This window comes from Sinohyriopsis cumingii, chromosome 7 (genome assembly GCF_028554795.1).
Source record: "Sinohyriopsis cumingii isolate HCF-2022 chromosome 7, ASM2855479v2, whole genome shotgun sequence".
Taxonomy (NCBI): domain Eukaryota; kingdom Metazoa; phylum Mollusca; class Bivalvia; order Unionida; family Unionidae; genus Sinohyriopsis; species Sinohyriopsis cumingii.
In genome coordinates this window covers 81,464,125-81,577,849 of record NC_142967.1, presented here as the reverse complement: position 1 = coordinate 81,577,849, position 113,725 = coordinate 81,464,125, and the positions used below count along the sequence as shown (strand labels likewise).

General features: G+C 38.0%; 1 protein-coding gene across 4 annotated transcripts; it reads right to left on the bottom strand.

The window, feature by feature from the left end:
* Positions 1 to 5,267: 5,267 nt before the first annotated feature.
* On the bottom strand, positions 5,268 to 104,658 carry LOC149795623 (transcription termination factor 2-like). Of its 4 annotated transcripts, none has more exons than XM_089965456.1 (22): positions 103,933 to 104,658; positions 98,216 to 98,298; positions 95,762 to 97,117; positions 95,121 to 95,259; positions 92,278 to 92,346; positions 89,712 to 89,840; positions 83,494 to 83,593; positions 76,853 to 76,992; positions 71,053 to 71,181; positions 59,821 to 59,974; positions 51,382 to 51,520; positions 48,858 to 49,060; positions 41,124 to 41,188; positions 38,233 to 38,321; positions 17,709 to 17,800; positions 13,190 to 13,448; positions 11,502 to 11,654; positions 10,002 to 10,066; positions 9,172 to 9,408; positions 8,377 to 8,451; positions 6,739 to 6,822; positions 5,268 to 6,000 (listed from the first exon to the last, which is right to left on the bottom strand). In XM_089965456.1, exons 2-22 carry the CDS (start codon positions 98,270 to 98,272, stop codon positions 5,940 to 5,942), a joined length of 3,795 nt encoding a protein of 1,264 aa, XP_089821582.1. In that variant the 5' UTR covers positions 98,273 to 98,298; positions 103,933 to 104,658; the 3' UTR covers positions 5,268 to 5,939. The 4 variants fall into 4 exon arrangements, with proteins under 4 accessions (XP_089821582.1, XP_089821580.1, XP_089821584.1 ...); XM_089965454.1 differs by lacking the exon at positions 103,933 to 104,658 and adding an exon at positions 103,492 to 103,598; XM_089965458.1 differs by lacking the exon at positions 103,933 to 104,658 and adding an exon at positions 103,492 to 103,598 and having other exon boundaries at positions 92,278 to 92,343.
* Between the last annotated feature and the right edge of the window lie 9,067 nt (positions 104,659 to 113,725).

Genomic DNA, 113,725 nt, shown 5'->3' with positions numbered 1-113,725 from the left:
GTTTTTACTTAATTCTAAAAACCCTCAAGATGCCTAAACGTTCTGCACATTCTAAGGTTCCTAGCAGTGTTCCTGAGCGTGATGACACTAGAGGAAAAAGTAAAAGTTTTAGATTTGTTGAAATCTGGCGAGACTGCTACAAGCGTAGGACGCCAATATGGCGTGAATGAAAGCACCGTATGCTCTATAAAGAGTAAAGAGGCTGAAATTAGAAAATTGGTCTCCAAGAGCTACCTGCATGAAGCAAAGCAGGTTTCGACCAAAAGAGACCTGTACATTGTTAAGATGGAATCTGCCCTTTCATTATGGATTGAAGACTGCCGTAAAAAGGACATCCCCTTGCACGGCAATGTGATTTGGGAGAAGGCTTCAAATCTTTATAAGAAGCTTGTTGAAGAGGATACACAAGACTCGCAGCCAGGAACATCGACACCACCACACTCTGGAAGTTTTCAGGCCAGCAGGGGGTGGTTTGAAAACTTTTCAAACCGTTATAACCTAAGGAGTGTGAGATTGCATGGAGAGGCTACATCTGCTGAAGTAGAAGCCGCAGAGAGGTATCCGGAGACCTTCAAACAAATCATCCAGGAGAACGGATATAGGCCTGAACAGGTCTTCAACATGGATGAGACTGGATTATTCTGGAAGAAAATGCCAGCGAGAACATACCTGATGAAGGAAGAGGCCAAAGCTCCTGGATTTAAGGCACAAAAGGACAGAATCACGCTCATTATGTGTGGGAATGCTGCTGGCCACTTGCTCAAACCAGGCCTGATTAATAAGTCTGCAAACCCCAGGGCAATCAAGAACAAGAATAAGAATGCCCTGCCTATCTACTAGATGCATAACCCCCAAGGCCTGGATAACCAAAGTTGTAGCATCCGACTGGTTCCACCAGTGTTTCATCCATGAAGTGCAGAAATACCTTCTCAACCTAGGCCTTGAATTTAAGGTGTTGCTACTCATGGACAATGCCAGAGGGCACCCCCTAGATCTGTCGTATGATGGTGTGCAGATCGAATTCCTCCCTTCCAACACCGACCGCTCCGGTGGCCTAGTGGTTAGAGCGTCCGCCTCGGATGCGGGAGGTCGTGGGTTCGATCCCCGGCCAAGTCATACCAGAGACTTAAAAAATGGTACTAACAGCTGCCTCGCTTGGCGTTCAGCATTAAGAGGTTAGTGTTAGGACTGGTCAGCCTGGTGTCAGGATAATGTGACTGGGTGGGACATCATGCTACATGTCTGCGGCATGATGCCCCAGTGCTAGACATCACTATAAACTGCCACACTGCAGACATCGTAGTGATAAAACTGAAAAATTGTTAAAGCTACGTTAAAAAATAAAAATCACATCACACATCACCCTTCCAATACCACCTCCCTCATACAACCTATGGACCAAGGCGTGATCCGTGCATTTAAGGCCCTCTACACGCGCAACTCTCTGCAACACCTGGTCAATGCAATGGATACAATGGAGGACTTCACCTTAAAAGAATACTGGAAGAAATTCACCATAGCATCATGCCTTTCAATAATTCAGTCTGCCCTCAAAGAAATGAAAAATGAAACTCTCAATGCATGCTGGAAAAAACTGTGGCCAGATGCAGTCCACGACTACAAGGGTTTCTCGCCAGAGGAGATTCACAATGAGGCTGTCAACAAGGCTGTGAGACTGGCAAAATTGCTTGGGGGTGAAGGATTTGTTGACTGCACCGAAGAAGATGTCAACACACTCATCAATGCCCACTCTGACCCCCTAATGGATGATGACTTGCTTGAGCTGACCAAGTCAGCAAGTGAAGAGGAAGAGGAATCAGCTCAAGAACAACAAGAGGAGGACGAGGGTCTTTCAATTGAACATCTTGGAATAATCCTGAGGACTCAACAGCAGTTGCAATCCTACATAAAAGAGTGGGAACCCTATTTTGAACGTGCTCTGAAAACGATAAATGGCTTAAATTCAGTCATGGAGACATACAGAACCCTCTACACCACTATGAAAAAACAGCAGCAGCAGAGCAAAATAACATGGTTCTTCGATCGGAAACCCAAACCCTCGCATGAACCCCCACCCAAAGAAGCCCCGGCAGAAGTAGTCCTGGCAGAAGAGTCTCCTCTACCTGAAGAGGGGGACTCTGAGGAGCTGTAACTCCTCAAGTACGCTGTGCAGTCATTTTCATTATTTTCACTGTACTGCACAGCTAATTCATCATCATCATTATCTTCAATCAATACTGTATTCATCATTGGTGAGTACCCATACTACTGTTTTTTTTATTAAATATTTTTAATGTGCATATGTATTTTTGTTCTCTCTCTCTCTCTCTCTTCCTTTCTTGTAGTTAGCGCGCACACATATTTTTACATCTTATTATTTCTCTGTACATCTTTACGTAATTTTAAATTGATTGAATACCGGTACCCTCTACGTACATGTTTTCTTTATTTTATTGAATTGTACCTTCATTATATGACTTCTGTGACATATGAAGTTTACCTAGTTTACCTTCCTGACAATGACAAAGAAAACGTCAGTCATTAAGTTTACAGTCCCATTCGTTAGTTGGTTTTACCTTACTGTGAGTGCAAAAGAAAACGGCAGCCAATGAATTAGTATAGGGGTAATATTAGTACACCGTACTGTAAATGCGCTAGTGTGGCAAATACCCATTAGGCAATACTGTACTCTATTTTTACGTCAACCATTTATTTCTCTTTTTAAGGGTAATGTATTAATCTAACTTTTAAATGAAATTAAAGTGCTTTGGGAGCATGATTTGGGTCATATTTAGGAATTAAACCCTAGAAATAAGCATTTATTAGTATTTTTAGTGACTTGTACCAAACATTTGCGATTCCTCCTGATCCGCGACTGGTTCTAGAACCTAACCTCGCGAATGTTCGAGGTATTACTGTAATGTCTGTGTCTAGTACCTTTGCTTTTTCATAGGTTGGGGATCATAGAACTTAAAAGTGATAAGGGAACTCAAATACCAATATATACAACTTAAGAGAAAGGTTTTGAACAAGGATAACCTGTAAATCATTGAGCAAACACTTTCTGTATTTGACCTATGTCTGTTTCTTGTAAAAGGTCTGCTCAAACTGCAGCATACATACAAATGAGCTGCCTCCTTCACCATATATAAATATGCAAAATCAGCATAAAACACTGGTAGAGGGAAAATTTAAAGGAAAGTATTTACTATGAAAAGTGAGGGGGTGTACACTTGTACACCAAAACATTATTATGTAAATGCTCGTTGATTGCATAATGTAACCCAGTTTACCTAACCCACTTTTCACTGGCAGTGAAGTTAGGCACATCAGAACACAATAAAAACATGAATTTTAAAGACAATATATTTCAGAAAAATTATTAATTTTTATTAGTGCACAAATTATTAGGACTGAGAGAAAAGTAATCCTCTTTTAATGTCCAAACATTTGGTAAATGGTGGGTCTACGCTATGCAACATGGCACTGCATTAAAACGTCTTTCCCAAAGAAACAAAATAAGAAACAAAATAAAACCCTCTTGTTAATATAGACCTTAAATTCAATCTGTATACATAAAATATATGTAATAAGTATGATATATTCTCATTAGATCTTTTTTTGTATCCATTTCTTTTCTGTGGTCGGAGATCACCAGACGCCTCTCAACCAAAGGGAGACAAATCCATTATGTAGTACATATAAAACCAATAAAATTTAACTATCATTTGCATGAGAGCATCAGTTTCCACTTTGAATGCCATAGACTTTGATGAAAAGTCTGATTAAATTAAAACATTAAGAATCTCTTTTAGTTTTCATAGATTTTAAACAGAAAATGTCATCTGAATTACTAGGAAGGAACTCACAATTACATTACCTTTCATCTTGTGTTGAATAAAGACCTGGTACAACAATATATCTTCTCAATATGCGAATGAGTAATTTTGCAATCTGGTGCTGGTCAAGACAGTGTTTGATCTTTGTACGAATGAATTTCAATAACCTTAATGATATCACCAGTTTATTTCATGAAGGTGACAGTCTAACAGTGGACTAGATCAGACTTCTGTAATGTCATATACTTCAAATATCTGTCATTGCTTGCTATTACAAAACTAGCAAAATTTGCATCATACATTTAATGCCACAATTCCAACACAAGGGAACATATATGACATTTACCCCATCTTTCTTTGAATGAAATTATGATAGATAATTTGTCACAAAAAGGTAAATATAAAAAAGTTGATATTACCCTGATTTATGAATAGCTGATTTTTTATTCAATATTTCTGTAGTTATCATTATGAAATGATTTTAACCCAACCAACAGGCAAAGTATTGGATAAAACTGATAGCATCAAGGGATCAAGTGATATTAATTTACACAAGGTCAAAAGGATGAACATAATATCAGCGATATTGCTATTCGTGGTCCTTTATGTTTAAATAATATTTTTATTTTTTTCAAATTAAAATTAAATATATGTAACATCTATATTAACATCTGAAACATTAATATAAGTATTATTGTTGTGATTACTTTTAAAAGAATTTTCAACTTTGTTTCAGATACTGATTACTGTTTGAAACAATATTCAAAGGAGACAAGTACAATCAGACCTAATCAGTTTGAAGGAGACAAGTACAATCAGGCCTAATCAGTTTGAAGGAGACAAGTACAATCAGGCCTAATCAGTCTGAAGGAGACAAGTACAATCAGGTACAATTAGGCCTAATCAGTTTGAAGGAGACAAGTACAACCAGGCCTAATCAGTTTGAAGGAGACAAGTACAATCAGGCCTAATCAGTTTGAAGGAGACAAGTACAATCAGGCCTAATCAGTTTGAAGGAGACAAGTACAATCAGGCCTAATCAGTTTGAAGGAGACAAATACAATCAGGCCTAATCAGTTTGAAGGAGACAAGTACAATCAGGCCTGATCAGTTTGAAGGAGACAAGTACAATCAGGCCTAATCAGTTTGAAGGAGACAAGTACAATCAGGCTTAATCAATCTGAAGGAGACAAGTACAACCAGGCCTAATCAGTTTGAAGGAGACAAGTACAATCAGGCCTAATTAGTTGCCAAAATCTTTTTTCCATTGACATATAAAACTGACAATATGGCCAGTGGAGTTGAACTTTGTTACTAACTTTAGTAAAACTATAAAGTTTGTAACTATTATTAGAAACAAAAACTATATCTGGTGAAAAAGAATGGATACTTTTCTTAAAGGTAAAAAGGGACTGAAATGCAACCAGGTCAATAATGAATATCATTTATTTTCCAAATTTAAATTAAAACAATCAGCTACACTGCATGCATTCTAAATATGGTGTCATAGTATTCATAAAGGTCTGTACAATGTTTTATCTGGTTCATCTATTTGCTGACTGTGTCTTAACTAAATTTGCCATGTACAGTATTTCTGGTATAGGAAAACACTGAGATTACTAAAACTGATGCCCAACTTGTATCAATGATATCTAGCAGATAATTTCCAAAAAACTGAAAATTTTCTATAAAAAATATAACTTTGAATGAATATGTTGACAATGTTTATTGTCCAAACAGGAAGGCCAAGATATAGTGAACTTTTATTGAAAGAGTTTTTTTGTTCTGCAAGACAAAACATCAAGTTGTCGCTCTTCATTATTTGTCACTAAAACATGAAAATTTTCCAGTATTTGTAACAATATAATACAAATTTTAGGGACCAAAGAAAATCAATATGATTTTAACATTGAATCACCAAGATCAAAGTATCCTGAAAGCAATTTTAAAATAAAAATAATCTCAGTATTTTTACTGTCATTAGGTTGTATGTTATATGATTACTGTTATATACAAAATAATGTTAACAGAGAGTCTCAGTGTCTTGTGCTCCATGACCTCTAATAAACTTGCACAATCAGCAGGTGGCTTGCTAATTAGCTACACTCCAAACAACAGTCTCAAATCCTCCAGTGTCAGCTTTGTGTTGGTTGCCTTGTGCCTGAAAACAGAGAACATTATATATTCTTTTACTGAAACAACAATAAATTTTAAAAAATGACTGCATTTTCTTATATTAAATAAGCAATCTGCTGTAAAGGTTGGCAAATGGTCCTAAAAAGGTATGTAAGCATAAAATAATCTTAAGTTAATGAAGCAATCAGGTTTTAATTTTAATTTTAAAAATTGGGGATTTAAGCACAACAAGAGGCCAAAGTGGGCCTGATATTGCTCATCTGGGTTGCATAACTTAGCAGTTCACCATTCTAGCAGAATACATCCTATGTAAAATATCTCCCAAACTTTATATCATGTTGGTCTTTCCATATTTCATGACATCCTGATAAAAAGTTCTTTCTAAGATATGCATTGTCTCTTATTCATAACTGAAGTCATCCAAGATCTTGGTTACATAAACCTATTTAAATTTTTTTTATAGAAAATGGATGAGAAATACAGTCATGGAAAATGTCTGAGATAAAACAACAAATTCATACTTAAGTTCAGAAAACTGAAAACCATAACTCTAACTAAAGTCTGTTTAAGATCTGCAGATTTGTACAATTTGTAATGTAAAATGTGAATTCAATTTCTTTTCAATCTACCTTTACTCTCAAAAAAAGGTTAACAAAAAACACTTAAAATTCTTAATTCTGTGTCGGAATGGAAGGTTTCTGCTTAAAATCTAAACAATTCTATGTGAAGTAAAATGAAAAGCCCATGTTTCTGTTTGACTGACCCAGCAAGAATGTTTTTAGCCAGATCCAGCTTTCTGTGCTGCAGTTCTTGAATCTTCTCCTCTATTGTGTCCTTGCATAAAAATCTGGAAAATGAGAAAGGTATGATGACACATTGATCTTACAGTTTCAACTAAAATAATGTCCGTGGTGTGTTTGCAGCCCCCACCATGTTTGCATGCAAGAAAGATACACTAATCCAGAGGTGGGCAAACTTTCCGTTGCAAGTGCCGCATACACAAATTTACACCTTGTCGCAGGCCGCATAGTTCATTAAATTAAATAATTAATATTTGAAATAGCAAAAACAAAAGGTTTTTCTAAATAACATCTAATTAATTTTCAGTTGTTAATATGTTGTTAATATTTGAAAACTTAAACTTAAACTTCAAAAGAAGCACATTTATTTGATAAACAGAGTAACATAAACAGAGTCAGTGCAAATGATGACTTGTTCCTAGGCCACATGAAAACCCTTGGCGGGCCACATGCACGGATCGTAGTTTGCCCACCCCTGCACTAATCAATCAAGGTGTTTTATGCACTGAAAATTATCACAACTTTAACTAAAACTTTAAAACCTTACAAAAATATTTTCTGTCTGCAAAAATTGGGATTACCTGGTCACAAACACTCCCATTTTACTCCTGACTTTCAGACTGTCAAGTAAACAACCACGTATTAATTTATACTAATACACTCTGGAGAAAAAAAACCTACCACATTCCTAAATTAGGAAGATATAAACAGAAACATCTCAACTTAAACTCAAGTCATCAATCCAGCAATCTGATTTAAGTCTGCCTTAAAAATGATCAATGAAATGTAATAAGTCCAGACTTACTTTAAGCCATACTGGTAAAATTTCACCTATCAAACTGGTAGAAAACTCATGAAATGTGGTTTCTTGACAAAACTTAACTGAATTAAGTATGTCCATGAGAGATATTGAAATGTGGTTTCTTGACAAAACTTAACTGAATTAAGTATGTCCATGTGAGATATTGAAATGTGGTTTCTTGACAAACTTAATTGAATTAAGCATGTCCATGAGAGATATTGAAATGTGGTTTCTTGACAAAACTTAACTGAATATTAAGTATGTCCATGAGAGATATTGAAATGTGGTTTCTTGACAAAACTTAACTGAATATTAGGTATGTCCATGAGAGATACTGAAATGTGGTTTCTTGACAAAACTTAACTGAATTAAGTATGTCCAAGAGAGATATTGAAATGTGGTTTCTTGACAAAACTTAACTGAATTAAGTATGTCCATGAGAGATACTGAAGACAATTTGGCTGATCAGGATGCAACAATTTATTGCCAGATATAACATACATCACATCTGCCTGTACATTGATGATTACAGTTGATAGCAGCCAACTTTCATTTTGGGGTTGGCCAGTTTAAAATAACTTTCCATTTAAAATAACTCTTCAAATAAAAGGTCAAATTGTCTCCATTGACTTCCAGGTTATTGACTTATTCTTTCAAAAATAGTTTCATATTATGATGTTGAAAAATGCAATACTACCTCCTAGAAACAATTATCATAAGCCTGATTTAATGGATCATTTAAATCTACATGATCTCTAACACCAATTAGAGTAAATACATAATTTTCAACACCACATACCTGTGAATAAAAACATCTTTCTCTTGTCCCATCCTGTAGATTCTATCACTGGCCTGTTCCTCCAGGGAAGGATTCCTGAGAGGTAAGAAATATGTATTGTACAAAGCCACAGAAAGAAATTATCAACATCTGACTAATGAAAATCAACACTTACGATTCTTGCAGTTTTACAACTATCATTATTCTCTCGAAACATTGAATTAAGTAAATTTTATCAAGTTGCAAATAAGTAATCTTTGCAAATATTTCACAGACCATAGCTGCACACATCATACCACAAATTCAAATGAATTTATTTGCATGTATATGTGTTACACGCATTTGTCTACAGAAAATGACTGACAATCATCAAAAAGACAATTCTTAAAAATTAAATACATGTTTCAGTAATGAAAGAGGAATTTCTTTACACCATCAGTCTCAATTAGACAGCCACTATGTAATGCACTGTCTATCACTGTCCCCCCCACAAACCAACATTATTTTGAACTCAAGCAATGATAAAACCCAAAATGCTTTCGGGTCAACTATATTTAGTCTTTCTCTTGTGGACTGAGAAGAATTTCAATGATACCCAAGGATTTTAAGTAGACAATGCAATATATGATGATCACTGTACTGTACACATTATCACACACACACATGCACACACACAGGACGAATTGGTTAAAATAATGACATAATCTGACGAGCATGTGAATTTTATGCCCTGCACATGGGTTTTGGCATTCCATTTATTTCAAGCATTATTAGACCGATAAAATAATTATTATCCTCAAAACAAACAGTTATTACCAGTGGCAATCCAGCAAGAATAAATGATTTCCTCCAATCAGGTTCAGACCACATCCTCCTGCCCGGAGGGAGACGAGCATGACTGAGGGACCATGGGGGTCATTATTGAACTGTTCCACAGCCTCCATCCTCTTTCTGGGGGGGATGTTCCCCTGGATCAGTGAGCAAAAGATCCCCATCTTCTTAAGGTGTAAGCTAACTATCTCCAGCATCTGTGTCCACTGGGACACTATCACACTGAAACAAGGAACAGATTATGCCAATGGATACTTGTAAAATACAAAGCTTAGAAATAGTCACCTTCATTTAGCATGTGAAGCAAAACTATGCCAAGAGTTAATATCACAAAACTATGCCAAGAGTCAATATCACAAAACTATGCCAAGAGTCAATATCACAAAACTATGCCAAGAGTCAATATCACAAAACTATGCCAAGTGTCAATGTCACAGCAATAAATTCTGCAGACTGTTCTGTCTTCTATGCTTACATGCTACATGAACCACAAAACTACTTTAAAAATTGGGCACTGTCACCTCCTTTTGGCTGACATGTATGATTAGTGTTCACATGATGAATGTACCATTACATGTAAATTTAATAAAACTCATGAAATAGTGCTAAATACTAAAATGAAAATAATCACAGGTAGGTAACTGTGATCTGAATTCATGAAATTTAAACAACAATGATGCAATCAAAGCCAATGCCAATACAAGTACTGTAAACGGTACATTATACATCTGATATACGGTAAAGGGTAATACAGTAGAACTCGGAAGTAATTAGGCATCATAACTTAATTTCCAACAATCCAAATCTTTTCTTACCATTTTGACCTGTTACTTTTTTCTGGTGTGTTGATATCCCTTACTTTCTCCAATAATGCCTTCATCTGAAAATTAATGTTGTTTAAAGAAGGTAAATACTGAGTAACTGGATCATCAATACATTTTCAATGATGAAAGATATAAAAAAAAAAAGTTCAAAATTAAATTAATTTTGTTCTGCAAGACATTCACTGAATCATTAGATAACCCTTTTGTGAAACAGAAGACAAGAAAAATTCACTTGTAGTGAAGCAGGAAGTATTCCTTGTGGCTACATATGCTATAAATTTACCAAAACCAAACAAAAAAGGCCCCCCCCCCCACAAACTCCAAAACAGAATTTCAAAAAATTGTAAAAATGTTATGCTGTCCTTGAAAGTATTGGGTTGTAATGCGAGTCTTAGTTATAGTGATGGTGGTGTGGATTATAATATGAGTCTTGGCTGTAGTGGTGGTTGTGTGGGTGGTAATGTGAGTCCTGGTTGTAGTGATGGTGGTGTGGGGTTGTAATGTGAGTCTTGGCTGTAGTGGTGGTTGTGTGAGTTGTAATGTGAGTCTTGGCTGTAGTGGTGGTCACATGGTTGTAATATGAGTCTTGGTTGTAGTGATGGTGGTGTGGGTTGTAATGTGAGTCCTGGCTGTAGTGGTGGTTGTGTGAGTTGTAATGTGAATCTTGGTTGTAGTGATGGTGGTGTGAGCTGTAATGTGAGTCTTGGCTGTAATGGTGGTTGTGTGAGTTGTAATGCAAGTCTTGGCTGTAGTGGTGGCTGTGTAAGTTATAATGTGAGTCTTGGCTATAGCAGTGGCTGTATGGGTTGTAATTTGAGTCTTGGCTGTACATGTAGTGTTGCTGATGTGGGTTGTAATGCAAGCCTTAGCTGTAGTGATGGTCATGTGGGCTGTAATGCTAGTCTTGGCTAAGTTGTGGCAGTATGGGTTGACACAATAACAAGAGGAATTACTTGGATTTAGCAGGGGGGAAATTATAGTAGTTGAAATGGCTTACCCTGGTACTGACAGCTGTCATCTCAAACAGTGGACATGATTTAAGCTGACCAGGATTGGCTAAAGCAACAGTGTTAGTTAAACCTACATATTTGCAGTGAGAACACAGATAGGATTTGTTAAATTTAAATTGCTCTGCAGAGAGAGCTTGCCAGTATTTTTCCTGAGGAAGGTGGTTCTTCCAGGTTTTTTCCAGGTTGTTCCTCCACCAGTTATACTGGCTGCCATGTATAGCCTGTATTGTGCTGAAAAATGGAACTGAACCCACAACAACACAAGTTGTTCACACTAGAAGCAACAGCAGCAGAACCTACTTGCAGCAAATGGAGACACAGAAGCAGTGATAGGAGGCAGAAAAGAAGGATGAATTTATTTCTGAATCTAGTGAATCAGAAATGTCACTGAATAGCAATAACAAAAGAGAAATAGTAAATTTCCACAAGCAGTATATTGTGATGAGGAAAAGAAAGAGGTGATTTGATGACAACACTCTACCTTGGTACTGAGCGCTGTCTTCTCAAACAGTGGGGAGGATTTGGTCAGTTTAGGTTCTTGTTTATCGGAGTTGTCATCCAGTAACAGGCCCCTCATCTGTTCCTCAAGGGTCAGTTCAATCCCTTCATTTTCCTGTGTCTCCTCATCAACAGCCTGGACAAAATGGGGATGAAATACAAATTCCCACTCAGTAATGATTGGCAATATATTTATACACATGATTCTGGTGACTTAAATTTGCCTAAGGTGGGGCTTGGCTTGGGTGGATTAGCAGATCTTTGTTCTTTGATGCTCAGCATCAATAGTGTTTAAATTGGAAATCACATCTGACCTCAAATTAATGTGATTATTTAATTGTGCAATTTTGTGCAAGGTAGATAACTCCAGAAAAAAAATGAAACATTGATATGTTTTGGTAAAATCCAAATAAGTTTAGTTTTTACCCATATGATAATAAAAAAACCAAGATTAGCTACATATTTTCTATTATTTTAATCAAAATTCTAAATTAAATATGAATCATTTTAATCATTTATATTTAAACCCTTTCTTGAAGGACACACTAATATATTGTTAAATTCTTTTACAAATAAGCCACTGATAATCTGCAACTTTAAAAACTGACTGGTATCAATAAATCTTGTGGTGGTTGTGACATTATTATAAGATAGGTTGTGAGTGAACTAAGAGACCAGTGTTAAAGTTCAAAAATGACATTATTTGCCAAAACAACCTTAAAGTGGGCTCAGCCCAATCAAACCTAAAGGCTGCTGTGCATTTTTGATGCATACCAATGAAGTAAATTAATAAACCCAAATATGGTTTTAGGCAATATATTTAAAAAAGAGCTCAGCCTAACACAAGAAGGGCATGTGTTTTAGCATTTCTGATGCACTGACTGCCCATCCATGTTGACACTAATGTCATGTGTGCAAATCACGTCATTTTCTATGTCACTTATTTATGTGCTCTGTGGAGATTTACAGTCTCGAGTCAAAAGTGGGTCAATAATAAACACAAACATTAAATCTGAAATGCTTCATACTCTCTTTTGGGATATTATAGTAATCGCATGTGCTGATTTTACAATATATAATAAAAGCTGTTCCAGAAATATCACATGTATACACATGCTTGTTACCATAGTTACAATAAGGATTAAAAGCACACGTTCACTGTAACAAAAAGATTAAAAGAATCAAGATAGTGCAAAAGAACTCTGCCAAGATATCTTAAGAGATTGATTATTACACAACCAAAATAAACTAATTTTTCTTAGAAAAAATAGAAATTTATTTATCATATAATATTAATGCCATATGTCCTATATTAAGGTGGTATTTGCATATAGCAAATAAATAAGACAATGGTCAATATTCTATATTTTAATTTGGTCTGGCTTAGATAAACATTATTGTAAGCTATATTTGATTTTGGTGGCACCTTGCCAGATTATTGTAAGCTATATTTGATTTTGGTGGCACCATGCCAGATTATTGTAAGCTATATGCTGTCTTGTGGTGATCTTGAAAAAGGTGGTTTCATCAAAAGAACCCTATAGTTCAAAAGTTTGAGAGCAGATTCAAAAATGTACAGACAAATAGAAAGCACCAAGACATAATATGTAATACAAAATATCATGGAAAAATCATTTTATAATAAGTTTTATTCAGCAAATTTGCACTTACACCTTTCATAAGGCTGAGGTGACAACAACACTGTCTTAGTCGTAAGAGAAGCACTAATAATTCTTGACCTCGTGGTCCTTTCTTCTCATTGGCTACACTGGATGACAGTGCCATCTGACTGGCTGATCCAGCTGCCACTGCACTGGAGGCTGCTCCAGATGTATGACTAAATCTATCTTGGAAAGGGTTAGTAGATGAGCTACCATCTCTGAGCATCTGTTTTTCCTCATGTCGACGGATATACTCTTTTAAGACAGACCTGAAATTCCAAGTTCATTTATCTCCTTATTAAAAGTACAATGCACTAACTTACCCCAAAGACAAGGCATAGCAATGGGGTATTAAAATCCAATTCAACTTACCTCAAAGACAAAGCATAGCAATGGGGTATTTAAATCCAATTTAACAAGAGACTCATTTTATTCAAGCCTGCCTCTGACTTAGCTAGAAAGTAAATACTTTAAATAGAATTAATTTAACACTAACCTAAATGTAGGGCGATGTAAAGATGGTCAAAGGGTGGGAATGATGGACATATACACAGATATCAATTTGACCATGTTGAAATTGACAACAACATTGCTTTGTGCAAAGCCTAGTAATTAATATATATATGTTGGATATGTCATACATGTAGATACACTTCCCTTTTGAGCATAAATTCATTAGTGAAAAATACATTTTGATCTGAGAGTCACAAGGTACATATACATTAAGTATCCGTGTTTGCAAAGAAAATGTCAACAGGCATTCAAAATTACCAGGTTAATCTTGTTAAAACAAGAATAGATGATGGACCAACACTACAGCTAATATCTTATGTAAGACACATAATGGAGCAACACTACAGCTAATATCTTATGTAAGACACATAATGGAGCAACACTACAGCTAATATCGTATGTAAGACACAATGGAGCAACACTACAGCTAATATCTTATGTAAGACACAATGGAGCAACACAACAGCTAATATCTTATTTAAGACACATAATGGAGCAACACTACAGCTAATATCTTATGTAAGACACACAATGGAGCAACACTACAGCTAATATCTTATGTAAGACACAATGGAGCAACACTACAGCTAATATCTTATGTAAGACACAATGGAGCAACACTACAGCTAATTTCTTGTGTAAGACACATAATGGAGCAACACTACAGCTAATATCTTATGTAAGACACATAATGGAGTAACACTACAGCTAATATCTTATGTAAGACACAATGGAGCAACACTACAGCTAATATCTTATGTAAGACACAATGGAGCAACACTACAGCTAATATCTTATGTAAGACACATAATGGAGCAACACTGCAGCTAATATCGTATGTAAGACACAATGGAGCAACACTACAGCTAATATCTTGTGTAAGACACATAATGGAGCAACACTACAGCTAATATCTTATGTAAGACACATAATGGAGCAACACTACAGCTAATAACTTATGTAAGACACAATGGAGCAACACTACAGCTAATATCTTATGTAAGACACAATGGAGCAACACTACAGCTAATATCTTATGTAAGACACAATGGAGCAACACTACAGCTAATATCTTATGTAAGACACATAATGGACCAACACTACAGCTAATATCTTATGTAAGACACATTGAAGGTTCAGAATTTCTTGAAAGGTTTTGAGTAGTTCATTGCTACACATATTAATTGCACATCAGCTGTATTTATACATGTAAAATAGCACGTGCCACCTGAATGCATTTTGAATAATAATACTTGTGTTTAATTATTATTTATGTGAGAATAGCAAACATACACAATGTTTAAGTATTTGCAGAAGCCCTTTGATTTCTTAGCTCCATCTTCTTGCTGAAAATCTTCAGACATCCTATTTAGCAGCAGACTTGAGTAAACCATGAATCATTTTCCAAAGAGACTTCAGGTGAAAAATAAAATCTACATAATCAGTTTCCACAAAAGGTGCAAGACTGGAAATAAAAAGATCCCATTGGTGAAATAACTGGGGGTCAAATTAAAAATGTGGGGGTCTCTCTGATGCACAAATGAGGGTAAAGAGAAATACTGATAATAACTATATGTATGAGATGCTAATTATTGCATTTCACATAATTGAACAACTGCTATCTATTTAGTCAAATAGTCAAATCAGGTGGCACAAAATGACATCTGAATTTGGAATCTGCACACTCTCATTTTACCCAATATATTTTTATTCAAGTTTACTAAGACCAGTAGTTTCAAAACATAAGATTTACTGTGCACAATTCTTCTTGTTATGTTACTTTCCATTTAGGCCATTTTCTTATATTTAACTAAACCGTTAAGAGAAGTAAAGTTTAATTTATCATGGTCTGAGTTACGCTGCGATTTTCTATGTTGGAAACTTTATCTGGACTGTTGTGATGGTAACTGTCCAACCGCTGTAACTAACATGAATTGGGAAATGCTACCCCTGTCGCTTAAAATACTGAATACATTGAATAACAGATTAAATTATATGTATTCTTTCATTTATCATATCCCAACATACATGCTAATGATAGGCAAGGTTTGATTTTTTATCCTTTCTTATTCATAATTACCCATGATTATTCTTAAGCACCTTAAGAATTCCACATTCCAAGTTTGAGATCTGATCAAAAATATGGAATCATCCAGTGTTGTAGCAAGCAAATGGTCATGAATGATGGACAACACACAGTGATATAACCTCAAGGCCAGGTGATCTAAAAATGCAATTTAGTTCAAAACCAGGAAGCAAATTACACAATTCAATAAATTCTTATCTAGAGCTTTGACTGAGGACTGAACTGTAAGGACATGCTAGAAAGAAAAACTTAGGATTCAAGTGTGCATGTGTGTGATTTGGATTTTTAATGGAGCATTAAACATTTTTCAGTCATATCGCCACAATGTTTTGCAGTGTGGCAGTTTAAAGTAATGTCTAGCACTGGGGCATCATGCTGCAGACATGTAGCATGATGTCCCACCCAGTCACATTATCCTGACACCAGGCCGACCAGTCCCAAAACTAACATCTTAATGCTGAGTGCCTAGCAAGGCAGTTGTTAGTACCATTCTTGTAAATCTTTGGTATGACTCAGCCAGGGTTCAAACCCACAACCTCCCATATCCAAGGCGGGTGCTCAATCTACTAGGCCACTGGATCGGTCTTAGGCCAAGAGGTTATCAGTGTCATGTAGGTAAACACATTTTGGATTATTATATTGGTTAGAAAAGTAAGAATCATACATAATCATCAAAATCAAAGCAGTCAGTGATGCCACGGTCATCTTCAAATTTGAAGGTCAAGCAACAACATTAATTAAATTTGATTTTTTTTATTAAATATTTGTCCACCCAATATCCATGTTTAGTTCCTATGGTAACTATGAACACAACAATTTCATTTACTTTTTTTGTTAGCAATGTGCATGCATATGTGTAGAACTTTACACATTTCACACCAATCTGAGGACTGTTCCATTAAAATATTGTTGGGACCAAGACAGTTATCTGTAGATGCAGTTTATAATTTTGTATCATTTTCATATGACCTGAGTAACTAAAATACCGGGACAAATATATTTTAAAAATTTGCCTTCCCTGGGTACCATGAATGTTTAAATGGAGCAGCCATGTTTAAAACCCTCATTATACAGAAGTTATATGGTTCAGCTATAAAATGCTGTTGTTCTCAAGCAACTCAGCATGCATGTTAACATAAAGTCATGAAAAAAATCAACACTACCTGGGCTGAATACACATTCATAGCGTCCGTATTTGTCAGAAGTGTGTGAGATCTGGATTTTTAATGTAGCATTGCTATGATGTCTGCAGTGTGGCAGTTGATAGTGATGTCTAGCAGTGGGACTAGACATGTAGCATGATGTCCCACCCAGTCACATTATCCTGACACCAGGCCAACCAGTCCTAACACTAACCTCTTAGCACCAAGTGAGGCAGCTGTGAGTACCATTTTTAAAAGTCTTTGGTATGACTTGGCCATATGACCCATGTAAAAGTCTTTGGTATGACTCGGCCATATGACCCATGTAAAAGTCTTTGGTATGACTCGGCCATATGACCCATGTAAAAGTTTTTGGTATGACTCGGCCATATGACCCATGTAAGTCTTTGGTATGACTCGGCCATATGACCCATGTAAAAGTCTTTGGTATGACTTGGCCATATGACCCATGTAAAAGTCTTTGGTATGACTTGGCCATATGACCCATGTAAAAGTCTTTGGTATGACTTGGCCATATGACCCATGTAAAAGTCTTTGGTATGACTTGGCCACATGACCCATGTAAAAGTCTTTGGTATGACTCGGCCATATGACCCATGTAAAAGTCTTTGGTATGACTTGGCCATATGACCCATGAACTCCTACATCTGAGGCGAATTCTTTAACAACTTAATGGAGCAGTCATTTATCAGAAGAACATGAAATTCTCAAAATCAATACGACTTGAAACAAAACCATAAAAAAGGCAGAATACATAAAAATCCAACCTTGACTGAGCATAAATCATATCATATATTCTTCTTTCTTCCTTGGAAAGTTCCAGGTCATGGACAAAACTTGACTTGGATGGAAGATTCACCTGCAATAAAACATCACAACATAGCATTTTTTTGAGTAATACTAATGTCATCTTCAGTCGATCCACTTCATACCATATCAACAATTCGCATATTTAGTCAGATGAAACATTATTTTGAACAAGTGCTCTCTTGTGGATAAGTTCCTGCCTATAGCATGTAAAATCAAATAACTAATGAGAGAACTTTGATGTGACTTGTTAGTCATCTAATAATGTGATTTCCATGATGTACACATTCGTAACAGTTGCTTAAAATGTTTCAATATGAGAAACTTGCATGTGCTGTGTCCTAACAATCTCCCAATTTAAATGTAATGAGAGTCCCTAGAAGGAACAAATGCTCTACTGTGTTAAAAGAATTTCATGAAATTTCCGATAGTTCCATTTCTTCATTTCAACTCTCAAATGTTGAAACTATTTCTGACATTCTTCTGTGACAAAACAATTTTCAAATTAGATGCTGTGGTGCACATACTGCATATCAGCTTGACACCTATTTCATGTAGCATAATGTAGACATAATTATAAGGCATTTTGGTGTAAACTCCATGTCATAATGATGATTCATTCATGATGTGACATTTGTGTAAACTCCATGTCATAATGATGATTCATTCATGATGTGACATTTTGGTGTAATCTCCATGTCATAATGATGATTCATTCATGATGTGACATTTTGGTGTAAACTCCATGTCATAATGATGATTCATTCATGATGTGACATTTTGGTGTAAACTCCATGTCATAATGATTCATTCATGATGTGACATTTTGGTGTAAACTCCATGTCATAATAATGATTCATTCATGATGTGACATTTTGGTGTAAACTCCATGTCATAATGATGATTCATTCATGATGTGACATTTTGGTGTAAACTCCATGTCATAATGATTCATTCATGATGTGACATTTTGGTGTAAACTCCATGTCATAATAATGATTCATTCATGATGTGACATTTTGGTGTAAACTCCATGTCATAATGATTCATTCATGATGTGACATTTTGGTGTAAACTCCATGTCATAATGATTCATTCATGATGATGACATTTTGGTGTAAACTCCATGTCATAATGATCATTCATTCATGATGTGGCATTTTGGTGTAAACTCCATGTCATAATGATTCATTCATGATGTGACATTTTGGTGTAAACTCCATGTCATAAAGATCATTCATTCATGAGATGACATTTTGGTGTAAACTCCATGTCATAATGATCATTCATTCATGATGATGACACAAGATTTTTAAGACAGTCACTATGACAGCCATACCGGATGTATGATTGGCACCATTTTCATTTAGGACCAACTTAAGTTTCATAAGAAGTCTACTGGTGAAAATCCCATGTTGATATAGCCATCCAGTGAAAATCCCATGTTGATATAGCCATCCATTCAGTGAAAATCCCATGTTGATATAGCCATCCATTTGGAGATACAGCCATCCCTTTGGAGATACGGCCATCCCTTTGGAGATATAGCCATCCATTTGGAGAAGAGTAACAATATTTTCAAGATGCGACTTATAATTCAGGAGCAGCAATAACAAGATTTTCATGATAGCTGTTGTGGTGGTCATCCTGGATGTCAGATTGGCACCAGTTTTACTTATATCCAACTGGACATCATAAGAAGTATTCTGATAAAACCCCATGTCAACATGACTTTCAGATTAAAGTAGTCATAATACAATTTTTAATATGGCTGCCATGGTGGCCATGCTGTATGTTAGGACAGCACCATATTTATTTAGGACCAGCTAGACATAAAAAATGTCTTCTGGTGAAAACTATCATGTAAATATGACCTTTTGAACAGGGGGAGTAGCAATGCCAAGATTTTCAAGATGGCTGCTATTGTGGCCATAATGGACATCAGATTGGCACAATTTTAATTTAGCACCAACTATGTATCATAAGGAGTCTCTTAGTGAAAACCCAATGTTGATATGACCATCAATTCAGGATAAGTATAGAAGATTTGATGTCTAAGCAGCACCAATTTAATTTGGGGCCAACTAGACCGTGGGATGAAGTGTGTTTAAAGTTTTAAGGAAATCCTTATGTAATTTAGTAGTAGTAGTGATAACAAACTTGTATTAACAGATGGATGGACGATGGACAATAGACCATCCAATAAGCTCTTCTGGTCTATGACCAGTAGGGCTAACAGGGGATCTAATTAAGTAGTAGTAGTGATAACAAACTTGTACTAACAGTTGGATGGATAATGGACAATAGACCATGACCAGCAGGGCTAACAGGGGATCTAATTAAGTAGTAGTAGTGATAACAAACTTGTACTAACAGATGGATGGACAATGGACAATAGACCATGACCAGCAGGGCTAACAGGGGATCTAATTAAGTAGTAGTAGTGATAACAAACTTGTACTAACAGATAGATGGACAATGGACAATAGACCATGACCAGTAGGGCTAACAGGGGATCTAATTAAGTAGTAGTAGTGATAACAAACTTGTACTAACAGATGGATGGACAATGGACAATAGACCATGACCAGCAGGGCTAACAGGGGATCTAATTAAGTAGTAGTAGTGATAACAAACTTGTACTAACAGATGGATGGACAATGGACAATAGACCATGACCAGCAGGGCTAACAGGGGATCTAATTAAGTAGTAGTAGTGATAACAAACTTGTACTAACAGATAGATGGACAATGGACAATAGACCATGACCAGTAGGGCTAACAGGGGATCTAATTAAGTAGTAGTAGTGATAACAAACTTGTACTAACAGATGGATGGACAATGGACAATAGACCATGACCAGCAGGGCTAACAGGGGATCTAATTAAGTAGTAGTAGTGATAACAAACTTGTACTAAAAGATGGATGGACAATGGACAATAGACCATCCAATAAGCTCATCTGGTCTATGACCAGTAGTGTTAACAGGGGATCTAATTAAGTCATATTAGTGATAACAAACTTGTACTAACAGATGAATGGACGATGGACAATGGACCATGACCAGTAGGGCTAACAGGGCTAATATCTAATTGGATCAGTTTCTTACAGTTGCATCCAATTATATTGTAAAACCATATATGCCACTGCAGAGACCAAAATAAGCCATGGTCTGATTCAAATGAAGTGGACTGACCCATGGCTAGCAAATATGTTCTACTTTATGTTCACAAGCAATTGAATTTACATTGTTAGTAGATTTTCAAGGTCTTCTTGACAAATTGTCTGGTTCATTATACATGTACATCAAGGTATTCTCGACAAATTGTCTGGTTCATTATACATGTACATCAAGGTATTCTTGACAAATTGTCTGGTTCATTATACATGTACATCAAGGTATTCTTGACAAATTGTCTGGTTCATTATACATGTACATCAAGGTATTCTTGACAAACTGTCTGGTTCATTATACATGTACATCAAGGTATTCTTGACAAACTGTCTGGTTCATTATACATGTACATTGGAATACAATAATCAAAAATGAGATAAGCACAAGATGCACAATATGTAAGTTTTCATAATATATGCAAAAAAGACAAACTCAACATCTAGCAATTCAGTACGCCAAAGAGAATATTCCGCACCTTTCTTTATAAATCCATTCTCTATAACCTCTGAGCTTTTAATTCCTGGATCATAAAGTGTCCTCTGTGCTCTCCTGAGAATCAAAGTGCCAAGTCTGATTACAGGGGTCATAGGATAGTTTATACCATAGCACAGAATCAAAGTGCCAAGTCTGATGACAAGGGTCAAAGGATTGTGTATATCATAGCACAGAATCAATGTGCCAAGTCTGATGACAGGGGTCTTAGGATAGTGTATAAAACAGCACAGAATCAAAGTGCCAAGTCTGATTACAGGGGTCATAGGAGAGTTTATAGCATAGAACAGAATCAAAGTGCCAAGTCTGATTACAGGGGTCTTAGGATAGGGTATAACATAGCACAGAATCAAAGTGCCAAGTCTGATGACAGGGGTCAAAGGATGTTGCACTTTGATAGGATAGTGTATAACATAGCACAGAATCAAAGTGCCAAGTCTGATTATAATCAGACTTGGCACTTTGATTTTGTGCTGTGTTATACCCTATCCTAAGACCCCTGTAATTACAGGGGTCTTAGGATAGGGTATAACACAGCACAAAATCAAAGTGCCAAGTCTGATTACAGGGGTCATAGGAGAGTTTATACCATAGAACAGAATCAAAGTGCCAAGACTGATTACAGGGGTCTTAGGATAGGGTATAACATAGCACAGAATCAAAGTGCCAAGTCTGATGACAGGGGTCAAAGGATGTTGCACTTTGATAGGATAGTGTATAACATAGCACAGAATCAAAGTGCCAAGTCTGATGGCAGGGGTCAAAGGTCTGTGCATAACTTAGCACAGAATCAAAGTACCTAGTCTGATGACAGGGGTCAAAGGATGTTGCACTTTGATAGGATAGTGTATAACACAGCACAGAATCAAAGTGCCAAGTCTGATGGCAGGGGTCAAAGGATGTTGCACTTTGATAGGATAGTGTATAACATAGAGCAGCAGGGGGGGCGAATCCGACATTTTGTCCAAACGTCATTTGGCTTAATTAATACCTTCTGCACTCAGCGGATCCGGTGTCGTCAGCGCCTGGTAAAAAAAAAACGAAGTCGTCGTCGAGGGGATCGTCCGGACGTCATTTGGTTTAATTAACACCTTCTGCGCGCCGATCCCTAGCGTCGTCAGCGTCCGGTAAGCACATCGACGACCGCGTCGATGTCATCGCCCCCCCTGCTGCTAAGTGGTTATTTACAATTTAACCGAATATTTGGTCAAGTCCGATACGATATCGTGTCCGAGGATCATGTAAATTTATCGTTATGAATCCATGTGGGGTCGACTGAGCATGACTAAAAAGGTTTCGAAAAACATTAAAGTCCATGTCTCCGCCGCACCATGTCTGCCAAATATTTCGTAGCGTGTGTGTATCAACGCCATTGAATACAGCAAGAATATTACAGTTGTCTCTAATTACTTTTGGAATCTGAGTGTATCGTTGAGTGACATATATCACGTCGGTGTTTTTATGCCTGCCTCTGGAAAATATCCTAGGTGGGTTTTTTTGATTGTCTAACATAACATCATCATACACGACTAGATTGTTAACGTTGCCATCAATATCATCAATACCCGGTGCATCATTGATATCCGTAATAAACTCAATAACATTTTTTTCAGCGATCGCTGATGCATTCTCGTTGAAATCTTTCAACACCTCGTAGCATCGTTGATCATCTACGCTAGGAGCAACCAAATACAACTTATCCCACTTCATCCATCTTATTATTAAATTAAGTAACAATTGCGTCTTGCCGGATCCAGATGGTCCGATGATAATCATCCGGATTGAGTTTGGTAACGCTGCAACATGCTTAACTGGTTCTCTTGTTTTAGTCGCTGAAAGGTCAATTATATTCATGTCTCTATACATAAATTATGGATCTATATTGTGTAAAGTGTAGAGTGCGTACTGGCACAAATGATATGACAACCGTTACAACAAGAAATAATAGATCGGCGCTTACTGGCAAGTGTGCACAATGCGGTACAAAGAAATTTAGATTTATTTCTATTAAACCCGGAGATGTTTTAAAAAAAAGCGAGGAGGTGATATTGCAGCCAAGTTATCAAAACTCCCCGGAACCCCGTGGGCAAAGTATCCAGGAGAAAAACACCTCCCAGGATATAGCTACTGTGGCCCCGGAACACGATTAGATATTAGACTCGATGATCAAAATCAGCCCAAACCCGGTGAGTACCCAATAAACGCTATCGATAAGGCGTGTCATGCTCATGATGTTGCTTACTACAAAAGTAGCGATCTGCAACAGCGTCATATCGCGGACGTAAAATTAATTCACGCGCTAAATGCTATTCCTGATAAATCCTTCAAAGAAAAATTGGCCTCATGGTTGGTAAAATCGGCTATGAAAGGTAAATTAATGATTGGAAGCGGAGCTTCTCGCGCTGGTAATTGAAAACGCTAGCGTTTATAATAACAACATGGATTCCATCTATTATTCTCCGAGAGGATACTGGAAGGGGAAGGCCGCAATTGGTAAACTCGCAAGCGCTGCAAAGGTAACAAAGGCCACTGCGGCTAATTGGTTATCCAAACAGGCTATATGGCAAATCTATCTACCACCGCCTAAACAAATCAACTTCTCGCGCTTTGATGTCAGCGTGCCTAATGAAGTTCATCAGGCCGATATACTATTTCTGCCGCATGACAAAGGTTACAAATACGCGCTAACCGTAGTTGATGTTGCGAGTCGATACAAACAAGCGGAGCCGTTAAAAACAAAGTCGGCAACTGAAGTAGCCGCTGCGTTTGAGCGGATTTATCGAAGAGGTCCTCTGCGCTGGCCAAATCTATTACAAGTTGATCCCGGTAGTGAATTTCGCGGCGCTGTTCTATCAACGCTAAAACATCATAGCGTCGCGGTACGACGAGGTCATACTGCGCTACATCGTGATCAGGCAATTGTTGAACGATTCAATCGGACTCTCGCTGAACGGTTATTTGGATATCAATACGCGAAGGAATTCATCCAAGAAAAACGATCTCGTGAATGGGTCAAAAGGTTGCCAGGCGTAATTTCAGCGTTAAATAACGAGATTACCCGAGCAATCAACATGAAGCCCAGCGACGCGATTAAATACGAGTATATACCCAAAGGATCAAAAATAGATAGCGTTTCCAGGCCGATTCTCGGTGATGTTACCGTGAGATATCTGTATGAACCAGGAGAACTTGAAGGCGGTAAAAAAAGGGCTACTGATCCTATTTGGAGTGTTACCACACATAACATATCAACGATAACACGATCAACTGGTAGACCACCGATCTATAGACTGGATTCAACTGCTCCTCAGCGCGGGTTTACACGCGAGCAACTACAAGTGATACCTGACGATACTCAATTACCCCCGCGTGGTCTTAACTAGCGCCGTTGCGTCTATTACACTCAAGACATGTCAACCTCACATTGTTTTTGACATGACCGAGACTGTTATCAATCCTGTCCACGGTAAATTGGCGAGCGTCTTTATCCGAATAACGCCAACGCATTATACAATTACAACTCGCGCAGTGATTATTTTGTTGTTGTCGTAACGCAATTATTAATTCGGCATCAATATCAAAACGCCGCTGTTTTTTTTTTATCCTGTTGGCGGTAACCCGAGAGTTTTCTATCAATGACGCTTGCATCGATGATGTCGTTGTCGTTGGTGACTCCGTCAGTGACTCCGTCAATAACGATTCTTCGAAGCTGATTTATCCTCCGTACTCGGGACACCGCAAGATAGACTAGATTTGACCATTCGATGCGATTATCAACTATCCAAACAATTGTGTCCGTGATGGTTAGTCCCTGCGAGGAATGTATTGTTGTTGCGTATCCTAGCGTCCACGGGGATTTATCAGCACGTAGCGCGTCCTCGACGACGCTGATATCAACGAGCACGATATCATTCAGCACGAGAATTTGTTTTTCTGTCCGGCCCAGGATTTCAACTTCAATGTTCTGCCGACGTGTATCCGCGGGTCTATAACATAACGGCACTGGGCGCGTTGGAAACCTTTCCTTATGCAACGCAAACAACTTCCGCTGAAGTGTGTCTCTGACTATCTTTCTACTCGCTACAATCAAATCGTTTGGTCTCCATGTTTCCCAGAATTCATTTAACGGCGTTTCCGGAATCACCTCGCGGATTATTTCACACTGAATTCTATCCGGCTGTAATCTGATTAATTTTTTAACCTCGCGCAGTTGTTCATCAAGTGCCCGGTAATCAGTATCGGTTTCTTCATAATAGTCCACAAAACCCTTTAACCAATCATGCGGACCCTCGCCGACAAATGGTGGTGGTTGACCATGGTCGCCACACATGATCACCGCTGTATTCGCGAGCAGCAACCAATCAAGAAACATTCGTAAAGTATCTAACGAAACAGTACATATTTCATCCCAGATGATAACCTCAGGAATAAATTTTTCCCCCATTCGATCAGGAGTCCACTCACCGCCGCTGTATCGAAAAAAGCTGTGATAAGTAACGGCGTCAACATTTCGTTGTTTTATTTCTCGCGCTAGTCTATGGGTCGGTGTAAGCACGATTATACTTGCCCGCGTTCGAAATAATTCAATTGCCCGGGTCGTTTTTCCCGACCCGCCACAGCCGCTTAAATAAACCGTCTTGTGTCTACAAATTGGATCAGAACACGGTGGTGCATTAGACCATTCTGATAATTTATCACCGCGTAGGTAATTGTTTTCAACGGTGACATCTGCTGACGGGGAATAATCGCGTCGTATTTCATTTTTAATTCTCCATGTACCCCAACTCTCGTCCGGACTAGTAAACTCGGCTACGTTTTCCTTATACGCTACGTCAACATAAAATGAATCAACGGCTACTCTAACCGCGGTGTCGGGAAATCTATTTATCATCGAGAATAAATTGATAGCGGCGTAACCCAGCATAGACGCCCTCAAATGCGGGTATGCTGGGCTGTCTCCATCGCTGTAGGTAACAACTGTACCCAACCTTGTTCCATTGGACAAGAAAGCTGTTTCGCAGTTCACGTATCTATTTTTCGCCACTGCGTCCTTGATTACGAAATCATATTCTGCGTCATCTATAATCAGCCGTGAGCAATATCGTTTGTAGTCGTAGTTTTTTCCACCTTGTGTGAACTTACCAATTATTCTTCTACCGAGATCTTTTGCCTCGTGGTTTCGTTGGTTGAATATCCTCCTGGACCATTCGATGATATATTCCTCGTCGGCATCAATGTGTTTTCTGGACTCGTCAATTATGCTATCTAGACGCTCCGGTTCTGGTAACCAGACTTCAGTTTGCGCTCGGTATGATATAATCGCGTCACTGACAATCAACGAAATTAGCATTTTACAATCAATCATATACCGTAGCAGCGCTATTGGCAGCCACTTCTTTTCAGCCATGTGTCTACCGATCCAAATATAGCAACAGCGATGAAGTCCTGCCGCGAACTCAAATGATACTATGCGAGCGAATCCGGTTAAATCAAAATCAGGCAGTGGTCCATTAATAGCAACACGAGTCATTTCATGTCTGGGGTGTCCAAATCGTTTGAAATACTCAGCGGCGGATCCATACCCGAGAAAACTCGCTGGATAACAGGCAACCATATCAACGGAAATCATAGCTTCGCGGCTGTATTCAGTGTTCCATAGTCCACCGTGATAGTATTCCAAACAACTGGATTGTACATCCGGTAAAAATTCCTTGCGCGTTGGGCTGCACGCATTTTTCCTCGCTGCAACATGAGTTACAACCGATGGAATCGTAAAACAATTTGTTAGCAGTTGTTCATCATGCTCTTCAAATTCCATGGCGGTTTTTTTCATCCTGTTGTGAAATGCTTCAGTGCGATATAATTCACCGTTTGGTCTCACAAACTGATCAAAGGTATCAGCGCTGCGAAGTAACCACATTGATACAGGGTCGTTTTTACACAAATAAGCAATAGCATCAAATAGTTTCCTCTCCGCGAGAAAACCGTCCTCTCCCAAAAATTCCCCCGGGATATACTTTACTGTTCTATCCCGTGGAAATATTGTGATCGCGGGCGTCCATGCGTGTTCGTTATGATCAATAATTTTAATTGGGGCCCCATTTGATTTATACTTCGATTCGTATAATACTTCACCGGTTATCGTTGTAACGGTTATTGGAAATCTCAGCGATGTTTCTAATCTCGCTATGTCGCTGATGGTTGCTCCTCGCTCGCGCACTGTCTCCTCCCACCGGTTGATTTTGCTGCGTCGTAAATCAGTCAATTTGTTTCCTCGACATGCATTTGTAAAATGCTCTATTATTCGTTCTGCTACACAATTTATCCCCGTTGACTGTCTCATTGGTTTCAGTTTTCCGATATCAGGTTTCTTATTTAACGGGTATATTCCATAAACAACTGCTGTTTCAGGATACGCTCGTTCATAGTATGGTCTGTCAACTCCGGTTAACAGCCCCGGCTTGGAGTCGCGGCTAACAATGACTGTTTTCTTGTCGCTGAGAACTGGTTCAAATTTATCACGTATGATCCAATTACCTGATTCCACCCGGACAATGAATTTTACTCTGAAGAAATACTTTTTACCGTCAAGTTGTGATATTATCGTTGCTGCGCGGTTGTCGTTCATGGTAGCATCAACAACGCCATCAATTCGAAATGTTGACCAACTACGAGATGCACCATCACGCTTGAAATCATTGATACAATCGCGTATTTTACTCAACAGGGTTCTATCGTTTATTAACGCTTTTGGTGTGTCCTTGAGGACTCTATCGAGATTGAACTTAATATTTTTCCAGGGCTTAATTGCTGCTAATCTCTCGAACTCATCCATATAATTAAAACAAGTATTTAAATGAAAGAATATAGTATAATGAATCACTGCAAATGGTTGATGATTGGGTTGACAACCCCGTGCAATAAATCATGTAGAGGTGAATTCTGCGGGTATCATTTACAAAGCGTTCGTAATGGTTCTCTTGGCCCCCTCCCGTGCTTGGTTTGTCACGTTGGTGTAAGAGGAAAATCGCAGTTGTGTATTAATTGTGGCGTAAAGCGATACAGAGAGTTAAAACGCTATTATGACAAGCGAATTAAAAACGCCGTCATTGACCCCGCCGCTGACTTCGTCATCAAAACCCCCCAAGACTACGTTGAAAGATTTATAATTAAACCAAATAATAAATTAGACAAGTAGTATTATTATATAAATGGACCAAGAATTTCAGCCGCATCCTGTGCTCGTTAATTACGAAGCATCTCGCGACGGCATTGTTAGAAACCGCAAACTGAAGAAGCCGGTTGGATGGAAAAACAATCACGGGTATTTAATGTTTGGTGTCGGAAAAAAAAAATATCTCTGTCACAGAATCATCTATGAATGTTTCCACGGATTAATCAAAGATAGTCTCGTTATTGATCACATTGATGGATACCCTCAAAATAACAGACTGTGTAATTTGCAAGCTATCTCTCAGAGTGAAAACACCAAAAAAGGTAAAACAGGGAAGCACGCAAAAAAAGCAAAGAGCGTCAAATCGTTTGATACAACAACGCACGAGGAAAAAACATTTCACTCCATGAATGCGGCAGGAAAATATTTTGATATTTGTATGCCCGCAGTACGATTTGTTGCAGAACGAGTATATCAAACAGCGATCTCAAAAAAGACCGGACACAGAATTCGATTTTCGCATATAGATACGAAGTCACCGTAACAAGGTCACGTCTGTTCCGGAAGAAAACGAATTATTAAACACCTCGGGATTGATACGCGGGGTTTCATTTTTTTTTATATTTAAAAACAAGATGTTTTATAAGAATAATGAATATCGAAGACATCAATAATATATTAGCCGAGATTTCAAAATTAAAAAATCAAGGAATTGAATTATCTGATGGTCTCGACAGTGAAAAAATATTATCCGATTATGAGATTATTAACGAGCAATCAAAACGGGGGCGTTTTACCCTGGCCCGCGAGTACTTTTTTATAAAACGATTACAACATACGATTAATGAAAACTTGTACCACAATGACGCAAATGCATTCATTGGACTATTTACTGCCGTTGAAATAATACGAAAAAAACTCGGACGTGTTTATGAACGACGCCGGGAGATTTCTAGTAAGATCAAAAACATTAGAAGGATTATAGACGAAAACTCCGGCGAGAAATTAGAAATTGCTTTGTAATTGCAATAATGGTAGGCGAATCACTTACTACTCGGCTAGCCAGAGAGCGGCTAGCGGCGCTTAGAAGGTTCATACCGTTACGAGACAGGGTCCGAGAACAACTTCAAACGTGACAACAAATGCAAACTGATTTTGCTGTTGGAAGCGAACAACTCTTTGCCCCGGTAACTAAAGCGACCAAAGATGTTACGGCGGCAACTGTACCCGTCCTCGATGCGCTTGAAAAGATAGCGGCTCAGACCGAACAAACAAAAAAGTCTTTAGAAACACTCCCTGCAAAAATAGCGGCTGCTACAACACGGAGGCCACCACCACTCGCTATAACCGAACCACAAGAACCTTATGTTACAATGGCCGACGAGGAAGAACTAGGCGCCACCGCAAGAGAACCAGAAGAAGAAATACCGGAAGAAACACCGGAAGAAACATCGGAAGAAAAAGAGAAAAGGGGGAATATACCCCGTAATATACTCAAGAAGAGCACAACAGATCAAATTAGAGGCCTCAGCGGCGGGAGGGAAGAATTAATTGATTTTACTGCCTCCAATTTTGCTAAGAGTATACGAGATAAGGAGCATATCAATAGCGGTTACGAGAAAAATATAAGGACGTTAAAGGATTGGACAAGAATAGTGTATTTAGCGAGTAAATACGAGAATGCATTATCACATCGTGGTGATCCCGATTACGACGCATTCCACAAGGAAGTTGAAAAAAGGGTAAAACAAAAAAAAGGAAAAGGATACTCTGTTGGTAAAGAATCCTACGGCGTTACCTGTCCTAACAGTGTTCTCAGTGATATATCACGGCTATAGGTACTAATCGGAGGAAAACGAGCCGGAAATAATTCCCCGGAAATAATCAATGAGGCAGCTGATATTTGCAAGCGGTTATTTACGGGCGGTATCATGGACATTGGTGCGTATCGAACGCTCATAGACGAACTCGTGGATGATTAAAAAAATTATCGTTTTTGTTAATTCTGGCCGTTTTTTGCCATTCTTTGACCGTTTTTTGCTATTTTTTGACCGTTTTTGGTAATTTTTTGAGGGCAAAAACCCCAGGAAATCATTTAGAGAAAATCGATGTTTTTGCTGAAAAATCGAAAAAAAAACGACTATAGGCAACAAAAAACGACCAAAAATGACTAAAAATCAAGAAAAAACCGGATTTTTATCGAGGGCAAAAACCCAAGGAAATTTTGATAAAATTTATTCCGGTTTTCCACACGGCGGTGGGGAAGGGGGTGGTGATCACAATCACTAATTGAAAAACCGGTGTTTTTATAATAAAGATGATCATACACTACAACCACGATAAACCAGTACTCGTCTACGTGGTAAACTCGCGATTGTCTGTTTACCGCGCGTACTATGGAGATGGTCTCGGTAGCACCATTGCGGGGTTATTTACAAGAATGGCTCCAAAAGTAGCGCCGTTAGCCAAACAATTAGGAATGAAGGCTATTGATGTTATTCGTGATAAGGGTATTGATGTTGCCGGAAAGGCGCTTTCAGCCGCACGAGATAAACTAATGTCGTTGGTGAGAAGAAAAAAACAGAAACCACCGGTGATGCCATCAACGACAGTAATGCCTGCAAATGTCAGTAAAGTAATAAATAACGCCGTGGAAGAAAAACTAGAGTCGTTGGCGGCTGAGTCATCCACTAACGCGCTCATGAACGCGATAGCGGGAAGTGGTCTACGACGAAAAAATCGCAATTGAAAATATCAACATGATAAATAACAGAAATGTTTGCGCGAACCGCTGATCCCGCGTTTGATATGGATGCCCCAGTGCGCAGGGATGATTCTGTCCGTGATTATCAATATTATTCTTATTATGCAACGCAACCGAATCTACGATCGCGAATTGAACTTCAAGTCCAAGATACCAGTAAATACTTTCTACCGTGTGAAGCGTTTATCGAAATTGAGGGGGAACTCGTGACAAATGCTGCCAATAATGCACCATACGACAACAACCCGACTATCCGAGTTGGTTTTGTCAACAACGGCGTAATGGCGTTATTTGAGAGCGCAAAATATCTCATTGACGGGCGAGAAATTGAATCAGTAGAACGCGATGTTGATGTTGCAACGACGATAATCGGGCTAGCGAGATACTCAGATGATTATACAAGGTCGGCTGGTCCGTCTATGATGTTTGCGAAGGATACTACCGATAACGCTGAACACAATCAGTTTTCCAGGGTAAAGGCAACACATGCCACCGCGGTTGATCCAGCACCGGCCGGGTATGTAAGACCAGCTGGGAGCTTCGATGTCATAAATGTTATTACTAATTACAATCTAGGGTTTGCAACACGAGCAGGGATGTTGCAAGGACAACGCCGACAGTTTTCATGCGCGATTCCACTGCATCATATATTCGGATTCTGCAGAAACGTCAGAAAAGTCATCTATGGGGCTAAGCATACAGTAGTACTCGTGCGAAAGGGCAATGATAATGATGCAATCTGGCATGATGCTGGTGTTGCCGACGGTAAGGTCAATATAAAGAATATAGTATTGTGGATGCCAGTAATGACCCCATCAATCACCGCAGAACAGCGATTACTCTCATTCATGGAGACAGGTGGTAAATCACTGTTGAGTTGGCTCACAGTAACCACTGATGCTAAAGAGGATAATATGGATGGTATATTTACATGGCACCTGGCATCCAAACAGGGTGTTTCAGCCCCGCGTCATATATTTGTAGCGCTACAGAATAAGGCGCGATTAGGCTCCCAAGAACGCAGCCATATGATATTTGATCAAATCGGTGTCAATGAGGTCTCGTTGAGAATAAACGGACAGCAGGAACCATCCGAGGATATACAACTCAATTACGGTGACAACCATATCGCACGTGTGTATCATCGATTGCTGTCATATATGGGTCGTGATCAAAACGTCGACACTGGTTTGCAAATATCACAACTTGATTTTAAAAACCTGTATCCGATTTATTATTTTTCGTTGGAACATCTCGATTTAACGAGACAATCCATCGTTGATATACACTTCCGAGCTCGTGTGCAACGTCCTGGTGGTATTGCCGAATATAGAGCGGTTGCTGTCATTCTCAGCGATAAATCAATGCTGCTAGAAGGTGTTGGTGGACGAATGAGAATCGTTGATGCGCCAGTGGAAAACATGTAATTGAAAACACAAACGCGTTTACAATAAAATGTCGTATAGTGTTGTCGGCGTTACACTGACTGATGGTCAAGTCAAGAAATTACGATCAAAGTCGGCTAAACAATGCGGGACCACAATAACGCTGAAGCCGTCGCAGATGGCGGGTGGTAATCACAAGATATCGTTGACGGCGCGTCAAATAAAACATTTCAATAATGCGATGGAGAATAAAAAGGGTGTTCAAATAGATTTTTCGGCCGCAGCGATCAAAAACATGGAAAAGACCGGTGGGATATTTCCGCTGTTAGCTGCGATTCCAGCGTTGATTGCCGCGGCCGCACCAGCAGTGGCGAAAGCGGCGGCGTTGGGGGCCGTTGGTACCGCGGCGGGGATGGCATTAAAAAAGGCAACCGGGAAAGGATATAAAAAAAAACGACCCGTAGCCGGAAAGGGTCTAAGACTACCGGGAACCCCGTATTCATGGTACTCGGGAAAGGGTCTAAGACTACCGGGAACCGTTTAATGACTCCCATGTCTAATTTTGATTTAATAGACGCCGCAAACGCGCTAGCGATAAAAAACTTCAGAGGTGTTTTTATGAGGGATCAATTACCGGCGGCGCCAAGAAATATTGAAACAGGCATAATTAACCTCGATGGGTCCTCCGGAGCGTGAACTCATTGGGTTGTGTACGCGATTGATTCGCGTGCGATCGTCTATTTTGATTCATACGGGTTAGCTCCGCCGAAGGAGTTCATGCGGTATATCCGGGCGTGTTCAGCCCGGGCGTTTTATTCCACGCTGCCAACACAGCAGTTAAGCGACCCGCCGATATGCGGCCGTGAGGTATTGAACGTACTCGCGGAGATTTCATCATCGCGGAAACCACCTCATGTGGTTGTAAACGAATACACTAGTGGGGTCGTAGAGGCCCGGCGGGTTAATTAGAAACGCCGTTTTTTTTTACAATAACGATGATTGATATCTGGGGACGACCGGTTTCGGCGCTGAAAAAGCCCACGGAAACGCCCGCCACCGATGACATAAAAAAACTAATCGAGGATGAAATCGCTGATACGTTGAATTTAACCAGTGTTGACCCGGGCGAAATAGTCGTATTTCAAGACCGCCAGGGTAAATTGAAATCCAGTAATGTGTCGCTGGATGATGTTTTAATACGACAGCGTGACGCCGCCGAGGACACTATCGCGTTGTATACCGGCGACGGACGACTCAAACCGGGTGAACATATATCGGCGGTAACATTAATCAAAAACGGTTTTATAAGGTTGGATAGATCGGTGACCGAACCTGACTCGCAGGTGAAAAAATCTACCACCGAGGTGAAAAAATCTATCACCGATATACAACTCACTACCGCTAGTTTTTTCGGGACCCCGACGGTAACCGAACCGAATCTTGCAACAATAAGGAATACTATTTTGGATTTTGCAACGCTGTCGGGCCAATTTTACACGTTACGAAAAAATTTTAACAGGGTTGATAGCGCTGTTGATAAATTCCTTGGTAAAAAAAATGTCAAACCGGATGAGATTACAACAACTATAAATGATATCACTGCGTATGGACAGGAAATAAAAACAATCAAAGCTGATGTTGAAGAGAACAGAAATGGTGTAATAGTACATGAGCGGGAAATAGAAATAATCGGCGCTAATGTTGCAACGATCATAAATAATGTAGACTCGCATGGACGGAAAATAGAAACAATCAAAACTGATGTTACAATGATCATAAATAATATGAGCGCGCATACACAGGAAATAAGAACAATCAAAACTGATATTGAAGCGAACAAAAAGGGTGCAGACGCGCATACACAGGAAATAGGAACAATCAAAACTGATATTGAAGCAAACAAAAAGAGTGTAGACGCGCATACACAGGAAATAGGAACAATCAAAACTGATATTGAAGCGAACAAAAAAAATATAGACGCGTATTGGCGGGGAATAGGAATAATCAAAACTGATGTTGCAGCGAACAAAAAAGGTATAGACGTGCATACATATGAAATAGGAACAATCAAACTTGATGTTGCAGTGAACAAAAAAAGTATGACCGAGAATACACGGGAAATAGAAACAATCAAAACTAATGTTGCAGCGAACAAGAATAATATAGACGCAAATTTGCGGAGAATAGAAATAATCGGAACTGATGTTGAAGCGATTAAAGACGGACTACCGAGAGTAGCAGAGCAATTCGAAAAAATAAAAATCCCTCATGAGAACATCATCAACACAGTATACACAATTCGGCATGGATCATTCGATTGGACTCCTACACAGAATACAGTAAATATTACCGCAACTGTTAAGGGCATTTATCGATTGACACTGGTTTCAATGATGCAGTTTAATATATTATCGTCGAGTTCATCCGGGTTTAACAATACAATATCAACAATTATAGACAGGAACGCAACTAAACGGTTTACAATTTATGCCGTTGATGGAAATCTAGCCCGGGCAAACATTACATGGTATGTGGAATTTGTGGCGAATCTAATTAATTAAAAACACTAGCTCTTTTAAAATAAAAATGACCACCAGGGTAATTGAATCAGAGGTATCACCGACGTCACATCAATATCGATTCGATACCGCAAAAGAATTCTCCGCGAATTTGAAAACGCTTTCCGAACAATACCGCGCAAAAATAAAAAAATACCGCAGAAAAATAACCACCATCGACGCGGTCGTGTACTCGGTGTCGGGTATAGTAGCCGGTACCGGTGTTATTTTATCCACGGTAACCACGATAGCCCCGATCGCTGTTCCAATCGCTATCTCCGCGATGACAACAATTGCTGGAGTCGCCAACGCAATCACTAAAAAGATATCATTGTGTTTTCAGAAAAAACTCGACGAGTATACAGTAAAACATCAAATAGTATCCGACGTGTACTCGAAATTATCCGGGTTGATCTCGTTATCGATTGATAATTTGTTCATATCCGATGTTGAATTCTCCACAATGGTCCAGTTGTATAGCTCCGCGATGTCAAAAATCGAGGATTTTCAACTGGAAGCCGGAACCACCTGGTTGTTGAAATTAGACACTAAAGACAACGAATAATAATAATGTCGCTGAACCCCAAAGGGTCTCAATTACTTCAGTGGATCGCGGAAAACACCACTCCGGTACAAACAAGTATGATATCGATAACGTCAACGAAACCCGAATTTAGTGTGAACTTCCCATCACCGGTTCCAGTGAAGGAAATAGCGCTGGCAAAATTGCGAGTATATCACAGTTGGCCTAATATCCGAGCGGACGCATTTAACGGACAACAACCTAATAACTCGCTGGTTTTTGCGTGGACAAATAAGCCCGATGGGACCCCAGACTGGAATGAGGTTACAATACCAACTGGGTCATACCAAATAGAACAAATCAATGGAGAATTTCAACGCAGGATAAAATCGATCACAGGAAAGGAATCAAAAATCGCTATTACGGTTCATGAACCGACGTTATCGTCGACGATTGAAATAAGCACACCGGGGTATATGGTTGATATCCATAACAGTTCAATAAGAACCATACTAGGATGGCCCGAGAATCCACCTCGTGAAACCCCCGAGGACTTGCACACGAATGCGCAATCGTATCATGAAATTACCCCCCGGTATCTAGATAAATTAACTATTATGAAAAACGAGTTATCACCCAGTTGGTTTTTATTTCAAGACAGGAATATCATGCAGTGGTATTTTCAGCATAAGGAAACTACTGAATCGGTCGCCATATTAACATTTATTTTAAGTGATATCACTGATACTTTTGTCGAGATTAATCATTATTACCAATTGCAACTAGAACAGCTACGGGAAACAAAAGAACGAAAACACGTTGAGGTGTTAAATCAACTTATATCAGACATGGAATATGTCAATGAACGAATCGTTAAAATGATATCCGATAACAGCGATGGTAGTAAACAAAAATTCCTAACCGAGTATAATATCACAGAAGCCGATTTACCCGATTTCAAGTTTCCAGGATACAACGCGACAGAACTAAGAAAGTCTCTTAATGATTTTCTCGGTCCATCAACTTATATCCTCAGACACGATAACGGAGATGGTGGTAGGCATATTGCCCCGTACAACGTAAATATCGCATCGGTGATAGCGATTAATCTAGTGTGCGATGTTATCGAAGGGAGTTACCAGGTAGATACCAAGAAATCAAATCAGGCTCAACAGGGGTATATCCTTTATTCATTTTCACCAACAGCCCCTCCGGGATTTTTGATCATTGAGAGTCCGATTAATCCGGTCTATATGCGATGCCATAATCGGCTTTTAACGAGAATTAATTTCAGACTTACCGATCAGTCAAATAACCTAATTGATCTGCAAGAGGAGGAGTTAGTGATCACTCTGTTTGTAAGATCATAGCAGCAGGGGGGGCGATGACATCGACGCGGTCGTCGATGTGCTTACCGGACGCTGACGACGCTAGGGATCGGCGCGCAGAAGGTGTTAATTAAACCAAATGACGTCCGGACGATCCCCTCGACGACGACGTCGTTTTTTTTTTACCAGGCGCTGACGACACCGGATCCGCTGAGTGCAGAAGGTATTAATTAAGCCAAATGACGTTTGGACAAAATGTCGGATTCGCCCCCCCTGCTGCTCATAGCACAGAATGAAAGTGCCAAGTCTGATGGCAGGGGTCAAAGGTCTGTGCATAACTTAGCACAGAATCAAAGTACCTAGTCTGATGACAGGGGTCAAAGGATGTTGCACTTTGATAGGATAGTGTATAACATAGCACAGAATCAAAGTGCCAAGTCTGATGGCAGGAGTCAAAGGACTGTGCATAACTTAGCACAGAATCAAAGTACCTAGTCTGATAACAGGGGTCAAAGGATGTTGCACTTTGATAGGATAGTGTATAACACAGCACAGAATCAAAGTGCCAAGTCTGATGACAGGGGTCATAGGATAGTGTATAACACATCAGAGAATCAATGTGCCAATTCTGATGACAGGAGTCTTAGGACAGTGTATAACACATCAGAGAATCAATGTGCCAAGTCTGATGACAGGAGTCTTAGGACAGTGTATAACACATCACAGAATCAATGTGCCAAGTCTGATGACATGGATCTTAGGACAGTGTATAGCATATGAAATAATTTGATCAATTGGGAACCAATCCAAGCTTCCTTGATAAAATCTCCTTGATAAGAATTTAGCATAACTGAAATGATTTATGTGTATGACCCATATAAATTTGGCTCGGGGTGGGCGTGACTTGCTTTTAACTACCACCCTCCAGCAGTTTAACTTGTTTTCCACTCCTCTTAAAAATATCTGCTTTAGGTACAAGAGAAGCCAAATATTGAAGAACAATCTGTTACCATATGAATGTATGTAAATAAAAAAACCATCTATATGACTATGCATCACTAATATATTGATCAACATCACTTACTAGTGGTTCTCCTGATTTTCCAGTGTCAGATTTGGTTCTTCTCAATAAAAGACTTTTCACTAGCACATTCAGCCGATCTTGTCCAGTAACTAAAAAAAAAGAGGGGGAAATTTTTTAAACCAAATTTTGGCCTTATGTTTTAGAGATTTTATATTTGTACCTATTTAAAATAATTGTATACATTTTAATTTTAACATCTTTGCCTTTAAGTTGTTATCCTATAAGACTAAGTATAATAGTTTTTTGGGAGGATTTATCTTTTTTTCTTCAATTCTTTACCTTTACAGTTTTAGAACTTAATTTTTAATTGACACTATAAAGACATAATTGCACTGACATGCAGTACATATATACCTCATGACATGATTGATATGACAGTAATGAATACTTTAGGTATATTCAATATTATGACATGATGTTGCATAGCATGTCATCATGTCATACAGGTCTTTCATAACTGGACACAGAATTTGTTCCCTACCAGTGATTTGATGCAGAAATGCCTACAATGCTAACTCAATGTGTGTGTGTGTGTGTGTGAGATTTGGATTTTTAACATAGCTTTAACAATTTTTCAGTCATATCACTACGATGTCTGTGGTGTGGCAATTGATAGTGATGCCTAGCAATGGGGCATCATGCCACAGACATGTAGCATGATGTCCTACCTAGTCACATTATCCTGACAGCAGGCTGACCAGTCCTAACACTAACCTCTTAATGCCAAGCAGCTAGCGAAGCAGCTGTTAGAATCATTTTCGCAAGTCTTTGGTATGACTCGGTCAGAGTTCGAACCAATGAACTTACACAACTAATTCTATGAATCTGTGCAATAGATTTACAACTGTGGTGATAAGTGGGGCTGCAGTTAACTCCAACCAATTGTAATCCCCAGCTGAGTCATGTGAGATTCATAGAAGTCAGTAAGAGAAAAAGAATTCATATGATTTATAGCTTCAATTCGAACACAGCAAAAAGAAAACATTTAAAAAATGTTAGGCACATGGTTAGATACCCAAATACCCTGTCTTTCTATGTTGCCACATAAAAAAGTGGCAAATATCTATTGCATGTTTTTTAAATTACAGTTTCTACTGGCTTTGTATCCCTGAAACATTTTAAAGCACAAACATGATACTCGAATCAAGAAGCAATGTATCATCCAACTGAACCAATCAATCCCTGTAATGCAAAAAGTAACCGATGAAATTTAGCAATAAAAACAAGTTCACAAATTTGTAAACATGAAAGACCAGTAATAATCTTGCAATTCAAGGTACTGTGTATATCTCCTTTCAGAATTTAAAAAAAAAATCAGATCAAAGTGGAGATTTGTGCTCTGAAAAGATGTTTGAAGAAAAGTGTATGTGTGTAGATGAGAGGGAAAGCTGCTCATCAGTGGAAATATTGTTAAAATTCCTTTCTATATTTAATCAAGACATCTGTTAAACATAGTAAAAACTGCTTAACCGACTAGAACAAAAACAATTAGCAAGCACCTTAGAATTTATGACTTTACTATTTGTTACAAATACCATATCTGTAAGTAAAATGTCCAGAAAACCATTTAAACAGTACATTAAAGTTTTGATGGTATTTTGATAAAATTAAATCGTATGAGAGAGTTAATGGTTAGGAAGAAGATAAATTGTAATCAAAATTTGTAAATGAACGCTCAATGCATCAGTTGTTCTATTATTAAAACCTGTGGTTAGTGTGCCTAATTTGAAACTGTCATCATGAAATTCATACATTTTAATGAAAAATTACAAATTTTTTTATTTTTAAGTTAACAAATATTTTCCCAGCAATTAACACAAATATATGATGAAATATCAATCACTGAAAATGTTGGTAAATGTCGACTGGTGGCAATACTGTAAGAAATAAATATCAACTAATGAAATATTGTCAAATGAATGACATGTTTCAGTTTTATCTTAATTTCGTATCAATGTAATCATCATAAATATGACATACCCTTAAATATGATATACCATTTTCTTTTAAAGAGTCAATTGATTACCATGGCTACGGCCACAAGCACTCTGATCACAGCATAATTAAGTGCCAGCTCTGCGGCAAAGCCGATTCTGCCTTAATTTTGGCAGCTGATTAGAATCCAATGGTCCTTTAACAAGATGGTACAAACTATTTAAGAAAATTAACTGTCTTTAGCTAATTACAATACATGAAAGGAACAGACTTTACATTTGGGTATAAGTCAGCCTAATTTCTTGTTAAAATCAAATGCCTTGGAAATCTCCAAAGCATTTGGCAAATCTGTGGATTATTCTTCAAAAAAATGCAGTGAAAAGCAATGTCATAAATAGTCTGATGTACCAACAAGTTTTATTGAAATATCTTGAACATGCTCTGGAAACAAAAGTGTAACGAGCAGATGGCACCATTTCTATATCCCTTTTCCTTTTTTGGAGCAGCAGATAAAAATACACAAACAATACACAACAATTTGCCTATTGCACTATTACAGTCTGAAAAAGAAATTCATGTTTCAGAGCTCTCTCTCTCTCTCTCTCTCTCTATATATATATATATATATATATATATCAGTAATGTGTTCATCCTTTATATTCTTTCAAGTGCTTTCACATTATCATCATGAATGTTATTCAGGTAAATATATTACACTTTCAAACCATTTGTGTCAATAAACAATTTGATGTGACTATTATGTCACAGTTAATTAACAAAAATAACTTGAAAGCATAATGTGTTTACCTGAAGTACACCTGACTGATGATTCTAAAGTGCCTGAAGGAATAAAGGACAGACATGTTACTGATATCCTGCTCAATTTCTCTATATGTGAACTGGGTCATGGACAGAATTAATTTTTACACCCTTGCATGCATCTATAAAGTATTTACCTTTCCCTGTATCAACTTGCTTTTTCCAAACCTTAAACTCATCAAAAGGGGAACATCTGAGGAATCTATGAATAAGAAATTTACATTCAATATGTTTTGTGTGCAGTAATATCATGGATAAATGGTTGAAATCTTTCAAAAGCATAAATTGCTGAAAACTGTAATATTTCCCAGTGTTAAATCATTTTAATGCTGAGAATAGTTACATGTAATATATTCCACCATGCACAATGAAATTTTATTTGTCTTAAATGACATTTTTGTATTACACAGGTTATTCAAAGTCTAGTTGCACATTTATAATCTCTGATCTACTCTAATTACATCGACAATAAGGTGTTGCCATGGATAATAATCATTGTAAATGATAAGATGTTTAATGTAATTAAGTCAGTGTATGACTAATTAAGTCAGTGTATGACTAAGTCAATGTACAACTAATTAAGTCAGTGTATGACTAATTAAGTCAGTGTATGACTAATTAAGTCACTTTATGACTAATTAAGTCAGTGTATGACTAATTAAGTCAGTGTATGACTAATTAAGTCAGTGTATGAAATAGGCTGATGTGAATGACCAACTTTCTCCTGGGGTGGATTAAAATGCTGTAAAGAACACCCTGATCAAGTTAATAAACACAGGGTAGATGTAGCTGGAGATTTGCCATTATGACGAAGCTTTAACACTGGGTTAACATGTAAAATACAGTAATTAGTTTAGGAAAAGTTGGTTATGGTGACCTACATTGGGTTGGGGTCAGAAACAGGCAAGGAACACCCTGATCTAGTTACATGAACATAATATGCCTACAGTTACACACTCATTTGTGTAGCTATAAGTAGGTTACTGTGACATACTTTCCCCACAAGCAGTTCATAATGATGCAATGAAAGCCCTGAGAAAGTGCCATCCCTACAACTGAAGATTTTCCAAGGGGACAAAACTTTGATATGTGTGCATTACTGTAAACAACAAAGTCATCAGAGGAAGAAAAATTAGTTTCTTTGACCTATTTCTCCTTGGGGTGATTCAGAACAATGTAAAGAACACTTCAGCAAAGAATGATACAAAAGAACTCTAACCTTGATCCATAAATATGTCTCAAGCAGTGGCAAGAAAACAAAAATGCTACTCTTAACCTAACCATGGATGAAGACTCTTACAATGCTGGGGTATACACTATTAAACTTGGTACATACAACTAACAAATTTATCTGCAATTCCAAGTATGTAATACTGGTAGACAGGGTTACAAGAAATATGTAAAAGTATCTAATGTAGTTCGACAGGGTTAAAAGAAATATGTAAAAGTATGCAGTATTTTTAGACAGGGTTACAAGAAATATCTAAAAGTATGCAATATTGTTAGACAGGGTTACAAGAAATATGTAAAAGTATGTAATATAGTTTGACAGGGTTAAAAGAAATATGTAAAAGTATGCAATATTGTTAGACAGGGTTACAAGAAATATGTAAAAGTATGCAATATTGTTAGACAGGGTTACAAGAAATATGTAAAAGTATGCAATATTGTTAGACTGGGTTACAAGAAAGCAAATTTTTAGTAAATTATGTTTCTCCGAGAATACTTACCCGATCACATTAATGTTAGGAATATAAGCCTGCTACCTCTCGAATCCAGCCCTACTAAAAGACGAAAATTCGTCTTTTCGGTCTATCTTATATAGACCAAAGGGCAATAACTCTTGCCACTTACCTCCCCTTGCCACCGCCAGGTGTCGCTAGTTTTTAAGCTGAGCGATATATATTATACGAGGATGCTCGCATAGCGGGGTGGTTGGGAGGGTTTTTAAGTAATGTGATCGGGTAAGTATTCTCTGAGAAACATAATTTACTAAAAATTTGCTTTCTCCTTCAAATACGTTCCCCAATCACATTAATGTTAGGAGAATAAGTAATAGGAGGAGGGAATGCTGAGCATCCTACCTCCACCCCAGGTACCTTCTAGGGAATGATGGCTGGATTCCCCATTTGAACGATAATCCGTTTTCCTAATTTCATCAGTAACACAGCCTAGGGTCACGTGATATGTGACCCTTATATACGGTTAAGAAGATAGTTATTGAAATCTTCTTACCTACAAAATTTCACTGGCGAATCCAGCGAAGCTGATAGGCTGTGCTGATTGTTTTAAATGGGTCTGGTGGTCATCTGGGCTGCCGACACCGGACCTACCAGATTCAAGGTTTGCCTCTGCGAAGCCAGATCTCTGAGATAAAAACTGGAGAAGGTTGACTCTGCGTGCCAGCCAACAGCTTCTATTATATCTCGGATCGAAACATTGCGTTCGAATGCCAGGCTTGCCGAGATTGCTCTAATCTCATGAGCTGTAATCTTCATGAGGTGACTCTGATCTTGTGAGACGTCAGAGTACGCTGAGCGTATAACCCACTTCAGCCATGAAGCAAGGGCTTGAGGGGTGATATCCCGTTTACCAGCTTTGACCGGAAGAAAGAGGCGCTTACGTGTGTACCGACATGCCTCTGTGCGTTTTAAATAATGCTTGAGTGCACGAACAGGATCTTGCATGATTGCTGCTCTTGACTTATCTATGGAAGAGAGCAAGCGAATGACGATTCTTTGATTGCCAATGGATGGTAACCTATTTTTGGCTACAAAGCCTGGTTGCGTCAGAAGGACCACTGAACCATCTGATCTGAACTGAAGAAAGTTCGGGTCACTGGAAAGGGCATGTAACTCGCTCACCCTGCAAGCTGAAGCTAAGGCTATCAAGAAACATGTTTTGTATGATAGTAGCTTTAACGAAGTGTGGGCTAAAGGTTCAAATTTGTCTGAATTGAGCCATGTTAAAACCCAGGACAGATTCCATTTTGGAAACAGGGTGAGGGATTTTGGTCGATTGAAATCAAAATTGGCTAAAAGATCTGATAGATCTTTGTCATGCCCAATATCACCTCTACCATGATGGCGGAATGTGTCTGATATCATGGAGCGGTAGCCTTTGATAGTAACTGGGGCCAACTGTTTCTCCTTGAAAAGCCAGAGAAAAAAGTCGGCCAGTTGAGAGATTGAGACACTCAAAGGGACGATGTTATTGATATGGCACCAGTCCCTGAAAACATGCCACTTTCCCTCGTAAGCCTTCAGAGTGGAGGGCCTTCTTGCTCTTGAGATTCTCTCCACAACTGAAGGTTTAAATTGTTTGACTCGCAAGGCTGCCCGGACAAGAGCCAAGCGTGAAGAAGAAGACGGTCTGGGCAGGGATGGAACACCTGTGACCGCGGTTGTTTGAGAAGATGTGGGCTGGTTGGAATCTTCCTGGGTAGATCTATTGCTAGATCGAGTAGATCGGTGACCCAGGACTTGTTCCATCTGAGAGGGGCAATCAGAATCATCCGACAGTTCTGACCCCTTAACCTCTGGATTATTTTCGGTACCAAAACCATGGGAGGGTAGGCGAATGCCCACAACCCCTCCCAGCTGATTGACAGAGCGTCCACGGCCCAAGCCTCTGGGTCTGGAACCAGAGAGACGAAGGTGGGCAACTTGCGATTCCACCTTGTCGCAAAAAGATCGATCCTCGGACACCCCCAAAGTGTGCAAATCCGAAGAAAGACTGACTGATGGAGTGACCATTTCGTGTGAATGACTTGACCTTTCCTTGATAGAGTGTCGGCCAAGACATTGAGTCTGCTGGGAATGTGTCTGATTTGTACGTTGATGTGGAGGTTGTCGCACCAACGTAGAAACTGCCAGATCAGAAAGCACACGTCTGGTGATTTGGTGCCCCCTTGTTTGAGGAGGTAAGTCACCACCACAGAGTTGTCTGACATAATGAGGACAGTTTTTCCTGAGAGTTGATCTTTCCAGAAATGAAAGGCATTGATGACAGCCTTCATTTCTAAAAGGTTGATGTGGAGAGGCCTCTCCCCTGACTCCCACGTGCCGCTGACTGTAGTGAAGTCCGGCAACAGGTGGGCACCCCAACCGTAGGTACTGGCGTCGGTATATACCGTTATCTCCGCTTGGGGCATCTCCAGAGGAATCCCCGTGGACAGCCAACCGGGGTTGTGCCACTGACGCAGGAATGATCGTATCTCGGGCATGACCATTATTGTTTGATTGAGGGGACTTGAAAAGGGGCACCATTGTGCCAGTAACGTCATTTGTAAGGGATGCATAAAAAGACGGCCAAGCGGGATCAAGTCCGCCGCCGCATTGAATAATCCGAGGAGTTGCAAGAATTCTCTCGCTGAAATCCACGTCCTGTTGGAAACGGACTCGACGAGTTCGACGATCCATATTATGCGAACGCGAGGAAGCCGTACCAGATTCAGATCAGTGAGAAACTCCATACCCAGATGGACAAAACACTGAGATGGACGGAGATCGGACTTTTTCCAGTTCACCAGAAAGCCTAGATGATCTAAAAGCGCTAAAAGATCGTTTCTGCCTTTGAGCAGAACAGAACTTACCATATGTTTCTGGAGGATGTCGTCCAAGTACACTGCCATCCCGGTAGATGAAGTCGAGCGGAACAGGGTGACGATGCAATCCATAACCTTGGTAAAAGCCCAAGGGCTGATGTTGAGGCCAAAGGGTAGGACCCGGAACTGATAAACCGCGTCGCGGTAAGCGAATCGGAGAAATTTCCGTGACACGGGGTGGATAGGAACGTGAAAATATGCGTTGGTCATATCTAGACTGACGGCATACTCGTCCCGCCGGATGGAAAGACGGGTTGATCTCGCTGTTTCCATCTTGAATTTCGGAGGTAAAATGTATTGGTTGAGGCGACTCAGGTCGATAATCGGCCTCAACTTGCCGTTTGCCTTCTGGATAAGAAACAGCCTGGAACAAAACCCCGGCGACTGCGGGTTTTTCACAATCTCCACCGCCCGTTTTTCTATGAGCGACCGTATCTCCTGCTGTAGAAAGGTATCCTTCTCCCGATTGGACGGTACGTCCGTGAAGAGGGGAAAGGAGGACAGGGGAGGGGGTTGGATAAATGAAATCCGAAGTCCCTCCGAAATGACCTGGATCACCCAATCGTTCTGAGGAAAAAAGGTGGTCCAGTGGTCCTGAAATTGCAAGAGGCGGCCGCCCACAGGTAGGCTGTTCGTGGCTGGTGGAAAGTGTATGTCAATTTTTAGAGTTAGGAAGCTTGAAGATGGAGAAACTTTGTTTCTTACCGCCTCTGTATGGTTGCCTCCTAGTTTGATTAGACTGTTGTCTCCTGGCATTGGGTTGGGATCTATACTGCACATTTGATTGTAAGGATCCCTTGTCCCTGGTCCGCCAATCATCCCTTCGCTGTGGCAGGGGCTGATTTTTCCTAAACGAATGCGAGGGTTGGACAGCGAGTTGGAGGGGCAGTTCCTGAGCTGCCTGCTTCCGAACTTCTTCAATATTTCCCCCAAAGAGTAAAGGCGACCCAAACGGAGTCATCCATAAAGCCAGAGTATGATGGGGCTTGAGCGACGTGGACTGTAGACAAGCGTCCCGTCGTATCAGATCTAAGTTGGCAGAAGCAGTCAACGCATTAGCCATGGAATGGTGAGCTGCCCTGTTAATAACTCTAGCAATCTGGGCCGTCGCTTCCCAAGAGTGGTCATTGTCGGATTTTTCTGCGAGTCAGAAAATGGCTAATGAAGACTAACATTGAAGACGTAGCGACTACATTCCTGACTAGCTTTGACGTGGCATGGAACACATTTTTTGTCTACTTTGTAAAACAGTGGAGTGGACATGTGAACTGCTGCCATATTTTTGTCCAGGGCCGGAAGATCCATACTGAAGGAGTCTGAATGAGTTTTGTACCAGCGACATGAGAACGTCGCTGGTACTTGGCTTTCTGAAAAGAACGCCTTAGCATTCCCCGGATCACCTATTCGTCCTGATAGACGATCATTGATCTCCTTAATTTTTGCTGACTGGGGAAGGAGCCGGGAGGACGGCGTCTCTTCCTCCCCGTCAAGATCTACAGACGCCTTAACTTTGTAGTCTTGAGTGGCGGTAGGAGGTGGAGGGCATTCTGAAGTTGCCAACACCCTATAAATTTCTTCCACTGCCGCCTTGAAGCCAAACTCAGTCCGTTCCATGGTTGGATCTGTGTACGTCTGATTTGCAGGAGTTTCGTCACCCTCACTATGTGCCGAGTCGTGTTCTGTAATAGCTTGCATTTCTGGATAGAGCATACCAGGTGGCATAGATGATGCGATTCCGTCATCCTTAACACTGTCGCTAACTCTCCCTTGTGGATAAGCCGTAAACATATGGATGGTCGGCTCTGCTGGCTGGTTTGTCTGGCTTGTTGGCGACGGTCCTGCTATCACCGGTACCGGCTGCTCCAATGGCCTGGCTGGACGGACAGATTTCTCACTAAAATCTCCGCCATAGTAATTATATGTTGCCGGCAGTACAGCTTGACAGACGGATTTATCACTAAAATCCCCGTAAGTCATGTTTGGTCGGACCGTTTTAGCAATAGGGTCCCCATGCTGGGACAGTTGGACGACCGGTGATGTAGAGGTTGTATAAAGATATGGATCCGATGGATCCGGTAAAAACCCCATGCGTCCTGACTTACAGGCCCGAAGGCCATGCTCGGACATGCGGGGGGACTTACGCCCACTGGGCAGCCTAAAATTGGGGGAACATTCCCCCAAAGAGTCAGAAAAAGCTGTGGAAGCGAGCGAGGGAAATAAGGGTACTATCTGGCCTGATGTCAATAGCTGCGTCGTCATTTCCTGGACCAAACGACGCATCTGTTCGAAGTTGGACTGTTGTACCCTGTCAACATTACTTTCTTTCATTGCCGCTGATGTTACTGTGGCTGACGGTTGCAAACGACGAACTTTAGGTGGAGGGGGGACCCCAACGTCCCCCACGAGGCTCGCAATGGAGGCTGTCTTCGGATGTATACTGAGGACATCAATGCTATCCTTCTTCGACTTATTCCGTCTATCCCTCCCTTTTGCTGCCTTCTGGACTACATCCGCCCATGTTTGCTCTGTCCAAGTATTACACACGCTGCATGGTATAGATGATGTACACTTGGTACATACAATACAAGAGTCATGGTTGTCTTCTTTTGCTTTGAACTTTTTGCATTTTATGCATTTGGTTGACATTTCTACTGAAACGACACAAGAAAAGAAAACAAAGCGCAAATTAGTAATTCAGCATGTTATTAATTCACTAATACCACAACCGTTACTAACGGAGTAAGCGAAATTAGTCAGTGTCACGTTAACTCTTAATTGACAACACGAGTTCCGCGATAGCGTGTGAAACATGGTCTTCAGTAAACGAAATCCGTAAGGGTGACAAAGTCACTCAATTTTGAAAAAATTGTTAAAATAATGTATACAACCTGTCGAAGAATGATTGACCAACACAATAAATCCAAATTTAACTTCGGATGGTCCAATTTAACGCTAAGATGGCTTGGATTGTTTGGAGGTGTAATGTACGTGTTATCCGTACAAGCGATGCTTAAAAACTAGCGACACCTGGCGGTGGCAAGGGGAGGTAAGGGGCAAGAGTTATTGCCCTTTGGTCTATATAAGATAGACCGAAAAGACGAATTTTTGTCTTTTAGTAGGGCTGGATTCGAGAGGTAGCAGGCTTATATTCCTAACGTTAATGTGATCGGGGAACGTATTTGAAGGAGAAATATGTAAAAGTATGTAATATTGTTAGAGTTACAAGACATATGTAAAAGTATGCAATATTGTTAGACAGGGTTACCTGAGAAGTGAGTACATGTCCAGAAGATTATTCTGGATTGGAGTACCAGTAAGAGCCCAGCGGTATCCAGCCCTCAGTCTACATGTTGCCTGGGCACCAAGACTCTTGTGATTCTTGATTGAGTGGGCCTCATCCAGAATTATACGCTTCCAAGCTATCCTCAAAAGGTTGGACTGGTTTGAAGATTTTGTCGATTCAGCTGCCTGGTAATTATTAAAATGAAATCATGATATTTCAAAATGATTAATATTTGCATCTGCAATTGGCACACTGACATTTATGCACTGAGATAAATCTGCCCCGAAATGTTCATTTAATATTATCTTAAAGTCATCTCTTCCATTAGCCATGTGTTAACATTGATCTTCACTAAAAGATCCCTAGATGTAATGTTCTGTGTATTATATATATATCTATATATATTTGTTCTCCCATATTGGCGACTGATAACTGTTCCCTTGCATCAAAATATTAGCTTGAATCACACAATTATGCATATGAGAATAGACCCAGATAATGCAAGAATTACAATGAATGTGGTAAAACATTATGCATATGAGAGTAGACCCTGATGATGCAGGTATTACAGTGAATGTGGTAAAACATTATGCATATGAGAATAGATCCTGATGATGCAGGTATTACAGTGAATGTGGTAAAACATTATGCATATGAGAATAGATCCTGATGATGCAGGTATTACAGTGAATGTGGTAAAACATTATGCATATGAGAATAGACCCTGATGATGCAGGTATTACAGTGAATGTGGTAAAACATTATGCATATGAGAATAGATCCTGATGATGCAGGTATTACAGTGAATGTGGTAAAACATTATATATATGAGAATAGACCCTGATGATGCAGGTATTACAGTGAATGTGGTAAAACATTATGCATAGGAGAATAGATCCTGATGATGCAGGTATTACAGTGAATGTGGTAAAACATTATGCATATGAGAATAGATCCTGATGATGCAGGTATTACAGTGAATGTGGTAAAACATTATGCATATGAGAATAGATCCTGATGATGCAGGTATTACAGTGAATGTGGTAAAACATTATATATATGAGAATAGACCCTGATGATGCAGGTATTACAGTGAATGTGGTAAAACATTATGCATAGGAGAATAGATCCTGATGATGCAGGTATTACAGTGAATGTGGTAAAACATTATGCATATGAGAATAGATCCTGATGATGCGGTATTACAGTGAATGTGGTAAAACATTATATATATGAGAATAGATCCTGATGATGCAGGTATTACAGTGAATGTGGTAAAATATCATGCATATGAGAGTAGACCCTGATGATGCAGGTATTACAGTGAATGTGGTAAAACATTATGCATATGAGAGTAGACCTTGATGATGCAGGTATTACAGTGAATGTGGTAAAACATTATGCATATGAGAATAGATCCTGATGATGCAGGTATTACAGTGAATGTGGTAAAACATCATGCATATGAGAATAGATCCTGATGATGCAGGTATTACAGTGAATGTGGTAAAACATTATGCATATGAGAATAGATCCTGATGATGCAGGTATTACAGTGAATGTGGTAAAACATTATGCATATGAGAATAGACCCTGATGATGCAGGTATTACAGTGAATGTGGTAAAACATTATGCATATGAGAATAGATCCTGATGATGCAGGTATTACAGTGAATGTGGTAAAACATTATATATATGAGAATAGACCCTGATGATGCAGGTATTACAGTGAATGTGGTAAAACATTATGCATAGGAGAATAGATCCTGATGATGCAGGTATTACAGTGAATGTGGTAAAACATTATGCATATGAGAATAGATCCTGATGATGCGGTATTACAGTGAATGTGGTAAAACATTATATATATGAGAATAGATCCTGATGATGCAGGTATTACAGTGAATGTGGTAAAACATCATGCATATGAGAGTAGACCCTGATGATGCAGGTATTACAGTGAATGTGGTAAAACATTATGCATATGAGAGTAGACCTTGATGATGCAGGTATTACAGTGAATGTGGTAAAACATTATGCATATGAGAATAGATCCTGATGATGCAGGTATTACAGTGAATGTGGTAAAACATCATGCATATGAGAGTAGACCCTGATGATGCAGGTATTATAGTGAATGTGGTAAAACATTATGCATATGAGAGTAGACCTTGATGATGCAGGTATTACAGTGAATGTGGTAAAACATTATGCATATGAGAGTAGACCCTGATGATGCAACTATTACAATGAAAGTGCTGGAGTACCAGGACAATCCTGGATTCATCAAAAAGTTGGTATACTCTCTGAAAACTGTCAAAGGTTTTATTTCTTCAATTGAACTGACATAACAATACTAGATGACAACAATGTCAATCAAATATGTATGTAGCTCAGGGTTTTCATTATTTTTTTTAAAAATCCAGTGCTACATGATAACCCAGATGCTGTACCCCTCGCTTCCCCAAGTGGATAAAACTGAAAATAAAATGTGTGTTAATGTACCTCAGAATCACTATCCTCCTCCTCTGTCTTCTCCCCCTCCTCTCTGACTGGATTCTCAGCATTCTTATCATCCTCAGGAGCACCAACCTCCTTTCCAACAAGGTTATAAGTTGTGAGCACGACATCATAGCTTGCAAGCCTATACACATGAAATATTTATTATTTAAGAAGTGTATAGTATTCACCTATTCCCGCTCTGTGCCCAAGTATTGGCATCCCACTCAAAGTTTCCCTGCCTAATGTCAATAATGTAGCTAGTAAATTGTGGGCTTCAGTGTCAACACTCTATTTCTGGAACAATCTCTCTAATGTCAGCACAATTTCTTTTCCACGGTGTCAACTACACTGTAAGCTTAATCATCTCATATAAGTTTCAATTAGATGACAACTAACATGTGATAACTAACATGATAATTAACATGTGACAACAAACATGACAATTAACAAGTGACAACATGTGACAACTAACATGTGACAAATGTGACAATCAATATGTGACAAATAACATGTGACAATTAATATTGACACAGCAAATTCATCGACCATAATGTACTGACAATTTAATTGTGGGGAGCTGCAATTTTCTTTTGAGATGAAATATATTCTTTTATTTTGTATAATATAATGAATATAATACTGTTGTTTTGCTATAAATCAGAACAACATATTTTTGCCAGCTATTGACCAAAGGAAATGTTTTTTAAAAGTGTCAAAACCCTGCCCCAGAAGATTAAATTGTGGTATGTTCCGAAATTCTAAGGTCCAAAATTGTTTGTGGTAGCCAGCTCTAGTAAAAATCCCATGTTCATTCAGGAGGATATTTTTAAGAGGGCCTTTGTAATGACCATGTTAGACATCAGATCCACACCATTTTTATTTTGTACTAACTATTACTTTTTATTTTGGGGATTTATCAATCAACAAGATTTTCAAGATGGTCACTGTGACAGCCATAATGGACATCAAATCAGCCCCATTTTCATTTAGAACGAACTAAACTTCATTAAAAGTTTTTAGTGAAAACCCCATGTATAACCATCCACTCAGAAGGAGCAGTGATATGATTTTCAAGATGGCCACAACAGGACGCCAGACAGATACCATTTTCAAAAAGAATCAACTAGACATCATCAGAAGCTTTTTTTTTTGGAAACCCCTTGTTGATATGAATATCCATTCAGGAGTAGTTCTAAGATTTTTAAGGTTGTTTCTGTGATGACAAAATTGGATATCCGAGCTACTCCATTTTCACATAAGACCAAGTAGACCATGGGATAAATGTGTGTGTGCACGTGTGCATGCATGTGTGTGTGTAAAGTTTCAGGGTAATCTTCCAGTTAGTTTAAGATACAAACTTGTGCTAATCCAATGATGGAAATGGACAACAGACCATCCCATAATCTCTTCTGGTCTATGACCTGTACAGCTACAAAATAGTACAACAAATCTTAAAGTTGAATACACTATCATGACTGCCAGAAGGACTCTCTACCTACTGGCAGAAGCAAGACAAAAACAAAGGAAATCTTTCTGGCATAACAAATACAGTGAACACAACGTCAAACTTCTCCACAATGAACACCCACCCTAAACCACTGAGGCAGTGAAGGTTGATCATATCCTGGACTAACACAGAACAGAATATCATCCAGAATATGTCATAATCATTGAAGAGATGGATATTCTCAATTCTCAACATCCTGTTGGATTTTGGGAACGAAAAAGTTTGGAGTGAAAGCCTGGGATCAATTCCATTGCCTTCTTTACAAACGATTTATTTCATGTATCATGTATGCCTAGTGGGATTGCTTCAGATCTCTGTCAATGAGAGGGATGATGAAAGGAGAAGAGCGGGATAAATTAATCTGAAGCCCTTGCAAAACAACTTAAATCACCCAATTAATTGTTGGAAAAAGGATCCAAGTCAGACAAAACTGAAGGGTTCTGGTACCATCAGGAGGGCTGACAGCTGGTGAGAGGGATGGCAAGTTATTGTTGGTTGGTGGGTACAGGTATACAGCTATCTTTATGTCAAATGGCCGCGAAAAGGTTTTTGCTGCTTAGAAATATCCCTGCAGTCTCCTTGGTGACAGCATCCCTTATTTGATATGGTCAAGAAGAGGCAGAAGAGTTGAAGTGGCAACTTGCTTGGTTTCTTGCCTCCTCAATAGGGTCCATGAATGAGAGTTCCTTCAAGGGACTGATGCTGTACCGGTCAAAAAGAATTTCTATGAATTCCAGGTATGACCATTTCTTCCATTAACTGCCGAGTGTTGAACCCATCTCAAATGTTCTTCATGACAACAAGATTTTCAAATTACCTGCTGTGGTACACATACTGGATGTATCATGTCTACTTGGCACCATTTTCATTTAGGACAAAATAGACATCATTAGAAGCCTTTTTGGTGAAAACTCCATCTCTTAATGACCATCCATTCATGGGGAGTAGCAAAAACAAGATTTTTAAGAGTCCTTATGGCAGCCACAGTGGATGTACAACTGGGGCCATTTTCATTTAGGACCAACTAGGTATCATAAGAAGCCTATTGGTTGTTGCTGGGTTTAATGTCATTTTTAGCACTTGATAGGCTAAACATGGCAACATGGCAGTATAACTAGTGGAGGAAACTGGCAAGCTTTCTTGCATACCCACACTGGCCAAACCCCAAGACTTGAAACCACACAGACAGCACTGAGATGGTATTGATTGGTAAAGGGGAGCCTTTCAGATCACTCAGCCGCCCAGGGTTCCCCCAAAGCCAACTGATGAAAACCCCAGGTTGATACAGCCATTCATTTTGGAGAGGAGCAGAGATAATATTTTCAAGATATTACTTACCCTTCAGGAGTAGCAATAACAAGATTTTCCACATATCTACTGTGGTTGCTATATTGGATATCAGTTCAAAAAATGTATTGAGACATATTTTATTTTAAAAAGAAAATTAAATCAGGAAGATAGGGATTCAAGATAAATGTAAATATGTAATCTGCCACCTGATGCTCACATTTTCTTCCCTCCTTTTGTCACTGTACCTAAATACTCATCCTTAATTTCATCTATGTTAAAAATAAACTAACTTTACTTTTGATGGATCATTAAATCTTAAATATTTGCTATAATGATCGATACAGGTGCTAAATTTGTATTTTATGTACATGCACCTAAAATTTATATATCTCACTCCCAGGTTGAAAATAGTATGATTCTTTAACCAGTTTATCTTAAATATTTTCAAGGCTTTTTTAATTTAACAAACATAATCAAAGATGCAATCATTGCAACAGCATGTGTGTCACACTGACTAAAAGGATTTGTTGTGGATGTTAACAGTGTCATCTGAATGATGTGTATTTTAATGTTTTTAATTTATATATCTGGAAAGATGTTTGATTACTATGTAAACTATCTAAAATATATAGAGAATGTTAAAATGGAAGTAAAATGCAGCAGTACGTAATTCTCAACACAGTGTATATAGTGTTTAGGTATGTATAAGCCTGACACACTAAATGAAACTCTTTCTTTCCACCATTTTCAATTAAGACCAACAAGACATCATATGAAACTCTTTCTTTCCACCATTTTCAATTAAGACCAACAAGACATCATATGAAACTCTTTCTTTCCACCATTTTCAATTAAGACCAACAAGACATCATAAGAAGTCTTCTGGTGAAAACCCATGCAAGTAAAGCTGTGATAGTAAGTTTTTTTTCTGATGGCTGTCATTGTTGTCATACCAGATGTCAGATCAGTACCATTTTTGTTAAGGATAGACATCAAAAGAAGACTTCTGGTGAGAACCCCTTTCTGATACGACCATTCATTTCATATTGCTGCCAAGGTGGCAATATTGGACATCACACTGGTACTGTTTTCATTTAAGACCAACTAGATATCATAAGTAGTCTTTTAGTGAAAACCCCATGTTGATATGATCATCTTTGTAGGAGTAGTGATAACAACCGTTTCCCAAGGGTGGTCACTGTGCCTTCTCAGGTAACAAAAGCAAGCACAAAAGCATGCAGGGAGCAAGTCAACATAACATATCTAACCAACTCTGATGTGGAGTGAAACCTTTGTCTGTCCACCTTATAACTGTGGGAGGGGACAGACATGTTAATGGCAGTTACGTCTCTATCTAGACTACGTACAGAATGTGACTTATGTCAGCAGGATGAGAAAGCAGCAGGAAAATGACACTCCGAAAAGATGGCTCTTGAATTACCCGGGTCATGAATCTTATCCTGGAGATCTCTGTAATTTCTGCAAGCTAAGCTGGCTGTGTCAAAATTCAGAAATATGGACCCTCATCCTTGTCATTAACATCTACTGAGGCCATAACTGTTCAACTGCCAGTGGAGGAAGGCATAAAAATTCTACATATTTCTTCTATTGCCACCATAAAGCATAATTCCATTTGTTCCATAGTCAAATCAAAATATTAAGAGAAATCCAAGTCATCCCTCTCATTGATAGAGGGGTTGTACCTCTTGCACGCCCTGTTTCCAAGAATGAAACATGTGCAGTACTTTATGGATATGATTAGCAGAGTCGGTGTTGCTATGTCCAGCATGGAACATGGTCTGATTGAATGATATTGATCTAATCAGCACAAATTGTGAGGCTGGTCTGTCATACCTTGTCTGTGTATAATTTATCTAGTTGGCCTGGGTGGTTGGCTGGGTGTGGCCGGCTGTCTCTACTGGAATTGTTGACCAATATGCAGTTGATCATTCTTCAATCATACGGTCAGTCCCACCAAACATTAAACTGGACAGCTGGATAGATTAGTTGGCACATGGAATTTGACTTGTGGGTTAAAACCACCAAACATTACACTGGACAGCTGGATAGATTAGTTGGCACATGGAATTTGACTTGTGGGTTAAAACCACCAAACATTACACTGGACAGCTGGATAGGTTAGTTGGCATAAGGAATTGGACTTGTAGGTCAAGCCAGCTGGCAAAGTCAAATTGTATTCTTGCATGCCCAGTTTCAGTGGTACGATGATCATGCCCTGATATGGGTAAGGACAATTCTGCTGGTGTACAATGAACATGAATACTGTAGAATCCAGGTGTTCTTAGGGTCTTCTCTGACTGATATCAAGGCTGACATGTATCGAGTTTGCAGATGCAATTCTTTATCATATCTTACAATTCAGAGGTAGTTTTGCCATTTTAAAAATAAGTGTGAATCCATGGATGATTATCATCTGGGCTGCAGCAACAAGTCAAATCGGATTCAGATTTTGTCTCAAAAGCTACATTTTGATGTACAAGCTTGAGACTGCATGCCAGTCAATTGATTCTATGATGCCTTGGGTCGAAAAGTTGTGTTTCGAACATGAGGCTTGCAGAGAACGCTCTTATTTCATGAGCTGAAATTCTCATGAGGCAACTTTGATCTTTTGCGATGTCAGAGTAGGCCAAGCATATAACCCACTTAAGCCATGAAGACCAGTCATCAGAGGTGATATTCTGCTTTCTGGCATTCATAAGGGGAAAGAGACTTTTGTGGTTGCCACGATTTGTATGTTTGTTTCAAGTATTGCTTGAGGACACGGACAGGACCTTGCATGGCCGCTGCTCTTGACTTACCTGTAGATGAGAGGCAACATATGGTGACTTTCTGACTGATGAATGACTGCCAGAAAACCTTGCTGAGTCATGATGATCACTGAAAAATCTAATCAAAACTGAGGATAGTTTGGGTCAACTGAAAGGGCATGTAACTCACTCACCTTTCAAGCAGTAACTAACGTTATTTGGAAACAGGTTTTATATGATAACAGCTTCAAGTGAGGCCTTGGCTAATGGCTCAAACTGCTCTGAGTCAAACTTTGTTAGGACCCAGAACAGATTCCAGTTTTGAATGAGGGTGAGTGATTTTGGACTATTCAAATCAAAAACAGGCTAGTAGATCAGATAGCTCTTTATCATGACCAATATTCCCTCTGTCATGAATGTGTCAGATATCATAGAGTGGTAGCTTTTGATGGTAACTGGTGTCATGATGCCTGAATGTGTCAGATATCATGGAGTGGTAGCTATTGATGGTAACTTGTGTCATGATGCCTGAATGTGTCAGATATCATGGAGTGGTAACTTTTGATGGTAACTGGTGTCATGATGCCTCAATGTGTCAGATATCATGGAGTGGTAGCTTTTGATGGTAACTGGTGTCATGATGCCTTAATGTGTGAGATATCATGGAGTGGTAACTTTTGATGGTAACTGGTGTCATGATGCCTGAATGTGTCAGATATCATGGAGTGGTAACTTTTGATGGTAACTGGTGTCATGATGCCTGAATGTGTCAGATATCATGGAGTGGTAGCTTTTGATGGTAACTGGTGTCATGATGCCTCAATGTGTGAGATATCATGGAGTGGTAACGTTTGATGGTAACTGGTGTCATGATGCCTCAATGTGTCAGATATCATGGTGTGGTAACTTTTGATGGTAACTGGTGTCATGATGCCTCAATGTGTCAGATATCATGGAGTGGTAGCTTTTGATGGTAACTTGTGCTAACTTTTTCTCCTTGTAGTGTCAGAGAAAAAAGTCGGCCAGTTGACAGATTGAGGTACTCAAAGCAATGATCATACAGTCTTTCAAACATGCTCTCAAGCTTCTTTTCACAGTTGATGGTCTGAATTCTTTTGTCTCGCAGATCAGAGATGGGGTCTTACTTAAAAGTATCTTTACATTCACTGTGCGAGTACTCTTGGTCTTCACCTGCTTCCATATCTTGACAAAGTATGTCCTCTAGTAACGATGATGCCATTGTCTTTAAACCACTACTAATACCTTTTTTGTAAGAAGTGATAAAAGGAAAAGTCAACTCTGTCGGGCGACTTTGTCACACCTTGGGAGATAACTGGTTAGCCTGGTTGTCAGACATGTGTAAACTTTTGTACCAGACCTGCCCATAGCATAGCTAGACAGAATGATTTTCTGCAATTGTCCCTGTCATGATCTGCAATTGTAACTATCATCTTGGCTATATGAACTGATCTTATACTAATTATTCCCATCCTTACAAATATGTGAAGTCATATGTCTGGTTAAACAGGTTTGAATGGTTCAGCTGTCTGGATGGTCAGCATGTCTCCATACAGCAAGACAGCGCTAAATGCTGGATCAAATGGATCTGAAAAATACCCCATACATGTCTAAGGCCAAGCTCAGACTTGTCCCCACTGGGGTAAATCAAATCCTCCATGTATCCAAATTATTTGCAAAAGAAGGAAAGAGATAAAATTGGCCTGAAGTTGGGAACTGCATTGCCGATTCCTGTACGAGTCAATGCATCTGTTGTTGACAGACTGGCATATCCAACTGCAACATCTGCATATGTCTGCATTGAAAGGCATCATCCTTCTGATTGGGGGGGGGGGGTAAGGGACACCATCAGCTTTCTCTAAAGGCTCACACCAGATCCTGTGTTCGGATGTATACTTGGTACATCTGTACTGGATTTCCATATTTTTCCCGTTCCATATACACTTTCCTTTTGCCAGTTTTGCAGAATAGTCAACCAGGTGTCCTTGGAATACAAACTGCGTATGCTACAAGGGGGTAGAAGAGGTACATTTTGTATATGCAAGCAGAACTTGTGTGTGTCTTCCCCTGCTTTGCATTTCTTGCATGTCTCTGAACCGATGAAGAAATAGAAACAGATAAATTAACATGTCAGTGTGTTATAACTTTACTAAATAACACCTGTTATTAATAGAGTGTCTTAAATAAAACATCATGCACAAGGACTTTGACATCAACATGCATGTTGTACTGTGCGGTCTAAAAGAGACTAAGTCTGAGAAAGTAAACTATAAAATATCCACCAAGTTTGAAATAGAATGTAAAACAAATGTTTATGAATCAATAAAATAAATAAAAACTTTGGATGGATAGCTTGAATTTCACACAAAAAGACTTGGTTTAACAGGAGTCTTATTCTGTACAATGATGCGTATGGAAGCAAAGTTCTGAACTGGCGACATCTAGTGGTGGCAAGGGGAGAGAATGGGCAAGAGTTACTGCCCTTTGTCTTTAAGACGTAGACACACAAATTATCTTTCAGTGGGGCTGGATTTGGGAGGTGGCATGTTTATATTCCTAATGGAAATGTTATCAGTGAATGTATTCAAGGGAGAAATAGTGGTTTTCCAAGGCATATAGCTTTTTTCTTCATCAAAGTCCTTCACTGATAACACAGTAACAATTAGTGCAACACTTTCCAACTTTTTCCATTCAACATACAAAAAGTTCTTGTTTGAACAGTTCCTTGCTGAGAAGTTTTCAACCTCTGCTGAGTGCACTGCCATAAACAGAGATCTCACAAATTGTAACCCAATACAAGTCCATCATTGGCATTATTATTAGTCACTGAAAAATTCCATCACATTCTCTGTGACTTACTTCAGTGGGTTTCTTTCCCTGTCTGGCCCATGGTACACGTTGACACGAAGAAGCCCAGACTTGCATCGTTTCTGTATCTCCTTGTCCCACTGGTGAATTAGGGATGCTGGACAGATGACCAAGCAACCTTCAGAGTGGATAATGGATTTGTCCACTGGAAATATATGCAGATAAATAAAATATTCCTTTTTGTGTCTAGTATAAAACTTTCTTAGTGCTGTGTTGTAAAGAACTAAAATGCGTGATGGAGGATAGTCTCATAACATTAACTGCTACTGACATTACAACACAATACATAATATATTTTTTTAGGTCACAAGTTGCTATAACAGCATGCAATATCACAACAACATTATCTGAATACTACGGCATCATGTCATAACTATGATCACAAACTTGTAGCAACAATAAGGTATACTTCTCTATCTATGAATGTGTAACAACTAAGTGCCAGTATATTGCCTGGTCAATGTATCTGTCACATTTAATTTTTCTGCTAGGGCAAACCGCACAACAATAACAACATGCAGGTATACTGCATGGGTAATCTTTAACTAAACTGCAAGTTTGCTGTGCATGTAACAATCAACTATACTGCTAGTTCAATGCGCATATCACAAGTATACTGCTAGTACGGTGATGATCACAAGTATACTGTTAGTTCAATGTGCATATCACAAGAATACTGCTAATTCAATGTACATATCACAAGTATACTGCTAGTTTAATGTACATATCACAAGTATACTGCTAGTTCAATGTGCATATAACATTAAAATATACTCAGTGTACAAAGCATAAAAAAGTACAGTGACTAAATTCACTATTCATCAAATATCCAATTTTAAGGATTTTGTTGCTGCTTTTTTCCAAGTAAAATATTTCTTTAAAAGTATTTGTCAGTTTAAAACACATTAAGAGTCTATTCAGTATCTTGCAAATCCAGACCTTACGAACAAAAACAAAACAAAACAAAACAAGCATTAACCATGTCTTTTGGCTTGTTTTAGCAGTAAAAATGCAAAACAGTATCTGCTAACCAAGAAGGGAGTTAAACAAGAGTGATTTCCCTTGGATCAAAAAAGGATTAGCACAAAATATAGTAATTCATCAGTTACTATTAAAACAAAAGTGCACATCTTTCCCAATTATTTAACTGTGTGAAGGGCTTGAAAGGGAATGCCTCTATCATTATTTGGGAAAAATTATGGGGAAAAAACATGTCGTAATACAAAAATTTGTTTCTTTTTCAACGATTTTTTTACATTACCCAATCATAATTAAACAGTAGAAAAGGTAAGAGGTGGAGGTTATAGCATTTTACTCTCGAGATGGTCCTGGCTCCAGTCACCAAATGAACGAGAATCATCTTCAAGTAACATGACATATGGGCAAAGAAAAGCAGATCTGTGGTGTTGTAAATAGTTCATATATTAGATTGATGGATATGCCATGAATTTCACTGATTATGGTAGGACCAGGGGTAACGTTGATGACGGTCTTATACACAAGGTAAGTCAAAGATTTAGAATGTGGTTCAAAGGGTGACTTGTCTAAACACATCAAAAATCCAAGGAAGCTTCCATTTTGGACAAAGGGACAAGGCTTTCAGGCATGACAAGAAGAAACTGGCTAGGTCAGAAAAGTCTGGCCTATATCTTCCCTTTCTTGATGGTTAAACATATAGAGAATCAAGGAACAGTAGACCTTGATAGTGACTAGGCTAACTTCTCAAGAAGTCACAGGAGAAAGTTAACTATTTGTGCTATTGAGTCTTTTAAAGAAGAGATGCTTCTATGCTCAAACCAAAGGAAGAAGATTTTTTGAAGTGGTGAGTCTTCTTGCTTGAGTAATTATGTTCACCACTTGAATACATAAATGATTCTTTCTGATGATAGGCACATTTAATATCTTTAGGTTAGGCTGCAAAAGCTGCTTGCAGTTGTTTCAGCAGGCACAGAGATGGCAGATTTCTCCTGGGAATCTCTACTGCTAGTATCAGGAGCTCATTTATCCAAGACTTCTCTCACTTGAGGAAAGTGAATGGGATTAGTCAGCACTCAAGATTCCCTCACTTTCTGAATGCCTTGGGAATCAGAGGGCTGTGGGAAAGGCATAAGTAATATGACCTTTCAAAATCAGCAAAATGGGCATTGACTGATTAGGATTTTGGATCCAGCTTGGCATTCAACCTCATTGGGAAGAGGTCCACTATGGGTGTACCCAAACAGGTGCAGATTTGATTGAAGACCTGGGGTTTAATAGACAATTCTGTGTCAACTTTTCAATTTCATCTGGACAACAATATGCTATGACAATGAGGCCTGACTGGAATGTGGACGACTTGAAAATGGATTTATAGATGATGACACCTACTGTGATAATCGCAAACAAGAAAGCTGAGATTTGACAGTTCAGTTCCCTATTGTCTCCAGTAAAAAGTGATGACAACAGAGTCGTTGGAAAGAATCAGAATAGTGTCTCTTGCATTTACTGTGGGTTTCACCTTAGAAATGTTGATGTGTGTAGACCACTCAGGAAGGTACCAAACCCAACCCATTTGGAAAGAGAGTAGGAGATAGGCACCCCAACCAGTCTTGATGGCCTCCATGCAAATTGTGATTTCCGGTGGCTGATACTGAAGCAGAATGGCTGCTGTAAGAGATGAGAGGTGCCCATATTTGCCGAGATGAAGCTTCATGTAATCTAAATCTTTGATCATCTGGTCTCGTCTGCAAGGTTTTGATCATCTGGTCTAGTCTACAAGGTTTTAACCATCTGGTTTAGTCCGCAAGGTTTTAACCAGCTGGTCTAGTCTGAAAGGTTTTGTTCATCTGGTCTAGTCTACAAGGTTTTGATCATCTGGTCTAGTCTACAAGGTTTTGATCATCTGGTCTAGTCTGCAAAGTTTTGATCACCTGGTCTAGTCTGCAAGGTTTTGATCACCTGGTCTAGTCTGCAAGGTTTTGATCACCTGGTCTAGTCTACAAGGTTTTAATCATCTGGTCTAGTCTGCAAGGTTTTGATCATTTGGTCTAGTCTGCAAAGTTTTGATCATCTGGTCTAGTCTACAAGGTTTTGTTCATCTGGTCTAGTCTGCAAAGTTTTGATCACCTGGTCTAGTCTGCAAGGTTTTAATCATCTGGTCTAGTCTGCAAAGTTTTCATCATTTGGTCTAGTCTGCAAAGTTTTGATCACCTGGTCTAGTCTGCAAGGTTTTGATCATCTGGTCTAGTCTGCAAAGTTTTTGGCTGCTACTGAGGTAGAGGGATCATTTACATGGGGCTCACAAGCAGGTGGCCTAAGGCTATCCATGGATGCATTGAGAAGATGAGAAGACCCAAGCTACTTTTGGTCTCAAAGTTGACTCTATGGTGATCTTCAAGTTATGATCCATGTCAAGTTGATTATGTGTGAGACTAAAAAGATGATAATAAAAATGACAAACACATATTTTATACAGGCAAGATGTAAAGTATAATGTTGACATGTATGCTTTTGCCTGACTTGCCTATCATCCTGTTATTGTGACTGGTATGGAGGGATTCTAAAAACAAGGATAAAAGTGGAACAGCCAGTTGGAGGGGTAATTCCTGAGCTGCCTGCCTCTCAACTTCTAATTTGCCCCCAAACAGCAATGGTGAACAAAATGGAGTCTTCATTAAAGTCAGGAGGTGATATGGTTTTAACGATGTAGTGGATAAACAAAGACCATCAATGCATTAGTCATGGCATTATGAGCTGCTCTGATAATGACCCAATCAATTCGGACTGTTAACTCCCAGGCATGTTGGCTGGCTTATTTTTTCAGCTGGAAAATTGTCAATGAGACCAGATCCAGCATCAAAGACATCGTAAAAACAATTAAACAAAATTATTATCCACCTTATAAATTGGTGGGGCAAACATGTTAACTGACCTGACATTCTTATCCAACACTGGGAGTTCAGTATGGTAAATACTGGAATGTGTCTATGCCAGCATGATGAGAATGTGACTGGGAGTTCAGTATGGTAACTAGTGGAATGTGTCTATACCAGCATGATGAGAATGTGACTGGGAGTTCTGTTTGGTAAATAGTGGAATGTGTCTATGCCAGCATAATAAGAATGTGACTGGGTGTTCAGTATGGTAACTAGTGGAATGTGTCTATGCCAGCATGATGAGAATGTGACTGGGAGTTCAGTATGGTAACTAGTGGAATGTGTCTATACCAGCATGATGAGAATGTGACTGGGAGTTCTGTTTGGTAAATAGTGGAATGTGTCTATGCCAGCATAATAAGAATGTGACTGGGTGTTCAGTATGGTAACTAGTGGAATGTGTCTATGCCAGCATGATGAGAATGTGACTGGGAGTTCAGTATGGTAACTAGTGGAATGTGTCTATACCAGCATGATGAGAATGTGACTGGGAGTTCTGTTTGGTAAATACTGGAATGTGTCTATGCCAGCATGATGAGAATGTGACTGGGTGTTCAGTATGGTAAGTAGTGGAATGTGTCTATACCAGCATGATGAGAATGTGACTGGGAGTTCTGTTTGGTAAATAGTGGAATGTGTCTATGCCAGCATAATAAGAATGTGACTGGGAGTTCAGTATGGTAAGCAGTGGAATGTGTCTATGCCAGCATGATGAGAATGTGACTGGGAGTTCAGTATGGTAAATAGTGGAATGTGTCAATGCCAGCATGATGAGAATGTGACTGGGAGTTCTGTTTGGTAAATAGTGGAATGTGTCTATGCCAGCATAATAAGAATGTGACTGGGAGTTCAGTATGGTAAATAGTGGAATGTGTCTATGCCAGCATGATGAGAATGTGACTGGGAGTTCAGTATGGTAAATAGTGGAATGTGTCTATGCCAGCATAATAAGAATGTGACTGGGAGTTCAGTATGGTAAGTAGTGGAATGTGTCAATGCCAGCATGATGAGAATGTGACTGAGAGTTCAGTATGGTAAGTAGTGGAATGTGTCAATGCCAGCATAATAAGAATGTGACTGAGAGTTCAGTATGGTAAGTAGTGGAATGTGTCAATGCCAGCATGATGAGAATGTGACTGGGAGTTCTGTTTGGTAAATAGTGGAATGTGTCTATGCCAGCATAATAAGAATGTGACTGGGAGTTCAGTATGGTAAATAGTGGAATGTGTCTATGCCAGCATGATGAGAATGTGACTGGGAGTTCAGTATGGTAAATAGTGGAATGTGTCTATGCCAGCATAATAAGAATGTGACTGGGAGTTCAGTATGGTAAATAGTGGAATGTGTCTATGCCAGCATAATAAGAATGTGACTGGGAGTTCAGTATGGTAAGTAGTGGAATGTGTCAATGCCAGCATGATGAGAATGTGACTGAGAGTTCAGTATGGTAAATAGTGGAATGTGTCTATGCCAGCATGATGAGAATGTGAGTGGGAGTTCTGTTTGGTAAGTAGTGGAATGTGTCTATGCCAGCATGATGAGAATGTGACTGGGAGTTCAGTATGGTAAACAGTGGAATGTGTCTATGCCAGCATGATGAGAATGTGACTGGGAGTTCAGTATGGTAAGTAGTGGAATGTGTCTATGCCAGCATGATGAGAATGTGACTGGGAGTTCAGTATGGTAAGTAGTGGAATGTGTCTATGCCAGTATAATAAGAATGTGACTGGGAGTTCAGTATGGTAAGGAGTGGAATGTGTCTATGCCAGCATGATGAGAATGTGACTGGGAGTTCAGTATGGTAAATAGTGGAATGTGTCTATGCCAGCATGATGAGAATGTGAGTGGGAGTTCTGTTTGGTAAGGAGTGGAATGTGTCTATGCCACCATGATGAGAATGTGACTGGGAGTTCAGTATGGTAAATAGTGGAATGTGTCTATGCCAGCATGATGAGAATGTGAGTGGGAGTTCTGTTTGGTAAGCAGTGGAATGTGTCTATGCCAGCATGATGAGAATGTGACTGGCACCTGGCTTTTCAAAAAAAGGTTTTAGAATTCTGTAGGTCAAAAATACATTTGGACTGCCAATCATTAATTTCCTTATGCACTGCTTACTGCAGAAGCAGTTAGAAAGATGGACAGTCTTCCTCACTGTTGATGTTGATTGATGCCTTGGCTCTATGGTAAGGCATAGTGGTAGTGGGTGGAGGGCATTCCAAAGTCAACAAACACCTAGTATATCTCCTCAACAGCATCCGCAAAATTAAGCTCTGTTTTTCCATGCTCATGTCGGTGTAAGGATGTTCTCACAGTTATCTTCAAACTTACTATGAACACTCACTGTGGTCCTTGTCTGCTTCCATTCAGGGTAAACCATGCCTGAGGTAACGATGATGCAATGCCATCATCCCAAAATAAACCACTGATAATACACTGTTGGTAAGCAGTGAAAATAGGGAAAGCTGGCTCTGCTTATCACATCTTGGCAGATGGCTGGTTACTCAGACGTGCAGAATTTGGTATGGTCACCTTCGGTACCAGTCAAACTAGAAGCATGGATTGACAGACTAATATTCCACTATCAGCATCATTCCCAATCTGTATGAGTAACCATCAACTTGGCTATACAGACAGATCTTTCACTAAGATTCCCATCCTGATATATGTCCAGATACTTGAGTCTGGCTTGGGATAAATGGCACGGCTGGATGGCCAGTACGGCTCTGCACCGCAAGATGGTACTATATGCTGAAATATACCACACATTTGGTCTTACATGCCCAAAGGCCAAGTTTGAATTTGCAGAGGGACTTACACCCACTAGGCTGCCTAAATATGGGGGAACAATCCCCCATTGTATCCAAATTATCTGCTGTTGTTAAAGCACAAGTCGATGCATACCCGGCTGAAGGGATGGCCTTTTCATCTGCGACTGCAACATTCCTACATAAATCTCATGAAAATCTGCCAAGGTCATGAAAGTGGAAGTCAATGTCCTCCTGATTTTATTGATTTGGGGGGGGGGATAGGTAGCGTCCCCCATAAACTCCAAACTGATTCTGTATTCAGATGAATATTTAGTATATCTGTACTGGTCTTACATATTTTCCCTGCTTTTCTTTATCTTTTGCTGAACTGTGCAGAACAGCTGAACAGGTGTCCTCAGATCACCAACTGCACTTGCTGCAATGGGAAGAACATGGATGAATGTACTCTTATGTTCCGACATGACTTTGGTATTCCACAAAAAAAAGCTGAAAATGTGAAAGCGGGGTTTGGGGATCCGCCCCCAACGTTGTCTAGAGGGGCAGCGCCCCTGTTCCGAGGGTCCAGTAATATAAACATGATCCTGGTGCAACTTATGATCATAATATATAACAAAATAATCATTTGAAAACTAACAAACTTACCAAAAAATTTCAACTTGAATAATTTCACAATATTTATTATTACATGAATTTGTTCTCCAATACTACTGATGCTTGAGTTATTTTATGTGCATGTTGTTGTTGCTATTATGTTTAACACCATTTCTCAGCACACAATAGGCTATACATGGTGGCCACCATTAATGGTGGAGGAAGAACACAGGAAAACCCTGGAAAGAACCACCGACCCACGAGAAGCTACTGACAAGCTACTGACAAGCTTTCTCACATACACATATTGGCTGAATCCGAGACTCGAACCCACGCAGACAGAGGTAAAATGGCAGTGATCCAAAACGGAGAGCACTTTAGATCACATGGGGGCCCTTCATGTGAATGTCACTGTTCATATTGTAATTAAGTCACAATAATTTCTCAATTTTTGTAGCAAATATATTATACTTCTCTCATTTCATAACAAATCTGTAAAATAAACACCCAGGTACATCAACTATATACAGCTAATCCCATAAATTCACTTATCTTTTCTCCAATGGACACAACCTACTGATATGCCAGTTGAGCCCTTTTTGTGGCTTTGGCAAAGATTTCTTTAGCTTTCCTTTTTGACTGACAATTTTTGGCTCAATGTGCAATCGTTTCTTTTCCTTCTCAATGAGAGCCTTTTTCCTTTCAAGCTGGTGCTTGTAATGGTGACATGCATTGCGCATATTCTGACAGAGCTACATGCAAGAAATCTTTTTTCTTATAGTAATTAATTGCACTTTTTTCAAATGCCTTCTGAGCTTAAATTTTTTCTGTATGCAGCTTCTTTTGTGGGTGCTGTTCCAAACAGATCCAACTGTGATTACCATAAAGCAGAGGTCACAAAATGCCAGTCCCCTAGTGTTCGGTTTTCTTATAAAGTCACCAACTAAATTTTCATTGACTTTTTGCTCCAGCCATTCCCATACATTTTTAAAGCCTTTATCTAAACTTCTCATGTCATGGTCTCTCTCAACAACTCGGGATGCCATTTTCTGCAAACACACTTCTTCTTTCCATTGCCATCAGTTTCTATTATACATAGATTCATTGGATGAATTTAAACTTTTGACCAATCAGAATACTCTTTACGAGAGTCGTGGGCTAACTAATATATGGAATACGTTACAAGGATTGTTGTGGAATGGGACCGAACAGACCATTTTTAAAAAACTGGATTGGAGATGATATAATAAAAAAAACGAACTATATCAGGAAAAATCAGATTCAAGTAAGGTGAAAGGCGGAATTCCGCTTTAAATGGGAGAAAAATCATGTCTGTATGTTACTCTTATACAGCAGTCTTCATTTTTAAGAATATTTTAAAATTTATATGATGTGTTTGATTAAAGAGCTGATAATAAAAATTACAAATGCAACTTTTTTGCTTAGGTTTATTATTTTTTTAACCCCCCAAAAAACGCAATCAACATACATGTGAGCGTAAGATTTTAATTAGGTGAAGAAAAGCATAATGATTATGCCAAATGGGTAAAGGCTGGCATGTATGCAGTGTTATTTTCAAATCTGAGTTACACTGACAATGTCATTGGAGTAAGGTGAGAAAAAGTGAGGTAAGAAACATCTATTCCCATGATATTCCTTTATCTAAACAATGCCTTTCTCAAGAAGCAAAGTTCAGTAGATTTGCTCCAACAATCGCTTAAGACAGAGAGAAATGACTGTTTAGGAAACACCTGACTGCTGACCACAGAAAACAGGTGACCACTGCACACATAACATATGGGAAATTTGCAGGGGGGGGGGGAATAAAACTGTCATTGTGACCAGGCGACCACTATGCAAAGGTGACAATCAGGATATGTTTGACTGTAGATCTAATGCAAAATTTAGCAATATGCAATTTTACCATCTCATCCACTGATTTTCACCCAGTAATATGAAATCTTCCATTCATTGTTGAACTCTGCTTTTGTTTCTTATTGTCTTTCTTTTGAAAAACCCTGCAATATGAATTGGAATCACCAATCTTTGCACTTCATTGCCAGGCCAATATGCGGCTAGCCACAGGAAGAAAAGTCTTTTGTGGTTGTCATGACCCAAGACAGATTCCATTTTGGAAATGGTGAAAACCCCATGCCAGTATTATCCATTCAAAAGAATTGTGACAAGATTTTCAGTATGTTCATTGTTTGCAGTCAAATTTAGTCATTTTTCTAATTGCTAGGTGAAATCAACAGATGGTTCTACCTGAATAGTCAACTCATCTTGACTTTACCAGGTGTTAAAATGTTATAATGTTCATTTAAAAATATAACTTTGACAGGAATTTGGAATGTCAGGATCATGACTTTCTTTCCATGGATTATCAACATGACTGATTGATTTCATGGATTATCAACATGACTGATTGATTTCATAGATTATCAACATGACTGATTGATCCAACTGTCAGCTTTATATCTCTGAGAGACTTTAAATATATTTGTTTGTGGGTTTTTTTTGCATTAACAGCATTATTTATAATACACCATCGGATGATCTGATCAAATTACCTTTGTTGTTGATGTAGATCAACATTACATCAGGGTAGATTACACAAATTTTACACATAATTCTCTGCCAATTAGTGTTGGTGAGCAATGCTAATAAAATTATTTTAGTTCATAGAGTTATAAACAAATTCAAAACAGGGATCACATTTCTGGAAATCGTAACAAAGGAAGAAAAATGGAATGATTTACCTGTAAAATGTTATTCATCAAACAATCAAACCGACAAAGAAAGTTCTTTCTAGATGATTACAGTAAGAATGATTCATTTCAAATTCATTGTTTTGGCAGCAAAAGCAGACACTGAAGATTTTAATTAATAAAATTAATTCATTAAATAATCACAACATAAGAATATTTAACTCTGAATTATATTTAAAATACAAATGTACTTGAAATGCACCATGTATCATACTTAATGCTTAATAGGACATAGTGAGGTCAGGGGGTGGGGTGGGGGACAGAAAAGATGATCTTCTTTCTTAATGGGTCGGAACAGAATTTAATAATCAATTCTGACTTCTCTTTTAACGAAGGATGCCTTCTGACATATTCTCCACATAGACTGATAGCACAAAAAGAAAGCTTTACTTTCCTTGTGATCAAAAAACATTTACTATTGCTTAATCATGAGAAAGAATCCAAGTTATCTGTGAGGCCTCTTGACCGACTCATGCATGCAGACTGGACATGAGCAGAAGTAGTTACTGACGAATGATGAGATATGGAGAGTCCATTCTTACTTGATTTCCATCTCTGTATGCTGACAACGTTTGAGCGCTTGGACTGCTAAACCAAGCAAAAACACAAGATTAATGTCTTTTTTCACTGGGGAAGGCTTGATTTGTTGTTGTTGTAGGGTTTAACGCCTTTTTCAGCACACAATAGGCTATACATGGCGGCCAGTATTAATGGTGGAGGAAGAACCCGGGAAACCCCGGAAAGAACCACCGACCCACGAGACGCTACTGGCAAGCTTTCTCACATACACACATTGGCTGAATCCAAGACTCGAACCCACGCAGACAGAGGTGAGATGGCAGTGATCCATAATGGAGAGCGCTTTAGACCACTCAGCCACTCAAGGCCCACGAAGGCTTGATTTGAGTGGTAATACAAGGACTCTTAGTTTCTATGATAGGGTACTGTACCTAAAGAAAAATCAACAATGAATGTTATGTTGAACTAACGGAGATCATTTTCCCCAACCCCCAAATTTTAGTAATGACAAATATGACATTTTTTGTATAGTAAAAACAAGAAAATGATTATATTTATGAGAACAAATGAATTCACAGTATACTGCAAGTGAAAAAATCTTGGTAATGCATAAAGCAGGCTCCACTAAATAGTTTCAAGCTGACAAGAATCATGTCTACCAACATTTGTCCAACTGCTTCTTTCTGTTGAGCCACATATTCTTCTCCTCTTCAGTTCCTGCCTTTGCCAATTCCTTCTGCTTCAGTATTAGTGAAATCATGGTAAGAGTCTTTCCCAGGCCCATGTCATCAGCTGAAGGTAAGGGTTACATCTTTAGGGGTATATATATATTAGACAAGAATTCCATGGAATGCAGTCTTTCTTTAGGGGTATATATGTACTAGACAAGTATTCCATGGAATGTAGTCTCTCTTTAAGAGTATACATATATCAGATAAGTATTACATGGAATGCAGTGTCTTTTTAAGTGTATATACATATTAGACAAGAATTCCATGGAATGCAGTCTCTCTTTAAGAGTATACACATATTAGATAAGTATTACATGGAATGCAGTCTCTCTTTAAGAGTATACATATATCAGATAAGTATTACATGGAATGCAGTGTCTTTTTAAGTGTATATACATATTAGACAAGTATTCCATGGAACGCAGTCTCTTTAGGGGATATACATATCAGACAACTATTCCACGGAATGTAGTGTCTCTTTAGGAGATATACACATCAGTCAAATATTCCATGGAATGCAGTGTCTCTTTAACACATTAACCCCTAGCAACGACTTAACGGGGCAGGAGGTAGTAGCCTACTGCCGAGCTCTGTAACGTCAAGGTCATGCAAGATACACTAAAGTGGGTGGTATTATAGAAAGGTAGGTAGATGTAGCTCTACAATGATACCAAATAATCTGGAATATCTAGTTGCACTACAAAATACTGATAAAAAAGCCTCATTTTTTGGACCCAACTTTTTTCTACCCAAAATCTGCCCGTGGTCGGCATCCGATTTTGTGTCCGGATTTTAGACTTTTTGGTCTCAGATCTAAGGCAAACTGGTATGAACTGCAAACAGACAGATGAGCCTTTGCAAAAAGTAGGATAAGATGGGCATCTGGAATAAAGAGTGGTCTCGATACAAAACCAATGGCTCCGTATAACAAAACAAAAACAAAAAAAACCAAAAAAAACCTTTCACCATTCTGCTCATGTGCGAGTCAAATAGCCAAAGAAAAAAGAGGTCTCTAACACAACTAGGCAGTGTATGTTATTGAAAGATCACCGGGGATTTGGTGTTTTTTGATCTATTCAGAAATATCTTTCACAATGTGTTTCCTACTTGATTTTCAGGCAAAAATGTCACAAACCTCCAGGGGTTAATGTGTTACGGGTATATACATATAAGACAAGTATTCCATGGAATGCAGTGTCTCTTTAAGGGTATATAAATATCAGTCAAATATTCCATGGAATGCAGTGTCTCTTTAGGGGACATACATATCAGACAAGTATTCTATGGAATGTAGTCTCTTTAGGAGATATACATATTAGACAACTATTCCATGGAATGAGATATACATATTTGACAAATGTTTCATGGAATGTAGTTTCTCTTTAAGGAATACACATATTAGACAAGTATTCCATGGAATGCAGTGTCTCTTTACCGGTATACACATATTGGACAAATATTCCATGGAATGCAGTCTCTTTACATGTATACATATAATGGACAAATATTGCATGGAATGCAGTGTCTCTTTAAGGGTATATACATATCAGTCAAATATTCCATGGAATGCAGTGTCTCTTTAAGGGTATATACATATCTGCTAAATGTTCCATGGAATCCAGTCTCTGTTTAAGGGTATATACATATTAGACATGTATTCCATGAAGTGCAGTCTCTCTTTACAGGTATACACATACTGGACAAATATTCCATGGAATGTAGTGTCTCTTTAGGGGATATACATATCAGTCAAATATTCCATGGAATGCAGTGTCTCTTTACAGGTATACACACATCAGACAAATATTCCATGGAATGCAGTGTCTCTTTAAGGGAATACATATATTAAAGTATTCCATAGAATGTAGTGTCTCTTTAGGGGATATACATATTAGACAAGTATTCCATGGAATGTAGTGTCTCTTCACGGGATATACATATCAGTCAAATATTCTATGGAATGTAGTCTCTCTTTAAGGGAATACATATTAGACAAGTATTCTATGGAATGTAGTGTCTCTTTAAGGGAATACATATTAGACAAGTATTCTATGGAATGTAGTGTCTCTTAAAGGGAATACATATTAGACAATTATTTCATGGAATTAGTGTCTCTTTAAGGGAATACACATATTAGACAAGTATTCTATGGAATGTAGTATCTCTTAAAGGGAATACATATTAGACAATTATTTCATGGAATTAGTGTCTCTTTAAGGGAATACACATATTAGACAAGTATTCCATGGAATGCAGTCTCTCTTTAAGGGTATATACATATTAGACAAGTTTTCCATGGAATCAAGTGTCTTTATAAGGGAATACACATATTAGACAATTATTACATGAAATGCATTGTTCAGGCTGTGACATCATTATAATGACTGTTCATGCCAGGCCACACCCTTGAGCCATTAATGTTACTTTATTGAAGAAGATGCAGCATCTTTATAGCCAGAGTCATACCAAGGCAAAATATACGTAACTTCTAGCATTATCATTTACAATGAGCACTCCAAAACTTACAGCTTTGATTGCTGAAATTTCACTGATCTATAATTAATTACCATCTGCAGATGCATGAGAGAAAACCAAGTTTATTGCAAGATTATTTCATCGTTTCAGTTAGGTTTCCATCTAAAATGTTTGTAAAACGCACCTCAATAATTACTAGTCTCACACCAATGCTGATAAAAATATATGATGTAAATTACTCATACAAAACTAAACTCAAAGTTCATGACTCATCCATGTGTTGGTATAACACGTATATATTGGCACCTTTATTGTTTTGCCTGATTAGCCATTACAGATGACCTTTCTAGCACTAATGAGAACCGACAGTTAGGATGGATTGTAGAAAAGTGTTTTGTGTTGTGTTTTCAACATAGCTTTAACAATCTGAGTCATATTGCTACAATGTATGTAGTGTGGCAGTTTACAGCAATGGGGCATCATGCTGCGGACATGTAACGTCATGTCCCACCCAGTCACATTATCCTGACACCAGACCAATCAGTCCTAACACTAACTTTTTAATGCTGACTGCTAAGCGAGGCAGCTGCAAGTTCCATTTTTGTTGGTCTTTGGTATGACTTGGCCGGGGTTCGAACCTGCGAGGCAGATGCTCTAACCACATAGGCCACTGGTGTGGTGCAGTTTCACCACATGAGAAAGGTATGTAAGATATTCCTATCACAAAGAAGTTCACTAACTGACACTGCTTCTGATGTCATTATGCTTCCGACTTCATGAATATATGTAATGTTTCTTGCATTTTTTGTACTGAATACAGATTTTGCTTGTTTGTAAAAAGTAATCCTTGCTTACAAGTTTTTTGCTATAATGTTAACAGTTTGTATTCTTACCAATTATGTAAAAAGCTTTAAAAAATATTATTTCTAATGATATATAAAAAGATGATATTGCCATCATTGTTGTCATCACTATTTCCCAGTGACACAAAGAGAAAAATAATCCATCATGTGTTGAAGTCAAGTCGGGAAACTTCACCCCTGGAATTTGTGGGCAAGAATGTGGCTCCCAAATTCTGAAATGAGGGTGGGATTTCCCTATCTCACATCAATACATGGTGGTTTCTGATTCTTGTCATTAGTAGGGAATACAATAAAGCAGCGATGAATTATTGAAAATAAAGTATAGTCTGGCCTCATTATCTGACTTCAGTTGATCTATCAATTTTACAAAGTGATGAATGGGAACTATTTATACACACTCAGCATTATAAACCAATTTATCCAGTAGTAGGATTTGACATTAGTTTTAATGGCAACAGTTTGAAATGGACAGCTGGATTAGACCATATACTTCATGTTGTCCTAATGATAACATACATAAATTTGTAGTAATAAACTGATTTCCTGGTATCAACATACTGTCAGAGGTCTCGTTAGAATTTTAAAACTAGGAGACCAGGGCTCCTATTTTGAGAAAAACAGAGGTCCCACCAGCAAAAGTTGCAGTCCCCTACCAGAAGCATATTGGGCATACCTGAAGTGGCGAAATTTCCAGATGAGTAGAACTGAGTTTAGTTTTATAACTTTCTTTACACCACTGACATGTAGCTCTTGTTTGTCCATTAGACTGAGAGTGAATTATGTCAGGCCAAGGAAAGGTCTTATTCCAAGCACTAAGGTAGGCATCACACATAGTGTTCCATGAGAACTACAAGTTCTAGCTACTTTAGCACTCTGCTGAATCTCATTACAATTGTCAATTTGCCCTTTAACCCCAAAATACTTGTCGTCCAAATTTGCAAAAAACATTTTGTCTAACTGTCAACATGTCGATTTCGAGGTCACATGCACTACTTATCGGGGTACACTTGGAAATGAACACAATAATGAAAGCTAAAGTTGTTCATTTGATGTGCTCTTATACACTCCGTCGTTCTGCAACTGAATTCAGTCATTGTCACTATCAGCACATTTTACCACCACTCAGCCACTAGTCAAGCCTTTGAACTTGCCACCAAGCTATTGGGTCATGTTCTTCTGATCTACATATGGGGACATTTCAGCAACTGAATTCTGTCACTGTAAATATCAGCACAGCTAAAATGATCAAATCAACACATTTTCCCACTCAGCAGGTGGTTGAAGCAGGACTGGCAAGCCCTTGAATTTGATGTCCAGCAATTGCGTGCATATGGAGGACTCCTTCATAAGTGATTTTCTGCATCCCAGATAAAAAAGTTGTCTAAATATGCATGATTAAGCATTTCTGAGACCACCGACTGTATAATAACTGCTAATATCAGTTTATCTAAATCTGAACAAAATGTCTTTATCACATTTCATACTTGAAGAAGTTCAAAGTTTCTTTTTCAAATTTAATAGCATCAAGGCAATATTGGCAGTGAGTATAAAAGCAATATTCAGCTCCATAAAGAGATGACACGTCTCTCCCAATCCCTTCAATTGAGTCAATAATGCCAAACTCTAAAGAGATGACACGTTTCTCCCAATCCCTTCAACTGAGTCAATAATGCCAAACTCTAAAGAGACGACACGTCTCTCCCAATCCCTTCAATTGAGTCAATAATGCCAAACTCTAAGTTGACAAGTCATTTGTACATTCCATTCCATCAAACAATGCTTCACCTACCTATCACCAGCTACCAATTACGCATTGTTTATTCAACATGACAATGGACCCCTATCCACTTTCAGGCCAAGCTCTGTTTGATTAAGTATGTAATAAAGTCTGGGGTACTAAGCTTGTCCCACTATAAAAAAGCCTGGTTATTTTAGTAAGCTCGTCCCACTATAAAAAAGCCTGGTTAATTTAGTAAGCTTGTCCCACTATAAAAAAGCCTGGCTAATTTAGTAAGCTTGTTCCACTATAAAAAAGCCTGGCTAATTTAGTAAGCTTGTCCCACTATAAAAAGAGCCTGGTTAATTTAGTAAGCTTGTCCCACTATAAAAAGAGCCTGATTAATTTAGTACATAATAAAGTCTTGGATACTAAGCTTGTCCTCCTATAAAATAGGTCTGACACCTTGGCTAATTTTCCTATGCACAGATTTAAACTGTTCAAACATTACTAATTTTCACACAATTTTCACAAAAATTTCCCTTTGCTATCTAATAAAGTGTTAACATTTTCACAATAATTTTTTATTTTAAAGAAAATACTATGCTAATTAGTAGGTGTGGCCACCTACAATTTGGGAATTTGTCCATTGACACTTCAAAATCTCCAACACTTACCCAGTATTCCTCCTGAAGGTGTCTGCCTCTCCCGCCACACAAGCCAGGCTAGAGCTTGTCTCTGATGGACCATGAGAGACAACTTCAGTCCTTTCGGATCCTCTAGTTCCTCAGTACCTGGAGGCATAGTCTCCAACTGCCTGAAAATGATGGAGTTTTACTGATTGAAGTTATCAAAACATGTATATAAAAAACCCACATAAACTGGTTATATATGATTTAATTCTGTTGCTAAATAATAATTTCAAATCCAGTCAAAACAGCTTTAGTAAACATAAAAACTATCTTCATATTATAGGTTAGTATGTGTGTGCGTGATTTGGGTTTTTAATGTAGCTTTAAAAAATTTTCAGTCATATGGCTACAATGTCTGCAGTGTGACAGTTTATAGTGATATCTAGCACTGGGGCATCATGCTGCAGACATGTAGCATGATGTCCCACCCAGTCACATTATTCTGACACCAGGCTGACCAGTCCTAACACTAACCTCTTAATGCTGAGTGCCAAGCGAGGCAGCTGTTCGTACCATTTCTGTAATTCTTTGGTATGACTCGGCTGGGGATCGAACCCATGACCTCCCGCATCCAAGGCGGATGCTCTGACAAAAGTCGCAGCTGTACACAAATCTGTATTTTCTTTGCCAAAATTTAATACATGATGGTGTATTCAAAAACTGCATTCCAACACCATATATCTTTATTTCTGAAATAATCTTTACATCACCTAACTTGTTATCTTGTGACTTAATGCCTCAGAACCAACAACAATTACCCTTTTGAGGAAATGACTATGTTTTGAAAATGCATGTACAAGCGTACCATGAACGGTACATTCTATGCTTACCCTGTCTTCAACAGTGCTTAATGTAGACACTGGTAGGGCATCATTGAATGGTACATTCTATGCTTACCCTGTTTTCAATAGTGCTTAATGTAGGCACTGGTAGGGCATCATTGAATGGTACATTCTATGCCTACCCTGTCTCCAATAGTGCTATATGTAGAACATATAGGGCATGTCTGCCTGGAGAATGGTACATTCTACGCTTACCCTGTCTTCAACAGTGCTTTATGTAGGCACTAGTATGATATTACTATCTGGAGAATGGTACATTACATGCCTACTCTGTCCTCAATAGTGCTATGCATATGACCTATAGGACATGTCTGGAGAATGGTACATTCTATGCCTACCCTGTCTCCAATAGTGCTATATGTAGAACATATAGGGCATGTCTGATTGGAGAATGGTACATTCTATGCTTACCCTGTCTTCAACAGTGCTTTATGCAGGCACTAGTATGATATTACTATCTGGAGAATGGTACATTACATGCCTACTCTGTCCTCAATAGTGCTATGCATATGACCTATAGGACATGTCTGGAGAATGGTACATTCTATGCCTACCCTGTCTTCAATAGTGTTATGTGTAGGACCTATAGGGCATGTCTGACTGGAGAATGGTACATTCTATGCTTACCCTGACTTCAATAGTGCTTTATGTAGGAACTGGAAAGGCATCATTGACTGGTACATTCTATGCCTACCCTGTCTTCAATAGTGCTTTATGCAGGACATGTAGGGCATGTCTGACTGGAGAATGGTACATTCTATGCTTACCCTGACTTCAATAGTGCTTTATGTAGGACATATAGGGCATGCATGACTGGAGAATGGTACATTCTATGCTTACCCTGACTTCAATAGTGCTTTATGTAGGCACTAGTATGACATTACTAACTGGAGAATGGTACATTCTATGCTTACCCTGACTTCAATAGTGCTTATGTTGGCACTAGTAGGGCATGACTGACTGACATACATTTTATGCCTACCCTGTCTTCAATAGTGTCTTATGTTGGCACTAGTAGGGCATGACTGACTGACATACATTTTATGCCTACCCTGTCTTCAATAGTGTCTTATGTTGGCACTAGTAGGGCATGACTGACTGACATACATTTTATGCCTACCCTGTCTTCAATAGTGTCTTATGTTGGCACAAGTAGGGCATGACTGACTGACATACATTTTATGCCTACCCTGTCTTCAATAGTGCTTATGTTGGCACTAGTAGGGCATGGCTGACTGACATACATTTTATGCCTACCCTGTCTTCAATAGTGTCTTATGTTGGCACTAGTAGGGCATGACTGACTGACATACATTTTATGCCTACCCTGTCTTCAATAGTGCTTATGTTGGCACTAGTAGGGCATGACTGACTGACATACATTTTATGCCTACCCTGTCTTCAATAGTGTCTTATGTTGGCACTAGTATGACATTACTGTCTGGAGAATGGTAGTCTATGCCTACTCTGTCTTCAATAGTGTCTTATGTTGGCACTAGTAGGGCATGACTGACTGACATACATTTTATGCTTACCCTGTCTTCAATAGTGTCTTATGTTGGCACTAGTAGGGCATGACTGACTGACATACATTTTATGCCTACCCTGTCTTCAATAGTGTCTTATGTTGGCACTAGTAGGGCATGACTGACTGACATACATTTTATGCCTACCCTGTCTTCAATAGTGCTTATGTTGGCACTGGTAGGGCATGACTGACTGACATACATTTTATGCCTACCCTGTCTTCAATAGTGCTTTATGTAGGCACTAGTATGAATTACTGTCTGGAGAATGGTACAGTCTATGCCTACTCTGTCTTCAATAGTGTCTTATGTTGGCACTAGTAGGGCATGACTGACTGACATACATTTTATGCCTACCCTGTCTTCAATAGTGCTTATGTTGGCACTAGTAGGGCATGACTGACTGACATACATTTTATGCCTACCCTGTCTTCAACAGTGCTTATGTTGGCACTAGTAGGGCATGACTGACTGACATACATTTTATGCCTACCCTGTCTTCAATAGTGTCTTATGTTGGCACTAGTAGGGCATGACTGACTGACATACATTTTATGCCTACCCTGTCTTCAATAGTGCTTATGTTGGCACTAGTAGGGCATGACTGACTGACATACATTTTATGCCTACCCTGTCTTCAATAGTGCTTATGTTGGCACTAGTAGGGCATGACTGACTGACATACATTTTATGCCTACCCTGTCTTCAATAGTGTCTTATGTTGGCACTAGTAGGGCATGACTGACTGACATACATTTTATGCCTACCCTGTCTTCAATAGTGCTTATGTTGGCACTAGTAGGGCATGACTGACTGACATACATTTTATGCCTACCCTGTCTTCAATAGTGCTTTATGTAGGCACTAGTATGACATTACTGTCTGGAGAATGGTACAGTCTATGCCTACTCTGTCTTCAATAGTGTCTTATGTTGGCACTAGTAGGGCATGACTGACTGACATACATTTTATGCCTACCCTGTCTTCAATAGTGTCTTATGTAGGCACTGGTAGGGCATGACTTACTGGAGAATATTGAGTCTGAATGATGTGCAGTCTTGAACTAACCTTGCTATGCAAAAACCGTTATTTTCTTAATAGATTTACTATGACCAGTGGATAGTTTTTTTTTCTTACCTTAAATGCAAGGCATTCACAAAGTTTTGACAAGGAACATACTCAAGAACAAACGTTATTGTGCAAGAAATTCTTTTCAGTCAAAGTGATCATGACCTTTGAATTTGTGTGTAAGCCATTCAAAACATTTGGTGAAGGTACATTGTCAAGAACTGAAATTTTAGTTTAGAAATTACTTTTAATTTTTTATCACACTGACTGAGATGTTTTGACCCAAAGTTAATGAGCTTCAACCAAACTCCAAATTTAGTTCAGAACTGTGAATTAAAGTTACTGAGCAGAAACCAGCCACAGTAACCTTGACCTTTACCACCCCTACACCAATTGATAGGTTTCTTCCACAAAGTTTTGTCAGGTCTGTGATACATATAGGGAACATTAATATTCTAAGGAAATATATGTTGTGATGAAATTTGTTACTTAGGGAGTGTGATGCTTTGATGATAATGGGGCAGTTGTGTTTCCACTATAACATCGGTTTGAACAAATAGCAGCATCAGTTTTAATGGAGCCATATAACTGAGGGCAGTGACCCTAGAAAAACCTGCAGTCATGTGTCAAGCATCATGCTTCAACTAAGCTGAATTATGAACTAGGAAAGTTGATTTTAGTGAGAATGAATGACTGGATTTCTAGCTTTGAGTGCAAAAGGATAAACTGAATTTATACTCTCTTGAAACAGGTAGTTAGGTTCTATAGAGAATTTGGGAGATTTCTTGTGTAATACAAAACAAGGGTATAAGAATGTATATAGTGTAAATTGTAAATAAACCTGTAAATAGGAGATTTGTTTTATGGATTTATTTCTGAAACTGTCATGTTACAATATTATACCAGCACCCATGTATTGCAGTATGCATAATCAAATATGGGAAAATAAATATCAATAACTGAAGGCTGTAAGTAGATAAAGTTTTGGGTTGAATTTTTTCATAATGCATCATTTGCTATTTCAAATTGTGTATAATGTGATGATTAGTTATTACTAAAAAATAGATATACATATTGAAAACAAGAAACTATGAAGGGACTGATCCTCTACTGTATAGTTTTTTTCCCATGAATTAAATATAAGACCATTTCTTTACAACTGCTGAGTGCTGAAATCATTGCTGATATTCTTCAGTGATACCATGATTAGTTGCTATGGTAGACATATTGGATGTCAGATAGGCCCCATTTTCAACGAGGATAAAGTGGACATTATTATAAGTCTTTTGGTCAAAACTTGATGTCATAATGACAATCCAATTCATGGGGGTTGTGACTGGAAAATTTTAATGAAAGACATGGCATCCACACTGGATGTACAACTGACACCAGGATCAACTAGGTATCATAAGAAGACTTCTGGTGAAAACCCTATGTTGATACAGACATCTATTTGAGAGGAGTAAGGAAAAGAATATTTACACGATAGCCACAATAAAAGAGATGCTGCCAGGAACTCCCACCTTGTCACAAAAATATGGGGGGGGGGGAGGGGTAGAACAAAATGGATGGGTAGCTGGAAACAGCCATAGTTCAATATTTATCTAACACTTCAGTATCCCTCTTTCTGCAGCAATCTGTTAGATCCCTACTTAAATAAAAAATCTTTAAAAGATGTTGCTCTAGCTGAATAAGTATTAATCCATTGATTTTTTTTTTTTCTAACCATAATCATTTGCCTTATCTGTTTATGAACAGTCTGCTGTCTGATGGGGTATATACAGAGCTAGCGTTGCCAGCAAATTTGGAAACTGTTCTTTATGGCTGTTATGAACACTTTTCCAATGCTCAAATGCATTATCTTTTCGGTACTTCTGCTAAAAAGGAAGATTTCACTAACAAAAGCTTTGCAAATGTTTCACTTTCTTGAATCAGTTCTTTACTGACTACTATGCCAGATTTTTTTCTCAGTTCCATAATGCTGTATTAGGATTTTAAGTCCATTACTTCTTAATTTCATGTTTAGATTCTTCTTTATTACATTTATCCTAGGGGGCCCCAAGTGGCCGAGTGGTCTAAAGCACTCACTGTTCCGGATCACTGCCATCTCACCTCCATCTGAGTGGGTTCGAGTCTCAGGCTTGGCTAACGTGGGTATGCAAGAAAGCTTGCCAGTAGCTTCTCGTGGGTCAGTGGTTCTTCCCAGGGTTTGCCAGGGTTCTTCCTCCACCAGTTATACTGGCCGCCATATATGGCCTATCCTGTGCTAATAAATGGCGTTAAACCATACAACAACCTTAATCCCAACCTTTATAGGCCTATATGGTTTTGTAGCAAACAATCCCACAGGGCTAAATTGCTTGAGAAAGAAACAAAAATTGCACTCAGCTTTTAATTGTCTGTATTCTAATTTGGCTTTTAATTGTCTCTTTTTAACTTGGCTTTTAGCTGTCTGTGTTTTAATTGGGCTTTTAATTGTCCCTATTCTAATTTGGCTTTTAACTGTCTGTATTCTAATTTGACTTTTTATTCTGCCTATTCTAGATTTAATTTCCAAATATTGCTGAGATGAATGGCTTGCTGTGTTTCTGTTCATCCTGCATGTACATCGGACTCATATTTAACACCATTTTCAGGTTCAAAATCACTCAATGGTATCTCCATCAATGCTTTCCCAGGTCCAATAATCTTGCTCCAGGGCTAGATATGCCAATCAAATTTAGTTAAACAACCATTCATGTCAAGCCAAAGAACCCAGATGTGTAAGCAGTTATGAAAAGACATGTTGCAGCTAGAGCTTTGATATTTCCACCAGCATAACTTATATTGCAACAAGCACTTCAAGGGTGAACGGCTGAATAAAAATTCTATACTACAGAGAGTACATTTTCAAATGCACAACTTTAAACTAATTTGCAGTTTTTGCACGTCACTGGTCTCCAATTGCACTAATTCATACAAAGTTTCTATAATTCATACGATAAGTTCTCCTAGCAACATCTGTCTCATATATCATATTGTGACCTTGTTATCAGATACATATTACAAAAAAAAACAACATAACTGGCAATACACAGCTCTATATGCTGGAGAGATCCCACAAAAATAATCCAGGAACCCTCTCCCTATCTTCAGAGAATCCTTTATGAAAAATAACTCTCTCCCACACTTTCCAGCCAATGAGTCTTACTTGTGTAGTTTTTCTATGGCATCCTTAGTGACACTACCAACTTCCCTAAGGCGATCAGCTGTCATTCTGCCTCCATATAGGGTCATGGCTTGGGGATTAGCTGTAAAAAAAATATTAAAAATAGCAAGTTCTTGGATGTAATGAAATTAAGAAACATCAAGTTTACAAATTAAAAATTTCATTGATATTACAGAGATGAAGGTTGCAAAAGTAACTTTTTGTGCCTAATTGATCACTGGGATCTTTAATGAATCATAGTAATTTTTCATCCCAAACCAATAGCAATAATTAAAGAGAAAATACAGGAGCAGGGGTTCTGCTAGTTACCATTGTAACAAGGTAACCCAGAAAAGCAATCAAATGTAAGTTCCAAGTCGTCCATTTTTATTATGAATCATTCATATGTCTTCTCATTTGTGAAATACTTTTTATTTTATTTTTTATGGGTGGTGATGAATGTAGAAAAAGTCACAAAAGTACACAAATCTAAACTGGATGTATGGTGACTGTTTCATTGTGAAAGCACCTTTCCTTGGACCCAAGTATGTTTTACTGGAACAACCCTCTGTACTTTTATACAAGAATTTTGAACTGCAGAAAATCTAATAATCATCAGAAATCCTTGCATATCTGATTAACTAAGTAGCGTTCATGGATGAATCACCAAAAAACTACTGTAAACTACTTCTTAAACCACCCAATACAGTTTATTATTACACCCAATACAGCTTATTATTACACCCAATACAGCTTATTAGTACACCCAGTGCAGCTTATTAGTACACCCAATACAGCTTATTATTACACCCAACATGGTTTATTATAAATACACCCAACATATGGTTTATTATAAATACACCCAACATGGTTTATTATTAATACACTCAACACAATACACCCAACACAGTTTATTATTAATACCACCATCAGCTTTTTATTAATATGCCTAACAGCTTATCATGAATACACCCAACACAGTTCATTATGAATACACCCAACACAGTTCATTGTGAATACACCCAACACAGTTCATTGTGAATACACACAACACAGTTCATTGTGAATACACCCAACACAGTTCATTGTGAATACACCCAACACAGTTCATTGTGAATACACCCAACACAATTCATTGTGAATACACCCAACACAGTTCATTGTGAATACACCCAACACAGTTCATTATGAATACACACAACACAGTTCACTATGAATACACCCAACACAGTTCATTATGAATACACCCAACACAGTTCATTGTGAATACACCCAACACAGTTCATTGTGAATACACCCAACACAGTTCATTGTGAATACACACAACAGTTCATTATGAATACACCCAACACAGTTCATTGTGAATACACCCAACACAGTTCATTATGAATACACCCAACACAGTTCATTGTGAATACACACAACACAGTTCATTGTGAATACACCCAACACAGTTCATTGTGAATACACCCAACACAGTTCATTATGAATACACACAACACAGTTCATTGTGAATACACCCAACACAGTTCATTGTGAATACACCCAACACAGCTCATTATGAATACACCCAACACAATTCATTATGAATACACCCAACACAGTTCATTATGAATACACCCAACACAGTTCATTGTGAATACACCCAACACAGTTCATTGTGAATACACCCAACACAGTTCATTATGAATACACACAACACAGTTCACTATGAATACACCCAACACAGTTCATTATGAATACACCCAACACAGTTCATTGTGAATACACCCAACACAGTTCATTGTGAATACACCCAACACAGTTCATTGTGAATACACACAACAGTTCATTATGAATACACCCAACACAGTTCATTGTGAATACACCCAACACAGTTCATTATGAATACACCCAACACAGTTCATTGTGAATACACACAACACAGTTCATTGTGAATACACCCAACACAGTTCATTGTGAATACACCCAACACAGTTCATTATGAATACACACAACACAGTTCATTGTGAATACACCCAACACAGTTCATTGTGAATACACCCAACACAGCTCATTATGAATACACCCAACACAATTCATTATGAATACACCCAACACAGTTCATTATGAATACACCCAACACAGTTCATTGTGAATACACCCAACACAGTTCATTGTGAATACACACAACACAGTTCATTATGAATACACCCAACACAGTTCATTGTGAATACACCCAACACAGTTCATTGTGAATACACCCAACACAGTTCATTGTGAATACACACAACACAGTTCATTATGAATACACCCAACACAGTTCATTGTGAATACACACAACACAGTTCATTGTGAATACACCCAACACAGTTCATTGTGAATACACCCAACACAGTTCATTATGAATACACCCAACATAGTTCACTGTGAATACACCCAAGATAGTTCATTATGAATACACTCAACACAGTTCATTGTGAATACACCCAACACAGTTCATTGTGAATACACCCAACACAGTTCATTATGAATACACCCAACACAGTTCATTGTGAATACACCCAACACAGTTCATTGTGAATACACCCAACACAGTTCATTGTGAATACACCCAACACAGTTCATTATGAATACACCCAACACAGTTCATTGTGAATACACACAACACAGTTCATTGTGAATACACCCAACACAGTTCATTGTGAATACACCCAACACAGTTCATTATGAATACACACAACACAGTTCATTGTGAATACACCCAACACAGTTCATTGTGAATACACCCAACACAGTTCATTATGAATACACCCAACACAGTTCATTATGAATACACCCAACACAGTTCATTGTGAATACACCCAACACAGTTCATTGTGAATTCACCCACACAGTTCATTGTGAATACACCCAACACAGTTCATTATGAATACATCCCACACAGTTCATTATGAATACACACAACACAGTTCATTGTGAATACACCCAACACAGTTCATTGTGAATACACACAACACAGTTCATTATGAATACACCCAACACAGTTCATTGTGAATACACACAACACAGTTCATTGTGAATACACACAACGCAGTTCATTGTGAATACACCCAACACAGTTCATTATGAATACACCCAACACAGTTCATTGTGAATACACCCAACACAGTTCATTGTGAATACAACACAGTTCATTGTGAATACACCCAACACAGTTCATTATGAATACACCCAACATAGTTCATTGTGAATACACCCAAGATAGTTTATTATGAATACACTCAACACAGTTCATTGTGAATACACCCAACACAGTTCATTGTGAATACACCCAACACAGTTCATTGTGAATACACCCAACATAGTTCATTGTGAATACACCCAACACAGTTCATTATGAATACACACAACACAGTTCATTATGAATACACCCAACACAGTTCATTATGAATACACCCAACACAGTTCATTGTGAATACACCCAACACAGTTCATTGTGAATACACCCAACACAGTTCATTATGAATACACCCAACACAGTTCATTATGAATACACCCAACAGTTCATTATGAATATACCAAACATAGTTTATTTTTAATACACCGAACACAGTTTATAATGATTTTAATACACCGAACACAGTTTATAATAAATACACCCAACAGTTTATTATGAATACACCCAACACAGATTATTATTAATACAATGAACACAGTTTACAATGAATACACCCAACACAATTTATTATGAATACACCCAACAAAGTTTATGATGAATATACCCAACACAGTTTATATGAATACACCCAACAGTTTATTATGAATATACCCAACACAGTTTATTATTAATACACTGAACACAGTTTATAATGAATACACCCAACACAGATTACAATGAATACACCCAACATAGTTAATTATAATTGTACAAAACAGATTTGTATTAATACACTCAACACAGTCAGCACAGGTCATTACCAATACACCCAACTGGGTTCATTATTAATACACCCAACCTGGTTTATTATTAATACACCCAACACAGTTTATTATTAATACACACAACACAGTTTATTATTAATACACCCAACACAGTCAGCACAGGTCATTACCAATACACCCAACTGGGTTTATTATTAATACACCCAACACAGTTTATTATTAATACAACCTGTTCAGTTTATTTATTAATACACCCAACACAATACGCCCAACACAGTTTATTATTGATACAGCCAAAAAGATTTATTATTAATACAGCCAACAAGGTTTATTATTAATACAGCAAGATTTTAAGCTTGTTTCTGCAAATGTCACAGAAATAACAATAATATGTCTTTAAGACAAGTTTTCCTTATGTCCATTTTTAGTTATAATGGTTACTCTGCTTACACATAAAGATCAGTATAAATTCAATATTATACTACACATAAAATTTAAGGAAGATGAAAAGGATGTCCATGCGTTTTAGCCAGAAAGGGGAAACAAATTAGAAAAGGATGTCCATGCGTTTTAGCCAGAAAGGGGAAACAAATTAAAAAAGGATGTCCATGCGTTTTAGCCAGAAAGGGGAAACAAATTAAAAAAGGATGTCCATGCGTTTTAGCCAGAAAGGGGAAACAAATTAAAAAAGGATGTCCATGCGTTTTAGCCAGAAAGGAGAAACAAATTAAAAAAGGATTCCATGCGTTTTAGCCAGAAAGGGGAAACAAATTAAAAAAGGATGTCCATGCGTTTTAGCCAGAAAGGGGAAACAAATTAAAAAAGGACGTCCATGCGTTTTAGCCAGAAAGGGAAAACAAATTAAAAAAGAATGTCCATGCGTTTTAGCCAGAAATGGGAAACAAATTAAAAAATGATGTCCATGCATTTTAGCAGGAAGGGGAAACAAATTAAAAAAGGATGTCCATGCATTTTAGCAGAAAGGGGAAACAAATTAAAAAAGGATGTCCATGCATTTTAGCCCAAAAGGGTAAACAAATTAAAAAAGGATGCCCATGCATTTTAGCCAGAAAGGGGAAACAAATTAAAAAAGTATGTCCATGCATTTTAGCCCAAAAGGGTAAACAAATTAAAAAAGGATGCCCATGCGTTTTAGCCAGAAAGGGGAAACAAATTAAAAAAGGATGTCCATGCGTTTTAGCCAGAAATGGGAAACAAATTAAAAAATGATGTCCATGCATTTTAGCAGGAAAGGGAAACAAATTAAAAAAGGATGTCCATGCATTTTAGCAGAAAGGGGAAACAAATTAAAAAAGGATGTCCATGCATTTTAGCCCAAAAGGGTAAACAAATTAAAAAAGGATGCCCATGCATTTTAGCCAGAAAGGGGAAACAAATTAAAAAAGGATGTCCATGCATTTTAGTCCAAAAGGGTAAACAAATTAAAAAAGGATGTCCATGCGTTTTAGCCAGAAAGGGGAAACAAATTAAAAAAGGATGCCCATGCGTTTTAGCCAGAAAGGGGAAACAAATTAAAAAAGGATGTCCATGCGTTTTAGCCAGAAAGGGAAAACAAATTAAAAAAGGATGTCCATGCGTTTTAGCAGAAAGGGGAAACAAATTAAAAAAGGATGTCCATGCATTTTAGCCAGAAAGGGGGAAACAAATTAAAAAAGGATGTCCATGCGTTTTAGCAGAAAGGGGAAACAAATTAAAAAAGGATGTCCATGCGTTTTAGCCAGAAAGGGAAAACAAATTAAAAAAGGATGTCCATGCATTTTAGCCAGAAAGGGAAAACAAATTAAAAAAGGATGTCCATGCGTTTTAGCCAGAAAGAGGAAACAAATTAAAAAAGGATGTCCATGCGTTTTAGCCAGAAAGGGGAAACAAATTAAAAAAGGACACCCATGCATTTTAGCCAGAAAGGGGAAACAAATTAAAAAAGGATGTCCATGCATTTTAACCAGACAGGGAAAACAAATTAAAAAAGGATGTCCATGCATTTTAGCCAGAAAGGGGAAACAAATTAAAAAGCCATTGATAAGATCATGGCCCAATTTACAATGAACATAAAATTTTATCCAGCAGAACATAATTGCTTTATTTCACCTGGAAATCAGCACCCAAAAAAAATGTAAACTGAAAATGTTTTACCTCAAATGACTTTTGACCTTAATACGTTTTTCAATAACTAAATAAAAGAATTGGTTGTGATGATGATGTACTTGTCAATCCTTTATATTATTTCATATATTCAGAAATGGAAATTTTACATGTCATGTGCATCAGTACCTTACCTGCATATAACTGCTGAAGGATGTGTGGTGGTATTTCACCGACTTCCGGAATGTAGGTGCTCTGTCGGTATCCCTGAGGATTGTGAGGTTGATAGCCAGACCCTACAACTGAGACACTTCTCACACCAGCTAAAAGATACAAAAAGTTTATAAGAATCAATAATATGAAAAGAAACAGTTGAACATAGCTCACTCTTTCAAGCAAACATTTGTGAAACAGTAGGGAAAATAGGGATATATAAATGAAAACAGTATGAAGTTGATAAATATTATGGAAAAAAAAAACTTCAGTTCACTTACCTTTATAAACTTCAACCAATGATGGCTCTTACTCATATACTAGTTCTCTCTTCTTAAACACCTCCCACTTTACAACAGGTTGCCTCTATCTTCTTAAACACTTACCACTTTACTACAGGTTGCCAATATCTTCTTAAACACCTCCCACTTTACTACAGATTGCCCCATCTTCTTAAACACTTCCCACTTTACTACAGGTTGCCTCTCTCTTCTTAAACACCTCCCACTTTACTACAGGATGCCTAATCTTCTTAAACACCTCCCACATTACTACAGGTTGCACCTATCTTCTTAAACACCTCCCACTTTACTACAGGTTGCCCCTATCTTTTTCAACACCTTCCACTTTACAACAGGTTGCCCTTATCTTCTTCAACACCCCACACTTTACTACATTGCATTTTACTACAGGTTGCCTCTATCTTCTTAAACTTATCCCACATTACTACAGGTTGCCACTATTTCTTAAACACCTCCCTCTTTACTACAGGTTGCCCCTATCATCTTCAACACCTCCCACTTTAAAGCAGGCTGCCTCTATCTTCTTCAATACCTCCCATTTTACTACAGGATGCACCTATCTTCTTAAACACCTCCCTCTTTACAACAGGTTGCTCCTATATTCTTAAACACCGCCCTCTTTACTACAGGTTGCCTCTATCTTCTTAAACACCTCCCTCTTTACTACAGGTTGCCCCTATGTTCTTAAACAACTCCCACTTTACTACAGTTTGCCTCTATCTTTTTAAACACCTCCCTCTTTACTACAGGTTGCTCTGATCTTAAACACTTTGCATTTTAATGCAGGTTGCCTCTATTTTCTTAAAATTATCCCACATTACTACAGGTTGCCACTATATTCTTAAACACCTCCCTCTTTACAACAGGTTGCTCCTATCTTCTTAAACACCTCCCACTTTACTACAGGTTGCCCCTATCTGTTTAAACACTTCCCACTTTACTACTGGTTGCCTCTATCTTCTTAAATACTTCCCACTGTACTACAGATTGCCCCATCTTCTTAAACACCTCCCTCTTTACAACAGGTTGCTCCTATCTTCTTAAACACCTCCCACTTTACTACAGGTTGCCCCTATGTTCATAAACACATCTCACTTTATTACAGGTTGCCCCTATGTTCATAAACACCTCTCACTTTACTACAGGTTGCCCCTATGTCCATAAACACCTCTCACTTTGCTACAGGTTGCCCCTATGTTCATAAACACCTCCCTCGTTACTATAGGTTGCCCCCATCTTCTTAAATACCTCCCACTTAACTACAGGATGCCCCCATCTTCTTAAACAATTCCCACTTTAATACAGGATGCCCCCATCTTCTTAAACGCCTCGTACTTTACTACAGGTTTCCCCCATCTTCTTAAACACCTCCCACTTTACTACAGGTTGCCCCCATCTTCTTAAACTCCTCCCACTTTACTACAGGTTGCCCCCATCTTCTTAAACACCTCCCACTTTACTACAGGTTGCCCCCATCTTCTTAAACTCCTCCCACTTTACTACAGGCTGCTTCTATCTTCTTAAACACCTCCCATTTTACTACAGGTTGCTCCTATGTTCATAAACATCTCTCACTTTACTACAGGTTGCCCCATGTTCATAAACACCTTCCTCTTTACTACAGGTTGCCCCCATCTTCTTAAATACCTCCCACTTTACTACAGGATGCCCCCATCTTTTTAAACACCTCCCACTTTACTACAGGTTGCCCCCATCTTCTTAAACTCCTCCCACTTTACTACAGGTTGCCCGCATCTTCTTAAACTCCTCCCACTTTACTACAGGTTGCCCCCATCTTCTTAAACTCCTCCCACTTTACTACAGGTTGCCTGCATCTTCTTAAACTCCTCCCACTTTACTATAGGTTGCCCCCATCTTCTTAAACTCCTCCCACTTTACTACAGGCTGCTTCTATCTTCTTAAACACCGAAATCTACTTCTAAGTGACCATATTTGAACTTGCTATTGTATAGTTATTCATGCACTGTGTGACTGATTTGTAACATAAAATTGGAAAAAGTATGAAAAATACGACCAAATCTGACAAAACGTTAGGATAAAGTAGGAACTGTAGGAAAAACTTGGGCTGCTGGAAAGAATAGTACCCTGAACTTGTGAACAAGCCTTTAAAAGTAATGTGTATACACAATAATGTTTGGTAAGATATCAAACCATTTTTTTTTATACAATTTTAAATATATAAAAAATTTAACAAATGACTTGAATACTGAAAAAAAATCCATACCTGGTAAATGTGAAGTTTCTTTTCTGTCATCTATCCCTGGTGCTTTTGTTAGAGCTGGAGGAACTGCTGCTACAAAAAAATGATGGTAAAAGTTTCCATATAAAACTATATCTTGGCTGTATAGCTAGACATTGGATAACAGGAACGAAGCACTGCTTACAGTATTTAACTTGTCTACTGTTGTAGAAAAGCTGAAACAAATATGCAAAAATTTAATCAGAATACTTTTTTTGAATATTCAAATCAGAAAACCAGTATCTGAATATTCATTTGTTGACCTAGCACATAGTGTCACTGACAACCCTGTTGACTATGAATCGCTACTGCGCAGCTGGGCAGCATTTTGTAAAATAAACAAGAAAGACATAAGCATAAACGATGCAATGCTGAATTTGTTTAAACAACTTCAAATCTGCTGTAACACCTGAAATTCAATCACCCACTCACATGGAAATCATAATGTTGTTTTTGTTGTTGTTGTAGGGTTTAACGCCATTTTTCAGCACACAATAGGCTATACATGGTGGCCAGTATTAATGGTGGAGGAAGAACCTAGTAAAAACCCCAGAAAGAACCACCGACTCATGAGAAACTACTGGCAATCTTTCTCACATACCCACATTGGCTGAATCCGAGACTCGAAGCCACGCAGACAGAAGTGAGATAGCAGTGATCCATAACGGAGAGCGCTTTAGACCACTCGGCCACTTGGTGCACCCGGAAATCATAATGTAAAAGTTCTGAATAGTCACATAGCTTTAAACATCACTATGTATTATCTGTTTTTCAGATCTCTTGAAAAGATAGTACACAGTATAGCAAGTTGATAAAGCATATAATACAGAACATGGTTAATCTCAAAGTCAACAAATCCTTTATGTATCTATCAATGTATCCAAATTTTATTCTGGTATTATTTGCAAATTTATTGTTGTTGTTGTTGTTGTTGTTGTTGTTGTAGGGTTTAACACCATTTTTCAGCACACGATAGGCTATACATGGCGGCCAGCATTAATGGTGGAGGAAGAACCCAGGAAAACCCCGGAAAGAACCACCGACCCACGAGAAGCTACTGGCAAGCTTTCTCACATACCCACATTGGCTGAATCTTAGACTCGAACCCACACAGACAGAGGTGAGATGGCAGTGATCCGTAACGGACAGCGCTTTAAACCACTCGGGGCCCCTGCAAATTTATTGAGTCATTGACTGTCTGCACAAATCGTCAAGTTTTTGCTTGCCAGTCAAGTATTCTTGAAAGTGAATTTATTCAATTTTCATTGTGAATAAATCACTTTCTAGATAATATTTCTGAGACAGTCCACGCATTTAATGAACAATGCATTGAGAGTTACTGCCCTTCTTTACCTAAAACCCATCTTTGTCACTAAGTGAACATTTTTGGCCATACTGAGTTTAAAGACAAACAGGGAAAACAATATTCATTTTATTATTAGTCTTAATTTAAAAAAACAACCTAAACTGCTATTTACTTCAATTCAGACAAATTAATTCAGTGTTTTCAATGCAGCATGGTGAGTTGGGTTGGGAGTCCATAAATACCAAAGCAGACCAAAAAAGTAAGGAAAGAAGAAGAAAAAAAAGTAAAATGTTTGTTTTGACAATACTAACTGATCATAATGCATAAGAACAAACACCCTTGAAACACTAGTTAAAACAAACAAGTATTATTTGGAAAAAATCTGAAAAATCTTTATGAAAGAATGCTTATTTTATTATATATTAAAAAAAATCGGTCAAATTCTGTTGAGAAGTTTTTGAGAAGAAAGCATTTAAAGGTTTTTCTAAAAAAATTTCACAGATTGACATCATTTGTACAAATCTAAAAGCTGTCTATGCCAGGGTGCTTTCTGTCAAATTTAGTCAAATTCTGCTAAATGGTTTTTGAAAAGTAATTTAAAGGTTTTACTATTTTCATTAACAGTGGGCATATTTGATCACTAATCAACATAGTTGCACAAACCTAAATGACCGTCATGCCAAAGTGGTGTCTATCAATTTTGGTTGAAATTGGAAAAGTAGTAAAAGACTATTAAAAAAAAGCAACTGCTGGTGGAGCGAGGTAAGGCCATGCCATAACAACTTCTGATGAAGGCAAGGCCATGCCATGGCAACTGCTGATGGAGGCAGGGTCATGCGATAATAAATGCTGATGGAGGCAGGACCATGCCATAGCAACTTCTGATAGAGGCAGGGCCATGCCAAAGCATGTGTTGATGGAGGCTGGGCCATACCATAGCAACTTCTGATGGAGGCAGGGCCATGCCATAGCAACTGCTGATGGAGGCAGGGCCATGCCACTGCTATTGTTGGCAGGACCATGCCATAGCATGTGTTGATGAAGGCACAGCCATGCCATAACTATCTGCTGATGGACACAGGGCCATGCCATAGCAACTGCTGATGGAGGCAGGGCCTTGCCATAGCAATTGCTGATGGAAACAGGGCCATGCAATAGCAACTGCTGATGTTGGCAGGGCCATGCCATAGCATGTGTCGATGGAGGCAGGGCCATGCCATAACAACTGCTGATGGAGACAGGGCCATGCCATAACAACTGCTGATGGTGGCAGGGCCATGCCATAGCAACTGCTGATGGAGGCAGGGCCATGCCATAGCAACTGCTGATGGAGACAGGGCCATGCTAGTGGTTCACTGGGCCTCATGGCCAGGTGAGTAAAAGCTAGTTTATACTAAAATAAGGTATATGGATAGAAATTGGTGAATCATATTTATTATTATTACAAACATTAAACTGCTGGAGATGGAACATATAAAAATTATTCCAACAAATGCCAATAAGACACTATATCACAACAAACCTGACTGCATTGGATTGGCTCTGGCAGCTTTGATTTTCTCATTGTATTCAATTATTTTCATTTCTATGTCAGTGATGAGATGTCGGAGTTTCTCGCCTTTGTCTGGAAGGCTAGAGAGCTTTATGGTAGACTCAATGTGCTGAGAACAAAGATAAAAATCCAATATGAAACACAGATGATATTAAACCCAATATTTAGTCTAATAAGTTAGGAATGATCCATTTAAACATATATGGTACCCAAACATGAAAAGAATTTATTTGCATGCCTACTCTTTCATACAATTAACCCATATGTAAGCCTCTTCTGAAAACTTATGGTAATATTTTCAGCCAAGCAGCATCCTTCATTGTTGTAAATACAGTGTTAAATATGACTCCACATATTGGCTAGTTCCACAACTAAGAAAATAATTTGTTGCCTTGACCATATATAAAAAATTAATTTTGCACAACTATCAAATACTTTCCTTCATTTCACTTTAAGACTCAGACGTCTGTAATTTCAATTTAATGCACATTAAACCTTCACTCATTCAACTGCTCTACTGTTGGACTGGTAATCACTTATATTTGAATTTGTTCAAAACCATCCTGACCAAACTATGTTTACGTGCATGATTCAGAAATAATAACACTCACTTTATGTTTTTTGTGCGACTTCAACAGCTCGTTTCTCCTCAACATCAAATGCTCAAGTGATTCATGACCTGCTTGGCTGAAAAGAAGTGGCAGAGGTGCATCATGGCTTTGAGATCCTTGCTTTGGTTTGGCATCATGCTTTAATTCCTGAGGTTGAGAGTTTGTTGTATGTCTAGAGCCTGAATTTGCTGTAAATCTAGAACTTTTACTTACTGCAGGCCTGGAGGTAAAACTTGAAATCTGATGGCTCTTTTGGGAAGATTTATTTTCATCATCCGATGTCAAATCTATGATTTGTTGAGAGTTAACACCCTTGAGAGAATCTTTACTAGCTGAAGTCTGCAAAGTAGATCCAGTGTAGCCACCTGACTTCATCCTTAATCGGTCAGACAAAGTAATGTCCAGATCCCTTTCATTGACAATAGGCTTGCTAATTTTGCTTTCATTTAGCGAACTTGATGATTTGGTTTCTCGAAGTGTGGTGAGTGGTTTTGATAATGTGGCAAATTCTTCATTTTTAGATGATGCAAATGGAACTGTTACATCTCTAGTATTTGAGGAACTAGAAGATTTCTTTATAATTTTCATTCCTAGTCTGAGGTAGGCAGACCTATCGATTTGTCTAGAGCTGGTCTTCTGACCCTCAGAGGTGGATTTTTCATTTTCAAGGCTGTTGTGTTGACTTTCATGGTTAAGGTTTTCATGCACTGGATTGGATTCTGAACTCTCAGGGCTGGTGCACCGATTTGCATTGCTGGCATGAGATGCTTCAAGGACTTCACTATGGGGTACATTCCCCTTCTCAGCTGTGTTGATGATATTGTCTCCCTGAATTATACTCAAATTAGAAAAATCTTCAGCAAAGTCATCCCCCTCCTCTTCCTCCTCCCTTGCTCTAGCTTCTTCATCCTTCTCTATCTCCTTGTCTTTTATCCACTGCTCATCTTCCTCCTCCTCATCCTCAGTGTCTTCATCTTCCTCAACTTCTCTGTGATTTGACTTTTTATTATACTCAGGAAATATAATGTCATTCACTCTTTTTGTGTCTTTTTCATATTCTTCAACACCATGCTTTGATAGTGGACCTTGATTACTATGGTGACAACCATCTTCTGGTAGTCTTCCACCATCAGAACTTCTGAAATCAGTTGATATGTCCTTTAAGCTAAAAACTTGACTTCCAACATCACCTTGATGACTTTCATCCTTAGATTTTAAAACTTTATTTTTGTCAAACAAGTCCTTCTCGATTTGTTGGTGGCTTTCCTTAAGAGCTTTCTTTGAGAGAGATAATTTTGACATCCTGGATATCTGAGGTGCATGCTGGTAATTATAATCTTTCAAAGGCTCTGCAACCTGTAAGAATATTTTCCCATTTAAAGTATGCAAATCACATTTATAAATTGTACAGAATATTAAACCGATTCATGTTTATCTAATCCTAATCATCCTACAAAACCATAACTAAGTCATTCATTACATTTGTAATTTTTATTCTGCACAGTGGTATGGATAAACTTGCTCATAAAACCCCAGAAATTGATCCTTAGTTTAATCAATAACATTTTGTGTTTTGTTTTGGCAGATGCATTCTTGAATATGGTTTTTCTGAAATACTGTTGGTGTAAAGAAAAGTGGCAAAAATTAAAACTTCAAAATGATTTATTACCAAAGCATGTAAAAGCAGGGGCTTAATCACAGACCTTTACCTTTTCAATAAATACACAATTTAATTCTAACTGAAATCTATAGACCAATCTATGGGTGACCAACCCACATTTTTATTTCTTCTGAATATGTCCTCACAGATGTGTTGCTTGAAAATTGGGATGGTAAATGAGAAATACTGGCTTTTGCACCTGAATGTCCTCCCAACCATATTTTCTCCACATGTCTCGTAGAGTTTCTGCAATCTATATCTTTGCTGAATCTATAGGCTTAAGTCTTCTAATTTCATAATGTCAAAACTTATCAAAATTTCCACTGCAAGAAACAATAAATTAGTCGTCATTAAAAGGGTCTCAGATCTATTGCAGTTTGACCCTCCAACAAATAATTTGGATCTACATGAAAACGAAAAACACATCAAAAATTCAAGTTAGAATCATAATGATTCTTGGTCTAAAATGACAGTGGAACCTTTTTCTTTTCTGACAGATCTGTGTTCAAATCTAACTACTAATATACATATACGTTTCTTTTTCTTTTCTGACAGATGTGTGTTCAAATCTAACTACAAATATACATATACATGTTTCGTTTTCTTTTCTGACAGATCTGTGATCAAATCTCACTACAAACATACATGTAGTTCTTCATGAAACTTAAAGTCATCTACAAGATGAGACAACTGTGAGATGATAAATTGGTAACGAAAGCATGTAGATGTGAAATATAAACCTACAATAGATAAGACAGCTTTGGATGAAATTGGATAAAGCTAAAAATACTCACCCTGCTTTCAAGACATTTCGCATCTAGCTGCTCTTGCCCTACATTGTTTAAACTCATCTTTAAGTGTTTTATCTCCAACTAATCTGAAATGACAAATTAAAAAATAAAATTTTGCACTATGCTGCAAAAGCCTAAATCAAAACTTAATATAGGCGATTCCAAAAGGCTGCTTAAATATAAAACACTTAATTCTTAAAAGAATTATAAAAAAAAGTTTCTTTCTTTCTTGCTGGGACCCCGAGTGGCCAAGTGGTCTAAAGCACTCACCATTACGGATCAATACCATCTCACCTGTCTGCATGGGTTTTAGTCTAGGGCTCAGCCAATGTGGGTATGTGAGAAAGCTTGCCAGTGGCTTCTCGTAGGTCGGTGGTACTTTCTAGGGTTTACCCAGGTTCCTCCTCCACCATTTATACTGGCAACCATGTATAGCCTATCTTGTGCTGAAAAATGGACGTTAAACCTTACAACAACTCTCTCTTTCTGCCTCTCTCGTGTCATCTATGTGAGTACACCGTTATACTGTATGGGCATGTAGCGCCACAAAAAGTATGTTAAAACAGTATGTATCAAAAAGGTTAATTAGCAGCAAATGATAAAGTACAAAAACACAAAGAAGAAATATAATGAAGGATCTAAATGGTGTGCATAAAGGGTAGTTAGATAATAAAAGATAAATAAGGGTGATTAACAGTATAAATGTTGGTTAAAAATACTCAAAGGAAATAGGTCTGCACACAAACTATATATTAGAATAAATGTTAACTTCCCTCAAGAAACTTAAACTACAAGACACATTTACCGTGTTGTAAAAGTTCCTTTATGTGCTGAACATTGTAGTAATGATCACGTTTAGTCAGAATTCGAAACAATCTATCATATCACAGTGCAAGAAATATACTATTTGCCTAATAATATGTAGGAATGGGTTATATAAGTATGATCAGTTCTAATTCTTGAAAAGACTAGGTCATCCATACAGATGGTTCTGTTGAAAGGACGCCATCTACCTAAGGTAGGTTTGATCACACTGAGCTTGTTATTGACAGCATCATTCTAATGATGCCTGCCACTTACTGAATGAGGTTTAAAATCAGTGTAGGTTATTTTAAAATTAAATGGTTGTAGAGATAGGGCTATTTTAGCAGTGTGGTCTGCTTTTTCACTACCTTTAATACAGGCATGGTTAACCAACAGTATACTATATTGTGTGAGGTACAACACTCAGCATATTTGATGAGAATATTGGTAAATAATGGGTTTTCCAACATTCTATTGTTTAGTTACCTAAATAGTGAATTGGAGAAAACGAGTTTGTTTTAAGGGGTTTCACTCTGTGTGTACTGCTGTCTACTTGCAAATAAGGTAATACATTTGACAATATTTGTCTGTTCATCATTATTCATTTTTATTTTTAGGTCATGTGCTAGATTTTTTTATAAAGAAATAATACATTTGCAGTTTCAAGTGTAATTAAATGAATTTTCTTTCTATATAATGTACAAAATTGCATTCTTACTTTTGTCAATCATGCCATTTTTCTGCTCACACTAGATTTCAGATACTCTCTATAAGTATTTGTCAAAAGTGTCACTCCTTGTGACTCTTTCTTTCATGCATCAATAATTAGAATATCTTTATCCCTTCATTATTCAAATGGTTTATAATACACCTGTAACATCCACTAGCCACATCACAGGCTCTTTATATTCTCATCAAATACTACAGACTTACTCCATGTCACAAAAATTATTTTTAAGAATAAATTTTTTTAAAAGGAAAAAGCATTTTACACATAATCCTGAAATGATTATTATATTTAATGCCAAATATTCTCAAGAATACAGTATGATTTTATTGATGTATAAGAGGACTGTTGTCACAAGATAGGCCACTAGAGCAACATCGTGATTTTTTTTCAGGTTTGTAATAAAAATGGGTCAAGGTACTTTTTCTCCAAGTTAGTTTCATAGTCAGGGGAAGTTATTTTTCAGTAACAGGATCCATGATTCTGGCAGGTGACTAATTTAAACTACATTTTGCATGAAACATTTTAAAAATACTAGAACAAAAGATAATCTGTTAATTATGATGTTTAGAAGGAAAGATTACTGATTTCTTTTCCCATTTAATATATTCTTTGGTCAAGAAAGGGCCATCTCAAATTCAGTCATAATGCTTAGATAGGTTGGTTTTCTGAGGTTTTTCAGCACATGCTAGGCTATATATGGCAGCCAGTTTATCTGGTGGATGAAGAGCCCCAAGAAGAACCACCAACTCAAGCGAAGCTACTGTCAAGCTTTTCCACATTATACTCATATTGGTCAAGCTGAGACTCAAACTCAGGTTCTGAGGTGAGATGTGCAAGTGATCAGTAAAGGTAAGCCACTTTTGTTTTATTGTTTTATGTTTAATATAAGTGATGAATATTTTTTTTATCAAAATGAGTGAGAAAATATAATTTAAAAAGCAATAGATACCAATATGTAAACAAATACAAAACATTCTGTAAAGGGGTGGGTGGGTGGTCAGCAGAAGTTGCTAATACATGCAAGTTGATGCAACATATGTGTACACTTAATTATCTGACCAAGACACATGTTACGCAATGTACTGATTGTCCACTATTGATAATACACACAAAATCAGTCAGTAATTCCCATAGGGGTGAGAGATTATGAGTAAAAATTCCACCTGGCAATGTTTTCCTTTCACTCCATTGCACTTCTGAGACCCTAATTTTTTTTATTTGACCCCCAGTTTTTATATCAAAGTTTGTATTTTACTAAGTCTGACCCCAAGTTTTGACACCAAGGAAATTTTTGACTCTCAGTCTCGCACCCTAGGTGATACACTGACCTGGTGTCAAATGTGGTGGTCAGAGTGAGTAAAAAAAACGTTGGTGTTAAAACTTTGGGTCAAATTCAACATTTGGGGGTCTCTGATGCACAGATGAAGGTAAAGGAAACCTTTGCATTGTTTTCAGATTTTCTTCTGGCTGCAAGTGAGATAGTTGGTAAAATAGCTCCAATAAGCCAGTGTTTCTTACTATGTAAATGCAATCCCAAACTAAAAAAAAAACAAGTCCATGTCAAGATATTACCAATGATATAATCTTGTAATTTTTGTGTGGAAAACATACTACCATGCATCACAGTACCATTTACTCATCAAAGTAAATTCCACATCATGTTACAGTAACGTGCAGAGTGTTCTTCTTGGGAAGTAGATTATTTAACATTTGTCCCTAATTAAGAATCGGCATACATGAACCAGCACAGATCAAAGCATCTGTTCAAGCTAGGGTTTGGGTGGGGGTATTCCATGCTTAGTAGGGCCTAAAGTTGCCATTAAATCAGCTTTTATTGGGAAGGCCTCCGAGAAATCCAAAATTAAGATGGGGGGAGGGTCTTCATACGCCACATGGCAGATTTACTTAATTCTAAGAATATATGCTTTTTTACCTTTTGGTAGGTAACAGGTAAGCCGAGGGATATTTTCTATCTATAAATACGTTGACACAGTCACATTTGACTATTAAGCAATGGGTGGTGCGTGGATAAATATAAAGTAAAGATGGAAGTGATAGGACAGTCAGAAGATTCATGATAGGAAAGGCAGAAATAAGTAAAAGAGTGTCAGTGTATGTTTTCATCACTTCATACTCAGGCCAATCTGGCTGCCATAGTGGTGATGAGATAAGGAACTTCAAATGGCATAGCCTTGAGAATCAATAGGTCTTGTAGCTGAATAGTTCATTAAAGTGTGTTATTGGAAAGCTCCTGCTTGTGAGATACCAAGTCAGGAGCTTCTGAAATTATTGTTGATAATTTGCTCCAAGTCCCTATTGTACATGGAAAGAAACTGAACTTGAAACAATTTGTTGATGCTGACTTTAATAGAAACTTTTTCCTGTGATTTGCCCTAGTTTGGCTATATGCCAGGGTCAGGTATTTGTCCGATGTTATGTCCACCAGGTTGTTTGCAATTTTGTACAATCTGGTCAGCTGGGCCTTGGTTTGCATGGATTCGAGAGATACCCACTGGAGATGGTTCAACAATGCACTGACAATGCTAGTCCTACAATGCGAGACGTAGCACACGTTTTTGTTTTAGTGCTATTATCTTACTATCCAAATAATGGCCTTGTATAGCTTGTTCTAGTGTCGTTGATATCAGAATGAGTAGTCAGTTTCAGGAAGATCTCACACTTGGCTATATCGATACTCTTCCACCAAGTTATGTGTAATTAATATACTTACTGTACTGTCTTTATCCTGGCAGAATGAAAATGACACCAGCAAATAGACGCATTTTCATGTTCCATTGACATACATTTGAATTTGTTGCAATGCGACTATATTCGAGACATGACAAAGTATGTTTAAGTAGGTTCATGTAGGGGATATGTTTCTTGAACAAAACAAAATGTAGCTTACAGTTCCAATAGGTATAATATATTTTTATTCGTTTCGTTAAAGAATAATATTTCAACTTAACCCTATTTCGGCATTCCCAGCTTTCATCACTTTCCAGTTAAAACTGAAATGTAGGCCAACAAAACTTGAAAACAGGTCCATTTCTTTTGTGAGAATTTGAATTTATTAGAGAAAAGACATCATGGTAAGTAAAGGCTGGCAAAAACATTATAACTTTACTTTGTAGAAAAGCGTCATTATAGGTTGCCAGTTGTGTATGATATTCCTGAAAATCTGACTTTCATTACACTCTTAGTCGACATCAAAACGCGCTACACTGCACCGTTAGTTAGGTAGTAAGACCCATCATCCACCAGAACAAAAATACCGGGTGATGTGTCTTACGTTGTAGGACTATGACGCTGCTAGTGTTACGAATTTGTGGTGAATCCAGCAGCTCTCCTCTGAACCATCTCTATCTCATTTATTAGATGTTTATTACGTGGGTTCTACACAATCGAACAGTACTCAAGACCTGGTCGAGTCAGAGTGAAATATGCTGCACTTTAAACCGGACTTTAAGCAAAAATGGATCGAGGAATCCTGGTAAACACTATATGTGGTACAAAATACCTAAACCCTAGTCCTACAAGTAGGACCTCGACGCTGATATTTATGTTTCGGCGTCAAGGAAGTAGCACTAAAACAAAAATAGCATGTGCTGTGTCTTACATTGGAGGACTAATGCGGGACTAACCGAAACCCTTAACAAGCAGGTGCCCTTCCCATTGTTCTCAAACATTGTTTCTGTGAAATAAAACCTCCGGCATGGTTACGTTTTGCATTGGTGTAATTTACCATATAAAGACCTCAATTTATTTTTAGCGCTCATCTAATCTGTTGACTGAGATAATAATGTTTTCAATTGAGAAAGTAACCCACGGAAAAACCGGATGTAGATTTTGAATATTTTAAATCTCGCGCGATTTTAATGAGACTCCAGGATAAATTTATTGGTTCACCTCTTTCGTTGAAGGTATTTATAGAACAGTTCGTAAGTCAGTCTTAGCAAGTTAACCAAGAAGGAAGTAAGATATTTCGCCCCCAAGAAAATTCTCAAGATTTTAATTTGAGCCATTCGACTCCAATTCATGCATTTTTAAAACAATAATTTGCACAGTGCACAGACCTATTTAGAATTTATTTAGTTCTTAGTTCCAGTAAACTACTTTTTAAAATTAAAAGATCATTCCTTTTTTTTTTTAAAAAAAAAAAACACTTCATATACAGCATACTTACATTTCGTAAAAGAATATCATTTTCTTTCACGCTACATTAAATGTACATTTTTAAGAAAAAGCTAACACAAGTAACAAACAATCAAATAGGACAAAGTTCATGTTTCTCTCTATATCCGTTAAACACGTTTAAAATCTGGTCAGCTACCACTTGTTTCCCAGCGTAGATGATTCCCATCATGAACCCCTTTTGATTCGTAAATCTGTTGTTATGTCCATTGTGCTAGGTAGTCTTATAGGTAAGCAGATGAAGTGTAGTCGTTGTATTCTTCCCATGGAGGTACAACGCATGCCATATGAATGGTCGCTTTTCCATCGGTGATGTCAAATTTGTCTCTCATCGTCTGCACGTCTTCAACAGCCCTCAAAAGTTTGGAAGAGGTTAATTCTGCAGTTGTACTAAATCCGAGATACACAATAGAGTTCAAACTGTCGTGATACATATATAGGCTCAAACGACCTCGATCTTTGACTTGGCACTGACGTTTGAGTTCCTCTAACAGTGAGTCAAATAAGTCCATAACGAAACCTGCTGCTTCCTCGACTGGACTATCAGACACAAAGTCTTTAAATTTCACCATATAGGTGTAAGTTTTCATCCTAAATTTTCTGTGCCTCATACTTCCCCCATGCGTAGGTTCCCTGTCCCTCTATATAACAAAGAAAAGTTCAAGGAGCATTTTTAGCTCCCTAATGTTTAATGGTTCCCAATTTGTTTTTTATTAAATGATTATTATTCTTGGTTTATGTTTCAGTAATTTTTGGGGTGAGGGATAAAGTGAAGGCCCCATCCCATGCACTGACGGAACATACAGAAATTTGGGCAGTAAGCCAAAGCCCCCTCCCCATCTACCCCACCCCCACTTTATTTATTAATTTGTTATTTGGTATCTTCTAAATATTGATTATCCTTGTTAGCCTTTATATTTCTTTTCAAGGTACGTGTATTTTTGAGGTACCGAAGGAACTAATTACTTTATGAAAGGGTTATAGTTACTAAAGTGTGTATTTTTCCCTGAGGTGATAGATGAAGGCAGGGCTCCAGCCCATGCATTGGCTGGAACAAACCCCTACTGGGCAGTAAACCGGCGCCATTCCCCCATCTCCAACCCCCACCCCCATTATGGTGTCCTATGTTCAAGTTTTTTTTTATAGTGATCACCTGACCACAGCCCATCATTGTTTTTGTTATGTATTCAGCAATTTTTATTATTAATTTTTTGTCAAAGTCTCCATCTAGAAATAATATGTTGCTCCTTTGGTATCTCTCTCTCTCTCTCTCTTTTACATATTTCCATTATCAGTTTAATCCTGTCTGGCTTTCTTATTTCACAATGGGCTATGGCGTGGTATTTGGTGAAGTTTGCCTGCTTGCACATAGGGCATTTCGGTATTAGACTTATTATTCGCCTTCTTAGGGCCACTTGCCCCGTTAAGAATGCAGTGTGCATAAACTTGAATATTAAACATTGTATCTTTAAGGAATTGATGTTGGCCCAATGCTCTATCCCAGTTGATTCCATAGTTATCCTCTTCTACTTTACTTCTCAGATTTTTAGTGACATCTTTCATTATCCATTCATATGTTTTATATTTATATGTTTTACATAATTCCTTCCTATCTCTATATTTTACAGACTGTTCTTTAATATACCTAAAATTCCTAGGGACTTCAAATTTTTTCGATAACAAATTGTTTTTGTAAATATCATCACTATTCTATTAGTGAAACCATACCAATAAATTATAAAGTGTCTCCCATGGTGTCTGTGGCTCTGAGTTTAGCCTTTTTATTCTGTTAATTATATTTGTACATTTAAGGAGTAGTGGGCTATTAAAGGCTAACCCTCCTCTCGTTTTTGCCCTATATAACATGTCTTTTTTGACATAGTGAGTTTTATAACTCCAGATGTAATTTATTATATCATTGTCTATTTTATCTAGCTTTTTATTTCCTATGTCTATTGATTTTAAGGTGTCGTTCATGTTGAATACATGTAAGTTTTGGCCACTTGTGCCCGCCCCATTATGCATAGTGGCTTGAGTGCCCAGATATTAATGTTTTCTTTTATTTTCTTTTTCATGTTTCTGTAGTTTTCTAGCTCCTCTCCTTTTCCCAAAAAAGGCTCCCAGAGCTTTTATCCGATTCTTTATTTAGTGTGTGTGTGTTGTTTTTTTTTTTTTTGGGTGGGGGGGCAGTCCAGGGTGATTCCCCTGCCAGTTTCCTATTTTAAGATTTCAGTTTTTTCATGATTTATTTTTTACCCTGAAGCTTTCCCAAAGGATTCAAATTCCTTTTCTAGGTGTTTGGAGCAAGTTGGGTCCTTTATAAAGTTCGTGCAATTGTCTGCATGTTGGAGCATCTTAAACTCTTCCTTTAGATTGGGGATTTTTATTCCCTCAGTTTCTTTGTTGTTTCTTATTTTGGTACTTAAGATTTCAATTGCTATCACGTATAATAGCATGGATAGTAGGCACCCTTGCCACACTGATCTTTGTATGTCAATTTTTTCTGTAACAGCCACATTAACCTGTACTCTTGCAGTTATTTTATTATACAGGATTTGGACCACTTTTGAAAACATGTTCCAGATCCAAAATTTTCCAGAATTTTCTGTATGTAGTTATGTTCCAATCTGTTCAAGGCTTTTTCTTGGTCGAAAAGTATCATAGCACCTTTCTGACCCGATTCCTTTAAGTGGTCTGTAACTGTCTTTATACTTAGAATATTGTTTTGGATGTCCCTTCATATTGCTCCAAGTGTTTGAGTTATGTTTATTCGTTTCATTTATTATGTTTATTCGTTTCATTTTGTACCCTATTTGCTAATATCCTACTTAGAATTTTGTAGTTTATATTAAGGAGGGAGATAGGCATCCACTTTTTTAATTCTTCCCTATTCCCCTTACCTTTTGTAAATTATTGGTATTAGACCTTCCCTCATTGAATCTGACATTGTATCATTTTTTAGTATAATATTATTATATAAGCCATCAAGAATCAGCATTAACTCACCTTGGAATATTTTTAGAATTCCGTGATTGTTGCTACCCCTCCCCTTATATCCTCTTTTGTTTATAATTGTTTCAAATAACTATTGCATCCATTTTATCCTCCACCATTGTAATTAATTCTTTAGAAAAGTTATTATGTGTTTCTTGGACTAAAATAATATCATAATCTGTTAAATTTGTTAATTTAAGCGCTTTTTCCCCATCTATTCCATTTGTATTAATTGAAGCTATCCAGAAGTTTTTTCCTTCCATTTTTTATTCCCATTAGGTTGCCGCATTCTTTGCTTATAATTTATGTATATTATTATAGTATAGATTAAGTTTAAGGTTTTGTATATTGTTATATTGCAGGGGGCACCAGTCCCCCATTAAATTCCATTGTTGGAGTCCTCATATGATTCATTACTTTCAATTTTGTCTTGTGTCTCTTGTTCTGTTTCCATTTCCGTGTCCGTTTTGTCATTTTCCTTGTTTTCATCATCATAGTCATCGTCGTCATCATTTTCATTATTCGTCTCACTATCTTGATTTTGTTGGTCCTTTTGTGTTTTTTTCCCTCTTTTTTGACATTAATTCCCACTAATCCCATGATTATTCATTGATGCCTGCAATTAACAAAGATAACAACACATCGCTAAGCCTCCAAGAAAAGATGTCAATGGTTAATTATAATGAGTCACTTTTCGTAAGTTAATGAATACATACTAATTTGAATAAATGAAATCAAATTTACCACACACTATAAATTTGTATTTAAAATACCTGATTTTTTTTTTAAAACTATAATCAGCACATTGTTAATGGTCACTCCTACTAATCACACGGTTATTCTACAATTAAAGAATCAAAACAAACTGCTAAATAGCCGAAAAATTATGTCAACAGTTAATTATAATTATACCTATAAATTCTTAATAATATTTAACTTTCCAAAATAAAATATATATTTTATGACTAGTAGTATATAATAAAAAGAATACAAAAATGTTTCAAATGCTTTGACATAGAATTGTTTTTAAAATAAATAAAATCTGATGTCTTAAAACATTAAAATTATTCCACTGTGGCTTTAAAAGAAAATCTTTTAAAGGAAGTACATAATTTCTCTTACCTTTAGGAAAAGGAAGGCGAATGCTGTGAAGTCTTGAACAAAACTATTACCAAAGACTTGCATGGTTTTACTTATATTGTGATCTCAGGCAGCAAGGAATGTGAGTTCACTCTCATATGGGTAAACTGGACTCACCCCTGCACTTCAGAGTTAAGAAAAATTACAAGACCTGTTTCAGAAGATTTACAAAAACATCCGAACTTGTATGATAGCACCTTTCATTTTCCATAAATGGTCCTATAGTTTGGCAGCTTTAGACTTCACAGTTCATGACCTTCACAATATCTCTTTTTTTTTCATGTCACGTAGGTATACAAAAATTCATCTAGCCAGCATCCTAGAAAAATTTACTCAAACAGCAGTCACTGAGTCAACATCGTAATTTATTGAATCAGCCTGATATATCTTTGTATCATGTTACTGAATTAGCTGACTTATTAAATGATACAAATTTAAGTTACAACAATAAAGAAATGCATATTGTAAAACTTCATTGTAAATTCAATCTTCACATGTATATTAAGTATATAAATTTGTGTAAATCATTTATCTCTGATTCTTAACATGTTGATTACTAATATAACAAAAAAGAGCATGACATTACAAATTAAAATTTGTTCCTTTGAAGTTGGCATTCCGTTCATTGGATTAATGCATAGTATTCAATCACGAGGTATGAATGACACAGGCCATTAAATACCTTTCTGTTTCTTACATCTTACTTGTATACTATTGCTAGTATATCTTTTCAACAGAGTTATATTGATTTGTTAAAAAGAGTGATAATCCCTATGGCACTAGAACTGCAATGTGTTGTTCTTCTTTTAATTATATATCATAAACGAACTTACTTATTCTTTAACTGCTCCAGTGGTCTAGTGGTTAGAGTGTCCACCTTGGATGAGGGAGGTCGTGGATTTGATGCCCGGTCGAGTCATAACAAAGACTTACAAAAATGGTACTAACAGCTGCCTCGCTTAGCACTCATTATTAAGAGGTTAGTATTAGGACTGGTTGGCCTGGTGTCAGGATAATGTGAGTGGGGCATCATGCTACATGTCTGCGGCATGATGCCCCAGTGCTAGACATCACTATAACCTGCCACACTGCAGACATAGTGAAATGACTGAAAAATTGTTAAAGCTACGTTAAGAATCCAAATCACATAAACACACATATTCTTTAACCATTAACCTTGTTAATGTTTAGATATAGTTAAAATCTTCTTAACATGCATGTAGCGACACATGCTTCTTTTGTGTGTAAAATTTGAACGACTGACCAAGTGGTTTTTGTTGTATTTGATCTTGTGTATAGAACAAAAAGGTCACTGACTGTGTTACATTATTATATGACCACACATAAACACAATAAATTAAGCTGGGGTGGAATTGTCGTGTGGTTGAATTGTCCTTGGGGTTGAAATGTCCAGGTCGAATTGCCTTTGGGGCTAAAATGTCATGGGATTGAAATGTCAGAGAGCCATCAAAAATACTGAAGTCACAACAAGTCTAAACATTAAGAATAAAAATATGGAAACTTTGGAGCCAAGTGTTACAGAACTTTCTTATGATTCTTCGTCAACCTTAAATAATTACATTTGTTTATTATTTATATTCAAGGAATGATTTGGGTTTTTTTAATAACTAAAAGGACATTTTAGTGCAATTCGGTTTTTGTCTTTTCATGTTGGATGCTAGTCATATAAATCAACCCCACAAATCTGCATTGATACTACTGGACGATATCAATATCATTATGGGTGAGGTGCTGATTTATTGACCTAGTTTGGCTGCAATTTAACATATAACTAGCTTAATTGACCGTTTAGAAATGATACAACTAATAGGGATAGTGAAGTGCTTTATACTGTGGCTACTGTAATGGGACCCATGGCCATACCAATATTATGTGGTATGGTGAGAGACTTTTTAGTGTGGCTGCTGTAATGGGATCCATGGCCATACCAATATTATGTGGTATGGTGAGAGACTTTTTAGTGTGGCTGCTGTAATGGGACCCATGGCCAAACCAATATTATGTGGTATAGTGAGACTTTTTAGTGTGGCTGCTGTAATGGGACCCATGGCCAAACCAATATTATGTGGTATGGTGAGAGACTTTTTAGTGTGGCTGCTGTAATGGGACCCATGGCCAAACCAATATTATGTGGTATGGTGAGAGACTTTTTAGTGTGGCTGCTGTAATGGGACCCATGGCCATACCAACATTATGAGGGATAGTGGTTGTTGTTGTTGTTGTTGTGGGGTTTAACGCCATTTTTCAGCACGCGATAGCTATACATGGCGGCCAGTATTAATGGTGGAGGAAGAACCCGGTAAAACCCCGGAAAGAACCACCGACCCACGAGAAGCTACTGGCAAGCTTTCTCACATACCCACATTGGCTGAATCCGAGACTCGAACCCACGCAGACAGAGGAGGGATAGTGGTATAGAGTTATTTTTTAGTGAGGATGTAATTGGAAGCATGGCCCTACCATATAAGAGCAACAGTGATACATTGAATGGGAACCATAGACATACCCCAAAAAATGAGAGGCAGTGGTATACTTAGGGTCTGTATAGTGAACTGCTTGAATGGGAACGAAAGGTCATATCCAAGAAAGTACCCACGGCAATACCCATATTATAAGAAAGGTTGTGGTATAATGAGGGACAGCATAGTAACTAAAATGGATACCATGCCCATACCCAAGTAATGAAGAGAGACAGTGGTATAATCAGTGGTTTTATAGTGAGACTGCTATAACCCCCCACCACCATGTGTGTTTCCTCTTTGCACTGTTTTTAAAATTAGGGTAGGTAGGTAGATTTTGTTAACATTGTGTATAATTAAAGTACAAATGTGTTTCAGGAAGAAAAAAATTAATCTGGGGTAAAAAAATAAGCTTGGGTCGGCAGTGAAAAACAGGGATGATCAGTCAACTGGAAACACATATTTTTTGCCTATTGGACAAACCCAACTAATACAGACAGTGGGAAAATCAGGGCTTTTATAGTAAGCAGCTATAATGGGTGCAATGGCCATTCCCAATTTATAAGAGGGGCAGCATTATATTCAGTGACTCTGTAGTGAGATTAATGTAATGGGAACCATGGTCATACCATGGTTATAATTGTTATAAGAGTCAGTGGTATAATGAGGGACTGTATAGTAAACTATTAACTGGCACCATGGCCATACCCATTTTATAAGAGGGACATCGGTATACAGTGGTGCTTTTTAGTGGGGGAAAACTGTAATAACTGGTACCATGATCAAACCCATTTTATGAGGGACATCAGTATACAGTGGTGCTTTTTAGTGGGGGGAAACTGTAATAACTGGTACCATGGTCATACCCATTTTATAAGAGGGACATTGGTATACAGTAGGGCTTTTTAGTGGGGAAAAACTGTTATAACTGGTAACATGGTCATACCCATTTTTTAAGAGGGACATCAGTATATGGTGGGGCATTTTAGTGGGGGAAAACTGTTATAACTGGTGCCATGGTCATACCCATTTTTTAAGAGGGACATCGGTATACAGTGGGGCCTTTTAGTGGGGTAAAACTGCACTGACATTTCTTATGGGTCTATGGGTTAAATGCTAACCATGTCTAGCATGATTATCATTGATTAAATTTGTATGTTGACCATTATCACAAATTTGGGGACATCAGGAAAACCTGAATTTCAACCAGGACTTAGTGCAGTAGATCCCTGGCTTCCATCTATACTCAAAACAAGACTGTTGATTAGAACAACCACATTTGCCAGATTAGTCTGTTTAAATATGAAGCCTGACACTAAAACCATAACCAGTTTTGCAAAACCATATTTTGTATGTAAAACTTGTTAAATTTTTGGTAGCATAAGTGCCTTATCACAGTGAATTTAATGCAATACTTCACATATACATATGGATGGAACCATATACTTACAAACACTAGAATAGGACCTATTCAAATTTGTGCTGGGGATACTACGGGACAATAGCTTGGTAGCCAGTCTGATTAAGATCTTCACAGTCCTATGCATACATGTCAAGTCTCCTCGACTGTCTGGTCATCTTTTGATTTTCAACCCCATCTTTAGGTCTACTGATTTGCCGATGTAAATTCCCGGAAATAAAAAGCTGCCAAGCAGTCATTTCCAGCAAAAACAGCATCTACCAAGCATATGTATTTCCAGCTAAACCAACATTCAATAGACTGTTTACAACTATTTTAATCCATCAATGAAGATGCTATTATCCTAACAACCAATGAAATCGTGGCTTGTACCTTGTGCAGATGCAGTTATTATACACATGCAAGTAGTTTTACTTGTCGATATTTAAAAACAGAGTAATGTGTCATGTATAACAGATGTAGGCATCCTGAAAAGTATAAAACCAGTCCTTGAACTATTTGAAATATAATAATTTGGTACCATGTTAAAACGTACACTAACGGAGTTTTTAAAAAATATGACATTGAAGAAAAAAAATGCATTGCTAAGTTCAAAAGTGCTTGTATAGTCAAATTTAAGTATGTGAAGCTTAGTGAAAAGGAAGAACGCTTTGTGTACTGCACACAATTCATACATGGGGAAGGGACCGGATCTTACAAGGCACTTCAAAAGTATGCAGCATACTGCAAATAAGAAATCATCACATAATGTGCCTAAAGTGACAAATATGATGGCAGCCCAGACTACATTCTCCAAATGATCTGCTTCTTCAAGAGTGTGAGGTCCTTCTTTGAGGAGGTTACAGTAAAGATGATAGCTATAGTAAGGTTCCATTTCATGACCAGACCCTGAAGGCATTTGGTTACCTGAATCATGAGATTGTGGATCCTGAGTGCTGTTTCAACATGTTGGGGACAATTCAGATGGACCACAGTGGAAATTTATGTGGAAAAACTGCCATCATTAATATCATGTAAGATAAATGCAAAGTGTGGCCGTTTTGAACTCAGACCTTCCAATAATTTGTGTACTGCTGCTAAAAGAGCTTTCGTACAAGACTGAAACATCAAACGTTGAAAAAATGTTGAGTGCTTGAGGTATCAGCTGTGTCACAAGTTTTTGAATCATATACAGTGATTCTTATGAAGGTTCCTAAATTATTTTTGTGAGATTAAAAAAATAACATACAAGAAAATTAATAAAAATGAGTATTATTCATTGTAGTTAATTTACTTTGTTTTGGTAAGATGTGGACTTCTGCCCTTAAATTTATGACAAAAATGGTCATTATGCAAACCTCCCTGATTTGGACACAATCTCCCTGATTCAATCACAGAAAGTTGGTATGTACGCCTATGTACTTTATGTAGAGGTCTGAAGGACAGCGATAAGGGGTCATGTTCTGTTGACCTTGTGGCTCACCAATCAAATCAGTCTTCATGTTTCTGAACGTGACAAACATTAATGGAATAAACTGTTACTAATGGCAATTCTCCCAACACTATATGGAATGCTTGATCTGGTAAGGTACTATTAAAATAAGTGAAATTCCAAATGTCACCAACACATTAAACATGAACTACCACGTCTCCAAAAAGCCATATTGTTAGTTTGCTGTGCTAATGAGCATAAAGGCATTCTAGGCTTACTGCAGACACTGTGGTTGTAATCATTAGATAGATAAAAGGTACCTTGAGTTGTAAATAAGAAA

Excerpts from the sequence above, each read along its gene's own strand:
- LOC149795623 (XM_089965456.1), bottom strand. The coding sequence starts at position 98,272 with ATGAGTTTAAACAATGTAGGGCAAGAGCAGCTAGATGCGAAATGTCTT. Across the intron at positions 10,067-11,501 it reads AGACAGCGCTCAGTACCAAG|ATGAAGGCATTATTGGAGAA; the intron begins GTAGAGTGTTGT and ends ATTAATTTTCAG. Across the intron at positions 9,409-10,001 it reads AAAAGTAACAGGTCAAAATG|TGTGATAGTGTCCCAGTGGA; the intron begins GTAAGAAAAGAT and ends TCCTTGTTTCAG.